At 35.9% G+C, this 144,179-nt stretch overlaps 4 protein-coding genes and 1 long non-coding RNA gene across 11 annotated transcripts; 2 read left to right on the top strand and 3 right to left on the bottom strand.

The window, feature by feature from the left end:
• Window positions 1-35,885: 35,885 nt before the first annotated feature.
• Window positions 35,886-54,275, bottom strand: LOC100375296 (stAR-related lipid transfer protein 6-like). Its single transcript, XM_002740676.4, has 6 exons — window positions 53,908-54,275; window positions 38,418-38,454; window positions 38,187-38,286; window positions 37,867-38,010; window positions 36,569-36,737; window positions 35,886-36,138 (listed from the first exon to the last, which is right to left on the bottom strand). Exons 1-6 carry the CDS (start codon window positions 54,214-54,216, stop codon window positions 36,025-36,027), a joined length of 873 nt encoding a protein of 290 aa, XP_002740722.2. The 5' UTR covers window positions 54,217-54,275; the 3' UTR covers window positions 35,886-36,024.
• An 11,189-nt stretch (window positions 54,276-65,464) lies between these two features.
• Window positions 65,465-108,895, bottom strand: LOC144364048 (uncharacterized). 7 transcript variants are annotated; one of them, XM_078014348.2, is made up of 2 exons: window positions 108,627-108,895; window positions 65,465-71,515 (listed from the first exon to the last, which is right to left on the bottom strand). In XM_078014348.2, the coding sequence occupies exon 2, from the start codon at window positions 71,483-71,485 to the stop codon at window positions 70,052-70,054; it is 1,434 nt and encodes a 477-aa protein (XP_077870474.1). In that variant the 5' UTR covers window positions 71,486-71,515; window positions 108,627-108,895; the 3' UTR covers window positions 65,465-70,051. The 7 variants fall into 7 exon arrangements, with proteins under 7 accessions (XP_077870474.1, XP_077870472.1, XP_077870473.1 ...); XM_078014346.2 differs by lacking the exon at window positions 108,627-108,895 and adding an exon at window positions 98,693-98,779; XM_078014347.2 differs by lacking the exon at window positions 108,627-108,895 and adding an exon at window positions 91,950-92,074.
• A 77-nt stretch (window positions 108,896-108,972) lies between these two features.
• On the top strand, window positions 108,973-142,088 carry LOC100375002 (E3 ubiquitin-protein ligase SIAH1). Its single transcript, XM_002740674.4, has 6 exons — window positions 108,973-109,063; window positions 111,784-111,916; window positions 120,945-121,180; window positions 121,672-121,911; window positions 131,717-131,909; window positions 135,980-142,088. Exons 3-6 carry the CDS (start codon window positions 120,955-120,957, stop codon window positions 136,155-136,157), a joined length of 837 nt encoding a protein of 278 aa, XP_002740720.2. The 5' UTR covers window positions 108,973-109,063; window positions 111,784-111,916; window positions 120,945-120,954; the 3' UTR covers window positions 136,158-142,088.
• On the bottom strand, window positions 113,064-114,305 carry LOC144364049 (zinc finger protein 862-like). The gene has a single exon (XM_078014353.2). The coding sequence runs from the start codon at window positions 114,303-114,305 to the stop codon at window positions 113,064-113,066; it is 1,242 nt and encodes a 413-aa protein (XP_077870479.2).
• Window positions 128,059-129,439, top strand: LOC144360402 (uncharacterized). Its single transcript, XR_013422246.2, has 2 exons — window positions 128,059-128,374; window positions 129,081-129,439. It is a non-coding gene; the product is annotated as an uncharacterized LOC144360402 (long non-coding RNA).
• Window positions 142,089-144,179: the final 2,091 nt, after the last annotated feature.

Raw genomic sequence — 144,179 nt, 5'->3', positions numbered from 1 at the left:
CCTAGTACCTTTTATGGTTACTAATTACATATGCTAGTTCCTTTTATGGTTGCTAATTACATATCCTAGTTCCTTTTATGGTTACTAATTACATATCCTAGTACCTTTTATGGTTACTAATTACATATTCTAGTACCTTTTATGGTTGCTAATTACATATCCTAGTACCTTTTATGGTTACTAATTACATATTCTAGTTCCTTTTATGGTTGCTAATTACATATCCTAGTACCTTTTATGGTTACTAATTACATATCCTAGTACCTTTTATGGTTACTAATTACCAATATATCATTACCAATATATCATTATCAATATATCATTACCAATATAGCATTACCAATATATCATTATCAATATATCATTACCAATATATCATTATCAATATATCATTACCAATGTATCATTACCAATATATCATTACCAATATACCATTACCAATATATCATTACCAATATACCATTACCAATATATCATTACCAATATATCATTACCAATATATCAATACCAATATATCAATACCAATATATCATTACCAATATATCATGATCAATATACCATTACCAATATATCATAACAAATATACCATTGCCAATATACCAGTACTATTTTCTCATTTCTCTCAGAACGCAGTGAATCTTCGGAGAAATTCAAAATCGCTGATGTGGGTCGTCATCGGATTAATTTTATATTAGAAACGACAAAAATATGTTAAATCTAAGACATAAATGTCAAAGTTCAAGTCTTTGAAAAATGAAATACATGGCCTTATATATCATTAATATTCTAGATATGAATGAATATTATAGAATGAACGGCAATGGTATCTGACAACCATGTGAAATCTTCAACAATCATACTAAAGGAATGTAAAACAGTCATTAAATCACTGTCAATTACTTATCATACACTGCACATTCATTTAGAAAGAATTTACCTGGTCACATGTATATCAAATTTGATATAACATTAATATTATATTATATTATTATAATATTTTGCAAGGAGAACTATTCACTTGGTTTAATTTTTACTGTGGCATCGATATACACCAGGTTTTTAATGTCTGTGAAGGAAACCATACATTTTGTTGTTGACTTTACACATGTCAAATTTAATTTAGCATATTTAGCCACCCCTCCCTCCGAGTAAATAAACACCCCCGAGAATATAGTTGTTGTTCGATGGCCGAGTGAACATATTTTCCACTTGGCTGGGAAAGATGGCCCATTAACAACTAGGATACATTCACCAGTGGTACTTGTATTAACATTATTGTCAATAAACCTCGCCTTTTATATTACATGTCATTTTACTATTTTAATTATAAAATTATGCCATTTCGTCAAATTGTCTCACGATTAGCTTAAAATATAGCAACGCAAAATTATATAACAAAGACGATATTTTATGACCTCACTGGTTCATATTTTTTTTAGCCATCTTTGTTGCATTTTTTCCACACACATCAAGTTTGCCAAAAAAACAAATGATATGCGGTGAGCGTGGCTAAACAGGTGTTCATGTGGAATATATTAGGGTAAAAGCTATAAAGGTCATCAATTTAACATCGCACAAAAATTGACAATTTAAAAAAAAAACAATGCAGCAGACCCTGTGGCGCCTCACATGTCCGATGTTTGACTGAAGGTAAGATATGTTATCACAATGTATTAATTTCACGGTATGAGTTAAGTTGTTTTTTCTTTCTAATTTCTTAACCCAGGACCCACTAACTCGCGGCATTTAGTTTCTGTTAAATACTACTTCCTTAAGCATCCAATGTTTTACCGCCAGGTTTCAGTCTACTACGTTGTAACCGAAGATGACAGAAAAGTGGTCATTTTAAAATGTATTTCATCGCCGCATCGCAAATAAACGACAGCACACACAAAGAAAAGCAAACAAACAAAATGATTGGCGCACTTTTCAAGTTGATGTCAACGGTAATGGCCACGTGACAAATGTAAGAGTGGTGAGAAACTCCTCCGACAACTTACCTGGGTTCAAATGTGATGATCGGTTTAATTGTTTGCTCATTTAACGACTTTCGTTGGACATTCAATTACGCAATTCTTTGTATTATGCAGAAGGAAGACCAGGTATTGTTTTGTTCTGTCATACGTGGTTTCTGTATAGTACTTCATGTTACAACGTACATATGTTTGTTAATATGCGCGTGGGATGACTACAGTTTTGTGCAATATTTGCTGTAACACGTATGATATAAAATTTGAGTGAGTGATGCCACATGTCATGATTTATATTTCCATATGTTTAGATGAGGCCGCTTTTTGCAGTTATAGCGACTTTCACTGATGACCCCTGGATAATCCACACCTGCTCACAGCTTGTCATGATCAGGTTCATTTGCATGTTAGTGAGATGAGTAAGTAGACAACTGGCTGATATAATTGTCGACTATGGAAGTTGTTTAAGGTAGCAGAATAGTTTTTTGGGCACTTTTCACATTTTTTTTTGAAAATCACACGAATAGCTCCCTAAGGCATGCTACATACATGGGTGTATTTATTTTATTGAAAAAAAATATCTTGTACAAGTAAACTGATTTTTTTCTAGTGTGCAAACAAATGGCCAAGTTTTTGTTTATCCAGTGTACACCCAACTAGTGCATCTCATTAATATGCATGGTTTACAAACATAACTGAACTGAGGGTAAATAGTTTTAAGTTGGGCCACTTTATTTATTTGCTATTTACAAACAACTGATAAGATATCTGTTGGTAGTTTACACCATGGAGGTAGAAAAGAGATCTTTCCTACCTCCATGTTTACACACAGCTGATAAGATGTGTGCACTGCTGCCTTTCTAGCCAGGAAGTACAGCAAAGACAAAACAATCGCTTTAGAAACAACAAATTTTGAATAATCAAAAAAGTACATGAATGTACCACTTCAATGTAATTATATGTTATATGTTTCTGTAATATTTTTTTCTTGGCTTTGTCATTGAAAGGTGTCTGACCACGGGGTTACTTTCTTAGTCCAGAAGTAATGCAGTTACATTGGGAGGGGGCTCCCTTTTACAAAATATGGTTGCAAACAATAAAATACGGCCATCTGTGGTGGCTATGCATTGCATGAAAATTCAGGCCACAAACTACATGTAAAGGTTGATCAATGATAAGAATATGCTTGGACCTGGTTTATATAATCCATTTTTCAGAGGAGTTTTCACCAAGTAGGCATACTTGCATGCTTAGGTTTTTCTAAATTCGTAAATTATGTTACATGTAATAAATCTGTCTGATAAATACTTGGTTGTTTTATCAAATGTACTCATGCGAACAAAATGCACGGCAACGAAATAGTAGTGTGCCCCCCCCCCCGGCCGACGTCTTGACATCGGATAGTGGACCAGTGTTTCACGCAAGGCACGGGTTGACTTTTTCGTACGACTTCGGTAAAAAATAAAAAGGATCATCTAAAATCTAGGTAGTTTTTATAGATGATAACAGTGAGTCCGGTTACAATCAAATTTTGAAGAGATTCATCTACAAGTATAAGACCTGAGGTTACACGGGGTTTGATTTTTAATAGCACAGGAAATGCTACATGCCGGCATGCATCACTGGGTCACATTTTACAATTATTATCAGTAATTCTTTAGTTTAGTTGTCATTCACTAATTATGGACGAGATAGTAAGCACGCGAAAATTTCCAAGAAAAAGAAAGCGAGGAAGAAAGAAGAAAAACATGAAAAAGAATGATCACTCCTGTCAAAAAGATTGTGAAAGAGACGATGCTGGGTTCGTACAGAACGGATTTCCCCGTCGAAACCAGTGTCAGCCATGAAGTGGGCGAAGAAAGTTTTACCGTGACACTGGGAGTCCGATGAATCAGACTTCGATATAGTGGGTGATACTCCTGTTCAAAACGTTCGAAAGATGTCTGTATCTCGCAGGAAAATATTTTAAACTTCCGACGTAGAAGAAGAAAGTGAGAGTGAATGTCACGGCCGATCGTTTGAAGACGGCGAGATTCGACTCGTTGGCATGTCACTGTTGAATGGCGCCCTAGAAAAAGAGATTTGCCAATTTTGCAAAGTAGGCAATATCTCAATAGTGGAGCGCAGGCGTCACGGTCTAGGCAGTTGTATTCGATCGAAACTGAGCCAGCCTAGCTTCCCGTCATCTCGAAAGAAGGGAGCAGTTTTCTAAATAAATAAAAAGGCTGCCATTGGAGTGCGAGCGATTGGAAAGGGACGGTGCGCTCTGGTGAAACTGTCAAGCTATTAGGGGTTACCTCAACCAGTAACGGGTCCGCCCTTTCGCCAGTATGTACGAGCTGCCTCCAGGAGACTCCGAAACTCGTGGCATGCTTGAACTAATAAGTTTACAAACACAACGGCCCAAAAATAAATACACTGTATTTGCAAACACTTCAACCACAGGGAGCCCAGGAACTATAATCAACTATCAACTGTAGTACGCAGTCTCTATGAGCGGCGGGGGGGGGGGGGTATCGGCTGGTATCCAGTGTAAGAAATAGACTATTTCTTACACTCGATACCAGCCGATACCCCCCCCCCCCCCCCGCGCGCTCATAGAGACTGCGTACTACAGTTGATTATTGTTCCTGGGCTCCCTGTGCTTCAACTGCCAAGTGTAGTCTCTGTATTGTTAGATAGATAGATAGATAGAATTTTTTATTTGGAACGTACCAATGAAAACTTAAGTAAAGTCCAAAAATAACAATAACAAAACAAAACATTCAGAACAACAAAAACTGTCAGTATTGTTTGTTACTCGCAAACAGAACCGCCCACTTTGCATAATCAAAGCTTTAATGAATGACGTCACCGTTCGTTATCAGCACAGACCGTCACAAAACTCCACAGCGTGAAAGAAAACGGCCAAAAAACAAAGTTTTTCACAGATATAAATGTCGGTTCATGATTTTTCTCGAAAACAACTTTCAAAGCATTTTATTTACAATAATTAGCCCATGTAAATTTTGCTGCTGAAACGGGAGTTAACGTTGATTGAAGTTTGAAATCATAAAAGTGCCGATTTCTCGGTGTTCGGTTTTTGGCAATTACCGTTGACCTAATTTTAAATGGCGTTTCAGTGAATAGCGCTACGATGTCGCCGTTTAGCTTTTCTTACTCTTTGATATGTTGGCTTCATATCCGTATTTGCATATTTGCAAAATTCTATTGCGTTTTTTCACAAACCTCGCGCAAACCAACGGTATACTCTAACTTTAACACCAAAAAACGTGCTTGAAATTTGTGATTTTCGGAAAGAAAAAAAAAACTTAAAGCAAAAAATAGAAATTCGATTTAAACTTCATATCCTTTGCTTCAAAACAGTATAAAGTTTTTGATCGCATGAATGACTGTAGAAATGACAATTAAAATTTTATTCACGTTAGTTAAATTATCAGCCCCGCTGATTTTCAGAATCACGTGACGCTAAAACAAACACAATGTTCACAAAATATTAATAATAGGAAAATACAAGTGAAGAGCTTTCCAAACATATATAGATTGTATGGTTTCTTGTAAAATTTATTCCGATTATAGGTGTTTACATTTTTCATGCAAAAAAACTATCCTGCTACCTCAACGTGGCGCTTATAAGTATGAGAGTTATGTCCCGACATAGGGGGCAATTAATCAGACATTAAGGCGTGTTAAATACTTTGCGTGATTGGCTGTGTGCGAGTCGAATGTGTGGAGACTACGCCTTACAGTCTGTATACTCCCTTGTAAGTGGCTAAGAGTTGAGAAGTGAATAAAGCCGATCTCAGTTAGTCTTGACAAGCTCACCACGAGGAGAGAGTCTAGAGAGAGAGAGGCAGTTCCGAGGTGGCGCTGAGAAGAGAGGTTGAAACTATTCGGTTCTCTATGTGTCTTTGTTGAGTGAAAAGGTGGCGAATTCCCCAATCACTGCTACCTGACTTGAGGGTTTAATAACACGATAATTAAGCCATCACACAACAGTAACGTTGCCTGGCGCTATACGAGAAATTGAGTTCCGTGTTCATTCACGTTCAACGATACCATTATATTAACACATACACAATCGTTTTATTACACCATAACATGCAATTGAATACATGAATTACAGCAAGTCTCAGAAGTATTGGGGCAGCCAATTTGCAAACTCACTAGCGAATTGGCTAACTGCTTTGGTTTTGACTAAACGGTTGGCTTTCGAATCTCGCTCGCGTCGTATTGCGGTCACGCTCACTTAAGGCGAATCTATGTATGCTATGTAACAGTAGGGGACGATCCTCATACTTTAGGAGCTATTCAGCGACGGTCTTACAGTTGGATTGCGATTTCGCTTTGAAATATACCAGGGAAAGTGTTCTATTCTCTTCGTGTCCACACAAAAACGACGAATGAGGTCGATTTTTCCAGCGGTTGGCTTAATGTTACCCCCAACGGATCGTTTGAGTGTGAAAGTTTGTTATTTTCTCCCTGATTTGTAGGAAACTGTTTCTCAACTTATCTATTTAGTTTCAAGCACTGTTCAAGATGGTTACCCTCATATAATAAATATCGATGGATTAATCGTATTTATTATATCATCACTTGTACGCCAGCTGACTGTGACCAGTTTTGGGCTCAAATCATTCCAGGGGAATGCAGACATGTACATGTAAAAACATTCTTTGTCCCCTAATGCAATATAGACTCGCCAAGAGTGGACGCGATCACTAGCTGGCGCCAGCGAGATTCGAAATCCAACCGTTTAGTCAAAACCAATGCAGTTAACCAATTCGCTAGCGAGTTTGCAAATTGGCTGCCCCAATACTTCTGAGACTTGCTGTAAATCAATCATGGAGACCATAATGTTACAATTTGTCAATCGATACATTCATTGTTACACAGTTAAAAAAGCAGTCGAAACGATAAAATGTAATTTAAGTTTATTCCGGGTTTTTTCGCTTGGCAGTTGGGGCATAATAAAAACAACGGACAATGACTAGATTTTACAAATCTTATAAATTACGGTATATTAGACAGTAATATTGGTTTCGAATTTGTCGTAGATTTTGATAAAACTAGAAAAGTTGGAATATTCCGAAAACTGAACTCATGCCTTTGTCGCGGACCGATTACCACATTCCTTTGGGAGCAGGAGTGATCTATGAATTTAATGTAGACATACACTGTACTCACCCAGAAACATATGAAAGAGATTTCGAGATACGAACAACGAATTTATTATGGCATTGCATGATGAGCTGTCAAACATTTAGACCCGCGACGTAAGAGATAAATCGTACTTCTCAAATTTGACGAGTTTTTATTACCAAATAAAATTAGACAAATGAAAAAAAATATTCAAAATTATAATATAAAAACAACAACAACAACATTCGATGTATCTCACTCAAAGGTGTTTCATTCAATTATTCATGTCACTATTCAAGTAATGCTGACGAAGAACGACATCTTTTTGCTACGGAATGTTAAGACTTTACTTAAATTTGTTAAGACTGACTTTGAGTCGTTGATTTATAACACTTGTTAAATACATGTGAATCATCAGCGTAAAAAAATTACAGGATCTAATAATAATCCATGAGGAACACCGGAAGTAACAGCTCTCGATGAGAACTGATGATTGCCAATGACCACTTTTTGTAATCTACTCGATAAGTAGAAGCGAAACCATGATTTAAGTTTACCGCATATAACGTAATAATGTCATTTGTAAAATGAAGAATGTGGCTGAATAGAAAGCTTGGCTGGTCTTCGGGAATTCGCAAGTTCGCGATGTAGCCATGACTCTTTAAGGTTTTTTTTTAATCATTAGTCGATTTACTTTCATAAACGCTAAATATATATTCCATCATATTTGTTTAAAACACATTGACCATTCTTTATTGTAATCGCTATACTGTCATCTATTGACGATTTATGGTTCAATTGGTATACTGTCTCCTATTGGCCATTTCTGGTTCAATTGGTATACTGTAACCTATTGATCATTCTGGTTCAATTGGTATACTGTCACCATTTAGTCGTATATATATATATATTCTGATTCAATTGGTATACTGTCATATATTGGTCATTTCTAATTAAATTGGTATTCTGTAACATAGTAACCATTTCTGATTCAATTGGTATACTGTCGCCTATTGGACATTTCTGATTCAATTGGTATACTATCACCTATTGGCCATTTCCGATTCAATTGGTATACTATCACCTATTGGCCATTTCCGATTCAATTGGTATACTATCACCTATTGGCCATTTCTGATTCAATTGGTATACTGTCATATATTGGTCATTTCAAATTAAATTGGTATTCTGTAACATAGTAACCATTTCTGATTCGATTGGTATACTGTCACCTATTGGCCATTTCTGATTCAATTGGTATACTGTCCCCTATTGGCCATTTCTGGTTCTATTGGTATACTATCACCTATTGGCCATTTCTGATTCAATTGGTATACTATCACATATTGGCCATTTCTGATTCAATTGGTATACTGTCATATATTGGTCATTTCTGATTCAATTAGTATACTGTCATATATTGGTCATTTCTAATTAAATTGGTATTCTGTCACCTATTGACCATTTCTGATTCAATTGGTATACTGTCTACTATCGGCCATTTCAGATTCAATTGGTATACTGTAACCTATTGGCCATTTTCGATTCAGTTGGTAAACTGCAACCTAGTATCCATTTGTGATTTAATTGGTATACTATCACCTATTGGCCATTTGTGATTTAATTGGTATACTGTAACCTATTTACCATTTCTGATTCAATTGGTATACTGTCGCCTATTGGACATTTCTGATTCAATTGGTATACTATCACCTATTGGCCATTTCCGATTCAATTGGTATACTATCACCTATTGGTCATTTCTGATTCAATTAGTATACTTTCATATATTGGTCATTTCAAATTAAATTGGTATTCTGTAACATAGTAACCATTTCTGATTCGATCTGTATACTGTCACCTGTTGGCCATTTCTGGTTAGGTAGGTATACTATCACCTATTGGCCATTTCTGATTCAATTGGTATACTGTCACCTATTGGCCATTTCTGATTCAATTGGTATACTGTCCTCTATTGGCCATTTCTGGTTCTATTGGTATACTATCACCTATTGGCCATTTCTGATTCAATTGGTATACTATCACATATTGGACATTTCTGATTCAATTGGTATACTGTCATATATTGGTAATTTCTAATTAAATTGGTATTCTGTAACATAGTAACCATTTCTTATTCGATTGGTATACTGTCACCTATTGGCCATTTCTGGTTAGGTTGGTATACTATCACCTATTGGCCATTTCTGATTCAATTGGTATACTGTCACCTATTGACCATTTCTGGTTCAATTGGTATACTGTCACCTATTGGTCTTTCTGGTTCAATTGGTATACTGTCAGCATTTAGTCATATCTCGGTAAATTGGCAGACGATCACTATATCTCATTTTGGCCATTTCGTACGCTAATCAGTATACTGTCACCTTTTGGCTATTTCTAGTTTATTTCGTAGACTGGCACTGTCACTGTTTGGCCATTTCTAGTTTAGTTGGTTCACAGTCACCTTTAAGCTATATCTGGTTCATTTTTTATTGTTACTTTTTGGCATTTCTGGTTCAGTTGGTATACTGTCACCTATTGGCCATTTCTGATTCAACTGCTTTACTGTCATTGGCCATTGGTCATTTCTGGTTCAATTGGTATATAATCACCCATTGGCCATTTCTGATTCAATTGGTATACTGTCACCCATTGGCCATTTTTGATTCAATTGGTGTACAGTAACCCATTGGTCATTTCGGATTCAATTGGTATACTGTAACCTATTGGTCATTTCTGATTCAATTAGTATACTGTCACCTATTGGCCATTTCTGATTCAATTGGTATACTGTAACCTATTGGTCATTTCTTATTCAATTGCTTTACTGTCATTGGCCATTGGCCATTTCTGATTTAATTGGTATACTGTCACCTATTGGCCATTTCTGATTCAATTGGTATACTGTCACGTATTGGCCATTTCTGATTCAATTGGTATCCTGTCACGTACTGGCCATGTCTGATTCAATTAGTATACTGTCACGTATTGGCCATGTCTGATTCAATTGGTACAATGTCAGCTATTGGCCATTTCTGATTCAATTGGTATCCTGTCACGTACTGGCCATGTCTGATTCAATTAGTATACTGTCACGTATTGGCCATGTCTGATTCAATTGGTACAATGTCAGCTATTGGCCATTTCTGATTCAATTGGTATACTGTCACGTATTGGCCATGTCTGATTCAATTGGTATACTGTCACGTATTGGCCATGTCAGATTCAATTGGTATAATGTCAGCTATTGGCCATTTCTGATTCAATTGGTATACTGTCACGTATTGGCCATGTCTGATTCAATTGGTATACTGTCACGTATTGGCCATGTCTGATTCAATTGGTATACTGTCACGTATTGGCCATGTCTGATTCAATTGGTATACTGTCACGTATTGGCCATGTCTGATTCAATTGGTATACTGTCACGTATTGGCCATGTCTGATTCAATTGGTATACTGTCACGTATTGGCCATGTCTGATTCAATTGGTATACTGTCACGTATTGGCCATGTCTGATTCAATTGGTATACTGTCACGTATTGGCCATGTCTGATTCAATTGGTATACTGTCACGTATTGGCCATGTCTGATTCAATTGGTATACTGTCACGTATTGGCCATGTCTGATTCAATTAGTATACTGTCACGTATTGGCCATGTCTGATTCAATTGACATACTGTCACCTATTAGCCACTTCTGATTCGATCGGTATACTGTCACATATTTGCCATTTGTGATTCAATTGGTACACTGTCACCTATTGGCCAATCAGTGTCGTTCAAAAACCACGAATGCATTTTGGTTGTGTTGTTCTTCATATAGAAAATAAGGACAAAAATAAATTAAAGCCGCAAGCGGCGTCACCGGGGCCCAAGCTGATAAGATTTTGTTTCATAATTAATGAGGTCACATGTTAGACAATCAGCTGCAGGTAGATTGTATTATCAGTAACATGAGGTCGAAATGAAGTTGGTACCATGTATTTACCTGGTTTGGTTATCAAAATATGGTTTTCAGGATATATAATGAGCCATGTTCTTATGCACAATAATGAGATTACATAATCATATATAGCCATTTCTAATGTCAGTTTCATCTTTCATTCAATGTCTTCATAATGACACGAGTTACATGTCCTGCTCTGCGACAGTGTTTTAGATATGACTGCTATGCATATTAATGAGCTCACATGACCATATATGGTCATCTGTTATTTTAATCAAATCTCTTGTTCACTGTTGTCATAATAACACAGGATTCATCTTCCTAACTGCAAGTGTTTAAGATATAATGGTTATGCATATTAATGAGTTCACATGACCATATATGGTCATCTGTTATTTTAATCAAATCTCTTGTTCACTGTTGTCATGATAACACAGGATTTATCTTCGTAACTGCAACAGTGTTTAAGATATAATGGTTATGCATATTAATGAGTTCACATGACCATATATGGTCATCTGTTATTTTAATCAAATCTCTTGTTCACTGTTGTCATAATAACACAGGATTCATCTTCCTAACTGCAACAGTGTTTAAGATATAATGCTTACGCATATTAATGAGCTCACATGACCATATATGGTCATCTGTTATTTTAATCAAATCTCTTGTTCACTGTTGTCATAATAACACAGGATTCATTTTCCTAACTACAACAGTGTTTGAGATATAATGGTTATGCATATTAATGAGTTCACATGACCATATATGGTAATCTGTTATTTTAATCAAATCAATTGTTAAATGTTGTCATAATAACACAAGTTTCATCTTCCTAACTCGAACAGTGCTTGAGATATATCAGCTATGCATATTAATGAGGTTAGAAGCCCCCACCCCTTAGGCGCCTAGCGACAAAACCCACCCACGTGCCATTCGGTTGAAAGAATGCATCTCAAGAGTAGAATGTACATGTACAATTTTAGCCAAATCGGACCAATAGAACACATTTTGATGCACAAGATTTGTTTTCATAAAATCCAAGATGGCGGCCAAACCATGTGACTGATCAAAATAATATTATTTTTCTCATATGGAGCTAAGGCGCGCCATGGTAAATATAAAAACATCTAGTAGATTGGTTGAATCACCTCTGAGAAACAAATGCCAAAACTTTTGGTCAATTTTGCTTAAAATCCAAGATGGCGGCCAAACCATGTGACTGATCTGAAATCTTTTTTATGTTTCTGAAAGAGTTTGATATACTGATGCCATGTAGCAAAATTGAAAATATACCCTCAAGTGTTGCCAGAGTAAAAAACTACTTCCTGTTTAGAAGAAATCCAAAATGGTGGCCAAACCATGTGACCAATCGTAATAATTTTTTCAAACATAAATGGGCTTCATATATAGAAGCCAAATACTACATACAAGAGCATTCTGCTTGGTGGTTCTGAAGAAGAAGATTTTAAAGTGTTTTTTGCCGTTTTTCGGAAAAACAAAATGGCGGGAAAAGTCACATGACCGCTAAAGTTTTTATTGCTGATATCTATTACACATGAGTTGTACTATATACCATAAAAAAATCTAGTCGCCTAGACCCTCAGAAAGTGGTCAAACAGCCACTTCCGGTTTTATTTCAATTCAATATGGCTGCCAAACTAATTGACCAATCGAAATTCTGAAAGCATGTTGCACCAGTTCACATTATGGACTATCAGTATAGAGCATTATCAGATCATTCCGTTCAGGGGTTTTCTCAAACGGCTTGACGAAAAAAGTTACGGAAGAAAGAAAGAAAGAAAGAAAGAAGAAAGAAATTAAAGCCGCAAGCGGCGTCACCGGGGCCCAAGCTGACAAGATTCTGTTTCATAATTAATGTGGTCACATGTTAGACAATCAGGTAGCTTGTATTATCAGTAACATGAGGTCGAAATGAAATTGGTACCATGTATTTACGTGGTTTGGTTATCGAAATAGGGTTTTCAGGATATATAATGAGCCATGTTCTTATGCACAATAATGAGATTACATAATCATATATAGCCATTTCTAATGTCAGTTACATCTTTCATTCAATGTCTTCATAATGACACTAGTTACATGTCCAGCTCTGCGACAGTGTTTCAGATATGACTGCTATTCATATTAATGAGTTCACATGACCATATATGGTCATCTGTTATTTTAATCAAATCTCTTGTTCACTGTTGTCATAATAACACAGGATTCATCTTCCCAACTCCAACAGTGTTTAAGATATAATGGTTATGCATATCAATGAGTTCACATGACCATATATGGTCATCTGTTATTTTAATCAAATCTCTTGTTCACTGTTGTCATAATAACACAGGATTCATCTTCCTAACTGCGACAGTGTTTTAGATATGACTGCTATGCATATTAATGAGTTCACATGACCATATATGGTTATCTGTTATTTTAATCAAATCTCTTGTTCACTGTTATCATAATGACACAGGATTTATCTTCCTAACTGCGACAGTGTTTAAGATATAATGGTTATGCATATTAATGAGTTCACATGACCATATATGGTTATCTGTTATTTTAATCAAATCTCTTGTTCACTGTTGTCATAGTAACACAGGATTCATCTTCCTAACTGCAACAGTGTTTAAGATATAATGGTTATGCATATTAATGAGTTCACATGACCATATATGGTCGTCTGTTATTTTAATCAAATCTCTTGTTCACTGTTGTCATAATAACACAGGATTCATCTTCCTAACTGCGACAGTGTTTTAGATATGACTGCTATGCATATTAATGAGTTCACATGACCATATATGGTTATCTGTTATTTTAATCAAATCTCTTGTTCACTGTTGTCATAATGACACAGGATTTATCTTCCTAACTGCGACTGTGTTTAAGATATAATGGTTATGCATATTAATGAGTTCACATGACCATATATGGTTATCTGTTATTTTAATCAGATCTCTTGTTCACTTGTTGTCATAATGACACAGGATTCATCTTCCTAACTGCAACAGTGTTTGCGATATAACGATTACGCATATTAATGAGCTCACATGACTATATATGGTCATCTGTTATTTTAATTAAATCTTTTGTTCAATGTTGTCATAATAACACAGGATTCCACTTCCAAACTGCAACAGTGTTTGAGATATGACAGTTATGCATATTAATGAGCTCACATGACCATATATGGTCATTTGTTATTTTAATCGAATCTCTTGTTCAACGTTGTCATAATAACACAGGATTCATCATCCTAACTACAACAGTGCTTGAGTTATAACAGTTATGCATATTAATAAGGTTAGAAGCCCCCACCCCATGGGTGCCCAGCCACGTGGCCTAACAGTGTGCTATTGGGGCAAAATGATCCATCTGATGACACAAATGCACATACAAAATTTGAAAGAAATCAGACTAATACAAAACATGTAGTTGCATAATTTCTATTTTCACAAAATCCAAGATGGCGACCAAACCACGTGACTGATCAAAATAATATTATTTTTCTCGTATGCAGCTAAGGCCAGGCATGGTAAATATAAAAACATCTAGTAGATTGGTTGAATCGTCTCTGAGAAACAAATACCCAAACTTTTGGTCAATTTTGCTTAAAATCCAAAATGGCGGCCAAACCATGTGACTGATCTGAATTTTTTTTTAGGTTTCTGAAAGGGCTTATTACATAGATGCCATGAAGCAAAACTGAAAATATTCCCCCAAGTGTTGCCAGAGTAAAAAACTACTTCCTGTTTAGAAGAAATCCAATATGGTGGCCAAACCACGTGACCAATCGTAAACATTTTTTCAAACATAAATGGTATTCATATATAGAAGCTTAATACTACATATGAGAGCATTCTGCTTGGTGGTTCTGAAGAAGAAGATTTTAAAGTGTTTTTTGCCGTTTTTAGGAAAAACAAAATGGCGGGAAAAGTCACATGACCGCTAAAGTTTTTATTGCTGATATTTATTACACATGAGTTGTACTATATACCATAAAAAAATCTAGAAGCCTAGACCCTCAGAAAGTGGTCAAACAGCCACTTCCGGTTTTATTTCAATCCAATATGGCTGCCAAACTAATTGGGCAATCAAAATTCTGAAAGCATGTTGCACTAGGTCACATTAGGCACTATAAGTATAGAGCTTTTTCAGACTATTCAGTTTAGCAGTTTTCTCAAACGGCTTGACGAAAGAAGTTGTGGAAGAAAGAAGAAGAAGAAGATTAAAGCCGCAAGCGGCGTCACCGGGGCCCAAGCTGACAAGATTTTGTTTCATTATTAATGTGGTCACATGTTAGACAATCAGGTAGCTTGAATTATCAGTAACATGAGGTCAAAATGAAGTTGGTACCATGTATTTACCTGGTTTGGTTATCGAAATATGGTTTTCAAGATATATAATGAGCCATGTTCTTAATAATGAGATTACATAATCATATATAGCCATTTCTAATGTCAGTTACATCTTTCATTCAATGTCTTCATAATGACACTTGTTACATGTCCTGCTCTGCGACAGTGTTTTAGATATGACTGCTTTGCATATTAATGAGTTCATATGACCATATATGGTTATCTGTTATTTTAATCAAATCTCTTGTTCACTGTTGTCATAATGACACAGGATTCATCTTCCTAACTGCGACAGTATTTAAGATGTAATGGTTATGCATATTAATGAGTTCACATGACCATATATGGTTATCTGTTATTTTAATCAAATCTCTTGTTCACTGTTGTCATAATGACACAGGATTCATCTTCCTAACTGCAACAGTGTTTGAGATATAACGATTACGCATATTAATGAGCTCACGTGACTATATATGGTCATCTGTTATTTTAATCAAATCTTTTGTTCAATGTTGTCATAATAACACAGGATTCCACTTCCTAACTGCAACAGTGTTTGAGATATGACAGTTATGCATATTAATGAGCTCACATGACCATATATGGTCATTTGTTATTTTAATCGAATCTCTTGTTCAAGTTTGTCATAATAACACAGGATTCATCATCCTAACTACAACAGTGCTTGAGTTATAACAGTTATGCATATTAATGAGGTTAGAAGCCCCCACCCCATGGGTGCCCAGCCACGTGGCCTAACAGTGTGCTATTGGGGCAAAATGATGCATCTGATGACACAAATGCACATACAAAATTTGAAAGAAATCAGACTAATACAAAACATGTAGTTGCATAATTTCTATTTTCACAAAATCCAAGATGGCGGCCAAACCACGTGACTGATCAAAATAATATTATTTTTCTCGTATGCAGCTAAGGCCAGGCATGGTAAATATAAAAACATCTAGTAGATTGGTTGAATTGTCTCTGAGAAACAAATACCCAAACGTTTGGTAAATTTTGCTTAAAATCCAAAATGGCGGCCAAACCATGTGACTGATCTGAAATTTTTTTTAGGTTTCTGAAAGGGCTTGATACACAGATGCCATGAAGCAAAATTGAAAATATTCCCTCAAGTGTTGCCAGAGTAAAAAACTACTTCCTGTTTAGAAGAAATCCAAAATGGTGGCCAAACCACGTGACCAATCGTAAACATTTTTTCAAACATAGATGGGATTCATATATAGAAGCTAAATACTACATATGAGAGCATTCTGCTTGGTGGTTCTGAAGAAGAAGATTTTTTAGTAGTTTTTGCCGTTTTTAGGAAAAACAAAATGGCGGGAAAAGTCACATGAGCGCTAAAGTTTTTATTGCTGATATCTATTACACATGAGTTGTACTATATACCATAAAAAAATCTGGAGGCCTAGACCCTCAGAAAGTGGTCAAACAGCCACTTCCGGTTTTATTTCAATCCAATATGGCTGCCAAACTAATTGACCAATCTAAATTCTGAAAGCATGTTGCACCAGTTCACATTAGGGACTATCAGTATAGAGCATTATCAGACCATTCCGTTCAGCGGTTTTCTCAAACGGCTTGACGAAAAAAGTTACGGAAGAAAGAAAGAAAGAAAGAAGAAAAAACCGGACAATAAGAATAGGGGCCTCGCCCTTCAGGCTTGGGCCCCTAATTAAAGCCGCAAGCGGCGTCACCGGGGCCCAAGCTATCAGACGAATTATGTAATTAAAGTGGTCAATGAATTGCCATTAAAGTACTTTGAATGATTTGTACAATGAGGTTGACGTGCCAATGGTTCCTTCTTTTTACCTGGTTTGGTTATCGAGATATTGTTTTTAGAATATGCAAGGAGCCGTGTGCTTCTGCATATATTAATGAGAGTTCACCTGACCATATATGTTCATCTGTTATTTTATTCAAATCTCTTGTTTAATGTCATCATAATTCAGCGAATTGCCATTATACTTTGAATGATTTGTACAATGAGGTTGACATGCTGATGCTTCCTTCTATTTACCTGGTTCGGTTATTGAGATACGGTTTTTAGAATATACAAGGAGCCATGTGCTCATGCATATTAATGAGGTTACATAATCATAAATGATATTCGCTTATACGATTTAATTTTTTTGGTAGATGTCTTCATTATGGCACTGGTTGCATGTCTTGTTCTGCAACAGTGTTTCAGATATGACAATTATGCATATTAATGAGTTCACATGACCATATATGGTCATCTGTTATTTTAGCCAAATCTCTTGTTTAACATCATCATAATAACACAGGTTTCATCTTTCTACCTGCAACAGTGCTTGAGATATAACAGTTATGCATATTAATGAGTTCACATGACCATATATGGTCATCTGTTATTTTATTCAAATCTCTTGTTTAACGTCATCATAATTCAGCAGGTTTCATCTTCCTAGCTACAACAGTGCTCAAGATATAGCAGTTATGCATATTAATGAGGTTAGAAGCCCCCACCCCATGGGCCTGTAGCCACACGACCTAGCCATGTGACATTCAGGGAAAAGAATGCGACTCTTGAGTAGAATTGACATACACAATTTCAGCCAAACCTGACCAATACAACACATGAAACTGCACAAGTTTCATTTTCGCATAATCCAAGATGGCGGCCAAACCACATGACTTATCGAAAATATATTATTTTTCTCATATGTAGCAATGTTCAGGCATGTTATATTCAAAACCAGCAGTTAATTGGTTGAATCACCTCTGAATAACAAATACCCAAACTTTTGGTAAATTTTGCTTAAAATCCAAAATGGCGGCCAAACCATGTGACTGATCTGAATTTTTGTTTAGGTTTCTGAAAGGGCTTGATACACAGATGCCATGAAGCAAAATTGAAAATATTCCCTCAAGTGTTGCCAGAGTAAAAAACTACTTCCTGTTTAGAAGAAATCCAAAATGGTGGCCAAACCATGTGACCAATCGTAAACATTTTTTCAAACATAAATGGGATTCATATATAGAAGCTAAATACTACATATGAGAGCATTCTGCTTGGTGGTTCTGAAGAAGAAGATTTTTTAGTAGTTTTTGCCGTTTTTAGGAAAAACAAAATGGCGGGAAAAGTCACATGACCGCTAAAGTTTTTATTGCTGATATTTATTACACATGAGTTGTACTATATACCATAAAAAAATCTAGACGCCTAGACCCTCAGAAAGTGGTCAAACAGCCACTTCCGGTTTTATTTCAATCCATTATGGCTGCCAAACTAATTGACCAATCTAAATTCTGAAAGCATGTTGCACCAGTTCACATTAGGGACTATCAGTATAGAGCATTACCAGATCATTCCGTTCAGCGGTTTTCTCAAATGGCTTGACGAAAAAGTTACGGAAGAAAGAAAGAAGAAAGAAAGAAGAAATTAAAGCCGCAAGCGGCGTCACCGGGGCCCAAGCTGACAAGATTCTGTTTCATAATTAATGAGGTCACATGTTAGACAATCAGGTAGCTCTTATTATCAGTAACATGAGGTCGAAATAAAGTAGGTACCATGTATTTACCTGCTTTGGTTATCGAAATATGGTTTTCAGGATATATAATGAGCCATGTTCTTATGCACAATAATGAGATTACATAATCATATATAGCCATTTCTAGTGTCAGTTACATCTTTCATTCAATGTCTTCATAATAACACTAGTTACATGTCCTGTTCTGTGACAGTGTTTCAGATATGACTGCTATGCATATTAATGAGTTCACATGACCATATATGGTCATCTGTTATGTTAATCAAATCTCTTCTTCACTGTTGTCATAATGACACAGGATTCATCTTCCTAACTGCAACAGTGTTTGAGATATAACGAGTACGCATATTAATGAGCTCACGTGACTATATATGGTCATCTGTTATTTTAATCAAATCTTTTGTTCATTGTTGTCATAATAACACAGGATTCCACTTCCTAACTGCAACTGTGTTTGAGATATAATGGTTATGCATATTAATGAGCTCACATGACCATAAATGGTCATTTGTTATTTTAATCAAATCTCTTGCTCAACGTTGTCATAATAACACAGGATTCATCATCCTAACTACTACAGTGCTTGAGATATAATGGTTATGCATATTAATGAGTTCACATGACAATATATGGTCATCTGTTATTTTAATCAAATCTCTTGTTCACTGTTGTCATAATAACACAGGATTCATCTTCCTAACTGCGACAGTGTTTTAGATATGACTGCTATGCATATTAATGAGTTCACATGACCATATATGGTTATCTGTTATTTTAATCAAATCTCTTGTTCACTGTTGTCATAATGACACAGGATTTATCTTCCTAACTGCGACAGTGTTTAAGATATAATTGTTATGCATATTAATGAGTTCACATGACCATATATGGTTATCTGTTATTTTAATCAAATCTCTTGTTCACTGTTGTCATAATAACACAGGATTCCACTTCCTAACTGCAACAGTGTTTGAGATATGACAGTTATGCATATTAATGAGCTCACATGACCATATATGGTCATTTGTTATTTTAATCGAATCTCTTGTTCAAGGTTGTCATAATAACACAGGATTCATCATCCTAACTACAACAGTGCTTGAGTTATAACAGTTATGCATATTAATGAGGTTAGAAGCCCCCACCCCATGGGTGCCCAGCCACGTGGCCTAACAGTGTGCTATTGGGGCAAAATGATGCATCTGATGACACAAATGCACATACAAAATTTGAAAAAAATCAGACTAATACAAAACATGTAGTTGCATAATTTCTATTTTCACAAAATCCAAGATGGCGGCCAAACCACGTGACTGATCAAAATAATATTATTTTTCTCGTATGCAGCTAAGGCCAGGCATGGTAAATATAAAAACATCTAGTAGATTGGTTGAATCGTCTCTGAGAAACAAATACCCAAACTTTTGGTCAATTTTGCTTAAAATCCAAAATGGCGGCTAAACCATGTGACTGATCTGAAATTTTTTTTAGGTTTCTGAAAGGGCTTGATACACAGATGCCATGAAGCAAAATTGAAAATATTCCCTCAAGTGTTGCCAGAGTAAAAAACTACTTCCTGTTTAGAAGAAATCCAAAATGGTGGCCAAACCACGTGACCAATCGTAAACATTTTTTCAAACATAAATGGGATTCATATATAGAAGCTAAATACTACATATGAGAGCATTCTGCTTGGTGGTTCTGAAGAAGAAGATTTTCAAGTGTTTTTTGCCGTTTTTAGGAAAAACAAAATGGCGGGAAAAGTCACATGACCGCTAAAGTTTTTATTGCTGATATTTATTACACATGAGTTGTACTATATACCATAAAAAATCTAGACGCCTAGACCCTCAGAAAGTGGTCAAACAGCCACTTCCGGTTTTATTTCAATCCAATATGGCTGCCAAACTAATTGTCCAATCGAAATTCTGAAAGCATGTTGCACCAGTTCACATTATGGACTATCAGTATAGAGCATTATCAGACCATTCTGTTCAGCGGTTTTCTCAAACGGCTTGACGAAAAAAGTTACGGAAGAAAGAAAGAAAGAAAGAAAGAAAAAACTGAACGATAATAATAGGGGCCTCGCCCTTTGGGCTTGGGCCCCTAATTAAAGCCGCAAGCGGCATCACCGGGGCCCAAGCTGACAAGATTCTGTTTCGTAATTAATGTGGTCACATGTTAGACAATCAGGTAGCTTGAATTATCAGTAACATGGGGTCGAAATGAAGTTGGTACCATGTATTTACCTGGTTTGGTTATCGAAATATGGTTTTCCGGATATATAATGAGCCATGTTCTTATGCACAATAATGAGATTACATAATCATATATAGCCATTTCTAATGTCAGTTACATCTTTCATTCAATGTCTTCATAATGACACTAGTTACATGTCCTGCTCTGCGACAGTGTTTTAGATATGACTGCTTTGCATATTAATGAGTTCACATGACCATATATGGTCATCTGTTATTTTAATCAAATCTCTTGTTCACTGTTGTCATAATAACACAGGATTCATCTTCCTAACTGCAATAGTGTTTAAGATATAATGGTTATGCATATTAATGAGTTCACATGACCATATATGGTCATCTGTTCTTTTAATCAAATCTGTTGTCATAATAACTCAGGATTCATCTTCCTAACTGCAACAGTGTTTAAGATATAATAGTTATGCATATTAATGAGTTCACATGACCATATATGGTCATCTGTTATTTTTAATCAAATCTCTTGTTTACTGTTGTCATGATAACACAGGATTCATCTTCCTAACTACAACAGTGCTTGAGATATATCAGTTATGCATATTAATGAGGTTAGAAGCCCCCACCCCCATGGGTGCTCAGCCACGTGGCCTAGCAGTGTGCTATTGGGGCAAAATGATGCATCTGATGACACAAATGCACATACAAAATTTGAAAGAGATCAGACTAATACAAAACATGCAGTTGCATAATTTCTATTTTGACAAAATCCAAGATGGCGGCCAAACCACGTGACTGATCATAATAATATTATTTTTCTCATATGGAGCTAAGGCCAGGCATGGTAAATATAAAAACATTTAGTAGATTGGTTGAATCGTCTCTGAGAAACAAATACCCAAACTTTTGGTCAATTTTGCTTAAAATCCAAAATGGCGGCCAAACCATGTGACTGATCTGAAATTTTTTTTAGGTTTCTGAAAGGGCTTGATACACAGATGCCATGAAGCAAAATTTAAAATATTCCCTAAAGTGTTGCCAGAGTAAAAAACTCCTTCCTGTTTAGAAGAAATCCAAAATGGTGGCCAAACCACGTGACCAATCGTAAACATTTTTTCAAACATAAATGGGATTCATATATAGAAGCTAAATACTACATATGAGAGCATTCTGTATGGTGGTTCTGAAGAAGAAGATTTTTAAGTGTTTTTTGCCGTTTTTAGGAAAAACAAAATGGCGGGAAAAGTCACATGACCGCTAAACTTTTTATTGCTGATGTTTATTACACATGAGTTGTACTATATACCATAAAAAAATCTAGACGCCTAGACCCTCAGAAAGTGGTCAAACAGCCACTTCCGGTTTTATTTCAATCCAATATGGCTGCCAAACTAATTGACCAATCGAAATTCTGACAGCATGTTGCACCAGTTCACATTAGGGACTATCAGTATAGAGCATTATCAGACCATTCTGTTCAGCAGTTTTCTCAAACGGCTTGACGAAAAAAGTTACGGAAGAAAGAAAGAAGAAAGAAAAAACCGGACAATAAGAATAGGGGCCTCGCCCTTTGGGCTTGGGCCCCTAATTAAAGCCGCAAGCGGCGTCACCGGGGCCCAAGCTGATAAGATTCTGTTTCATAATTAATGAGGTCACATGTTAGACAATCAGGTAGCTCTTATTATCAGTAACATGAGGTCGAAATGAAGTTGGTACCATGTATTTACCTGCTTTGGTTATCGAAATATGGTTTTCAGGATATATAATGAGCCATGTTCTTATGCACAATAATGAGATTACATAATCATATATAGCCATTTCTAATGTCAGTTACATCTTTCATTCAATGTCTTCATAATGACACTAGTTACATGTCCTGCTCTACGACAGTGTTTAAGATATAATGGTTATGCATATTAATGAGTTCACATGACCATATATGGTCATCTGTTATTTTAATCAAATCTCTTGTTCACTGTTGTCATGATAACACAGGAATCATCTTCCTTACTACAACAGTGTTTGAGATATAATGGTTATGCATATTAATGAGTTCACATGACCATATATGGTAATCTGTTATTTTAATGAAATCAATTGTTTAATGTTGTCATAATAACACAGGTTTCATCTTCCTAACTCCAACAGTGCTTGAGATATATCAGTTATGCATATTAATGAGGTTAGAAGCCCCCACCCCTTAGGCGCCCAGTGACAAAACCCAGCCACGTGCCATTCGGTTGAAAAAATGCATCTCAAGAGTAGAATGCACATATACAATTTTAGCCAAATCGGACCAATACAACACATGTAATTGCACAAGATCTGTTTTCATAAAATCCAAGATGGCGGCCAAACCATGTGACTGATCAAAATAATATTATTTTTCTCATATGGAGCTAAGGCCAGGCATGGTAAATATAAAAACATCTGGTAGATTGGTTGAATCACCTCTGAGAAACAAATGCCCAAACTTTTGGGCAATTTTGCTTAAAATCCAAGATGGCGGCCAAACCACGTGACTGATCTGAAATCTTTTTTAGGTTTCTGAAAGAGATAGATATACAGATGCCATGAAGCAAAATTGAAAATAATCCCTCAAGTGTTGCCATAGTAAAAAACTACTTCCTGTTTAGAAGAAATCTAAAATGGTGGCCAAACCACGTGACCAATCGTAATAATTTTATCAAACCTAAACGGGATTCATATATAGAAGCTAAATACAACACATGAGAGGATTCTGCTAGGTGGTTCTGAAGAAGAAGATTTTTTAGTGTTTTTTGCCGTTTTTAGGAAAAACAAAATGGCGGGAAAAGTCACATGACCGCTAAAGTTTTTATTACTGATATCTATTACACATGAGTTGTCCTATATACCATAAAAAAATCTAGACGCCTAGACCCTCAGAAAGTGGTCAAACAGCCACTTCCGGTTTTATTTCAATTCAATATGGCTGCCAAACTAATTGACCAATCGAAATTTTGAAAGCATGTTGCACCAGTTCACATTAGGGACTATCAGTATAGAGCATTATCAAACCATTCCGTTCAGCAGTTTTCCCAAACGGCTTGACGAAAAAAGTTACGGAAGAAAGAAAGAAAGAAAGAAAGAAAGAAGATTAAAGCCGCAAGCGGCGTCACCGGGGCCCAAGCTGATAAGATTCTATTTCATAATTAATGAGGTCACATGTTAGACAATCAGCTGCAGGTAGATTGTATTATCAGTAACATGAGGTCGAAATGAAGTTGGTACCATGTATTTACCTGGTTTGGTTATCGAAATATGGTTTTCAGGATATATAATGAGCCATGTTCTTATGCACAATAATGAGATTACATAATCATATATAGCCATTTCTAATGTCAGTTACATCTTTCATTCAATGTCTTCATAATGACACTACTTACATGTCCTGCTCTGCGATAGTGTTTCAGATATGACTGCTATGTATATTAATGAGTTCACATGACCATATATGGTCATCTGTTATTTTTAAACAAATCTCTTGTTCACTGTTGTCATAATAACACAAGATTCATCTTCCTAACTGCGACAGTGTTTTAGATATGACTGCTATGCATATTAATGAGTTCACATGACCATATATGGTTATCTGTTATTTTAATCAAATCTCTTGTTCACTGTTGTCATAATGACACAGGATTTATCTTCCTAACTGCGACTGTGTTTAAGATATAATGGTTATGCATATTAATGAGTTCACATGACCATATATGGTTATCTGTTATTTTAATCAGATCTCTTGTTCACTTGTTGTCATAATGACACAGGATTCATCTTCCTAACTGCAACAGTGTTTGAGATATAACGATTACGCATATTAATGAGCTCACATGACTATATATGGTCATCTGTTATTTTAATTAAATCTTTTGTTCAATGTTGTCATAATAACACAGGATTCCACTTCCAAACTGCAACAGTGTTTGAGATATGACAGTTATGCATATTAATGAGCTCACATGACCATATATGGTCATTTGTTATTTTAATCGAATCTCTTGTTCAACGTTGTCATAATAACACAGGATTCATCATCCTAACTACAACAGTGCTTGAGTTATAACAGTTATGCATATTAATAAGGTTAGAAGCCCTGACCCCATGGGTGCCCAGCCACGTGGCCTAACAGTGTGCTATTGGGGCAAAATGATCCATCTGATGACACAAATGCACATACAAAATTTGAAAGAAATCAGACTAATACAAAACATGTAGTTGCATAATTTCTATTTTCACAAAATCCAAGATGGCGGCCAAACCACGTGACTGATCAAAATAATATTATTTTTCTCGTATGCAGCTAAGGCCAGGCATGGTAAATATGAAAACATCTAGTAGATTGGTTGAATCGTCTCTGAGAAACAAATACCCAAACTTTTGGTCAATTTTGCTTAAAATCCAAAATGGCGGCCAAACCATGTGACTGATCTGAATTTTTTTTTAGATTTCTGAAAGGGCTTGATGCATAGATGCCATGAAGCAAAACTGAAAATATTCCCTCAAGTGATGCCAGAGTAAAAAACTACTTCCTGTTTAGAAGAAATCCAAAATGGTGGCCAAACCACGTGACCAATCGTAAACATTTTTTCAAACATAAATGGTATTCATATATAGAAGCTAAATACTACATATGAGAGCATTCTGCTTGGTGGTTCTGAAGAAGAAGATTTTAAAGTGTTTTTTGCCGTTTTTAGGAAAAACAAAATGGCGGAAAAAGTCACATGACCGCTAAAGTTTTTATTGCTGATATTTATTACACATGAGTTGTACTATATACCATAAAAAAATCTAGAAGCCTAGACCCTCAGAAAGTGGTCAAACAGCCACTTCCGGTTTTATTTCAATCCAATATGGCTGCCAAACTAATTGGGCAATCAAAATTCTGAAAGCATGTTGCACTAGGTTACATTAGGGACTATAAGTATAGAGCTTTTTCAGACTATTCAGTTTAGCAGTTTTCTCAAACGGCTTGACGAAAGAAGTTGTGGAAGAAAGAAGAAGAAGAAGAAGAAGAAAGAAGAAGAAAAAACCGGACAATAAGAATAGGGGCCTCGCCCTTTGGGCTTGGGCCCCTAAAAAAACCGGACAATAAGAATAGGGGCCTCGCCCTATGGGCTTGGGCCCCTAAAAACCGGACGATAATAATAGGGGCCTCGCCCTTCAGGCTTGGGCCCCTAAAGAAGATTAAAGCCGCAAGCGGCGTCACCGGGGCCCAAGCTGACAAGATTCTGTTTCATAATTAATGTGGTCACATGTTAGACAATCAAGTAGCTTGTATTATCAGTAACATGAGGTCAAAATGAAGTTGGTACCATGTATTTACGTGGTTTGGTTATAGAAATATGGTTTTCAGGATATATAATGAGCCATGTTCTTATGCACAATAATGAGATTACATAATCATATATAGCCATTTCCAATGTCAGTTACATCTTTCATTCAATGTCTTCATAATGACACTAGTTACATGTCCAGCTCTGCTATTCATATTAATGAGTTCACATGACCATATATGGTCATCTGTTATTTTAATCAAATCTCTTGTTCAACATTGTCATAACACAGGATTCATCACCCTAACTGCAACAGTGTTTGAGATATAACAATTACGCATATTAATGAGCTCACATGACTATATATGGTCATCTGTTATTTTAATCAAATCTTTTGTTCAATGTTGTCATAATAACACAGGATTCCACTTCCTAACTGCAACAGTGTTTGAGATATGACAGTTATGCATATTAATGAGCTCACATGACCATATATGGTCATTTGTTATTTTAATCGAATCTCTTGTTCAATGTTGTCATAATATCATAGGATTCATCATCCTAACTACAACAGTGCTTGAGTTATAACAGTTATGCATATTGATGAGGTTAGAAACCCCGACCCCATGGGTGTCCAGCCTCGTGGCCAAGCAGTGTGCTATTGGGGCAAAATGATGCATCTGATGACACAAATGCACATACAAAATTTGAAAGAATTCAGACTAATACAAAACATGTAGTTGCATAATTTCGATTTTCACAAAATCCAAGATGGCGGCCAAACCATGTGACTGATCAAAATAATATTATTTTTCTCATATGGAGCTAAGGCCAGGCATGGGAAATATAAAAACATCTAGTAGATTGGTTTAATCGTCTCTGAGAAACAAATACCCAAACTTTTGGTCAATTTTGCTTAAATTCCAAAATGGCGGCCAAACCATGTGACTGATCTGAAATTATTTTTAGATTTCTGAAAGGGTTTGACACACAGATGCCATGAAGCAAAATTGAAAATAATTCCTCAAGTGTTGCCAGAGTAAAAAACTACTTCCTGTTTAGAAGAAATCCAAAATGGTGGCCAAACCACGTGACCAATGGTAAAAAAAAATTCAAATATAAATGGGATTCATGTATAGAAGCTAAATACTACATATGAGAGCATTCTGCTTGTTGGTTCTGAAGAAGAAGATTTTTAAGTGTTTTTTGCCGTTTTTAGGAAAAACAAAATGGCGGGAAAAGTCACATGACCGCTAAAGTTTTTATTGCTGATATTTATTACACATGAGTTGTACTATATACCATAAAAAAATCTAGACGCCTAGACCCTCAGAAAGTGGTCAAACAGCCACTTCCGGTTTTATTTCAATCCAATATGGCTGCCAAACTAATTGACCAATCAAAATTCTGAAAGCATGTTGCACCAGTTTACATTAGGGACTATCAATATAGAGCATTATCAGATCATTCCGTTCAGCGGTTTTCTCAAACGGCTTGACGAAAAAAGTTACGGAAGAAAGAAAGAAAGAAAGAAGAAATTAAAGCCGCAAGCGGCGTCACCGGGGCCCAAGCTGATAAGATTCTGTTTCATAATTAATGAGGTCACATGTTAGACAATCAGCTGCAGGTAGATTGTATTATCAGTAACATGAGGTCGAAATGAAGTTGGTACCATGTATTTACCTGGTTTGGTTATCGAAATATGGTTTTGAGGATATATAATGAGCCATGTTCTTATGCACAATAATGAGATTACATAATCATATATAGCCATTTCTAATGTCAGTTACATCTTTCATTCAATGTCTTCATAATGACACGAGTTACATGTCCTGCTCTGCGACTGTGTTTTAAATATGACTGCTATGCATATTAATGAGTTCACATGACCATATATGGTCATCTGTTATTTTAATCAAATCTCTTGTTCACTGTTGTAATAATAACACAGGATTCATCTTCCTAACTGCAACAGTGTTTAAGATATAATGGTTATGCATATTAATGAGTTCACATGACCATATATGGTCATCTGTTATTTTAATCAAATCTCTTGTTCACTGTTGTCATGATAACACAGGAATCATCTTCCTAACTACAACAGTGTTTGAGATATAATGGTTATGCATATTAATGAGTTCACATGACCATATATGGTAATCTGTTATTTTAATGAAATCAATTGTTTAATGTTGTCATAATAACACAGGTTTCATCTTCCTAACTCCAACAGTGCTTGAGATATATCAGTTATGCATATTAATGAGGTTAGAAGCCCCCACCCCTTAGGTGCTTGGCGACAAAACCCAGCCACGTGCCATTCGGTTGAAAGAATGCATCTCATGAGTAGAATGCGCATGTACAATTTTAGCCAAATCGAACCAATACAACACATGTAAATGCACAAGGTTTGTTTTCATAAAATCCAAGATGGCGGCCAAACCATGTGACTGATCAAAATAATATTATTTTTCTCATATGGAAATCAGGCCAGGCATGGTAAATATAAAAACATCTTGTAGATTGGGTGAATCACCTCTGAGAAACAAATGCCCAAACTTTTGATCAATTTTGCTTAAAATCCAAGATGGCGGCCAAACCATGTGACTGATCTGAAATCTTTTTTAGGTTACTGAAAGGGATTGATATACAGATGCCATGAAGCAAAATTGAGAATAATCCCTCAAGTTTTGCCAGAGTAAAAAACTACTTCCTGTTTAGAAGAAACCCAAAATGGCGGCCAAACCATGTGACCAATCATAACACTTTTTTCAAACGTAAATGGGATTCATATATAGAAGCCAAATACTACATATGAGAGCATTCTGCATAGTGGTTCTGAAGAAGAAGATTTTCAAGTGTTTTTTGCCGTTTTTAGGAAAAACAAAATGGCGGGAAAAGTCACATGACCGCTAAAGTTTTTATTGTTGATATCTATTACACATGAGTTGTACTATATACCATAAAAAAATCAAGACGCCTAGACCCTCAAAAAGTAGTCAAATAGCCACTTCCGGTTTTATTTCAATCCAATATGGCTGCCAAACTAATTGACCAATCAAAATTCTGAAAGCATGTTGCACTAGTTCACATTAGGGACTATAAGTATAGAGCATTTTCAGACTATTCAGTTCAGCAGTTTTCTCAAACGGCTTGACGAAAGAAGTTGTGGAAGAAAGAAGAAGAAAGAAGAAATTAAAGCCGCAAGCGGCGTCACCGGGGCCCAAGCTGATAAGATTCTGTTTCATAATTAATGAGGTCACATGTTAGACAATCAGGTAGCTCTTATTATCAGTAACATGAGGTCGAAATGAAGTTGGTACCATGTATTTACCTGCTTTGGTTATCGAAATATGGTTTTCAGGATATATAATGAGCCATGTTCTTATGCACAATAATGAGATTACATAATCATATATAGCCATTTCTAATGTCAGTTACATCTTTCATTCAATGTCTTCATAATGACACTAGTTACATGTCCTGCTCTACGACAGTGTTTAAGATATAATGGTTATGCATATTAATGAGTTCACATGACCATATATGGTCATCTGTTATTTTAATCAAATCTCTTGTTCACTGTTGTCATGATAACACAGGAATCATCTTCCTTACTACAACAGTGTTTGAGATATAATGGTTATGCATATTAATGAGTTCACATGACCATATATGGTAATCTGTTATTTTAATGAAATCAATTGTTTAATGTTGTCATAATAACACAGGTTTCATCTTCCTAACTCCAACAGTGCTTGAGATATATCAGTTATGCATATTAATGAGGTTAGAAGCCCCCACCCCTTAGGCGCCCAGTGACAAAACCCAGCCACGTGCCATTCGGTTGAAAAAATGCATCTCAAGAGTAGAATGCACATATACAATTTTAGCCAAATCGGACCAATACAACACATGTAATTGCACAAGATCTGTTTTCATAAAATCCAAGATGGCGGCCAAACCATGTGACTGATCAAAATAATATTATTTTTCTCATATGGAGCTAAGGCCAGGCATGGTAAATATAAAAACATCTGGTAGATTGGTTGAATCACCTCTGAGAAACAAATGCCCAAACTTTTGGGCAATTTTGCTTAAAATCCAAGATGGCGGCCAAACCACGTGACTGATCTGAAATCTTTTTTAGGTTTCTGAAAGAGATAGATATACAGATGCAATGAAGCAAAATTGAAAATAATCCCTCAAGTGTTGCCATAGTAAAAAACTACTTCCTGTTTAGAAGAAATCTAAAATGGTGGCCAAACCACGTGACCAATCGTAATAATTTTATCAAACCTAAACGGGATTCATATATAGAAGCTAAATACAACACACGAGAGGATTCTGCTAGGTGGTTCTGAAGAAGAAGATTTTTTAGTGTTTTTTGCCGTTTTTAGGAAAAACAAAATGGCGGGAAAAGTCACATGACCGCTAAAGTTTTTATTACTGATATCTATTACACATGAGTTGTCCTATATACCATAAAAAAATCTAGACGCCTAGACCCTCAGAAAGTGGTCAAACAGCCACTTCCGGTTTTATTTCAATTCAATATGGCTGCCAAACTAATTGACCAATCGAAATTTTGAAAGCATGTTGCACCAGTTCACATTAGGGACTATCAGTATAGAGCATTATCAAACCATTCCGTTCAGCAGTTTTCCCAAACGGCTTGACGAAAAAAGTTACGGAAGAAAGAAAGAAAGAAAGAAAGAAGATTAAAGCCGCAAGCGGCGTCACCGGGGCCCAAGCTGATAAGATTCTATTTCATAATTAATGAGGTCACATGTTAGACAATCAGCTGCAGGTAGATTGTATTATCAGTAACATGAGGTCGAAATGAAGTTGGTACCATGTATTTACCTGGTTTGGTTATCGAAATATGGTTTTCAGGATATATAATGAGCCATGTTCTTATGCACAATAATGAGATTACATAATCATATATAGCCATTTCTAATGTCAGTTACATCTTTCATTCAATGTCTTCATAATGACACTACTTACATGTCCTGCTCTGCGATAGTGTTTCAGATATGACTGCTATGTATATTAATGAGTTCACATGACCATATATGGTCATCTGTTATTTTTAAACAAATCTCTTGTTCACTGTTGTCATAATAACACAAGATTCATCTTCCTAACTGCGACAGTGTTTTAGATATGACTGCTATGCATATTAATGAGTTCACATGACCATATATGGTTATCTGTTATTTTAATCAAATCTCTTGTTCACTGTTGTCATAATGACACAGGATTTATCTTCCTAACTGCGACTGTGTTTAAGATATAATGGTTATGCATATTAATGAGTTCACATGACCATATATGGTTATCTGTTATTTTAATCAGATCTCTTGTTCACTTGTTGTCATAATGACACAGGATTCATCTTCCTAACTGCAACAGTGTTTGAGATATAACGATTACGCATATTAATGAGCTCACATGACTATATATGGTCATCTGTTATTTTAATTAAATCTTTTGTTCAATGTTGTCATAATAACACAGGATTCCACTTCCAAACTGCAACAGTGTTTGAGATATGACAGTTATGCATATTAATGAGCTCACATGACCATATATGGTCATTTGTTATTTTAATCGAATCTCTTGTTCAACGTTGTCATAATAACACAGGATTCATCATCCTAACTACAACAGTGCTTGAGTTATAACAGTTATGCATATTAATAAGGTTAGAAGCCCTGACCCCATGGGTGCCCAGCCACGTGGCCTAACAGTGTGCTATTGGGGCAAAATGATCCATCTGATGACACAAATGCACATACAAAATTTGAAAGAAATCAGACTAATACAAAACATGTAGTTGCATAATTTCTATTTTCACAAAATCCAAGATGGCGGCCAAACCACGTGACTGATCAAAATAATATTATTTTTCTCGTATGCAGCTAAGGCCAGGCATGGTAAATATGAAAACATCTAGTAGATTGGTTGAATCGTCTCTCAGAAACAAATACCCAAACTTTTGGTCAATTTTGCTTAAAATCCAAAATGGCGGCCAAACCATGTGACTGATCTGAATTTTTTTTTAGATTTCTGAAAGGGCTTGATGCATAGATGCCATGAAGCAAAACTGAAAATATTCCCTCAAGTGATGCCAGAGTAAAAAACTACTTCCTGTTTAGAAGAAATCCAAAATGGTGGCCAAACCACGTGACCAATCGTAAACATTTTTTCAAACATAAATGGTATTCATATATAGAAGCTAAATACTACATATGAGAGCATTCTGCTTGGTGGTTCTGAAGAAGAAGATTTTAAAGTGTTTTTTGCCGTTTTTAGGAAAAACAAAATGGCGGAAAAAGTCACATGACCGCTAAAGTTTTTATTGCTGATATTTATTACACATGAGTTGTACTATATACCATAAAAAAATCTAGAAGCCTAGACCCTCAGAAAGTGGTCAAACAGCCACTTCCGGTTTTATTTCAATCCAATATGGCTGCCAAACTAATTGGGCAATCAAAATTCTGAAAGCATGTTGCACTAGGTTACATTAGGGACTATAAGTATAGAGCTTTTTCAGACTATTCAGTTTAGCAGTTTTCTCAAACGGCTTGACGAAAGAAGTTGTGGAAGAAAGAAGAAGAAGAAGAAGAAGAAAGAAGAAGAAAAAACCGGACAATAAGAATAGGGGCCTCGCCCTTTGGGCTTGGGCCCCTAAAAAAACCGGACAATAAGAATAGGGGCCTCGCCCTATGGGCTTGGGCCCCTAAAAACCGAACAATAAGAATAGGGGCCTCGCCCTTTGGGCTTGGGCCCCTAAAAACCGGACAATAAGAATAGGGGCCTCGCCCTTCGGGCTTGGGCCCCTAAAGAAAGAAGAAGAAAAAACCGGACAATAAGAATAGGGGCCTCGCCCTTTGGGCTTGGGCCCCTAAAAACCGGACAATAAGAATAGGGGCCTCGCCCTTCAGGCTTGGGCCCCTAAATACCGACGTCGAACAACATCTGGGATCTGAAGGGCGCCCCCTAACGTATAAGTACTTATACGTCGGCAGATGGCGCGCCTGATAATAAAGATATGTTCAAAATAGTACAGGACACTTTGTTGTCGGGCGAGAGTTTTAAAAAGTCAGTCGACTGAACGCAAACAATGTAATCGTGCAATTCCCACCGACAACTTTCAGCCGACATTTGCATCTATATGACTGTAATCGGTAACCTCTGAGAACAATTCTAGTAACAACTTTTCAATCCCATGCTTAATTAGACACGTCTCTCATATAGTATTATTGCGTTTTATTTACCAGTAGCGTCAGGAACATTTCGCATCTAAGTGCGTGCCAAAAGGCATTTCTCAGTCACGTACTAAAGTGAGCAGGAGGACATTTTGTCTTCTGAGAACTGCGACTTTTATACCCTTGTCCCGCACATGGAAAACACAGGAATCGTACTTTATATGCCACATAAAACATTGAAAACGACATGAAATATTACAAATCCTCCACCCAAAATGATTAAAGGGCGGTGGTCGTCACACAGACCGTGTTCGAATTTCAAGTAAATAAACAATGTAATATACACGCATTAGTACGTCGCTATGAGACCCATATTGAACAGAACGCGGCGCAACAACCACCACCCTTTAAAGAGAAAACATTAGCAAGCATACTTCTACGCTACCAACTTACTCGTCATATTCTACCTAATTGTTTACACGGGTTGACAATATTTTTCCCTTGCGTCCAGCATTAAAACACTGTTTTTATAATTTGTCATATATTCTAAATGCCTAAAAACTACACAACACAGACATAAACATTGCAAAACCAAAGTACGACATTTTGACGTAATAGTAGAGGGCGGGCCATATTGGAAACTTGTATATGTTGTATATGTTCAAGAATGAGGCAAATATTATCTTCCCATAGCTTTGTTTATTCATATATATATATCATATATCTATATTATACAGTACATACTTAGAATATATAAGACAAAACAAAAGTCCAAAACATGATAATACAATTACAACATATATAATATCAATAATATGACGGAATACATTTAAATCAATAATGTGATCAAATCACCCATCATATATCTGTCAAGCATTGGTAAATATCAAATTGTGTGTTTGGTGGGTGTCATTTGATCCAAAACACTGCCAAACTTAAAATTAACTTAATAACACATTTGTCTTTGTGTTGGCACGGCAGATATACATAGATATATATATATTATGTTTCGAACAACTACAGTTGAAGACAAAAGCAAATGTAAAAGCTAACAAAAATTAATCTGTAAATAGGTTTTGCACCTTCACCATCACGTGACCTAGAGAACTAAATTTCTTATGAATTTGTTATTATTATTACCAAAATGTAACCGCATTTTCTCTGGTAAAAAGCTGTTCTTTTGTATCAATAACGCATAGAAAGCAAAAATATAACCATCAGGATGGTAACCTTAATTAGCATTGACTGGAATACCGAGCATAACGATTTATATATTCAAATCTTAAAATTTAAAGTTTAGTATGTTTTTTTTGAATAATACAATTTGTATAAATTATAGAACAGTACGTACATATTTATACAATTGTCTAAAGTCGTGAGATTTAAGCAGGCATGGCTATATACGCTCATTAATTACATATTACGTTCATTTCTGTCCACTGATAGGATAAATACGGAAGACACGTAATCTACGTAAAAAACACTAAATGCAATAGTCTGGTTAGTTTTGGGACGTTTTTTCTATTTTCAGGCTAGCGTTTTAACCACCACCACACGTTACGTTGCGTGAATTTCACGCCAATTCTATCCCTACGGTATACCACAAAGTAAGTAGAAATTTTGACAAAGTTCTCTTCATGTTTCATCGCTAAAATTTATCATACTATTGTTGTATGTTTAACAACAACAAGTTAACTGCGTGATTTAAATAAAACTTACTTTCAGCTTCCGGTGTACTCTGTATTGAAATATGCCCGATGGAAGACCGAACAGTTTAGGTGGTTGGAAGTTTTTTTTAAAAATTAAAATGACTTTTATAACCACTAGAAAGATACCAACCACGTGAGCATCGTGTTGCTTAGCAACATTCTTAAAATCACAAGGAGATTTTCCAGTTTTAAATGTTATTTTCTAACAAATATTGAAATTAAAAAAACTAACTCGGCCATGTGACGTCATCCAATCGAAAATGTGATTTAAATATTTTATCACTTGACCGTGACGACCGACTGAGTACACGTATTGTGTTGGGAAATATTTCGCCAACAGCTGAGACCTTAAATGTGAAATCTACACGGGTAGGACACTTATGAATTGTGTTTATCAGCGTGATGTGTGCCTTGTAGAATTGAAATAGTATGTATCATACATGCGTACATTACTGCACATGCGCACTACATATTATTTTCATTGATGACGATTTTCGCTTCGATATAAAATGAATCTCTGACACCGAACGTCACAAAAAACACTGACCCAACTTTAAAAAGATAAGCAATCGCGCCATCTCGTGGTACACTTGTACTATTCTTTCTTCTCTTCAGTGTTTTCTTCCTTTGGTTCCTCTTCTTTGTCTTCTGTCTTCTCTGCCTCTCCTTCTTCTTTTTTCATCAGTTGGACCATTTTCCTTTGGTTTATTTATCTCCTTCCAATACTATTATTGACAAAAAAAGATGCTCATCATCATTACGGATATTTTAAAACGGAGCGACGATAACAACACGCTCATGGTCTCATGGGTAGATGGTTGCTTGTAAGCAACGACACGCTATGGCCGACACTAACAGACACTAGAAACTCAAGGGAAGAGAAGTTGATTTTGAAAAGGGATCTACATAGAAAAATAAATAAAAATCTAAAGAGGAAATACATAAATATTCGATAAACAAATTTTTCTTCAGCAACATTACCGCCAAAAAAAGTGAAGAAAAAAACTTGCCCAGTAGTGTAGCCCTTCCCCTATAATAACTACGCACAGATACAGATTCTAATGGTCGTATACAATATAAACACAAGTTTTTCTATCATCCGATCGCTTTTTGTGTTTTGGACAATCAGCTTGATGGTAAATAAATTGAACTTACAGCATTCAGATCGTCCCTGATTCCGATTGGTCTAGCTAATGTCAGACGGTTAAGAAGGAATTTAGGAATCCAGCCTTTCATCTCAAGCTGTTGTAGCACCGTCAGTCTGGACGACTTTTCGTCATTTTCATCTTGTCGGACGATGAATCCATTAACAATGGTTTCACCTCTGAAGAAAAAAAAACGACATGATATTATCGGTGATAAAAACGTAATTTCATAGGAAACGTCCTTTACAATGCCATGGTATATGTTCATTAAATTAGCATAAAAACATATTTGCATTAATTTGCATAATGCGTTACATCACTGTGATTGGCATGCGTATTACGCAGAGTCACAATACACTATCATATTACGTGAGTTCAGTATACATTACCATATTACGAGAAGCCACCATACGTTATCATGTTACATGAAGTCACAAAACAATATTATTATTATTAAGTCAGTAAACATTATCATATTACGAGAAGCCACCATACGTTATCATGTTACATGAAGTCGCAAAATAATAATATTATTAAGTCAGTAAACATTATCATATTACGAGAAGCCACCATACGTTATCATGTTATATGAAGTCGCAAAATAATAATATTATTATTAAGTCAGTAAACATTATCATATTACGAGAAGCCACCATACGTTATCATGTTACATGAAGTCGCAAAATAATAATATTATTAAGTCAGTAAACATTATCATATTACGAGAAGCCACCATACGTTATCATGTTATATGAAGTCGCAAAATAATAATATTATTATTAAGTCAGTAAACATTATCATATTACGAGAAGCCACCATACGTTATCATGTTACATGAAGTCGCAAAATAATAATATTATTATTAAGTCAGTAAACATTATCATATTACGAGAAGCCACCATACGTTATCATGTTACATGAAGTCGCAAAATAATAATATTATTATTAAGTCAGTAAACATTATCATATTACGAGAAGCCACCATACGTTATCATGTTACATGAAGTCGCAAATCAATATTATTATTATTAAGTCAGTAATTATTATCATATCAGAAACCAACATACATTATCTTGTTACAAGAAGTCAATACACATTACGAAAGGTCTCCCTACATTATCATATCACGTGATGTCACTTTACATTATTATGTGACGTGATGTCACCTTGCAACATATTACACGAAATACAGACTTTCACACCATTTCATCACATTACTGCTAACATTTCATCATATTCATTCATTCGTTCATCATTATGTCATGTTAATGCGAAATTAATTACATTTCTGTGAAAGCATTGCATTACCTGATCAATGAATTATTTGGTGGCTTGTCAGGATGAACACAGTCTTTGTATAATATGATATGCCTTTTATTGTCTTCATCGCTTCTCTTTGTTGACGCAATCACGAAATCACGCCCTGTGCAGGCTGCCGGCATTTTAAATACACTGGAATGCATATACAACACATAATTAAAACACATTTGTTTTTTTGAAAATCTGTCTGTTGATTACGATTCATTATTTGGTCTATGGTTGAGATCAGATAGGCATTTCACCGTAAGAGTTTTTTTGTTAGTTTGAAATATCTTCATATTTGTAGATTAACATTATTATACACTCGCCTGTATAATATGCAGAAGTCGCTCTTTTCATCAAGAACATCAATCTTGTGACCTTTGTCCCATTTCTTGCGTTCTTCATAATTTGTGAGTAACTCCATTGCTAAAACAATATCCAATGAAATTATATAGATTGTTAATTTGTACACGAATACTAATAGTGATAAATACGGTATATAAACATGTTATCACATGAGTAACGTGTGACACATACATCAATGTCTTATACGTTACCTTTATCAGCTGGAATCCCCGGTAAGGTTAGGTAAGACTGAAAATGATTAATAATAAATAAAAGTTAGTAATAATTTATACGCCTGTCGAATATCATTGGCATCAGGCCTCATGCCTCATGGAATGGCTTTGATGTGAGGGGTTTTATGGATTGCTTTGGTATCGGATTACATGGTATTAAATGAATGGAATTGATGCCGAGCTGACGGGATGGAATTATAACAGGGCAGAGTGGAATGGAATTGATATAAGGCTGACTGGGTATAATTGAGATGAGGCTGATTGGGTGGAATTAATACTGTGCTGATTGGATGGTGTTGAAACGGGGGCTGACTGAATGGAATTGACATGAGACTGACCAGACGGAATTGACACGAGGGCTCACTGGATAGAATTGAAACCGGGCTGACTGGATAGAATTGATATTGGGCTGACTGGGTGGTATTGATACGAGGAGCTGACTAAATGGAATTGAAATCGGACTGACTGGATAGAATTGATACGAGGGGCTGACTAGGTAGAATTGATACGAGGGCTGACTGGGTAGAATTGATACGAGGGGCTGACTGGATGGTATTGACACAGAGCTTGACTAAATGGAATTGAAATCGGACTGACTGGATAGAATTGAAACCGGGCTGATTGGGTGATATTGATACTGGGCTGACTGGATTGAATTGACACAGAGCTTGACTAAATGGAATTGAAATCGGACTGACTGGATTGAATTGATACTGGGCTGACTGGGTAGAATTGATACGAGGGGCTGACTGGATGGTATTGACACAGAGGTTGACTAAATGGAATTGAAACCGGGCTGACTGGATAGAATTGAAACCGGGCTGATTGGGTGATATTGATACTGGGCTGACTGGATGGTATTGACACAGAGCTTGACTAAATGGAATTGAAATCGGACTGACGGGATTGAATTGATACTGGGCTGACTGGATGGTATTGAAACCGGGCTGACTGGGTAGAATTGATACTGGGCTGACTGGGTAGAATTGATACGAGGGGCTGACTGGATGGTATTGATACTGGGCTGACTGAATGGAATTGATACGAGGGGCTGACTGGATGGTATTGACACAGAGGTTGACTAAATGGAATTTAAACCGGGCTGACTGGATAGAATTGATACTGGGCTGATTGGGTAGAATTGATACGAGGGGCTGACTGGATGGTATTGACACAGAGGTTGACTAAATGGAATTGAAACCGGGCTGACTGGATAGAATTGAAACCGGGCTGATTGGGTGATATTGATACTGGGCTGACTGGATGGTATTGACACAGAGCTTGACTAAATGGAATTGAAATCGGACTGACGGGATTGAATTGATACTGGGCTGACTGGATGGTATTGAAACCGGGCTGACTGGGTAGAATTGATACTGGGCTGACTGGGTAGAATTGATACGAGGGGCTGACTGGATGGTATTGATACTGGGCTGACTGAATGGAATTGATACGAGGGGCTGACTGGATGGTATTGACACAGAGGTTGACTAAATGGAATTTAAACCGGGCTGACTGGATAGAATTGATACTGGGCTGATTGGGTAGAATTGATACGAGGGACTGACTGGATGGTATTGACACAGAGGTTGACTAAATGGAATTGAAACCGGGCTGACTGGATAGAATTGAAACCGGGCTGATTGGGTGATATTGATACGAGGGGCTGACTGGATGGAATTGATACTGGGCTGAATGGATGATATTGAAACTGGGGTTGACTGAATGGAATTGACATGAGACTGACCAGACGGAATTGACACGAGGGCTCACTGGATAGAATTGAAACCGGGCTGACTGGATAGAATTGATACTGGGCTGATTGGGTAGAATTGATACGAGGGGCTGACTGGATGGTATTGACACAGAGGTTGACTAAATGGAATTGAAACCGGGCTGACTGGATAGAATTGAAACCGGGCTGATTGGGTGATATTGATACTGGGCTGACTGGATGGTATTGACACAGAGCTTGACTAAATGGAATTGAAATCGGACTGACGGGATTGAATTGATACTGGGCTGACTGGATGGTATTGAAACCGGGCTGACTGGGTAGAATTGATACTGGGCTGACTGGGTAGAATTGATACGAGGGGCTGACTGGATGGTATTGATACTGGGCTGACTGAATGGAATTGATACGAGGGGCTGACTGGATGGTATTGACACAGAGGTTGACTAAATGGAATTTAAACCGGGCTGACTGGATAGAATTGATACTGGGCTGACTGGGTAGAATTGATACGAGGGGCTGACTGGATGGTATTGATACTGGGCTGATTGGGTAGAATTGATACGAGGGACTGACTGGATGGTATTGACACAGAGGTTGACTAAATGGAATTGAAACCGGGCTGACTGGATAGAATTGAAACCGGGCTGATTGGGTGATATTGATACGAGGGGCTGACTGGATGGAATTGATACTGGGCTGAATGGATGATATTGAAACTGGGGTTGACTGAATGGAATTGACATGAGACTGACCAGACGGAATTGACACGAGGGCTCACTGGATAGAATTGAAACCGGGCTGACTGGATAAAATTGCTACTGGGCTGACTGGGTGATATTGATACGAGGGGCTGACTGGATGGAATTGATACTGGGCTGACTGGGTAGAATTGATACGAGGGGCTGACTGGATGGTATTGACACAGAGGTTGACTAAATGGAATTGAAACCGGGCTGACTGGATAGAATTGAAACCGGGCTGATTGGGTGATATTGATACGAGGGGCTGACTGGATAAAATTGCTACTGGGCTGACTGGGTGATATTGATACGAGGGGCTGACTGGATGGAATTGATACTGGGCTGACTGGGTGGAATTGATACTGGGCTGACTGGGTAGAATTGATACGAGGGGCTGACTGGATGGTATTGACACAGAGGTTGACTAAATGGAATTGAAACCGGGCTGACTGGATAGAATTGAAACCGGGCTGATTGGGTGATATTGATACGAGGGGCTGACTGGATAAAATTGCTACTGGGCTGACTGGGTGATATTAATACGAGGGGCTGACTGGATGGAATTGATACTGGGCTGACTGGGTGGAATTGATACTGGGCTGACTGGGTAGAATTGATACGAGGGGCTGACTGGATGGTATTGACACAGAGGTTGACTAAATGGAATTGAAACCGGGCTGACTGGATAGAATTGAAACCGGGCTGATTGGGTGATATTGATACGAGGGGCTGACTGGATAAAATTGCTACTGGGCTGACTGGGTGATATTGATACGAGGGGCTGACTGGATGGAATTGATACTGGGCTGACTGGGTGGAATTGATACTGGGCTGACTGGGTAGAATTGATACGAGGGGCTGACTGGATGGTATTGACACAGAGGTTGACTAAATGGAATTGAAACCGGGCTGACTGGGTAGAATTGATACGAGGGGCTGATTGGGTGATATTGATACGAGGGCTGACTGAGTAGAATTGATACGAGGGGCTGACTGGATGGTATTGACACAGAGCTTGACTAAATGGAATTGAAACCGGGCTGACTGGATAGAATTGAAACCGGGCTGATTGGGTGATATTGATACGAGGGGCTGACTGGATGGAATTGATACTGGGCTGAATGGATGATATTGAAACTGGGGTTGACTGAATGGAATTGACATGAGACTGACCAGACGGAATTGACACGAGGGCTCACTGGATAGAATTGAAACCGGGCTGACTGGATAGAATTGATACTGGGCTGATTGGGTAGAATTGATACGAGGGGCTGACTGGATGGTATTGACACAGAGGTTGACTAAATGGAATTGAAACCGGGCTGACTGGATAGAATTGAAACCGGGCTGATTGGGTGATATTGATACTGGGCTGACTGGATGGTATTGACACAGAGCTTGACTAAATGGAATTGAAATCGGACTGACGGGATTGAATTGATACTGGGCTGACTGGATGGTATTGAAACCGGGCTGACTGGGTAGAATTGATACTGGGCTGACTGGGTAGAATTGATACGAGGGGCTGACTGGATGGTATTGATACTGGGCTGACTGAATGGAATTGATACGAGGGGCTGACTGGATGGTATTGACACAGAGGTTGACTAAATGGAATTTAAACCGGGCTGACTGGATAGAATTGATACTGGGCTGACTGGGTAGAATTGATACGAGGGGCTGACTGGATGGTATTGATACTGGGCTGATTGGGTAGAATTGATACGAGGGACTGACTGGATGGTATTGACACAGAGGTTGACTAAATGGAATTGAAACCGGGCTGACTGGATAGAATTGAAACCGGGCTGATTGGGTGATATTGATACGAGGGGCTGACTGGATGGAATTGATACTGGGCTGAATGGATGATATTGAAACTGGGGTTGACTGAATGGAATTGACATGAGACTGACCAGACGGAATTGACACGAGGGCTCACTGGATAGAATTGAAACCGGGCTGACTGGATAAAATTGCTACTGGGCTGACTGGGTGATATTGATACGAGGGGCTGACTGGATGGAATTGATACTGGGCTGACTGGGTAGAATTGATACGAGGGGCTGACTGGATGGTATTGACACAGAGGTTGACTAAATGGAATTGAAACCGGGCTGACTGGATAGAATTGAAACCGGGCTGATTGGGTGATATTGATACGAGGGGCTGACTGGATAAAATTGCTACTGGGCTGACTGGGTGATATTGATACGAGGGGCTGACTGGATGGAATTGATACTGGGCTGACTGGGTGGAATTGATACTGGGCTGACTGGGTAGAATTGATACGAGGGGCTGACTGGATGGTATTGACACAGAGGTTGACTAAATGGAATTGAAACCGGGCTGACTGGATAGAATTGAAACCGGGCTGATTGGGTGATATTGATACGAGGGGCTGACTGGATAAAATTGCTACTGGGCTGACTGGGTGATATTGATACGAGGGGCTGACTGGATGGAATTGATACTGGGCTGACTGGGTGGAATTGATACTGGGCTGACTGGGTAGAATTGATACGAGGGGCTGACTGGATGGTATTGACACAGAGGTTGATTAAATGGAATTGAAACCGGGCTGACTGGATAGAATTGAAACCGGGCTGATTGGGTGATATTGATACGAGGGGCTGACTGGATAAAATTGCTACTGGGCTGACTGGGTGATATTGATACGAGGGGCTGACTGGATGGAATTGATACTGGGCTGACTGGGTGGAATTGATACTGGGCTGACTGGGTAGAATTGATACGAGGGGCTGACTGGATGGTATTGACACAGAGGTTGACTAAATGGAATTGAAACCGGGCTGACTGGGTAGAATTGATACGAGGGGCTGATTGGGTGATATTGATACGAGGGCTGACTGGGTAGAATTGATACGAGGGGCTGACTGGATGGTATTGACACAGAGCTTGACTAAATGGAATTGAAACCGGGCTGACTGGATAGAATTGAAACCGGGCTGATTGGGTGATATTGATACGAGGGGCTGACTGGATGGAATTGATACTGGGCTGAATGGATGATATTGAAACTGGGGTTGACTGAATGGAATTGACATGAGACTGACCAGACGGAATTGACACGAGGGCTCACTGGATAGAATTGAAACCGGGCTGACTGGATAGAATTGATACTGGGCTGATTGGGTAGAATTGATACGAGGGGGTGACTGGATGGTATTGACACAGAGGTTGACTAAATGGAATTGAAACCGGGCTGACTGGATAGAATTGAAACCGGGCTGATTGGGTGATATTGATACTGGGCTGACTGGATGGTATTGACACAGAGCTTGACTAAATGGAATTGAAATCGGACTGACGGGATTGAATTGATACTGGGCTGACTGGATGGTATTGAAACCGGGCTGACTGGGTAGAATTGATACTGGGCTGACTGGGTAGAATTGATACGAGGGGCTGACTGGATGGTATTGATACTGGGCTGACTGAATGGAATTGATACGAGGGGCTGACTGGATGGTATTGACACAGAGGTTGACTAAATGGAATTTAAACCGGGCTGACTGGATAGAATTGATACTGGGCTGACTGGGTAGAATTGATACGAGGGGCTGACTGGATGGTATTGATACTGGGCTGATTGGGTAGAATTGATACGAGGGACTGACTGGATGGTATTGACACAGAGGTTGACTAAATGGAATTGAAACCGGGCTGACTGGATAGAATTGAAACCGGGCTGATTGGGTGATATTGATACGAGGGGCTGACTGGATGGAATTGATACTGGGCTGAATGGATGATATTGAAACTGGGGTTGACTGAATGGAATTGACATGAGACTGACCAGACGGAATTGACACGAGGGCTCACTGGATAGAATTGAAACCGGGCTGACTGGATAAAATTGCTACTGGGCTGACTGGGTGATATTGATACGAGGGGCTGACTGGATGGAATTGATACTGGGCTGACTGGGTAGAATTGATACGAGGGGCTGACTGGATGGTATTGACACAGAGGTTGACTAAATGGAATTGAAACCGGGCTGACTGGATAGAATTGAAACCGGGCTGATTGGGTGATATTGATACGAGGGGCTGACTGGATAAAATTGCTACTGGGCTGACTGGGTGATATTGATACGAGGGGCTGACTGGATGGAATTGATACTGGGCTGACTGGGTGGAATTGATACTGGGCTGACTGGGTAGAATTGATACGAGGGGCTGACTGGATGGTATTGACACAGAGGTTGACTAAATGGAATTGAAACCGGGCTGACTGGATAGAATTGAAACCGGGCTGATTGGGTGATATTGATACGAGGGGCTGACTGGATAAAATTGCTACTGGGCTGACTGGGTGATATTGATACGAGGGGCTGACTGGATGGAATTGATACTGGGCTGACTGGGTGGAATTGATACTGGGCTGACTGGGTAGAATTGATACGAGGGGCTGACTGGATGGTATTGACACAGAGGTTGACTAAATGGAATTGAAACCGGGCTGACTGGATAGAATTGAAACCGGGCTGATTGGGTGATATTGATACGAGGGGCTGACTGGATAAAATTGCTACTGGGCTGACTGGGTGATATTGATACGAGGGGCTGACTGGATGGAATTGATACTGGGCTGACTGGGTGGAATTGATACTGGGCTGACTGGGTAGAATTGATACGAGGGGCTGACTGGATGGTATTGACACAGAGGTTGACTAAATGGAATTGAAACCGGGCTGACTGGGTAGAATTGATACGAGGGGCTGATTGGGTGATATTGATACGAGGGCTGACTGGGTAGAATTGATACGAGGGGCTGACTGGATGGTATTGACACAGAGCTTGACTAAATGGAACTGAAATCGGACTGACTGGATAGAATTGATACGAGGGCTGACTGGGTGGTATTGACACAGAGGTTGACTAAATGGAATTGAAATCGGACTGACTGGATTGAATTGATACTGGGCTGACTGGATGGTATTGAAACCGGGCTGACTGGGTAGAATTGATACTGGGCTGACTGGGTAGAATTGATACGAGGGGCTGACTGGATGGTATTGATACTGGGCTGACTGAATGGAATTGATACGAGGGGCTGACTGGATGGTATTGACACAGAGGTTGACTAAATGGAATTGAAATCGGACTGACTGGATAGAATTGATACGAGGGCTGACTGGGTGGTATTGACACAGAGCTTGACTAAATGGAATTGAAATCGGACTGACTGGATTGAATTGATACTGGGCTGACTGGATGGTATTGAAACCGGGCTGACTGGGTAGAATTGATACTGGGCTGACTGGGTAGAATTGATACGAGGGGCTGACTGGATAGAATTGATACGAGGGCTGACTGGGTAGAATTGATACGAGGGGCTGACTGGATGGTATTGACACAGAGGTTGACTAAATGGAATTGAAACCGGGCTGACTGGATAGAATTGAAACCGGGCTGATTGGGTGATATTGATACGAGGGGCTGACTGGATAAAATTGCTACTGGGCTGACTGGGTGATATTGATACGAGGGGCTGACTGGATGGAATTGATACTGGGCTGACTGGGTGGAATTGATACTGGGCTGACTGGGTAGAATTGATACGAGGGGCTGACTGGATGGTATTGACACAGAGGTTGACTAAATGGAATTGAAACCGGGCTGACTGGATAGAATTGAAACCGGGCTGATTGGGTGATATTGATACGAGGGGCTGACTGGATAAAATTGCTACTGGGCTGACTGGGTGATATTGATACGAGGGGCTGACTGGATGGAATTGATACTGGGCTGACTGGGTGGAATTGATACTGGGCTGACTGGGTAGAATTGATACGAGGGGCTGACTGGATGGTATTGACACAGAGGTTGACTAAATGGAATTGAAACCGGGCTGACTGGATAGAATTGAAACCGGGCTGATTGGGTGATATTGATACGAGGGGCTGACTGGATAAAATTGCTACTGGGCTGACTGGGTGATATTGATACGAGGGGCTGACTGGATGGAATTGATACTGGGCTGACTGGGTGGAATTGATACTGGGCTGACTGGGTAGAATTGATACGAGGGGCTGACTGGATGGTATTGACACAGAGGTTGACTAAATGGAATTGAAACCGGGCTGACTGGGTAGAATTGATACGAGGGGCTGATTGGGTGATATTGATACGAGGGCTGACTGGGTAGAATTGATACGAGGGGCTGACTGGATGGTATTGACACAGAGCTTGACTAAATGGAATTGAAACCGGGCTGACTGGATAGAATTGAAACCGGGCTGATTGGGTGATATTGATACGAGGGGCTGACTGGATGGAATTGATACTGGGCTGAATGGATGATATTGAAACTGGGGTTGACTGAATGGAATTGACATGAGACTGACCAGACGGAATTGACACGAGGGCTCACTGGATAGAATTGAAACCGGGCTGACTGGATAGAATTGATACTGGGCTGATTGGGTAGAATTGATACGAGGGGCTGACTGGATGGTATTGACACAGAGGTTGACTAAATGGAATTGAAACCGGGCTGACTGGATAGAATTGAAACCGGGCTGATTGGGTGATATTGATACTGGGCTGACTGGATGGTATTGACACAGAGCTTGACTAAATGGAATTGAAATCGGACTGACGGGATTGAATTGATACTGGGCTGACTGGATGGTATTGAAACCGGGCTGACTGGGTAGAATTGATACTGGGCTGACTGGGTAGAATTGATACGAGGGGCTGACTGGATGGTATTGATACTGGGCTGACTGAATGGAATTGATACGAGGGGCTGACTGGATGGTATTGACACAGAGGTTGACTAAATGGAATTTAAACCGGGCTGACTGGATAGAATTGATACTGGGCTGACTGGGTAGAATTGATACGAGGGGCTGACTGGATGGTATTGATACTGGGCTGATTGGGTAGAATTGATACGAGGGACTGACTGGATGGTATTGACACAGAGGTTGACTAAATGGAATTGAAACTGGGCTGACTGGATAGAATTGAAACCGGGCTGATTGGGTGATATTGATACGAGGGGCTGACTGGATGGAATTGATACTGGGCTGAATGGATGATATTGAAACTGGGGTTGACTGAATGGAATTGACATGAGACTGACCAGACGGAATTGACACGAGGGCTCACTGGATAGAATTGAAACCGGGCTGACTGGATAAAATTGCTACTGGGCTGACTGGGTGATATTGATACGAGGGGCTGACTGGATGGAATTGATACTGGGCTGACTGGGTAGAATTGATACGAGGGGCTGACTGGATGGTATTGACACAGAGGTTGACTAAATGGAATTGAAACCGGGCTGACTGGATAGAATTGAAACCGGGCTGATTGGGTGATATTGATACGAGGGGCTGACTGGATAAAATTGCTACTGGGCTGACTGGGTGATATTGATACGAGGGGCTGACTGGATGGAATTGATACTGGGCTGACTGGGTGGAATTGATACTGGGCTGACTGGGTAGAATTGATACGAGGGGCTGACTGGATGGTATTGACACAGAGGTTGACTAAATGGAATTGAAACCGGGCTGACTGGATAGAATTGAAACCGGGCTGATTGGGTGATATTGATACGAGGGGCTGACTGGATAAAATTGCTACTGGGCTGACTGGGTGATATTGATACGAGGGGCTGACTGGATGGAATTGATACTGGGCTGACTGGGTGGAATTGATACTGGGCTGACTGGGTAGAATTGATACGAGGGGCTGACTGGATGGTATTGACACAGAGGTTGACTAAATGGAATTGAAACCGGGCTGACTGGATAGAATTGAAACCGGGCTGATTGGGTGATATTGATACGAGGGGCTGACTGGATAAAATTGCTACTGGGCTGACTGGGTGATATTGATACGAGGGGCTGACTGGATGAAATTGATACTGGGCTGACTGGGTGGAATTGATACTGGGCTGACTGGGTAGAATTGATACGAGGGGCTGACTGGATGGTATTGACACAGAGGTTGACTAAATGGAATTGAAACCGGGCTGACTGGGTAGAATTGATACGAGGGGCTGATTGGGTGATATTGATACGAGGGCTGACTGGGTAGAATTGATACGAGGGGCTGACTGGATGGTATTGACACAGAGCTTGACTAAATGGAACTGAAATCGGACTGACTGGATAGAATTGATACGAGGGCTGACTGGGTGGTATTGACACAGAGGTTGACTAAATGGAATTGAAATCGGACTGACTGGATTGAATTGATACTGGGCTGACTGGATGGTATTGAAACCGGGCTGACTGGGTAGAATTGATACTGGGCTGACTGGGTAGAATTGATACGAGGGGCTGACTGGATGGTATTGATACTGGGCTGACTGAATGGAATTGATACGAGGGGCTGACTGGATGGTATTGACACAGAGGTTGACTAAATGGAATTGAAATCGGACTGACTGGATAGAATTGATACGAGGGCTGACTGGGTGGTATTGACACAGAGCTTGACTAAATGGAATTGAAATCGGACTGACTGGATTGAATTGATACTGGGCTGACTGGATGGTATTGAAACCGGGCTGACTGGGTAGAATTGATACTGGGCTGACTGGGTAGAATTGATACGAGGGGCTGACTGGATAGAATTGATACGAGGGCTGACTGGGTAGAATTGATACGAGGGGCTGACTGGATGGTATTGACACAGAGCTTGACTAAATGGAATTGAAATCGGACTGACTGGATAGAATTGATACGAGGGCTGACTGGGTGGTATTGACACAGAGCTTGACTAAATGGAATTAAAATCGGACTGACTGGATTGAATTGATACTGGGCTGACTGGATGGTATTGAAACCGGGCTGACTGGGTAGAATTGATACTGGGCTGACTGGGTAGAATTGATACGAGGGGCTGACTGGATGGTATTGATACTGGGCTGACTGAATGGAATTGATACGAGGGGCTGACTGGATGGTATTGACACAGAGGTTGACTAAATGGAATTGAAACCGGGCTGACTGGATAAAATTGATACTGTGCAGACTGGGTGATATTGATACTGTGCTGACTGGGTAGAATTGATACGAGGGGCTGACTGGATGGTATTGACACAGAGGTTGACTAAATGGAATTGGAACCAGGAATTGAAACCGGGCTGACTGGATAGAATTGAAACCGGGCTGACTGGATAGAATTGAGACCGGGCTGACTGGATAGAATTGAAACCAGACTGACTGGGTGGAATTGATACGGGGCTGACTGGTTGAAATTGAAACGATGGGCTGACTGGAATTGTCCCCCTTGCATCAGATTTTAGCTGGGACGACACTTGACCACAAGGTGATGAAATCGTTGCTACTGTACGTTAATGATAGTGAATTTATCATATTTACTTTGAGTCAGATTTGAAGGTATTGGAAGTGGATAAAAAACGTACGACCTTGTACAAAAAGCACACGTCACATTTCATCGTTATATACTGATCGTACGATCAGTAAATAATTAACATACAATCAGCATAACATTGGCATCTAATTAACTAAGCAATGTAATTTAAAACAACGAGGCAGTCGGGGTGTCGGATTCGTAATCTCGCATGCTAAGCTTCGCCTCAGAAGAAATAATTTCATCCATCAATCAATAGAACAGAACATATTCCGAAACGTGGAAATGGATCAGACGTCGAATCAATGTACCATCGACTCTGTCCACTGAGTCAGAATAAATGGTTATCAACGTAAATGTATTGTGATGCGAGCAAACCCGTCTAGTCACGAGCATGAGCAGTGTAATAAAAAGGAGATGAATTCCGCTTCATTACTTATTTGCTCTAGAGACATCCATCAGAAAGATTGAAAATACAGAGGTGCGTCTGATCAATGTTAGTACTCTCTACAATATGATGTAAAGCCTGTAGCCACGTCATTTTATCCTGGGTCAAACGTTATATCCCAAAAGTGTCCGTGTAAAGGGCTTTATATGACTCAATACCCACCGCCCAAACCATCCATAGATATATATTTTGTACTTTTAAAGGCCTTCGTTTCTTATAAATTTGCATACTTAATTAAGGCAGGTGGGCTGTATACGCAAGATGTGCATAATGACCAACTATGAATATTCATGATCTAACATAAAAATCCATAGAATGAAATAAACAGCTTGTCTGTCATATTGACCTTTCTGTGAGCTCCGAGTTCGGACCCTTAGTCTTGGCGGTGTTACGTAATCTGTATAAAAGTTCTAGACAAATTTATGAAAACATAGTCTTGAGTAAACGATTCATGTCATTTCGTGTATGTGGTCCTGCATTGCTTTCTAGTAAATGAAACCCATGATTATATTTATCACAGATACAATATGCACCCGATCACAAGTTCGTTGGTCGTGATTATAACTGTAGCTGCCATGCACGACCACTAATTGGCGCATGCGCATTTGATGTTGCAAAGTGACATTATATTACAAGGCTTATATGAATAATAAAAACAACATATTTGAATAAAGAGACTTGCATGTTTTAACTGACCATCTATTCGCGTTTAAGATTGCACAGGAAATCCAACAGATTGTAATAAGACATATGTGTTATTTTGAATGGTTTTAATTGGGTCAACGCATTTCATAACTAGGTACAAAGTGCGTACGATGTCGTCGAAATTCATAAGTACATCTGCGCTGGGTTATAGGGTCAGGTCAGTGAACCACACTAGGTTGTGTAGACATGTCAATGAAGTAGTCTGTATAATTCACAATAATAATCATTTAGTAATTATCATTGATTACTAGAATAAACATATTAAAATATTCAGTGTGTAGTTTGTATATCTGCAATGTAGAGGGCGCAGTTCCGACCATGCATGTACTAGCCGTATCTGGTATACTGTCATGATTTGAACTATTCGTTTTTCTTTGAGAGTTAGGCTTTATTTTCTTGACTAGTATATGGGCAGCGGATCTGAAACTTGAAAATAATCTACTGCCATATAAGATTAATATGATTACCATTACTGCCAATACTAGTATTGGTGTAAATATGACGGCATGGCAAATACTGTTCATTATTCTTACTGTAAAATGTTTTTTTTTTTTTTTAGCTAGTATGTTATTTTAGCAAATTTAGCTAATGTGTAATTTAAATTAATTTAACAGAGAGTGTATTCTCACGATGAGATATCTGACACTTTACCTAAATTAAGATTCTGTTAACTCTTGCACTCGATAAAATTTACATACAGCAATTTAAACGTGCTTTATTTATTTCATTAATAAAGCACGTTAAATATTCATTAGGAGTATTAACATGCATTAGCATAATTTATGAATAGTTTCCTGTGGCATGCATTCATTTTCTTAAATCCTGTAATATCATCGGACACATGTAATAAGATGGTGCCCGGTATCTGATTTATATCTCAGGTCAATGAAGACACGACACGTCATATATTTTGATTCAGACATTATCAATTACCAAACCATGCTACATAGAAAACGCATTGTATGAAACGTGACATTATTTTACTAGACAGAATTCATTATGTATTCAAACCGTGCGGTTAAATGTGTTTCAAGGTTGTGTGTTTCACATAATTCAAAAACTTTGCCAATCCACAAATTGATACATTTATCGCATTTACTCTCCCCTCTCGTCAGTGAACTTTCCTTTACATCCACAAGTCATTATTAGCGTGTCAGAGGAAAATTGAGATAACACTGCGCATTCGTGAGAGGCCATAATGCCATCTTATAATAAGGATATATTGCTATGTGTTTGGGATGTTAATGATAGTAAAATGCTTCAAAGCAAAATGAAAAACATGATGGAGATGGTAAAATTACTGTAAATTATATTCTGTTTCTAGTTTATCCTTGAGACACAAATAATAATAAATTTTCCAATAAATTCATTGATTTATACACATGATTACCCGTGATAGCATGCAATATAAATGTCGGGTTATAAGCGTTCGTTGTCCGATACGTGGCCTATTTAACAACGAGGTCAATCTATGCTACGTGTATTATAATGTGTCTACACAGCTCACACAATATCCGTGAATATCGTTTGCAAAAACATGTCCGATATGTTTGAATATTTATGGGTAGCGGGAAATATGGCATCATGGGGATCCGTTTATTTAAATTTACGGTTCAAGTTACCTTAAATTCCTTCTTATCGAGACCTTGTCATGTCCATTACACGTTGGTGGACGTACGGTCTGGGCAACTTGAATAATGCGGGAAAATTTCGCCTTGTGTGTACACCTACGCGCGCCCTAAATTATTTTGATTTCATTCATTCAATATTGCCTTGATGGTATCAATTATTCGGCACCAACGACCATCGCATTATTTGCAAGACTATTGTTTCACCCATTGTTGCTTGGCTACGTGTATAAAAAATGAACTATACTATCAAGGTTACATTGCGATATCAATAGTATTTTTATTTTACTGTAGCATCTGTGTCCTAAAAATACAATAACGAAAGAGCTCAATTGCGTTCCCAGGGACCCACCTCAATGCTATAACTATCATTATTTGCGACACAGTACATCGTAGTACGTCGTAGCAGACGGTCATTGCGACCAATTAACGAAGTATTATGTAATAGACGCAACATTCCAATACTCAGTTAAATATTAATATTTTCAAGTTTAAAAAATGTCATAGGAGTGCCAGCATATTTTTGCATGGCACTTTTACGTAAAATGCAACAACATATTGTGGGCGGGGCACATGTTGTTTTCCGCTACATGTTGTGGCTACAACGCGGCTTAGAATAAGGATGAATTCACTAGCTCATGTATTGATGAGCACGTACATCGCTGAGTACGGAACGCACGGTGCACCTATCTCCGTAAGCACATAACATAGGTTAAGTCATGACCGGTGATTACCTCTCTAGTGGGTGTGTTTGTCTAGCACAGAAAAAAAATGAGAAAAAAAGAAGCAACTCGATAACGTCTTTTTTAAATAAGCACGTTATAACACTATCTGCAAATGACACTAACCTTAATCAAATTAATTTCTGAGTTCTTATCCTTCTTGCGGAAAATCTTAACCGCGTCAGATTTCTTGGCGCTTTCCCATCCATTTTCCGCCCCCTCTGATGCTTCAATTTGCAGTATGTGCTCGAAATCATCCTCACCAAAAGGACTCTCCGTAGGTGCTACCAAAACTGGGGCTGCTGCGACGGCGTCTTTCTTCGTCGCGTCGCTCACCTTCGCTTCATCTGCGGGCTTGTCTTCTTTTGGGGGAGCCTCCGTGTTCTCTTCTGGTTTGGGTTCCGTGACGACAGCGGTTTGCGTTTCGTCTGACATGATTACTGTGTCTAGCGCAGCTACAGTATGGACGCTTTGTGCCACAATAAGTGTAGTGTTCAGTCGGCGAACCCAGAATATATTACATATGCAAATACGCCTTGCAAAGAGTGATGTCACGCAGCAAGACTGCATGGAAACACGCACCCCCAGAATATTCATAAATCACTATTTTATTTGCAATCTCCAATATTTCCAAGCTTTTGATAAATTGAGTAATTTATCCCTATATCGTTTTATTAAAATTACATAATATATATATATATATATATATATATATATATATATATATATATATATATATATATATATATATATATATATGTGTGTGTGTATGAAACAACGTAAACTATTAGTCAAAAAAATGTTATTCGTTATATTTGCTTAATTATTTATTCAGTAATGAACGCATTTATTGTTGAACAATTAACAAGTAATGTAATAACATGTAACCTTTGACCTCTGTGTTCATTACCGTACGACCTTCTAACAATATGGGACAAGTTGCGTGACGAGAGAAAGAATTTGCATACAACATATCCATTGTTTAGTTATTCATAAATCAGAGCTCGTTTGGCAAATACCACTTTTTATAGTCAATTTGACTAAGGCGCACATACTGGAAGGGCTGACCGCCATATTGACATAACCAAGTAGACTAGTACGAGGACAAGCAAAGGTGGTTGCTATAGTAATATGTACCTACCGGGACGATTGTGACGTTGCTATGTCAACCGCACATAATATAACCGAGCGCACATCGATATCATCCTAATACTATAATCACTATCAGAAAACTAGAATTGAATTTATTGTTATGTAATATTGACAATAATACAATACTCAGTATGTGATTTTATTGATGTAGAACAACGTTATTGCTCTTCGCCATGTATTTGAAAGCGGCCCGGTAATATGCATACATATAAAGCAGGGTGTGATATCGTATTTGAATACTGTGTTCCCGTGCAATTCCAGCTGAACATTCTGAGAGCACATCGTGTTTTTTTAAATATTAAGATGAAAGTTTCATGAAACGTAATGCCTCTCAAAATTTAATTTTACAGCATTGTATTGCACAGGAATCAGATTTATACAGTTACTGCGTATCAAGCTTAAAGGACAGTGGCCATCACGCCACGCATGCGCAATATATGTGTACCATATGAATAAAGATGGCTACTTTTAGCAGTTCAGTGCGTAGATCTACAAGTATAAAAATAAGAGGTTTACTAAGATATAACGAAGTAATTCCTTGAATGAATCGAACACATCGAAGGAATCTAAGTAAAGGGAAAAGTAGGTATTTAGTAAATATCGAGCTTAGTTCAAATGCACTGTGTGCTATTTCATTGATTGATCCGTAGTCAGGTGTAGTTAAACATTTCACAGATATTTATATAACCTGTCTAATGACAATGGCTTTGATTTGCATATTAAGCTGTTTCACGTAACAACATGTATAAAATAAATTAGTTGTGTGATACGCCATCTTGTTCAAGTTATCATTTACCGTTGTTTACAGGTTCACGGTAATTACCGTAACTTATTCTCCGTAGAATATCAGTTGCGTTCTGCGCACTGATAAAAGTGAAATTGAAGACGAGTGTCATTTCAATACATCATGCACTGCCAACACCTAACAAAGATGTTTTCTATTTGATAAATCATCCAAACATATTACCGATTTCGTAAGTTTCAGACAAGAACAAATTTAAAGCAACAAGACATAAATGCCATAGTCCTGTGTACTTTATATTTACACATAAAACAAGTCAGGGGAGGTAACAGTTACATTCAATGTCCGAATCTATTACCCGAGACAAACACATACGAGAAAAAATATTAAATAATGATGCATTATTATATGTTTTGTGATAAAATCATGGTTTAATGGTGATGTATTTATTCTATTCCATGTTAATTCTAAACAAGGCTTCAAATAATTCGTTTGACACATTGAATTGTGTGTGAACGCAACTTGAAATGTGACCACTGTAAAATATGTAATTCGAACACTGTCGTACTGATTCACGTTTTAAATTAAATGTACTATTTTAATTGATGAGAGCGTGACTATGGAGATAATGAAATAAACAAATAATGTCATGGAAATATGTGTCTAAACATTTAAAGTTATATTGTTTATTTTACTATGCAATGTGCTTATGAGTGAAAATATCCAGGACCACTTTTTAAAATAATAATTATCGATATAATTGTATGGGAGTTAACGTGCTGACACTTGGGAGAGAGAAATGAGGACAATTGTACGATGTGGATGGTCTGATAAAGCTCGAGTTGATCGATCATCACTGAACTTTTGAGAAATTTGGGAGTTGGATTGTGGAAACACAAATCTAAAGGAAAATGTTACAAAAAAAACCCCACAAATGGTTGAAGGAAAAAAAATCACAGAGAAACATCATCGTGAAAAAGGCATCTCAAAACTAGGTGAAGGAAAGAAACTAATAAATTATCACAGTAGTTTTATGCTCCGAGTTTCTAATAAGTTCACTTGCAAAGAAAACTGAGTCTGTTCCACGTGATAGATTGTGTATTTTCTTACACATCGTGAAAAAAGATGGTAATGTTTTGTTTGACCATTGAGGGCGCTATCACTGGCTGACCTCTGGGTCAAGAGGATTTACGTGCACTACATTGCCCATATTTGTGGGTGTTCATGTGTTGTGCAGACATCTACAAAACTTATTAGGAAAGTCTTGAATTTAATGGTTGTAAATGAAGTTCCTGCACATGACAGCGACACAAATTAACTCACTTTACTTCAACGTACATGTATATTTTATAAGTTTTTGTAATGGGAATACTAGTATATTATTATTTATATTGTATTTATTTTTCTTGTTTATTAGTTATTGTTCACAACTATGACCTCGTTTTTTCAATTCTGTTTCACTTGTCGTTGTGTGGTCACTTCCTGGCTGTTTAAACTGAGAGAATAAAGTGAATATTGGTCACCAAATCCAGGAGGAGAATAAGGCACTGGAGAGGATCACCTGTAAATAAGGTTTTCATTACTCAACTGCTAGGCCTGGAATTGAGCCCAAGTCCTCACGAAATGTTCCATACACTGTATCAATATCATCATGCAAACAACTAAACTTATGTCACAACCTCAAATCATCACATTCCTTTCCCCTTATAGAGGACTTGTTTTCAGAAACTTTTAAATACACTCGTAAATACTCCAAACTCAATAATAATTAATTTGAATAAATAATTAATAACCATCAAATCTAAATCGCAATATGGTTGTGTTGCAGTACGCGGATAAACTAAATATCTAACACTTACTAATTAGGTAAAACATCGCGTCGTACATGGCACTCGTCATTTTGTTTTCATTCCACCCTAACTAATAACTACTACAACTCATTCCACATGTCATTATGCAAATGACTGAATTTATGGCACAAACTCAAATCATTACACGGGGGGGGGGGGGTACGCAAGCAGAAGTAAAAAACTCGTAAAAGGGGTGTTATTTAGCTATTAAACGCGTATACCCGTATGTTTAGGGTCGAATATTAAAAAATATATAATTAATCTATGCAAACAACTAAACTTATGTCACAACCTCAAATCATCACATTCCTTTCCCCTTATAGAGGACTTGTTTTCAGAAACTTTTAAATACACTCGTAAATACTCCAAACTCAATAATAATTAATTTGAATAAATAATTAATAACCATCAAATCTAAATCGCAATATGGTTGTGTTGCAGTACGCGGATAAACTAAATATCTAACACTTACTAATTAGGTAAAACATCGCGTCGTACATGGCACTCGTCATTTTGTTTTCATTCCACCCTAACTAATAACTACTACAACTCATTCCACATGTCATTATGCAAATGACTGAATTTATGGCACAAACTCAAATCATTACACGGGGGGGGGGGGTACGCAAGCAGAAGTAAAAAACTCGTAAAAGGGGTGTTATTTAGCTATTAAACGCGTATACCCGTATGTTTAGGGTCGAATATTAAAAAATATATAATTAATCTATAAATAAAGTGTGAAAAAAGGACTCTCATGAATTCATAGTGCCTCAACATGGATTTTAGTATGTATATAGGGTATTTATTTATTTCTGCACTTGAAAAGGGGTATAATTTCACAAAAATAAGTACGTGCTTAGAGGCTTTTTTGAAAAGCTATATTTCAGCTGGTTTGACTTGGAGTACCGCCCCCGGGCATTACACCATTGGCGGACCCGGGGGGGGGGGCAGAGGCCATGCCCCCCAAACGTATGACGATTCATATCATCTGGATTACGCATAGCTTCTCTGCGATTTACGCTCTTAATATCTTAAGCGAAGGCCCCCCCCCAATACATTTTGCTAGTTCCGCCACTGCATTACACTAACATTATAGTTTGCTATTGTATGGTATTGAGACCATTGAGACGTATTTAGCTTCAATGTCAAACTGGAATACCGTATATTCGATTGTTTCAAAGATGACGATCCAAGCAATATACTCTTTCAAATCTATCATTTCAAATAATAACAAGTGTAAAACTGTCATACTTAAATTTATCACATCCATCTGACTTGAATTTGGTATGTGAGGTATATAATGACCTTGCATTGCCTCAGCGGGGACAGAAACTCTGTGAGCGGCATACCAGCACTTTAGATATTGTAGTAGCGATGACACCAGTCAGTAATTATAGTTGAAAAACAGAGTCAGTAGACATTATTTGGTAATCGTTGTCCTAAGTAACTAGACATGTCGAGCAATGGCTCTTTATCAATAACATAGAACATTTATTTACTTATCACGTATTTATTTTCTTAACACCTATTTTGAGGGGGGGGCAAGGGTTATTTTCGTACAACGTAATTGCAATATTTTTTGGTTCGTACAACGTAAATTGAAAAAATAAATTCCGTAATTCTGTAATCACAGGCTAGACGTACAACGTAATCAATCAAATATGTTTTTCGTACACTGTAAAAATGTGTCATTTTTCTCGGTACGTACAAGAATTTACATCCAAATAAAAAAATCGTAAAGAATAATCCAGGGAAATTACATTTTAGAAACTGTAAAACGACTAGATGACACAATTCACTACAAAATTGAATGTCAAGACGTAAAAGGCCCTTTAACCGAATGAAGAGCATTACGAGGGTAATATGCGCATGCGTCTCTACACACGGCGCAGCAATGGCGGAGAATTTGAGTCGGAGAGCTCTTCGGACCATTCAATGTTCCATTTTTTATCACTGTAAACTGTAAAAACGTCTTTTTTTTTTCTTTGTAAATTGTAAAAAGCCCTTTTTATTTCCCGTAAAACTGTACCAGCTACCTCCCTTGCCCACCCTCTATTTTGTCTTTCACAGTAGAAAATGGTTTTCACGAGGATACCCATGTATAAACATTGATGAAAAACACACAGACAACTGAATACAAAACATCATTACCTGGAGAATTTCCCAGCAGGAGATTTATGAATTGCATTGAAGACCAATTTAAGATGTCAGCGAATTTAAGACTTTTGCTATTCCATAACCCTTCAGATAGACCTTGGCACAGTCTTCGTGTTGATTAGGATTGTTTTTGCAACAGATTACAGCAAAGTACTAATTGTATAAGTATAATAAGTTAATCGGCAACCGTGGTGCTTGTTATATGGTTACTAGCTTAGTAACCACCTTACTGACCATGGGTTTTATCATCATTTAGTAGTATAATTCATACCCACGGGAATTATTATAACATTATTATGTTCTATTGGATCGCTCCAGGTCTTTAACTAAATATATAGTTGTTATTATTACTATAAATCTGAAACGGTTAGCTAGTGTAGATTTCCTATGGTTGGCTAATTAGGCAATGAAAAGTCAGCACACAGGAAAAGTAAATCTAGCTTGTAAATCATCCAGAAAGTCAGTCTGAGAGAGTGTGATCACCACGCTTGTACCTGCAGAATCGCTGCAACAGCTTTTTTTTTTTTGCATCAGTTTTGTACAAATGAAGCTCTCATTGCAATGTGACATTATGGCAGAGGTAAATCAACAAACATTGCGCAGTGCATTTGATTAAAAGTGAATCGGAATAACCATTTAATTCTAGGCACTAGGATCCTGACAGCGGTATCGATCTTCATCGGCCATAACAAGTCTCCTAACACATTGGTAACAGGGCATACACTAATTTAGTATGCGAGTACAGCATGTAAATCAGATCATAGTAGAAGTACATATAAATATACATATATATTTTGCAAAATCAGACTGACCAGTAATGTTAGATATTTGTTTATCCCATTCCAAGGTAGCATTATAGAAAGTTCTCCTTGTACAACTCCCTGACTGGTGCTAATATATCATAATCTAATTCACATTCAAGATTGGTTCATGCTAGACGTGATGAGCTTTGGTGTGTAGTCACAGGCACGCTCTTGGTTTTACTTGTGTTTATAACCAATTTGTTGCGTACATATTAGTTTTAACAGATTCAATATCAACATTTCAATTATTTTCAAAAATAGAAATGCTACTTTGTGAAACACCTGTAGATATTAACTGGTGTTCTGAAATTGTCCTTTGGACCTGGTTTAGGTTTTAATGATAGGAATTAATCTGTTAAGTGAATTATCATTACATTTGTAAATGTTAAGCTTTTTAAGAAGTATCCCATGGTTGACTAAGTGTGACCATTGTTCCTTCCGCCTGAAGATAATATTTGTGCCAGCACACTGCTCAACAACATCATCACAGCGGGATCTTCCTGAGTTTAAAACAGCACACTGCTCAACAACATCATCACAGCGGGACCTTCCTGAGTTTAAAAGCTGTTTTTCCAATTTCTCTTTCACTTTTCTTACTATAACAAATCTTTCAATGCAAAACTTCAGTCTGTGCTGAAGGGAGCATGCATCCTTCAGCTCATTATTCTACTCGAACCATGTGGGAATTAAATGTTCGTTTTTGTAATCATTATCATAAAATGAACTAGTGTTGAGTTTCCAAACAATTATCGCCCACTACATATACATTGTTACCACAGACTGATCAAATACTTATGGTTCCTAGTAAAAGAATATTTAAGCCTACTATGAATGACTGTTGGGTTAAGTCTCTTCCAAGTAAAGCCTTTTCCATCTGTGAATATCATCTTCCCAATATAGTTTAATAAATTCCTGCATAATAAGTTTTGCTCAAGGCAGAAAGACACCCAGCAAAGAATCCACAGATTCAAGTTCTCCTACCTCATATCTTGATATCTCAAGGCAGAAAGACACCCAGCAAAGAATCCACAGATTCAAGTTCTCCTACCTCACATCTTGATATCTCAAGGCAGAAAGACACCCAGCAAAGAATCCACAGATTCAAGTTCTCCTACCTCACATCTTGATATCTCAAGGCAGAAAGACACCCAGCAAAGAATCCACAGATTCAAGTTCTTCTACCTCATATCTTGATATCTCAAGGCAGAAAGACACCCAGCAAAGAATCCACAGATTCAAGTTCTCCTACCTCATATCTTGATATCTCAAGGCAGAAAGACACCCAGCAAAGAATCCACAGATTCAAGTTCTCCTACCTCATATCTTGATATCTCAAGGCAGAAAGACACCCAGCAAAGAATCCACAGATTCAAGTTCTCCTACCTCATATCTTGATATCTCAAGGCAGAAAGACACCCAGCAAAGAATCCACAGATTCAAGTTCTCCTACCTCATATCTTGATATCTCAAGGCAGAAAGACGCCCAGCAAAGAATCCACAGATTCAAGTTCTTCTACCTCATATCTTGATATCTCAAGGCAGAAAGACACCCAGCAAAGAATCCACAGATTCAAGTTCTCCTACCTCATATCTTGATATCTCAAGGCAGAAAGACACCCAGCAAAGAATCCACAGATTCAAGTTCTCCTACCTCATATCTTGATATCTCAAGGCAGAAAGACACCCAGCAAAGAATCCACAGATTCAAGTTCTCCTACCTCATATCTTGATATCTCAAGGCAGAAAGACACCCAGCAAAGAATCCACAGATTCAAGTTCTCCTACCTCATATCTTGATATCCTTCTTAAATTTAACTCTAATTTAACCCTTTTCTATTTGACTGTATGACAAAAGATCACTTTGATTTTACCATCCCCATCTTTGTAGTAATATCCCTCTTCTCCTTGTATGGTGTATACATCTCCCAGCATGTTTGAAATGCTCAGGCTTGCATTGCCTATGGTGATTTTGCAACACATCATTTTTTCTATGTGCAAGGTTACTTAATGAATTGACTACTCAGATTGATATATGGCGGGTACAGAAGGGCAGGAAATGGCCACTCTTTTGAAAATACCTGAAATCACTTCTTAAACTTGAGGAGGTTCATATATAATAATTTGTAATTAATTGATGTGAAAACTCTGGGACTGATCATTTTCTCTCATGTACCACTCATGTACTACTGTACACATTTGTCTATGTTTGTGTTTAACTGTGTCTTGTCCCATGTATATTTTCATTGTTATGTCTGTTATATTTTGTTGAAATCCTGATTTTAGATTAATGGATGGATAACATCAGTGCTTCTCATCTTACACCATGGAGAGCTGAGAAGCCTTGTTGATTGTAACATTGTTACATCTCAGTATCCTTTCCCAGTGAAAAGTTAACTGCTTTCAGTTCCTTCTGATTAATTTGTCTCAGGTGTGGGTTTCATGTACAAGATTTAGTGCTACTATAACATCATTTGGTTTGATATGCAGACATTGAATTGCACCTGAACGTAATAATGAAAGAAGATCTGAGGAGACAAATCTATCAACTCCCCTGATACCTTTAGGATCAGGGAAGAATAGAAAATAGGATCAAACCCTGTGTACATAATGACTGCATGTGTCTTTGTCTATCAAGACTGCAACTTCATTAGTAATGATCCATTCATGACTTTTGTTGTCAAAGGAGAACAGAACGCTGACAATCTTTCTTACTGGATTTACTCGTCTGGTATACATTGAACTTTTGTCATGAATTCGCTGGAATTTGTAGAGAAGCTATTTGTGGGCAATCCTTGCTGGATTGACTTACCTTGTGTACATTTGACTTGCATCCTGAATTCACTGTTGGGATGGAAGCCATACATATTGGTTGTTCAATGGAAACTAAATCGGATACAACCCACACATTGCTGCTTATGTTTTGCTTCGGATTCTTTTGACCAATAAAACCAGTGCCAACAAGCAGTAGTTATGCGAAGGACAGACAGAAGTTATAAAAGAAAGAATAATTCAGTCTGTCTGCTTGTGAAAGGATGCTTCTGCTTTTGGAAAGAATAATTCCTAAATGTAAAGCATGACATTCAAGCAAAGTTAATATAAAATTCCTTACAAAAGTCTTCTGGTTCACTATTGTAGCTTAAGGACCACAAAGGTTCTGCCATGTGCCACAACCTCAGTTCGTGCACCAATACTCAGGAATTTGCCGAGTAAATTAGCACAGTGGTTGCAAACTGATATGTAAAGTACCCATATATCCACAAACTAGTTGCAAACATGACTTGAGTTACACCATATGAATATGTCAGCAGTATCTACCATATTTATGTATGGCCTTACTCTGAAATTTATGCATTTAAATGGATATAAATTTATATAGAAACATGCAGTTTTGATAATTATATACACACTAGTCTAGCTGTTAATTTCTTCACAGAGTTCACTTTCAAGATTCAGTCAAGTCAATTTGCACACAATATATAGAAAAGTTAAAGCAGCTGTATAAATGTGCATTTAATGACAAGAGATGTAACTACCTTAACATCCCCTGCTTTAAAGTGCAGTTGGTGTCTTAATATTCATGATGCACAAAAGATCTTTTACATATTTAGCATTGATACAAATTGATCAACTTACTTACCATTATGATTTGTATGTATTCACAAAGCCATGGTAACACTTGTGTAGTGCGTCTAAATAACAAGCAATTCAGACCACCGAGACAGACATTTTATAATGGCCGAATCACAATGTAAGGCATAACCAAATTACAGTCCCTATGCACATTCAAATATGAACCAGAAGATTTTTTTGGTTCATGATACGTTTGACTATAGCGTCAAACAAAATCTAAAAGTCCGAAAGCATGTAGGCCACATGTGCCAATTAGAAGTGCACAAGTGGTGGTGTTTTTTCCACAAGGATTTTGCACCTACACGGTATAGTAGTACATACACTACTACAATGAAACAATTGGAAAAAGAAAACACTTGAAAATACTGATACCCACATGCAGAGTATGTCAAGCCCACATCCTGCAACCAAGTGTGGTCAAATTCCACAAACTAAAACATTATTTTATGGTAAATACAGCACAAAAATAGTCCCCATGCAAAAAAAGCCTTGTCGTTTTAAAGTCACTCTTGCCTGTCAGCAAAGGGCATAAAGAAAGATAAAACTAAGTACATAATTTATACATTGATTTACAAACATAATTATTCAATGGTATAGTGGTGGTCCCCATCCCCTTCCTCCCAAGGTAAAAGTAACAGAATAGAAGTGGCCACCAATTGAAATAGTTACACAACAAAGAACAAAAAACAGTTACAGTGTTTCAGCCATCCCAAAATTACAGGGCGACTATCAAAACACTGATCTCTGGCATTGATTGAGAGTGTGACTGTCTGCAATGTTCATAAATACAGCACAGAATAAAACAATTTCAGTCCATCTTTCATGTTCTCTGCCCCCCGCCACTTTCGCCCGAAAACAAAAAAAATCATAAAACAATTGACAAACCCAGCCCATGGGAGGTCTACATCAGCCACGTCAATAGGAGCCCCCCCCCCCCCCACCAGATCCGCCAGTAAGAATAGTACTTGTAAGCAAACTGGTTAGGAATAGACAAGGACATGAATAGAAACAAAATGGCCACCAGGCGACCATTTTAGTTCAAATCTTGAAAAAATATAACATGTGCTGTAACCCAATTTGCATAATGATACAAAGTTTAAATGAAATCATCCTGTTAGTCCCAGAGGAACAGTCCTGATCACACTTAACTATCAGAATTTAGTCATTTTGAGGACCAAAATGGCTGCCATTCAGTCTTTCTTTCACCAAAAGTAATGACAACTAAAGTTCATATAAAAGTGATAGGTCAAAACATGACAGAAAAATAGCTCTGGATGCACACACACCAAATTAATAGTCCCCAATTTTGGACTCCAAAGTGGGAACTAAAAATCTAAACACGCAATGAATTTGTGTAGGTAAAGTTTATTCTCAATAATGAAATATTATTTGGTCAGTACAAAAATAATGGGATAAATACAATAAACTCTAGATTTCTTCTTCCAAAATAATACATAATTTATAGAGGAAATAAATTAGTTTACACTTAATTATGTACAGTGTTAATACTGAAGTTATTATTCCCTAATGGAAAATGGAATCATAGGCTGAAAAAAATATTTTTTTTTTGCCTCAAATCATAAATTACATACATGTTGAAACCTATTTGTGTTTCATTATTAAATGATAGTTATATATAATAGCTTGTATAACAATATTCATACATTTAAATTACATGTACAGTAAGGGGTCAACCATTATCAACTATGGGAGTGGGAAAAACTGAAAATCATTTGTTTTTTTCAATGAAATGTTTTTTTTACAAAATGTTGCAGATTTACCCCTTCAAAACACCACTCCACCTCCAGTTTCTATTGGTCAAACACCCAAAACTATAAGTTTTGCAGACCTATTCGCTTGATGGCTGCAACTGCATGTAAATCACTGCATGGCTATATATTGTAGACCACTTAACTTTCAGAATGTAATGATTATATGGCTTCAGAGGTATATGACATATATATATGATGACGTATATGAAGACAAAAATTTAAAAAACTGCGCTCAGAAATCTATTTTTTAGTGAAAATTTGTCTCACAAAATTAAAGCAGTATACAGTAATCCAAGAAAATATCGTATTCAAATACAAATTTTTTTAATTTTTTTGTTTTGACAAGTTCCAAGCAAATATTTTTTTATTTTGTAACAATATTTTGCAATGATTCAGTCAAAAACAAACTGTAAAATAAATATTTTTGTCTTCCTTTTACACATAATATATGTAATAATACACCAAATAGCTGTTGCCAGACAGATAATGATTGATATGTTTTACAATATAGATAGCCAAAGTCTGGAAATCAAACTGCAACAAATCTTGTTCATAATAAGAATATATTTAGTACACAATTGACAGGTACATAAATCTCACAAATAATGTTCCTGGGTAGTACACAAAATCATGGCCGTTTGTTTCAGTGCATATATTATTAGTATTCTAATTTCCATTTTATACAGGCATTTTAATTTACAACACAATTCTGGGTACATTGTGTTAGCAACAAGCATTTGTCTGCATAATATAAACATGTATTGACACAATATTCCTATTCTTGGCAACTAGAACTTGCAATTATTACATTTTTCTTTTTTAATTTTGAAAAATGAAATAATTTAAAACAAATCATTTTCATCTTGGCATAACATAACACAAAATAAAATAGCATTGTCTCTGGTTAACTTTTAAAATACAAAATTTGACAAAAAATATTTTAATCAGAACTCTAAGAAACACATTCTTACATCAACATGTTTAGTTTTTCCATGAAATATTCAAAGCAGAAATTAAGTTATGAATAGGTATCTTATTGTGTATGCATATTACATACTTCCTTCTGTATTGTCTATATTTTTAACTCTAGAACGAATACATTTCATGTTTTAAGTGATCTGTTCAGACTGGATTTTCAAATAAACACCCTTGTGATATTAATAGATTATCCAGCACTTATGCATATAGTTATGAATATATCTGTAATCGCTTTATGAATATTCATATTTTGAATCACCTTATGAATATTCATATTTGTAATCACCTTCTGTTACACAATATAGAAGTGCAAGAAATTTAAATTGCATGCAATCTAGATGTAATTCTGAATAACAAGTTAATGACAATGGTTTTAAGCTAAAATGACAGTGTGCCAATGGCAAGTAATATTTAAATGATCCAGCATAAAATGCAATTTGAGTTTATATGCAAGTCTCAGACAAATATACCGGTAGTATCATTGAATGCAATCTTATTTTCTGTTGCTAGCCTTAGTACATAGCTGTTATGTTAGATAAAATTGTTGTAATGTTTTAATTGTGGACTATATTCTTGTAAAATGACCTACAAAGTAAACTAACATACTGCTCCATAGTAACCCAACTGTACTTCAAAAATGCACACTTTGCACAATGCAAGTGTAAATGTCAATATATTTGAGGGGGGGGGGGCATTGGACTCGTATGTTTGACTTTGCTATTCCAAAAGGTCACAGTCGTAATAAACAACCCCTCCCAAATCCCAGAACTCAAATAGGGAACAAATGTGTTCTAGATAATATTTGATGAATTGACAGTTTCATGGCTCAACCAAATCGCATTGAATATTTTAGATGGTTAAAATGTCACATCACCATTTGTTGCCTGAGGTAGACAATGATGTATTGTAATTCATGTTATTAATGGCAGTCTAAATATAACATTAAAAAAGATGGTATTAGGGAAATAGTGATGTAACTCAAATAAAAACAATAGCGTAATTCTAACTGACCATAGCAGCTGGGAATTAAGTATTGATAAATTCATTGAAAATGAAATTTTACACAATACAAGAAAGGCACAAGTAAACAGCTGGCAAGTGATGTACAATTACTTTGTTATCATTAATATTCATATACACATCTTAGTTACACTGGTTGCCTGGTGTTCCGCATACTTTATTTAGCCTCCCCTCTCCAACACAAAAACAGGCATTTTAAGCATATTGAATTTGTATACGATATACATTTAAAATAAAATGCATACAAATATACAGGTCCAAAACTTGTAAACTTAGCATTCTTAAAAGTGACAATATTTTGGTTGAAAATCTGTCGATAATTATTTTAGTATTAGTCAACAGTATGATTTTTTTTTTAAAACAGAAAATAGTAAGCATAGAGCACTTTTTTTTCACCCTACGACACCGAAAAAGATATTTTAATCTCAGCCTTAGCATTAAAATGTCCTAAAACAGACAATTCATGCTCTTTTTACTCCATACATCAATTTGAACTGTGCCCATATTTCTCATTTCATTTTCTTCATCCTTGTATACATGAAATGTCACACATTAACATAAAAGAAAATTTACTTCTCATTAACATTCTACCTTTAGGCAACTGAAAAGCCCAAACTACAAAATGTTTTATTCAATTGGAATTGTGATCAAAATAGACAATTTTGTATGAACCATTTCAGGCAAGGCATCTGAACCAACGACTTTTGTAAATTTACAGCCTTTCATTCCATAATGGCATGCTATTAAATCAGCCTATAGAGGGCGCTAGAGAATATAAGCCAGGGACCTTGCCCCCCCCCCCCCCCGAATGTTTCTAGTCAAATTGTTTTGAAAATAAAGTAAGCTTAGAAAAAACTCTTGTGTGCTAAGACAAGACAATACATGAAATAAATATAATTCTGCTGTGTGAGAATCACAATTTTCAAAGCAATTTAGTCCACCAATAACCAATAAGTACATGAACTGATAGGTAAAAAATTGGCTAATTTATTTTAATTGGATGGCAATGGATGCTAACGATATTTTTCGCATGATTTTTGTTATTATGTTATTACTGTAACATAGCATATAGGATATATAATGATGTATAAAATGCTAAGTGGAGAATTATGTTAACTACACAATTACTAGTAATTTGCAGATGTCAACCGAAAAGTAATCAGGCCTGTGACTTCAAATATGGTGAAAAATTTATGGGATAATATTAAAATTAGCTAATTATTATGCAAATTAGATATTTAATATTCACAGATTCAACCGAAAAGTAATCAAATTTGAATATTATGACAATGCATCTGTGGATCATGTTCCCTTGACATATTAGGGGAACAACTAATTAATGGCTAATTATCATGCAAATTAGGTATTAATATGCACAGATTTCCACCATATTCTAACAGGTCTATTTACTAAGTTTCATTGAAAAATGTGTGGGAATTGGCACATTATTGTGCAAATGAGATCATTAATCTGCATGGTGTCAACCAAAAATTAATCAGGTCTTCGCATTGTCCCAGAATATCTATATACCAACTTTCAACAAAATTCAAACATAGGTTCTTGAGATACTGATGGAACAGACATACAGACAGGGAAATCACAAAGACTACTGTACAGAGGCATTTGTTTTCTTCTTTGGGGCAGATATATTCAATGACACAGATTTAGATAATTGTCTACAGAGGGCGCTGTGCAGTGGGAAAATAAATGAAAAAAAAAATCGCACTTATTTGGTTGCCAACGCTGATTAGAAATAATGATTTTTTTTTTAGACCAAGTAGTCACTTTCAATAAACTAGGCAATTTCTCATTGATACAAGTATTGGAGTGGGGGTAGGGGCTCATTTTCTCAGTTTGCACATTGGCAATAAATTTAATGCAACAACAGCAGGTAATCATCACCTGATAAGATTGTGCACTAAAATAAAATGTTAGTGTAATCAGTCGATCAGCTGGTGAGATATCAAAGCAGATATGTCAAGGCAAATTTACATATTTACACTCGATCTGTGGAGCTCTTTCTCTACGAGTCAACAGTATCAGAGCACAGTAAACTAGAATTTAAATCTGATGAGCTTCATCAGTTCTAATAAACTAAATATTGTCAATGCTTCAGCCTTGTACCATCATATCATGCTATGATTTGGTTTGGATGCAAGATATAGATCACATAACAAACCCACTATCAATGCTTTCACCCATACCATTATCATCATCATCTTCTCGATGCTGAAGAAGTTCTAACTCTGCTTTAATTTGTCCCAGAATTCGTCCATGGCTGACTGCCCTTCTTGGATGTTCAACAATAACAGAATCTTCAGAGACTGTATCATCAGATGTACTACCATGGCGAGGTCTGTCATTTGTGACGTAGTTCACTTCAGATTGGTACATTTGTTGAAATTTGGTTTTGCCATTTGAACTATCCATCAGAAGTCTGGCAATGTCATTTATACTTTCGCGTTTCTCATGCCCTGAAAACCTTTTCCTGAAATCTTTACCATCAGCCTCCCCAAAACTCTCTTTTACCTGAAGATCATACATTTGTGCCATGGCTCGCACATTCCTCCTGCTACTTGCAGCGTCTTGGTCAATGTTACCACTTGAGCTAGGTTTCACATCAATATTTGCAATCTCTTGCTTATGTGACACCTGATGACCAGCAAGATTGCATTCTAATGGTACTGTTCTAGTAGGAGATGTCGTTGCACTTTGCGGTGCATAATTGAGGCCGCTTAGTGTGCTGATTGTAGAAGTTACTGAACTTTTACGTACTTCCATTCTGGTTATCTGTTCTTGTGTTTTGGAGTTAGCACCAGTTTCATGATCAGCATCAACAATCAAAACATCATTGTCGGGTAAATAAACTGGTTTGTGTAAGAAGGATTCTTCAACATGTTCATTTCCTTCATTGGAATCTGTGACAATACCGTGGATATATCCAGGCAATGGGTTATCATATGGTTCAGATGCAATGCTCAAACGATCACTCCTCTCTCCATCATGTCTGGAGGAAGATCTTGAACATCTATTTCCAGAAAATGCCCAGTTACTCTCTGAGGTACTTGAAGTTGTAGATAATCCATCAATATCGTCACTATTTTCTAAAATGACAGATTCCAAAAACTCAATTGTTAATTTTTCATCATGCGATAAATCTTTCAGTAAATGGTCTTCAGTCTTTTTATTCTTTGATTTCACTTTCTTTTTTGACTTTTTCTCTGCCATGACTCCTATTACCTGCTGTCTCAAGTCAGTAATTGCCTCTTTGAGTTCTATTTGTCTGAGTTCCTGAGCTGTACTAACCGAGGGAAGCAAACTTGGTGGTGGTTGGTCACTATTTAAATTTTTCTGGTAGAAATCATGTCCGTGATGATACCAGAAGGGATGCACATCAAAGGAATTTTCTAGATGTGATGGTGGGCCATTATAAGACATCTCAGGTTCCTTCTTGGTTTTGTTACTGACAATAAAGTCTTGTGATGTTTGAAGAGTTTTGTTAAAATATTCAGGAACATCGTTAATAGATTGTATGAATTCATCAGATGATAGAAGATACATTCGAGGAATGTCCTCGGAATGGGACTGAGTACAACCCATGCTTCAGCTCATACAAATATACTGCACACTCTGAAAAACAAAAAAACAAAATTAAAAATAGGATTATGGAATCTTGAAGGACTTATCAATGGAACAAATATTCATCGGCATGTGATATTTGTTAATTTTTTCATATTTTTGTTCATCCATTAGGTACAACAAAGAACCTTTTGGTTAAATATTACATGGAACAAACCTTAAAAAAGAAACATTAACAATATACATTGTATATACAATCAATGTACAACATAATAATCAATATCACAGAAAAATAAACAATTTATGCAAATAAATCTAGTGTTTCTCTGCAATAGATGCATTCTTGAATATAACAAATGTATTTGTGACAATAATAATCAATAGTCTATGTAATTCATTTGAAGATGACTGAAGCTCTATTGCATGTGTGATAATTAAATGTTCATTGAAGTTTGTATTTTGTTAGCTTGAAAAAAGAAACATTTTTTACATATAAAATGGTAGCCAATCAAACAATTTCAACCAAGCTTTGAACAACAACAGTCTGTATAGCTTAGAAGTGCTCTAACTGATAAAAGTGTTAGGTCATTTTGGGGTCAAATGTTGCCACAATTTAGAATCTGATGGAAAAATGTCTTGATGAAGGAGTTACAAACAGTTGGCAAATTTTCATAATCAAAAGCCGTAAAATTACAAACAGTGGTTCCTGTAAAAGTGGAATCAAAATACAACAATTAAAAGTAGTACATACTACTATACTTTGCTGCTTAAATCAACAATATTTATCATGAGACACAGGTGTGAAAAAAAATGCAAATATTGCTGTTTAATCTGGTATAATATAAAATTGAGGTAATCAGTTTTGTTGGCATTGTGGGCAGAGGCTAACTGTTAGACACCAGTATTTATCACAATATTTTGTCAGCAAGGAGACAATAAAGAAATACATTTGATGATCACTCTGGTACATGATGTATGGTATGTGTAGCATTCTATGCAGGTACAGACCTTCTCCATGAAGTACAAGTTTGCTAATTTAATTTAATTTAATTTTAGTTTAGCATACTAGGAGCTTTAATTAAAAATTAAGCACTTAAAAAAAATTTAAACAATTATTACAAGGAGGCATTCTAAAATTTCAAAAGGGCAATGTATTCATGTTAGCCTGTTCAGGGAAAGCAGTGGACACCATATCTTTTTAAACATTTAATTCAAACTGCAGTCTTTTATGTAAATACAAGTGAATGTGTAATAAATCATATCATATAATTGTCAAAACCATATGGCTGTATTATTTCTAGTAAGTGTTGCGTTATTGAATAAATACATTATAATTTATATATACATTGGGTATGGAATGCCCCGGCCACCACCACAAACAAACTTGTAAACAAGACAAAACACGAACTAAAACAAGTCAGTTTCCAATTTAGCCATAACAATAAGATATAACAATAATGATATGGGTCAATGAAAAGCTTAAACGTTTAAAAAAAATCATTATCAGCCTTATTTTGTGACCAAAAATTACTACTTTTAAGCCAAAATAACCTTGAAAAGTGCTTGAACCACAAAATTATATTTCTTGAAGCTGCATCTCAAATACTACTGAGTATATATTCCATGTTTTTTTCTCCTAAGATACCCTAAACGTTCAAAAATCATTAAAAAAAAAATGCTGAGCGGCTGTACATTACATTAGAAAAAATATTTTGTTCAAATCAGATCATGCACTTCAGAGTTGATGTGACACACACACACAGATGGATGGATGGAACCAAATCCATGAGTCCCCGTCTCAGACAGTGTCCTGTGATGGGGGCTAAATTACAATGCTTTAAAACCAGCCATGTATTGGTTCATCACATTTGTTATAATGCTGTGATTGTTTAAAATCCAGTCATATGAAATTAAACAAAAATGAATATTATATATTGCCTGACAAGCAGATATTACATGTACATGAATGAATGGATGGATGGATAGATGATGTCACTAATTTTAATAAGCTACTGTGCAACAATACTGATTATAACAAATTGTATCTCACTGCATTCTTGTCCTGGCTGCTATTCCTTCAAAGTAACTGTTTTAGTCATCTGAATTAGACTGAATGTACCAGAATACATGTAGCTATTAAAGTATGCCATTTATATATTCAGGATATACTTTATATAAAGCAAATATGATTCTGAATGTGACTGTACAATGTTAATGGTAAATTACATGTACACAGTTTTAACAAGCTATATGGGTACAGAATACCCAAGCTACATCAAACACATAAATTAAAAGTCACATGGGTGTAGTACATGAAATATGCCCCACCTGACAAATTTCCAAGAGATAACCTCATTAGACAGGAAAGATACAGCATCAACAAAAAATTAATTAAAATTAAAAAAAGAGAATATAAAGATAAGCTGTGTGACAAAATGATGGCACTTAAACAAACAAATCCTAAATTATTCTGGAAACTGTTAGAGGAACTTAGAAATGTTGACAAAATAAATAGTAACAGTGACAACATTAATGTAAACGATTGGTTAGATCACTTTAAAAGTCTAAACAGTGAATCTAATGTTGATGAGAGTAGTTTTACCCATACAGTTAGGAATAGTGTTAGTAAACTGGAGAGGGAGAATGTAAATAAAATTAATCTTGATTATGAAATCTCAAGTGATGAAGTAAAAAAGCATATTAAATTACTTAAATTAGGTAAAACCTCAGGTAATGACATGATTTCAAATGAAATGTTAAAACATGGTGCACCATATCTCATTAATTCAATTGCCAAATTATTTTGTTTAGTTTTAAAGTCAGGCAAATTTCCTGCATTATGGAACTGCAGTTTAATTATCCCTATTTTTAAATCAGGAGGACCCAGCGGATTGCAATAATTATAGAGGCATTGCCATCTCCAGCTGTTTATCCAAACTTTATACCATGATATTAAACAGCAGGTTAACTAGCTATCTGCATGAAAACAATCAAAACAGAGATAACCAGTTTGGCTTTAAGAAAAATCATAGGACAACGGATAACATTTATATTTTGAGATCCTTGATTACAAAATATGTAAACAACAAACGTAAAAAAACAGAAAACTATTTATTTTCATGCTTTATTGACTTCTCCAAAGCCTTTGACTCGGTTTGGCGTGAGGGCTTTAATAATACTATATAAACTTCTGCATTTAGGCATTGGGGGGAACTTCTATAATTCAATTAAGTCAATCTATAAAAATACACACTATGGCATAAAAATGAATAGGGGAATTACACCATACTTTGATTCTAATAGAGGTGTGAAGCAAGGCTGCAACTTAAGTCCCCAGTTGTTTAATATTTATGTCAATGGTATTTGTGATGTTGTTAACAATTTTGACCCAGTGGACCTGAATGGTGTGAAATTTAACTGTATTTTATATGCAGATGATCTTCTGTTAATATCTACTAGTCATGATGGTCTACAGAAGGGCATTGATGCCATTCAAAATTACTACCAGAAATGGAAATTAAAGGTTAACATAAACAAATCTAAAACAAGCCGGTAGGCTGGTTGGCGATCCGCTCCGCTCAAAAACAAGCAACATGTTTTTTGGCTGTTTCCATGGTGACATAAACGTGAAGCTGACGTCGGTTTATAACTAATACGAAGTTCGCAAACACCATTCAGTCTTTAGAAGTCACTTAGTTTAGTACTAGGACCACAGTTACTCTCTCCTAGTAGAGTGACTGTGCTAGGACGTATTCTGCTGTTACATTTATTATTTCCAACCGTTTTGCAATCGTATTTTTTAGAATGAAGCGTTTCCCGGAAATGCTGGAAAGCGAAATAATGAAATAACGAAATGGTAAATATTTACCTAAATTGCAGTGTGTTGACCTTCATAACAATATACTTCATAATGCAAAACACTAGTCACAGTGAGTAATTTAAATATACGACTCCTAATCGAAAAATATGACCACAGTCCAGAATTTCAGACGGATATTAAGCAACCTAAGAGCATATCAGAAGCATTTACTCTAAAATATAAAAAAAGAACTGCAGTCAAAAGTCAAGAATGCCAGCAAATAAAGGACAATCCTTTGTGCGCGTTATTACGGACACGCGCAAAAAACTGTACCACGCTTGTCAAATCTGGGTCAAATATACAGTACGCTACTATCTTGCCACAGATTGTTTAGTAGTGGAGTGTTCGGTGACCATTGAATTAGCCTGTGATTCATATTTTATGTGTATTAATTTATTCATCAATTTTCGTGACTGACAGTACTGCCCAAATTTTAGTCAAAAAACGCAACTGGTGAAACAGAAGAGCATCGCCAGGCGATGGACGCAGGGCTCTTTGGCAACGACCGCATAGAGGTCAAAATACGCGTTCTATTTTTACGCGTTAAATTTGGCTCTTCCCTTTCGCCCCTCCGGAATGTTCTACTTTTGCAGCCTAATAGCAGGTTTTTCGAAAAACGTCTAAAAAACACAAGAATTAGTAGAAATGTTCCTGTTTTGGGCGGATTATTGATAGAGAATAATGTCTTTATTACAAAAATGATGAAAAACCGTGAGTTGTTGCCTTAGTTATTTTTTTATTGGCGAAAAACTGCGAACTCGGCAAATTTGGTTGCACAACTTCCCTTTATCATATACACCCAGCGACACCGATGCCAGCTGACTGTGTACAAAACTGGTAGGAGGTAATACATTTGGGGCGAAAGTATTCAAAAATCAGTTTTTGGATGTTGCAATGGCAGTGGTGGGCCAGGATTTTTTTCCAATTAGTGACGGCACGACCTACCTGTGAAGTATGAACAAAACCAGCCGAGCCGTTGCTGGTGAAAAGTTACCCCAACTTTGGGGTCAAATTTCTCGGTAATGAAAACAGATATCAAAAATTCAAATGGTAACTTTGTGCCCACACTCAAGCTGAGTAGAATGAGCTATGTTTGAAGTATTTTATCCCAAATTTGTAGGAGGAGATACATTTGGCGCGAAGCTATCCAAAAATAAGTTTTTTGGCTGTTGCTATGGCAACGGTGGGCCAAAAAAATTTTCCAGATTTTTCCTTATAACTAGGGTTAAGGTGTGACCTACCTGCCAAGTTTGAACGAAATCGGCCAAGCCAAAAAAATCACAGAAGAAATAATACGTGAACACTGGAAACACTGGAAATGTACACACACAGACACACACACACACACACAAAACGACAAAAGTGATTATAAGGGCAATCCTAGCGGAGCGGATCGCCAATTATAGTTTTCAACAGCACTGGTAAAAACCTTGAAGACAAATTTCAATTCTATATTAATGGAACACAACTTGAATGTGTGAATTTTTATAACTACCTTGGCATTACTTTCCAATCAAATGGGAAATTTAGTGCAGCCACAGCAAGGTTATATGAAAAAGCTCACAAAGCATCATTTAAAATGTATAAAATGCTTTGGGATTCAAATGAATGTCATTCAGTGAGTCTAGCCTGTAAACTGTTTGATTCTGTTATTAAACCAGTTATTCTTTATGGGTCAGAGGTTTGGGGTAGTTTTCTGACTAATCTATTTAGTGGAACTGGCAATAGCAAATCAGAGATTGATAATACTGTTTTTGTATCAAAGCTATTCTCTGACAAAATATTACCAGAAAAACTTCATATAAAGTTTTGTAAGAGAGTTTTGGGAGTACATAGGAAGGCATCGAATATTGCTTGTAGAGGTGAACTAGGTCGTTTCCCACTTGTGATTGATGTTTGTACTACTGTTATAAAATTTTATCAAAGGTTGTCATGTAAGAAAACAAACAACATAATTATCGAAGCTGCTTTTAAAGAAAGTAGTGGGTTTAAATACGATCCCTGGTATAAATTTGTCCAAAAACTTCTACAAATTACAAATATGACAAATATGACAAACACGGATACTAATCAGGCAAATTTTTGCAATCTGTTTAAAGAAAGGTTAAACCAAATTTACTCAACAAATGTGGAAAGTTAGTTGAACAAAACTGGTCATAATAAACTAAGTACTTATAAAACATTCAAAAATAATTATAAATTTGAAAAATACTTGGATGATATAAAAAACAAAAAACACAGAGTAGTATTAACCAAATTTCGTATTTCAGCCCACTTCTTGCCAATTGAAATAGGTCGTCACAGGGGAATAAATAAAAGTGACAGGGTATATAACAAATGTGACTCTAAGGATGTGGGTGATGAGAAACATTACTTTTTTCATTGTGACAGTTTTTCTGAACACAGAAAAAAATTCCTCTATACATTGTTCAAATACTCACCTGACTATCAAACATTACCAAATGGAGAATTGTTTATTAATGTTTTCTCTAGTGTAGACAAATATATTTGTAGTATTTTAGCTAATTTTGTTTTTCAGATTTTAAAATTATTTTAGATTAGTTGTGATACTGTATGTTTCTTACGTTGGACTTTACTCAAGCATTGTTTTTGTGTACGTTCCAAATAAAATATCCTATCCTATCCTTTTAAACTGTTTTATCCAGTCACATGGGTGTAGTACATAAAATATGCCCCACCTCACATATTTTAAACTGTTTTATCCAGTCACATGAGTGTAGTACATGAAATATGCCCCACCTCACATATTTTAAACTGTTTTATCCAGTCACATGGGTGCAGTACATGAAATATGCCCCACCTCACATATTTTAAACTGTTTTATCCATGGGTGTAGTACATGAAATATGCCCCACCTCACATATTTTAAACTGTTTTATCCATGGGTGTAGTACATGAAATATGCCCCACCTCACATATTTTAAACTGTTTTATCCAGTCACATGGGCGTAGTACATGAAATATGCCCCACCTCACATATTTTAAACTGTTTTATCCAGTCACATGGGTGTAGTACATGAAATATGCCCCACCTCACATATTTTAAACTGTTTTATCCAGTCACATGGGTGTAGTACATGAAATATGCCCCACCTCACATATTTTAAACTGTTTTATCCAGTCACATGGGTGTAGTACATGAAATATGCCCCACCTCACATATTTTAAACTGTTTTATCCAGTCACATGGGTGTAGTACATGAAATATGCCCCACCTCACATATTTTAAACTGTTTTATCCAGTCACATGGGTGTAGTACATGAAATATGCCCAACCTCACATATTTTAAACTGTTTTATCCAGTCACATGGGTGTAGTACATGAAATATGCCCCACCTCACATATTTTAAACTGTTTTATCCAGTCACATAGGTGTAGTACATGAAATATGCCCCACCTCACCCATTTTAAACTGTTTTATCCAGTCACATGGGTGTAGTACACAAAATATGCCCTACCTCACATATTCTAAACTGTTTTATCCAGTCACATGGGTGTAGTACATGAAATATGCCCCACCTCACCTATTTTAAACTGTTTTATCCAGTCACATGGGTGTAGTACATGAAATATGCCCCACCTCACATATTTTAAACTGTTTTATCCAGTCACATGGGTGTAGTACATGAAATATGCCCCACCTCACATATTTTAAACTGTTTTATCCAGTCACATGGGTGTAGTACATGAAATATGCCCCACCTCACATATTTTAAACTGTTTTATCCAGTCACATGGGTGTAGTACACGAAATATGCCCTACCTCACATATTCTAAACTGTTTTATCCAGTCACATGGGTGTAGTACATGAAATATGCCCCACCTCACCTATTTTAAACTGTTTTATCCAGTCACATGGGTGTAGTACATGAAATATGCCCCACCTCACATATTTTAAACTGTTTTATCCAGTCACATGGGTGTAGTACATGAAATATGCCCCACCTCACATATTTTAAACTGTTTTATCCAGTCACATGGGTGTAGTACATGAAATATGCCCCACCTCACATATTTTAAACTGTTTTATCCAGTCACATGGGTGTAGTACACGAAATATGCCCCACCTCACATATTTTAAACTGTTTTATCCAGTCACATGGGTGTAGTACACGAAATATGCCCTACCTCACATATTTTAAACTGTTTTATCCAGTCACATGGGTGTAGTACATGAAATATGCCCCACCTCACATATTTTAAACTGTTTTATCCAGTCACATGGGTGTAGTACATGAAATATGCCCCACCTCACATATTTTAAACTGTTTTATCCAGTCACATGGGTGTAGTACATGAAATATGCCCCACCTCACCTATTTTAAACTGTTTTATCCAGTCACATGGGTGTAGTACATGAAATATGCCCTACCTCACATATTTTAAACTGTTTTATCCAGTCACATGGGTGTAGTACATAAAATATGCCACACCTCACATATTTTAAACTGTTTTATCCAGTCACAGGGGTGTAGTACATGAAATATGCCCCACCTCACATATTCTAAACTGTTTTATCCAGTCACATGGGTGTAGTACATGAAATATGCCCCACCTCACCTATTTTAAACTGTTTTATCCAGTCACATGGGTGTAGTACATACATGAAATATGCCCTATCTCACAAATATTTTACACTCATGGGTGTTGCATGTGGAATGCTCCACCTCCTCACATGCATTTTAACCTAGCTGTCACATCAGTTTAGTAAATGAAATTTTCCACCTCGCACACACATATAAATTGTACTGTTTAACAAATCATAAAAGGTATAGTACATAGGAATATTGTTCCACATCACACACACATTTTAACCTTTCACATGAGTGGAGTAAAGCCCTACATTTTACACTGTTTCAACTAGTCATATATTTGCAAAATAATTAGTATATTGTAAACAATATAAAGGGAGAGAGATTTTAGACAGTGGGGTAATGTATGCAAGAACAAAATTTACTGGTATGGTTTTCAATTAAGACTACTTGAGTTTCATTCATTTCACTTGTCCATGCATGCAAAATAAATTCCTACATTGACCTGCATAATAAAAATAGATCTAAGTGGATATAGTTACTGTTAAATTGAGATATACAACAGTATCATATTTTAACCTTTAGTGCACCATAATTTTTTTTGTCAAAATTTTTGTGTGCAACATTTTACCTTTTTTATGTATTCAAAGTCTATAGGAAAAAAAATAGTAAAAAAAAATAGGTGTTTTTTTTATTTTGTAAAAGGAACAAAAGTTACCTTTGGTGCTCAAATGGTCAAAGTATATGTACACATGAAAGAGTTCAGCTGAGATTACTGTTCAGTTTAGACAGGGATCAGACTATAAAATATAATCAGTTATAAAACCCATGTGGCTGCTAGATTTTTTACCCTAATTAAACACTATTACCGGTATATTTGATGTGCTTGATGTTACAAAAAAACAATCACATTATGTAGATACATGTATGTACTTACAATTTTGGCACTCCTGAAAGACAATACAATAAGACCAGAGTAACATTGTCTTTAGACTACAACTTCTAAGCAAATGAATGGAATTTTTGAACGGTAAACCTTTTAAGTATAGGAATGGCATGCAAGAATACTTGTAATCACTGAGCTGTAACCGATGAAGAATGCCTATAATGCATGTCCTTCACCCTTTATAAAAAACTGAATGTTACAGCCACAAAACCACATGAAAGACTGGTAAACAGTCATTTGGTAATTTTAATACACTAGTTAGCTACAAGTATGTTTGCATGAATAGTGCGTGTAGAAATAGGGAGGGCATGTCAAATCAAACCTGAAGTTGACATTTAACAACTTATTTCCACTGTATATTAGACACTATAAAGTATCAGATTTTACACATGTATGCTGAGATTCTACTTGACTTACATTTACGTTTAACGTTAACGTTCAGATCAACAGAATTACAATTGTCAGACCTCAATATTAGTTCTGCTCAAAACACCTAGGTATTTATCAAATAATTTTGTACAGAAAATCAATATCATGAAAAACCAGAATAGAACTACTGGAAATATTCATTGCAAATATTGTATTTGTAAAGTACAGTTGAACTTGATGTCAAGTTCATGGATACACCATCTTACATTGTTGAATGGTACAATTCTTTGGCTATCACACCCTTGGGCCATCAGGATACTTTGGACTAACGGATACAGTGAAGACAATCAGAAGAATGTTTATAATGCGGCACACCAAGCATACTTATGCAATACATTTAAAATCCCTAACCCTCTACTTGAATGACAGTGATTCAGATGGCTGGTAGTTTTTGAAAAATGTCCTAATTTTGTTCAATCATTTTGAACAAAAGACTTTAGCGTTTTCTGTTAAATTCTGTTTTACACCCAAAATATGGTAAATAATTAGACATATTCAATGATTCTGGCTGTCATTTTGGACAAAATGTTCCAATTTTAAAACAGCTGAACCCCTATTGGAGATAAATTTATTTTATTTGGGATGTAAATGTCAATTACCCGAAAAAATCCTGATTGGTGATAGATACAATTTTCTAATTGCTGAGACTAGTCTTTATGTTATTGTCATTCATCACCAAACAGACGACTATACGGAGATTTTGATTGCTATAAATACAAACATAGCATGATTGTAAAAACACTATGGTACAAAGACTAGCAGCTTGTTATGTTCTACATGATTTTATAATAAAAACGAGTATAATGAAAGAGCATCTGGAGAGTATTTTTTCTGGGCTTTGTCATATGGAATCAACAGGTGGTTGCAACATCGGGGCATTATTATAATAATGAAAAACCACTTGCACTTTGACATAGAAATCAGTTTTACCCTTTCACCATGGGGAAATAGAAACACATGACATGTCAGAAATCAGTGAGAAAACACAGAAAGGTCTGGAATGGCAAGTCTATACATTAATCATGGTTCTGACTCGGATAATTCGACTTATTTGTGGAATGTTACACCTATGGGAAAGCTGATGACAGCATGTATAGCAAACAACTTTACATAACTTATGATTCGTGTTATAAAATATTTCTGAAAAAAATTAGAAACAAATAATATTATACTAAATAAATTCAAAAGCTACTTGAGAGCTAGTAAGATTTGCGCAGAAGAAGGAATAGACTGAGTCTCAATCAATAGTTTTCACTGCGGCCATTTGTTATTTTATTTGTGAGAAATTAATGTTTTTGACTGAAGGAGCATGCTGGAAACAAATTATAAATACTATGACATCTTTATTTTATGTAGTTTTAAGCAAGATAAACAAAGCCTACTGATCATTCATATTTGTAATTAATATTGCTATCAAACTAATTCCCTTATTTTTAACATCACATTATTATTTTAGGTGAATTACTTAAGAAATTAATATCTAAAGTATTTTTTATAATCGATAAATTGTACTTCAGCAGAAGCAGCAAGGCAGGCTCATAAAGACTAAATTTTTAAGATCAAGTCATAGCTGCATGTAAAAACATAGTTTAACTCTGGTGACCCTGCTCTTTGTTATATAATATTTCCTTTATCATAGTTTGATTCAATATGAATATGTAATGTCATAATTAATTTTCAATACAAATTTTGGGGTTGAACCAACAATCTACCAAAAGTCCTTGATAGATGTTAATATCTTACAAAAATATTGGTGCCTAATTTGTTTAACTATTTTAAGGACATAATTTTCAGGACGAAAAATTGTAGTTGTATGCATTGTTTTATTTATTCATAGCACATATTGGGGAGAGAATATTTCTTTACAAAGGAATTATTATTCTAGTCTGTGAGGGGGTATAATTCACATCCCATATTAGGAGCAGATAATCTGTTCAGACGGGAATGGGGGGAGGGGTAATAATTCATAATTAATTAGGAGCAGTATAACTACACATATTGGGGACATAAAATTAGCATAGTGTAGAAACATTCATTTCAGGGTTTTGAGCTGTCCATGCTTTTCAGAGTGTTTAAATTTTGCAGATTGTCTATAAAATAAAACAAAGGGTAACACCACATGAAGCAGTCAATGTCTTGTTGATTTCAGACATGTGCAGCCTACAACAGAACAGATATTTCCTGCACGTCTACCAGTATTACACAACATGCATCTTTTAGTTTAATTGCTAAGGAAATAATGTGTTTCCAGACAGTCTAGAAAGTTATACAAAAAGTATCATCTTTCAGAAAACATAACTGTTTGCCATACGATCAAAAGAAAAATGTCCATATAACACTGTTTTTGCCGTACCAATCAATCCGTGGTTCATCTAAAAAATTAATTGCGTTAATTGCGTAAAACAAGGGGTAAACGCGAAATAGCTGTGACAGCAAAATAGGTAATTTCGTTCACAGCTGATTTACATTTATTTTTGACGATTTTTCTTTTCAGAATCATAACAGTCAGCAAGTCTATAAAATGTATATTAAAGCAGAAACGGTAGTTCTCTTTTTGAAATATGTCGTGGCCCTAAAAACGGCCGGCAGTTTGGTTTGTGTTTTCTTAGAAACAATTCAAACAACTCGTATAAAGAGAGCCGCGAAGCAAGTCAAAGATGATTGCCAGACTGTAAACAAAAGCATCGTGCACCATCGCACCCCATTTTTTTTTGTCTCTTTATTGTGATTAGACATGAATGAAAAGTGCCAAGCTGACAAACTGCGAAATCCGTGGATTAAATGACCAAATTGTGTGGGACGATAGTGGTGAACTTCAGCTGTAGGGATTTTGTTCGACGGCTACAGTGACAGTGACTTGGACTTTGAGAGTTTAGAGTTTAACGAATGTACAAATAAAGATCTGAGAAGTTTTTTTCAAACAGCTATGAATTTTTATAATTTTTACTGTGTAAATTTGTAAATTATTATTGATCTTGTATAACAGTAATTTATCGAGACTGGAAATCATTTTACGCAGTTTAACCCCTGACATTTTAGTTTGAGTTTTGAGTTCACACGTATTGGGAGTGTTTGTCGGCAGGAAATCCTAATTCAAATGATTCCTCACTGTCGATTTTTATTATTTCTGGTTTATTTGTCACATTATAAGCAATAAATTATTTTTGTTTTACTTCTAATGTTGCATATTGTTCATTTATTTGCCGTTTCATTTCCTGTCGCAGTTCGACAATTTGTCAATTTTCGTGAATTTTCTTACCTGGATAAATACGGTAACACCGACGACGACATCGACGACAACAGACATTTTCCCCCTTAATATACCTTCTTCTTTCATCTTTGATGATAAGGATAGGGTAATGAGTGAAAAGTCACAGATTTTTAAATAATCTATTTTAATAAAGAATTTTCTAATAATCAATATGAGGAAGCTATTCTCAGAGAGTACTGCATGTGATAGGGCAACGTAATTTAAACCTCTTGAACATTACTCAATTGTTCCAAAATTTCCTGTATAATCAATAATATGAGTGTTTCCTTTCAAAATGCCAACATACATGTGTCCCATGAAAACAAAAATCACACAGTGAATACAAACCTTCTGTAAATCAACGAAGAGGTAATTGAAATAAATTCAGATTTAAGTAGAAAAGACGTAAAATTTGATGGCTTTCACCTCTACAAATACTGTTATAGTGTTCACAGCAAAAGATAGAGTTCAACACAGAGTTAATTTTAACCTACTATTGATGAACACTTACCCAGTTTGGACCCATGCTAGTTTAGCTTTGAGTCAATGGGTTGATCTTGATCAAGAGTTCCATGTTTCAACTCAGACATACGACATGTTTTAACAAAGGTGTGGGTTAAAACAATGCCCTTTTGTGGCAACATACAAGTAACAGTAGATGTGAATGCAGAGTTGAACATGAACCACTATGATGTATGAATAGAATGCAGGTTAAATTAGCCCACTGATAAATTCTGTAGGGGTCCTAGGATATCACAGTGAACATTTCACTGGGGTCCTAGGATAATACAGTGAACATTTCACTGGGGTCCTAGGATATCACAGTGAACATTTCACTGGGGTCCTAGGATATCAGAGTGAACATTTCACTGGGGTCCTAGGATATCACAGTGAACATTTCACTGGGGTCCTAGGATAATACAGTGAACATTTCACTGGGGTTCTAGGATATCACAGTGAACATTTCACTGGGGTCCTAGGATATCACAGTGAACATTTCACTGGGGTCCTAGGATATCACAGTGAACATTTCACTGGGGTCCTAGGATAATACAGTGAACATTTCACTGGGGTTCTAGGATATCACAGTGAACATTTCACTGGGGTCCTAGGTAATCACAGTGAACATTTCACTGGGGTCCTAGGATATCACAGTGAACATTTCACTGGGGTCCTAGGATATCACAGTGAACATTTCACTGGGGTTCTAGGATATCACAGTGAACATTTCACTGGGGTGCTAGGATATCACAGTCAACATTCAACTGGGGTCCTAGGTTATCAGAGTGAACATTTCACTGGGGTCCTAGGATAATACAGTGAACATTTCACTGGGGTTCTAGGATATCACAGTGAACATTTCACTGGGGTCCTAGGTAATCACAGTGAACATTTCACTGGGGTCCTAGGATATCACAGTGAACATTTCACTGGGGTCCTAGGATATCACAGTGAACATTTCACTGGGGTTCTAGGATATCACAGTGAACATTTCACTGGGGTGCTAGGATATCACAGTCAACATTCAACTGGGGTCCTAGGTTATCAGAGTGAACATTTCACTGGGGTCCTAGGTAATCACAATGAACATTTCACTGGGGTCCTAGGATATCACAGTGAACATTTCACTGGGGTCCTAGGTAATCACAGTGAACATTTCACTGGGGTCCTAGGTAATCACAATGAACATTTCACTGGGGTCCTAGGATATCACAGTGAACATTTCACTGGGGTCCTAGGATATCACAGCGAACATTTTAGTGGGGTCCTAGGATAATACAGTGAACATTTCACTGGGGTCAGAGGATATCACAGTGAACATTTCACTGGGGTCGGAGGATATCACAGTGAACATTTCACTGGGGTCCTAGGATAATACCGTGAACATTTCACTGGGGTCCTAGGATATCACAGTGAACATTTCACTGGGGTGCTAGGATAAAACAGTGAACATTTCACTGGGGTCGGAGGATATCACAGTGAACATTTCACTGGGGTCGGAGGATATCACAGTGAACATTTCACTGGGGTCGGAGGATATCACAGTGAACATTCAACTGGGGTCCTAGGATAATACAGTGAACATTTCACTGGGGTCCTAGGATATCACAGTGAACATTTCACTGGGGTCCTAGGATATCACAGTGAACATTTCACTGGGGTGCTAGGATAATACAGTGAACATTTCACTGGGGTCCTAGGATATCACAGTGAACATTCAACTGGGGTCCTAGGATAATACAGTGAAGATTTCACTGGGGTCCTAGGTTATCAGAGTGAACATTTCACTGGGGTCGGAGGATATCACAGTGAACATTTCACTGGGGTCGGAGGATATCACAGTGAACATTTCACTAGGGTCCGAGGATATCACAGTGAACATTTCACTGGGGTGCTAGGATATCACAGTCAACATTCAACTGGGGTCCTAGGATAATACAGTGAACATTTCTAAGGTAACACAGTCAATATTTCACTTGGGCAGTGTTGTTTTTTTAGGCATTTTAAAAGCAGAATATTTTTTACTATGTTTGACAACTGAAATGCTATGCTGCCATTAAACAATAGAAGGTACTGATATGTTAACTATTTCTATTGAAACAAAAATAAATATATTTGTGGGTAATTTGCTCCTCATAATGCGTTTCAATCAAGAAATGAAAATGCCATTTGATATGTAACACTTGCTTTATCTTTTTAACAACTAATTTTCTTTTTGTAGTAGTAGTTATCACAACTAATCTTTATTGCTATTAACTGATAGAAACATTGTATTTCTAAGGATGCAATAAAGTTATTATTATTATTATTATTATTATTAACGCCATTAAACTATTAAATGTAAAAATTAAACTATTTGCAGTATTTTATAAGACATCTATGCTGCTAAGATAAAAAACAATTTTCTAAATTAATTTTTGTAATTATTTCCACCTTGCTACATTGCATTATATACTTATATTACCGGGACAACAGAAACATGGGCTATTCAATAGTTTTTGTCACCTCACTGCAAACATGTCGTATGAATGAATAACTAAGATATTGTCATTAAATGAACCGAAGATAAGTATTAAAACATTTTGGTAATTTTGAAGAAGTCAAAAATATTAGTTTTGACAGAAAATTGAAGAAAACATGAAGTGAACAAATTTTAAGCATAATCTTAATGCAGTTTTAAAGAAGATGAAAGTTGGTGACAATATGAATAGCTGTGTCATCTTTAATGACATCACAGAAATAAGTTCAATAAAAAAAATAGAAAAATGCAGCTATGAGTAGTTGTTTTCTTGCTATTTTCATGTAACTTTTAGAACAACATTTGTAAAATCGTTTCTCTAATTTCTTTTTAAATCTCAGATCAAATGAATAACATTGAGATTTTTCATCGTTTTGACAGATTTGTGATGTTCAAAACTTAATACATACAGTGAAAACATACATCCCAAAAAATAAAACAATTTTTTGATATAATTAAATGTAATGTTGACCTTGGCACTCTAAAAGCAGGTTCAAATGGTAGAGCCAATGCCTAGCCCGCTATTCAACACACCTGTAATCCAATACATTAGGAGTGGATTTTAGCAGTGAACATGTTATATCATAAACCACTCATAAGATATGTCAACATACATTTCCTGTTACCAATTGTATAGCTATGAATTCAATAGGTTACTCAAGACAACATCGTTATAACCTTAATTTTTCAGAAGGAACCAAATTGTTTGAAAAATAATAGGAATATGTTGAACACGTATTATACATGCCACATTACACATGATATAATCGGACATTTATAAGAACTAAGTGGAGCTTGAAACCAGTAATCCGTAAATACCTGGCGCGATCAAACACAGCCATTGATCTACATGGTGAATCGCTTTGAGTACAAAAGTGATAGATATGACACTCCCTCAATTGTTTGGGATGGAAGGAATGGATAACATACCAAGTATAAAATAATAACAAACTAACAAAATTATACGTAGGTACACACAACATTTTTAAATTGCATGGTTAAGTCATTGTCCAATATTAAAGTTGTTTTGTTTAATTGAAGCCCATGGAGTATACAGGCTTACAGACAATTCACACTGTTGGACATAATAGTCTAGGACAATGGGTTCACCTTCAAGTTGATAGGGGTTAGACTAGTAAGTTGGAAGTGTAAAGTGAATGAAGCTATACAAAAGTATGAAAGAGTCCTGGGGGCTTTATATTGGCAGAAACCAATCGATCTATTTGTTTTGACAAGCAGCAAAGTAATATTAACAGCAAAATATAATTACAGATAAAAAAATACACGTTTATATGTAAGATGGTTTCTGAAATAATTAACATTCTAAAATACCAGTATTCAACAAAACAGTCCCATTTAAAGAGCCAGGTTAAAAGCCTACGTTATAACTTGTCATTACTTTCTATATTAAACTCAAGCTGAGACAGAGAAAAAGAGTCAATACAAACCTTCAATTTGTTGATCATTTACGGGTAAAGACCTTCAAAAACAACAACGAAGTGAGTGAGCTAGCCTAGACTGGAAGTAGCTTGACCCATGAGATGAGAGTGAAGTATTCACCTGGTATAATGTATATGCCACCTGTCAGTACACATCACATAACTACCAATAGCCATACCAAGCACATGTACTCACCACTGCAGACACACCTGAAGGTACTACCCAAACAAATCCAATGAGTCAGAAAACGCATACCAATTAAGCAATAACCCCTACTCATTTACATGTTGACTGAAAGCTGAGACAATTCTCAAGATGGTGCAACTATTTTATGAAAGGGGAGGAGGGGTAGGAAAGAAGAGGGTGGGCATTAGTAGCTCATATATTATATGAGTTACGAGGAAATATTTTCACAAATAAAAGTTTTGTAGGTAAATCTCATAAGACGAAACAATCATTAGAACCCAACCCTTCAACTAAATATAAATACTACCCTATTGTATAATAAAATGGCCCAATGGGTTAGGGAGATATATCTGGAAAGATACAAAAGTGGTGTTTGACACCAACCGATTTGGTCCTGTATGTGGTGGATTCTATTTTTACAATAGCATTTTTACGTGAAAATTCAGGTTCAAATAATGGAATACAACTCAAATAAAATAATATTATTAATATTTTCCCTACATAAGTACATTTGTTTTGCTACAGTGTTGCAATCAGATCTGCCTTCAGAAAGATATTGTTTCAGATCAAACTGTGTGCCAGGTATAGTTAATTTAGTTAAGGAACTACAGAAAAAGGAGATTCTAAGCAAATAATTATGCATAATCGAAAAATAAGGGATTCACTTTTTAAGTATAATAATATCTTGTGTTCAATAATTAGTCTAATATTAACAGCATCCAAACTAATTTTTTTTAAATCTTTTAATGTTCAGAAAAAGTAATATTATATTATTTATATAAACCAGTAATATCTGTAATATCCAATCATAAAATAAAACCCACATAATTTTGTCCTCATTTTTCATAAAATTGTGATCAAGTTTTAATTTGGGGAGGGGGGTTCTCCAACTCAACGCTGAAAACAAAAGATATATTGCCAAGTATTTTGCAAACATTGGTTTTTCTGCAAAATTGTGCGCCATTTCTTTTCATCTCCCCAAAGTGTGCCTGAATTTTTAGTAAAATTTTTCAGTTGAAGAATCCCCCCCTCTAATTTGATGCATACACTTTTGCAAATGTATTAAATTGATAATATAGAACCGAGTATGATAGGAATAACAAATTATTATTTCAGAATATTTTCCAAAATTACCTCAATCACTTTTTATTCTTCTCTAATATATTTTACATGTTCAAGTAATTTCAAGATTTAATTAAAATAAGATGGATTTATTACGATTTAGTATGGATCAGATTATAGTTCAATCCTATAAATGAAGGTGAACAGAGGGAAAAAAAGTCGTGTATTACATTACAGACAGTGTGAACATTGCACAATCACAACAAACCATGTACACTATGTGTGTGTATGTATGTAACTAGAGCCGGTGCAGGGGACTACAAATGACCTCAATTGCTAAATAACATGCCAAACCAGGGTAGAAACATATAAAGCAATTAAGAATAACACATAGTCTGCTGATGTCTTCTCTTCCACCACTGATTTTGGTATGTTCGTAGTTATTGGACCCTATATAAACTGGGAAGCTCTGGACAACCTTCAGGTAGCGGATACAATGAAAAAAAGTTTGACAATATGCAACCTCAAACCATGTGATATACATTTTTGATCTGTATTATGTCACACTGTGAAAATATGCACATTAAGCACGAGAAAAAAATAACAGCAATAGGCCAAAGATTAATTTTTATCATAAAACATAAATATATGCAGTTCTCCAAACTTTCAGAATATGTATACATAAAAGTGTCATAGTTACATGTACAGTAACTGAAAGAAGATGGTCAACTTAATAAAAAAATTAATTGATTATAAATTATTCTTACATGGTTTCAATGGGTTTTCAGTTTACTTCACTAAATAGATTATAAGATAAGTGGAAAATGGAAATAAAGCAATAAAACAGAGACAATGAAGTCTTTATTTTTGTCGCCAAATAGAAAATGCTGTTTTAATGAATAAATGACTTTTAAATGTTTGTCTACAATTTGCATTCATGCTTTGTAACAATTCAAAATTCTCTCTCTCTCTATATATATATAAATCTCAAACTATTAACAGGATTGTTTTTGTATGAATAATAAGAGGATAAAAATAGAATGTATACCTGACTTTTATAGTCTTACACACATATATTCATTCCTTCTTTAAACTTGATCACTGAGCACTAATCCACCACCAACAAGAATGGGACAAATATATGCAGCACTATTTTGTCAATAGACTAATAGATTCAATAGGAGGTGTATTTACAATAACTATTCTCATGTTTTGTGGTTACGTATGGACACCAAATGGGTCCAATTATACTCCACAGGGACTTGAACCAAAAACCTAGCTCGCACTTCAACTGTGCGAATTCAAGACTTTTTTAACATGAAGGAGCTACAGGGCCTTGGAGAACATTCAAAACTGTATTCTTAACTATTGTTGATAGAATATTGGGACTCGATCAGTGCACAGTTTAAAGAATTCACAGTACTTGTGTTAATGATTAATCTTACACCATACTCATATAATACCAAGGACGAATGTCATTGTTGCTTTTTCCACTGCTACAGACAAACTGACTAAGAGCCAAAATGCTGCCATTGTACAGAGTCAAATTTGTATGGTTGTCAATGTAAATGACTTCACGAGAAAAGAAAATGAAATGATATAATCACAAAAAGGTATACAGATCAACCTTCTACTTACTTGTACATACTTGACACAAAGTTTCTAACTACGTACCGCTATACCATCGGACCTACTTGTATCAGTTATATTCTTAAGGAACGATCTGACATTAAACTTACCAAGTTATTAACTTCAAATATGTGAGATACACCAGAGATACTTGCATTTGTTAACATTGTGTTTGTGAACTTTCCTAAATGAACCAAGACTAACACACAAGGTAAGTACCACTAGCCTGTACTAAATTCACTAATGCTATGTGGAGCATTCCACTTACCAACCATAGGGGTGACAACTGAGTATAAATCAAGGATCAATAGGTTGCCAAGCTCATTTAAAGCATTCTATCAATGGTTGACCCAACTCTTGAAAGCATATCTATTATGGTTGATATCTGTTGTACAGTGGTTGTTAAGAAAGGTTATTTGAAGGTGAAGGTCAGAATCATATTTTTAATATTAATCCAACATGGTGACTTTTTTTTAAATAATGCAAGATTTCATATTCTCATACATCACTGCCAGCCACAAGTAGGTAAGTCAGGTACACAGGGAGGTTATCCATTGCAAAATAAATATACAATATATTGTTACCTTATACAGAACAACACCAAAAAGTCAATGGAAATGACACAGATTTAATCAGAAAATAATCACAGAAAATAATCACCACCAGAAACATTTATTATTTTTTGCATTTGTGTCAACGAAATAGTAAATGCATGTCAGATATGACCTGGTGATGGCTGTTAATCAATGATCAAATAGAGAAACAAAATTCATCAATAAGGCGCTATGCTAAGTAGGAAGTCAATGTTAAGTTTTTATATACACTTTTGCCTTGCACATAAAACTGGAATTTGTTTGAGAATCTGTTAGTCTGTCTGCGGAGCCATCAATACATGTGTCCATCTGTTCGTCCTACACCATTTTCAGAATGAAAAGACTATGGTTGGTATATTGGCTTTATTCTAAAGACATGCCTTGACAGAAGTTGTTACAAAGCCAAGATATAATTTTTTTATTTATGATATGCAAGGCCAAATATTTTCTTGTTCTAAGACAATTATATCATGTTTAATAAATATTTTGGTCATATAACTACTATTTTTAGTTTTAAAAATGTCTTTGGTTATGCTAAGAACACTGATGCACAGTAATGGGTGAAAAAATATATCATAAAAATACACTTTATGACAAAAGGCGATACAGTGTTTTATTACTTGTTGATCACAAAGTATCAAACAATTAACATAAATTTAGTGGGACTTAATGACAATTAATGACAATTCTCTAACTGCTGTTAATTGTCACTACTTGCAAATTATTTTACGACAAACATAGAGTCAATATAGACACTGTTGATTATTAGTAAAATAATTAATAATAAACTAAAAATTTGAATATTACCACTGCTATATACATTAAAATCCATACATGAGGTGATTACACATAATTTACATACAAATCACATATATTAAAACAGATTTAAGAGTGGGCAATAAAAGTGAGCCCAGGATATGCGTGACAGACTAAACCAATGCAAAAAGATCAGTTTCTTATTATAAGATTGATATGATATAAGACAATACTGTACATAGCTGACACCTAGTTTCACGTCTACAGTCTCCATTTGTCAATTGCCTGCAATAAATTACCTTTTGTAAAATTCACTGACACTACACAGAAAGAAAATGAAAAGGGTTCAATTCTGTATCCATAAAAAGGATGTTGGTTTGTGTCAATTTGAAGGCTATGCCAGGTGTTTCTCAATTGTTTCTCAAACCACATGTAATAAATAACTAAATATCTAATACTAGTAATCAAAATAATTGTCTGTCCCACTGATCATGTTTTGAAGTGATGTCATATACACATATTTGATTACTATGTATTTCTATAGATGTACTGATATTGATTTATTATATGCGATAAACCCTAGATCTAGTAAAAAGATTAATTTTTTGTTAAATTGTTTAACATGGCACCCATCATGTATCTTTTTAGCATCATTAGTAATATTTATTTATTGTTTGGCAACAAGATCAAAAATAATAAATTTCAATTTTCAGCAATTGTCATTATAATAAGATATTATCAAAATTTTAACAGTTAATTTGTAACAAAGATTGCTACTGAACACTACATAATAGTTGTTACAGTCAAAAGCTGAGTACTTGAATAGATAAGGTTTATATCGTCTGTTGCCCCTGGTAACTTTCACGATATTCATTGTTAAGTGTTTTATTAGTTTGCCAGTAGGGTAACTCAATGTACAATTCATAGTTCATTCAAATATACATACGAACTACAGCAATTATTAACCAAATGCAGCAACAAATTTATATGTACAACAAAGTTGATACAATTACTTTTAGGGTATTTAAGATAACATGTTTTTCACAGCGTCTCCTTGCTAGGTAATTTTATCAAAGCTTCCATGCTTTTTTGTAAATTATCAGTGCCTTTTTGCTTTTTGTAATTCACAGCATCACCTTGATATGTAAATTATCAGACCCTCCCCACTTTTTGTAATTTATCAGCGTTTCAATGTAAATTATCAGAGCCTTCTCACTTTTTGTAATTCACAGCGTCTCAATGCGATAAGTAAATTATCAGACCCTTTCTTTTTTGTAATTCACAGAGCCTAGCTCATTGCTTTTTATAATTCATCATCAACATCTTGATATGTAAATTATCAGATCCTCCCCACTTTTTGTAATTTATCAACGTCTCATTGCTCTGTGTATGTTATCAGACCTTCCTAGTTTTCTGTATTTCAACAGTGTCTCCCTGTTTCATGTAATTTATCAGAGCCCCTTTGCTTTTTGTAATTTATCAAAAATGGCGCCTTGTTCTATGTAATTATCAAAGCATTAATACCTTCTCTGTGTAAATTATCAGTTTTAATCTTTGCTCCATGTAGATAATCAGAGCCTTAATCCATGCTATGTACTAGTAATTATCAAAGCCTTAATCTTTGCTCTGAGTAAATTATCAGAGTCTTAATACTCGGTTCATGTCAATTATCAGAGTCTTAATTTCTGCTCCATGTAGAAAACCAGACTTAATTTCTGCTTCATGTAGATAATCAGAGTCTTAATTTCTGCTCCATGTAGATAATCAGAGCCCTAATCCCAGTGTTATGTAATTATTAGAGCCTTAATTTTTGCTCTGAGTACTGTAAAATATGTCTTTTTGGGGAGCATGTCTTTTTAGCGAATTTAAGGAGAGAACTTCATTATAAATTCAAAATGGCGGCCAAACAACGTCTTTTTCTCCACACACACACTTTGTAAACACAGAAAACATAATAATCTGGAGCACTTGACAGTTTTTCTTTGTTTTTATGGAGGTGAAAACTGCGCATTTTTTTTGCAGGCGACAGACAAGTATTGTGAAAACAGGAAATCAACAAAGACAAGAGAGATTTGCTAAATCAACATTTCGCTATTACGTCATTTTACCACAATTCGCTAAAATAGTATGTCGCTTTTTCAACATGTTTTATAGTATATTATCCGATCCTTAATATTACTCACTTTATGTAAATTATCAGAACCTTCTAACTATGTCCAATTCTGTAAATTTTCAGAACCTCCTAACTATGTATTAAATCAATTTGGTCAGGCTTAAATATTCTCATCTCATCTACATTAAAAACCGATTACAAAAAAATGGCCGACAATCTACCTTCTTTGACCAAAGCACTGAAAGCGTGAAGTTTGATAAAAATTGGTCCAGTGGTGTCCGAGATACAGCTTAATTCAAGGGCACAGACAGACTTTGGTTTACCGTTTATGACAAAGATTCCTTATCTGATTTGGAGAGCAAAATTTTAATATTTTGCTCATCAAACTTTTTTTTCCTCCAACTGTGTTTTATGTTTACTTGTTTACAAAATAGCAATAAACATTCAACAAGTTGCAACAGACTTGAAAGCAATCATAACAGAGATACTGCAACAGCGATGAAGGCATTAAGGGGTGGAAGTCTCCTCCACAGCAACCATAAATGCCCTGATTAGTCATGAAAATATATGAACATATTTTCATAAAGTACTTGGAATCTGGTACACATCAATGCTCATAATTCATATCATAAAAACTATAAAAGTTTATTCATTTATTTCTCTACACATGCTACACAACAACCTTCACATGGTATTAACTCTGACTAAGAGTTTTGTTAAGCTTTGTCATGTGATCATTGAGTCCATCCTTCAAACCTTGAATTTTTTATTCGGGATTACTACAGCTACATTGCCATGGTACCTATGCAATCCCTACTCAAGATACAATACCCCATTCACACTATACATTCATTGCACATACCTATGTCATCAGAAAGTGTGATTCACTCAAATAATCACTCCAGTATGACAATATAGTTTAATGATTTTTGATCATAACTGCTATTTTGTTATTTATTCTTAAAATATTATTCAGATGTTAATTTTATTATTTGGTACGTAGGTGTTGAAATGGCATCATTTAGATTTTGCGGCAATATCATCACTTTAATATATTGATGATGTTTTATTCATAATGGCTATTTCTGATTTATTCAGGGTGGTAGTTGTCGTGCAGCGTGTGTTTGAATATCATGTAAACAAACAATTTATTTTACATAAGTTATGTATGCCACTAGGAGTCCAATATCAAACAGGATGTGTCATAGTGACCACCACCCTTTAAAAACATTATTCTACTGCTAAATATTATTTGGTGTATATAGATGTCTTGGGAGGGGGAACTCATACATTTTCTATTTAAATTCATGGCATATCTGCCTTTTCCAATTTCTGAATAATTTTTTGACGATTTTGACTCATAACCTCTTTTTGTTTATTTTTTATGCTAAATTATTTAGATTGCTAAATATTATTCAGTATGAATCTTGGAATTACTTCATCAAATTTTTTTCAAATTTTGTGGTAATTTCTCCCCTATTTATTTCCAAAAGGTATACTTTCATAGTTTACAAGTACCATTAAATTCTGTATTCGAAGCTGCATCCCTGATAAAAGTCTTTTTGAACAATTGAGAACCGAAAAATCACAATTTCTCATATGTGTGGATGCTCTAATAGAAACCACATCTCTTATGTTTCATTGTAGCATTTTAATAGAAACCACGGCTTCTAATACAGATTTTACAGTACTTAGGGTAGTTTTTGATCATATTTGTTTGTTCATTGTAGCATTTTAATATAAACCACGGCTTCTAATACAGATTTTACAGTACATAGGGTAGTTTTTGATCATATTTGTTTGTTCATTGTAGCATTTTAATAGAAACCACGACTTCTAATACAGATTTTACAGTACATAGGGTAGTTTTTGATCATATTTGTTTGTTCATTGTAGCATTTTAATAGAAACCACGACTTCTAATACAGATTTTACAGTACATAGGGTAGTTTTTGATCATATTTGTTTGTTCATTGTAATTTTTGTTAGTTTCTAATAAAAGTACTATTTTCTATTTTCTACTCTCAATTGAAAGACTATTTTCTCAGGTCAAAATGCCCATGTGGCTTAGTTACTTGTTCATAATTGTGGAATATGTATGCCTTTTGTTATAAATACCTAGTTTTCTGATTTCTTCCAGATATACTGTGATCAGCTTGTATTGTGTATGTGCATGTGTCTCAAAAGCTGCATACCTATAAGTCAGCTGACAGGCTGTTTGCTTTCATTTCAAACCTACATCATTTTATAAACATGTAAATGCATCAACTACAACTTGTAACATTCCACAATCAAACCCTATATTCATTTTATAAACATGAAAATGCATCAACATGTAACATTCCACAATCAAACCATATATTCATTTTATTATAAAACATGTAAATGCATCAACATGTAACATTCCACAATCAAACCCTATATTCAATATCAATGGCAGATTATATATTAATAGTCATATAATATTATAGTAAAGTAAAGTTTTCTACTTATTTAATAATAGTACATTATAATTCCACAATTAATCAGTTCTGATAAATTTTGTGTACAATTTAGGTCAGCTGAAAAAAAGCCATACATACGCCCAAGATTAGCACATTCAATACACCCATTGGTCTGACTGAATATAAACATGCCAGAGTATGTCATACATAGTCAAACCGCAACACTAAGCTATACATCTACGACAAATATCAGTTAATTTCCTAAAGATTCATGGCATATTTGACAGATATGAGTGAACTAAAATAATTGTTTTGTGGGATCAGCTATATAGATATAAACATGTACATGTAGCTCTAATGAATTACTTATAGATCTATGCTCCAGGCACCAATAACTCACAGCACATGTCTACCAAGAGATGCATAACAGCTTATTTATATATAGTCATTATAACTGGCATGGCATATTTCTGCAATTCAAGCAGAAACCACCAGATACACTACATCATGTGGGTATGTATTTTAGGATTTCATATATTTGTTTGGGATACAATACAAAATTATTTACAATAGAAACAAAGCTTTGACATGAAAATTAGGAAATAGTTATAACAATTTAAGTACACAATCATAACAATAATATCATTCAATACTCAAATAATCAACTATTCTAACCTATACCTTCCCATTACAGCATTGAATCGTGTACTGATTTAAAAATCTGGCTGTCATGACGATATGTAATAACTAGACTGTGCCATAAGGTACATGTATGGTTTCAGACAGACAAAAAGGCCATGATTTCCACAAAAAACATAAGGAAATAGCAATAGTAGTCAGCTGAATAAAATTTAACAATAACTGACATCTAAAAATAGATTACATTAATCTCCTAAATCTATAGAATATTCACAACTATATCAAGGTCATAATGGTTATATACATACCTGTGACAGACGATGTTAGATTGAAACAATATTCAATATTGGTGCACTCAGACACCACTAGATACCAGTTTTACTTGACTACACATTTCATAATACACATTATAATATTGGCATCTTTTAAACATTCATATGCAAATAAAACTAAAAGGCAATGTACGCACTTTAAATCATTTGCATGGCTTCATGGATTGGTTAATAACAACAACAGGAAACATGAATATGGAACAGGAAGAAGGTTACCATAGAAACCACTAATATTCCACAATGTTTCATAGTCATTGTTTCCTTTCTAAATAATAGATTCAAGCAAACGGCATCTTAATTACAATATAACTCATCAATTAAAATCAAAAACAGAGAGGAAATATGTTCATGGATAAACCTATTATATATCACTAGAGGGCGCTCATACAAACAACATGTACATATAGCAGTATTAAAGATAGAAAGACAACTTTTTAGCGTTAGTTGATTGAAATTATAGTTAATCATTAGATAAATTTGTTAGTGTTTTTTAAAAAAACTGGTCACAAAACAGCTTAGAGTTAACAATTGAAAGGGCTATTTATTTGTGACTACATGTTGATGCAAGTGAATTGTCTATTTTCAAACAAAAGAACATTACTGGCAGTGTGGCCTCTAACATACAGTGGCAATTCATACATGTAGCAACAATACGTTTTTGATTTGTCAAGTGTTGGCGGAAGATAGTTCCCTATTTTCAATAGCAACTTTTTAAAGTGGCACTGGTGCCATATATTTTTTATTAATCAATAAATTTATGAAATATTTTTACAATTAGTCAATTACAATATATTTTGATGTTTACACCGAAACTTGTTCAAGTTGTTGCATGGAAAGTACATTTTGTTTCCATGAATTGCATTTTTTGATTGTGTAAATGACAAGTCAAAAATCCCTGATTCTTGTCGCATAATTTTGAATTTCCTCATAAGACATATACTTTTCAATAGTGGTACCTAAACTATTTTTACATCACCATGAATTAACAGAGCTGCATTTTGGGATTGGATTTTGTATGATTTATGAGTAATCTAATATCAAACAGAATCCTGAAATCAAAATCCGAAGTTTCTTCTGAAAACAAAGTAAAGTGGCATTGATTTAGTGGCAATGACAAGTAATTGTATTACATAATCCCTGCAAGTTCTTAAGTTTAAAACACTATAGTCATCACATAGTACATGTCAATAATGATTGTATTTTACACATGTTGCACATGTCGTTATCCATATCGAATATGACACGGTGCATAACTGTATACGCAGTTTAAGAAAGTTTTATATTGGATCTGACAAACAAAATTAAGTGCATTAGAGACCCATAAAGCTCAATACACCCCAGCACATCTGAACTATGCACAACCCGGATACAGATCCAGAATTGCAGAAATGATTGATTTTGATGAATTTTTAACATTATAACAACTACAATTTGGCAAACTTGAATCAGATGAACCAAATTAACTAGCCATGCATGGCACAGTCCTCATTAGTTATCAAATTTAAGATATATAGTTTTGTTTATAGTAACATAGCTGGAATATAACCATGTCAGAAATATGATTTTTTAACATTAAAATGATTGACATTTGTATCTGATCATCAAACAAGTACTTCTGGAAGAGCATTCAAAATCAGCCATTTTGAATACATGTATATATATAACATGATGTATAACGAATATATCAAATTTGAATATAATCAGTCAAAACAAAATGACGTGCATCAGGAACCTGTAATGTCTAATGTATGTTATAAGTTTGAACAAATCCATCCATAAATATTTCCGTATATCTATGACATGATGTATAATGAATATTAAAAATTTGAACATAATCAGTCAGACATATGGGTCTAGAAGCTCATTCATTAAAACAAAATGGCCGCTAGACAGCCATTTTGAATCCGATCTGAAAAATAAATGATGTGCATCAGAAACCTGTTATGTCTAATATATGTACCAAGTTTGAACGAAATCCATCCATAAATGCTTGATATTCAATGATTTTTTAGCACAAAAATGGCCACCATTTGGCCATTTTGAATAGGGTCGTCAAACCAATATATCTGTCTATCTATGACATGATGTATAATGAATATTTAAAATTTGAACATAATCAGTGAAAGCAAGTCAGACATATGGCACAAGAACCATTCATTAAAACAAAATTGGCCGCCAGTCGGCCATTTTGAATCTAATCTGAAAAACAATATTATTTGCATTAAGGTCCCATAATGTCTAATGTATATACCAAGTTTGAACAAGATCCATCTGTAAACAGCCGAGATATGCTTGATTTTCATGATTTTTTAGCACAAAAATGGCCGCCATTCGGCCATCTTGAATCAGATCGTATAACAAAATGATGTGCATCAAGGTCCTATAATGTCCAACATATATAAAAGGTTTGAACAAAATCCATCTATAAACAGCCAGGAAATGCTGGATTTTGATGATTTTTTAGAACAAAAATGGCCACCATTCGGCCATTTTTAATAGAATCGTTGAACCAATATATATCTGTATATCTATGACATGATCCATAATGAATATTTAGAATTTGAACATAATCAGTCACAGCTAGTCAGAGATATGACACTAAAACCACATTCATTAAAACAAAATTGTCGCCAGTCGGCCATTTTGAATCTTATCTGAAAAACAAAATGATGTGCATCAAGGTCCTATAATGTCTAACGTATATACCAATTTTGAGCAAAACTCATCTGTAAACAGCCAAAAAATGCTTGATTTTGATGATTTTTAGCACAAAAATGGCCGCCATTTGGCCATCTTGAATCAGATTGTGAAACAAATTGACGTGCATATGTATAATATCATGTATGATGTATGTGTGAAGTTTGATTTGGATTGGTCCAGGCATTTCTAAGATACAGGTCTGGACGCACGCACGCACGCACGCACGCACGCACGGACACACAGAGGTCAAAAGATAAGTCCCCAAACGGGGACTAATAAATATGTGCAACATGACGTATAAGGTATATATAAAGTTTCAACATAATCATTCAGAGCATGTCAGAGATATACTGCCATTTTGAATTGGAGCTGTAAAACAAAATGACATGCATCCCTGATATATATATCCAATGTTTGTACAGAGTTCAAATGAAATTAGTCCATACACGAACAAGATCTGGTTGCAGAATAGCAGAAAATGCTTGATTCTGATGAATTTTCAACATTAAAATGGCCACCATTCAGCCATTTTGAATTGGATTGTCAAAAGAATACATGTTCATATGTGTGACAAGAGCTATAATATATATCTAAAGTTTGAACATGACAGGTCAAATATTGGCAGAAACATATGCAGTGTGTTTTATTTGATGATGTGCACATCATGTTACAGTGCTCCAATAGTGTTTGTGCACAGCTCCTTAGCACAAACTAAGATGTCAAAAATGTTCGCCCGCACTTAGTAAACATGCACAAATGCTTAGTACAAAAACTGTAATTATGAGCTAAATCGGACCCAGATTTTAGGACTCTACACCCTAAGCATGGGCTAACAATTTGTGTATGAATGGTTGGCTCAAGCTAAGCACCTACTAGAATGAATCATGGCAACAAACTATCATCATTTTATTCATTTGAAAGATTTACTATTATCATAATCATTCATACCAGTATGTCATTACTGATACGACAAGCAACGTCAGCATATCAAGAAATAATTAACTGACTATGTGACTTATATGACTATAAGGGGGAGAAAGTAGACAGCCAAATTGGGTTTGTAGCCGGCCGGTGGTCGGCTCTTAACGAAACCCCTGACATGAATAAGACATGGTTTCATGACGAGTTAGATATTTTCGAAAGACAATATAAATATCATGCATATGGGCTTCTAGAGCCATATCTCTTAAATGCTTTGACTAATTATATTCAAATTTGATATATTCGTTATACATCATGTTATATATATATATATATATATATATATATATATATATATATATATATATATATATATATATATATATATATATATAACTGCAAAAAATGACCTTCAGCAATCTGACTGAAAGATGTTTGTGAACAATAGACACTGTCTAACTGAGGGATAAGACTCTCTAGTACTCTTGAGATGAAATGTATGGAAAGGTAAGGGCATGATATTTTTTTTTACAATCTTTTTTATCTTAAATTTTTACATATTTTGTGTTTTTAACTAGTTCTGGGGTTGGATCAAATGCAACATTAAAATAGAAGCATCAGCTTGTTAAAACATTAGTGTATTTCATGTACTAGTACATATACATCACATACATCAGATATTGGACATTAGTGTATTTCATATACTAGTACATATACATCACATACATCAGATATTGGACATTAGTGTATTTCATATACTAGTACATATACATCACATACATCAGATATTGGACATTAGTGTATTTCATATACTAGTACATATACATCACATACATCAGATATTGGACATTAGTGTATTTCATATACTAGTACATATACATCACATACATCAGATATTGGACATTAGTGTATATCATATACTAGTACATATACATCACATACATCAGATATTGGACATTAGTGTATTTCATATACTAGTACATATACATCACATACATCAGATATTGGACATTAGTGTATTTCATATACTAGTACATATACATCACATACATCAGATATTGGACATTAGTGTATTTCATATACTAGTACATATACATCACATACATCAGATATTGGACATTAGTGTATTTCATAAACTAGTACATATACATCACATACATCAGATATTGGACATTAGTGTATTTCATATACTAGTACATATACATCACATACATCAGATATTGGACAAGGCATAACCTGTTTACTTGTCAGTGTGTATTAGTGTATTTCATATACTAGTACATATACATCACATACATCAGATATTGGACAAGGCATAACCTGTTTACTTGTCAGTGTCTGACCAAAGGTGGTAGGCAAAAGTGCCTGGGTTAATACAATACTAGAAATAATACATGAATATTTTCTTCTTGGATAAAATAAGTTATTAGTAACATTCTAGAAATGATAAAATAGTACTACGAGCATTACCGTCAGTGGTGACATGTTTTGACTCGAACTCGTACATGTAAATGGTTTTGCGTCTTGCCCAGTTATAGAAAACGTACGTTCAAGACATGGCCGTACACTTTTTGAAAACGTTCGAATGTAGGACGCTTTCACCTCGCTTTTCATAATAATAGACGGGGTATCACACCGCAGTCAATCATTAAAAAACATAATTCACTAATCTGGGCTCAACATCGAACGTTTGCTGTGAAATGCAGAAACTTTAATAATCGCTGTTGTGCAGTCACTTTAGATGCATCGCGCTCACTAGAAGCATAGCTGCCGTTCTATGCATATTTAAATCTAGTTCGATCACGGGCGAAATAATCTTACCGGCACTAAAACCACGATATACCCTCGCAATACTGCAGCTACTGGTGCGTTGTGAACAACCAACTTCCCGGGTGAGTATGATTTTGTACAATATTTGTACTGTCGGCGTCCGGGTGCGATAACTCAAAAAATAGGCTCGATCAAACAAAGTTTTTAATATGTACATGAACAATTTGGTTTACTTCTGTATTCATAAAAAAAATCAAAACCATCAATTAAAAATTATGTACAATATTACGCTAAAATAATGATGATGTGGTTATTTGGCACTCGACCGTCAACTACGAACACCATAAATAATGTTCTTGAACGAGAAGTCTGGTACGCGGTGTGTCCGAAAAAGGAACACACTGTGTCATACCCCGTCTATATTATAGTTTTACTAAATATGGCCGAAACCAAGGAAACAGGAAATCCCACGAGAAATGTGCACACGAGCCAAAACGAAAAAATGGTCAGTGGTGGCGCTGTTCAATACTTCTTATGCCGCTAATTCATAACTTACGGCTCAAAGGATACAATGCGTTTCAAATCAAATGTGGAATTAAATAATATAAGCGAATGGTACAGTCAGAATTGTGTACATATATAAGGTACATTTAGACATAGTTATTCAAAGTAAATGTATTTTATTGTCATTATTCAAATAAATCGTCAACATTTAAAAATTGTCATCCATCCTGGCTTATCTTACACTTATGCCTACCGCCTTTGGTCTGACTGGTATATACAAAATGCAACCAAAAATGTCAAATTAGTAAGAAGAAAGCTGAAAGTCAGTACGATTTTACACACTGATATTGAAAACCCAAAGTGCAGACAGTTACTTCTGAGTTCAAAATGCACATTAAATACTACTATCTCCGACAGGTATTGAATCGTTGATCATTGGTGGAACTCACACTTACACTTATTGAAGTGTGAAAATTGCTACAATCAAAACATGCTTGACAGAAAGTCCTTCCTCTGGAGACTGTATCATTGCCAATTTTGGAGAGTTGATCTATACACAGGAATTGTTTCAATAAGGAATTATTCAAATTTGTTGATTAGCAGATAAAAATGCATTTTTTGAGCAGAATATTTTTATATTAACCTAACAAAAAACAAGTTTCCCATGTTTCTCAACATACAAATTAACTGTGTGATCCAAATTAAACAAAAAAATATGAAGGCCAAATATATATTTTTTTTTTAAGAACATGAATTCAATCAAATGGTATTATACCCTATATATAAAATATGTTTTTGAATTTAAGTCCCTCACCCCCTTGGCTATTATCACTGATATTTTGTCGCCGGAATGATTTACATCGCCAATCTTGGTTTCCCGGGTGACTCACTAACCGATTATCAAAAAATCATAGAAGATTTGGTGAAAACCGGTCATTTTTGGCATTAACGTATTTTCGCTCAGAAATGCAAGGGCGATAAGACTCGATTTTCAAGGATGCAGGTTGTTTGAATTGGACTGTTTCTTTTGTTTCAAGTTCATTGTGAATCTAGAAACATAACAACGTTATTTTTTTAGCGAATATAGAAAATGTTCTGCTTCAGTACAGGATTTTGATATGCCAATCAAGCAATTTTAACAATTTCGTACTGGAGCGTCCCCTATATAAATAGTCCTCTTCTCTCCAAAAATTGACAATGGTACTACCGGTAACCCAAAATGGACTTTCTGTTCAGTGCGTCTTTGATTGTAGCAATGTTTACGACACTGTACGAAAATACGCACACTCATAAATTTGGCAACATTCACTTGGGCTTTTTAGGATAGGGGGAATAGAGGCAAATGGATGGAAATATCAGTTACATCACTCATGAAGATTGATGATTCGATCACAATTGCTGGCATGGATAGCTTTATTTTAATCGTGTTCATTTCTATGCAATATGTCTACACTTGCGATTCTCAATTTCTATGTGTAAAATCATATCGCTGCTGTGGACGGCGACGGCTGACAGATTGTTTTGGTTCTGCGGCTCTCTTGGCATGGGCAACTGACTTTTACCTTTCTTGTTTTTACTATTCTGATGTGTTCTTGGTCGCTTTTTGTATATATCAGTCAGACACTGACTGTTAGTAAACTGGCCGGAACATAATCAACATGGGATTCTGAAGGCCCCAGAGATAGCGTCATCACACAGCATTAATGAATGAAATTTACATTACAATCTTATACTTCTGAACAGTCCAATATTTATGCTGGAGAACAAAGTACACAAAGTACTGTCTATACCTATTTAACCGTTGTTGATTTTTGTACAAAATTCCAAGAACACAAAACAAACAACTGGCAATAATCGACAAAACAAAAATCAACTGCTGAGTACACTACACAATAGTCAAATCAGTAAGAATAAGTTACTGTGGACCTCATGGTCAATGTAAATACAAAATGTCAGTGAATACAAGATTTATAAAAAACAAGCATTGATTTGCATAGTTCCTGTTTAGTATTAGCTGTATACGTTGTAAATTTTTCAGTACAAGTAACATGTAGAAATGAAAGATCAATGTTTTTTTAACACTAACACAGATTATAGATTGTGTTACTGTCAGTATAGCACTTACGTGGAAACTTTGAACTAAATTGGACTATATCTTACAGAGGAAATAGCATGAAAGAAAAACGTAGTCAGTCGGGTATTGTTGTATTGTAAGTAACTCCAAAAGAAATATTGCTTGCACCCTAACCTAATATGCAAGGTCATCATACAAAGTTTGATTGAAAATGCCCTATTCAACTTTGAACTGAATCAGGCCATATCGCCCTATTCAGCTCCAAAAACAGGGTCGGACATGTGATTTTATGTTTTTTTTTGACAAATAATGGCCACCATTTCAACAAATTTGATCAAATCTCAAGATTACCTTTGACATTAATAAAATACAAACAGCACAGTTTATGTACCAGTACTGCAAAAATCTTCTCCAAACTTCTTTCACAAATTTCTTTCATACTAATAGAACAATTCACAATCACAACACTCGCCAAAAAAATCAAATTCATTTCTTCTATCATAAATCTCAAAAATCTGACTTTAATATCAAAAGACATGGAATGAAACTTTTGAATAACATGCCTACTGAGTTAAGAAACTTAAACAACTTACAACTGATAAAATATAAATATAAGAAATCCCTCACTGCTAGCTATTGATATAAAATATAATGTTTAAAATAATTAATATTTACTTATTTCATATTGTTAATTTTATTTTGTATGTTCTTTATTTATATTTTTAAGTGCTATATTTTGTATATGGAACAAAACATATGTTACTATTGTTTAATTGATTTCAGTATACTTTTATTATTGCCACAAATTGAGGTGTTAACAATAAAAGCTTTTAGCTTCTAGTTAATTTCCTTCACATGCCACAAAATTTTCTGTAGTATTGTATTTTTTTCTCTATTTTATTGTGAGAAATAAATGATTGATTGATTGATTGATTGAAAGCATGTTGTTGTGTTACCTTACCCATGAACAAACTTTGAACTGAATCAGGCCATATCTTTCAGAGGAATCAGCACAAAAAAACAAAAACAAAATGGCTGTGAGTCGACCATCTTGTACCGAATCTCAAAAAAAAAGTGAGATGCACTTATAACCCAATATGCATGATCACCATATAAAGTTTGATTGAAATCACCCTGTTTAGCTCCATTATTATGGCAAGGAAAAAAAATGTTTGTTTTTTTTGTCTACGCTATATACTTAATTCGTTTTTTTTATGGGTATTTTTGTTTTTAATACATGTATGTATTAAAATATGTATACCCATTAAAATTATCAAAACTTCAATGATTTTGGATTTATTGAAAAAATAGCTGAAATGTTGTGACATTGTCTAATTGGTGGTGGAGGCAGGCCAAGCCAGTTTATAAAATAGTGAACACAAATTTTCGTAAATATTACTGACAGCGAACGATGTCCATCGCGAAGTGCATTTCAAAAACATATTAAGTATATATAATACAACAAATTCATGTCTTTGTGAAATGCATAGTATTGAATAATATTAACAATGATACAAAAAGAGACAAAAAATTAAAACTGCATCATAATTTTTCAATTCTCCCTGGTGTGAGAAAAAAATCACTTTTTTTTAGCTACTTGTGTGAAACATCCCAACTTCAATGCGATTTGCATATCAATACTGTCTACACAGACAGTTCCAGGGGCATGAATTCACTAAAAACTTTACCCGGAAGTAAATTCAAATAATTCAAAAAAGTATACGTGTGTTAAAATAGGGGTTGTTGAGTGTAAAGTTTGTCCGAAACATTTACCTATTTGCTGTCACCCTTTTACAACATAGACACATTAATTTTCAAAATTAGAAGTTTACCAGACTATTTAGTCCGCTTCTTGACAACGGCGCGCGCAAAGAGCGCGGTCAAAAAAAACATGTCAAAGCATGAAAGACAAAAGAATAACATAGTCCACTGAATACTTACCCATTATAAGAATCTCTCATCTAACATATTGAGCCTCTGAGAAATATTGGACATGAACTTTATAGTTGACGTATTGCAACTTCCGTTTCGTCGTCTGTCGTAGACTCTATGTAGTTACAGATCACTTGCAATAAACAGTTATTCCGTTTACAGTTGCAGATGTTATATTCGTTTGACTGCAGATTTCAAGTCTTAAAACGGAAAACAGCTTACTATTTTCTCCCAAACATATACCTTTGCTGTAAAACATGGGATCGGTGACTTTTGTGGCTAATGCACCTTTTCTGGTAAAAATGGTTTCTCCCTGCGTAGTACGTCACCACTTCCTGTGCATTTCGCTCCATGTTGTTGCGCTGTTCGCTGGGAGGATTGTATGGAAAGCTTCTTGTCATGTTTTGGTTGTGAAATTTACCGATTTCTGATGGTATTTCAACAAGGTGAGTTTTATAGACACTTGCTATTGTTCGGCACGTCGACGATTACATGTAGGAATCATTTACTAGTGGCCTACAAGCTGGAAAACGCAAGATTAGTACTTCTTTCCAGCGTGAGAAAGTGTAGATGTATCAACGGATGCCTATATTGATATATTCACAGTGACAGCAGGCATGGAAACTGACCCAAATTTGCTCTCTTGCTGCAAATGAATTAAAAAATATAGTATTTACTTTGCCTTGAAATGATCTTGTAGAATGTTTTTCGATGAATGGTGATAGCAATGCTTGATTTAATTTCTATATTTTTTGTTTAAATAAACTGAAATATTGCTATTTTTATGCGTCGTGGTCGTGGAACAAAAGTGTTGTGTTCGATTGTTTTTGTGAGGCCAAGGCCGACACACTATACCGGTTATTATACCATTTAAATATATACTGTACCTAACAAGGTTCTACATATTTAGTACCATTCATATAAAAATACTTCACTCGCTGATAAATTAATATTTTTGTTGTTCTTTCATTGATTCGTTTCTTGATGTTTTTTCACTTTCAGAAATTTAAAATGGTAAAAATAATAATAATTAATAAATAATAAAGCTAAAAATTGTGTGTGATTTTCACTCTAGGGTTTATATTGCTATAATTTAACATATGTCTCTTTCATATCATGAACATTGCTTTTTGGTCTATTAATTACTGTTCTGCATAACTGCCCCTCCCCTACCCACATCATCTCTATTCTACCTCTCACAAGCAACACAAAACAGCACACTGCCCAACATTCAAGCATTCATCACATTCACATCGCCCAGCTATCGCAGTCGCATCTTCAATTTTTTCCATTTGTATCACCCATTTGGACACCCTCACATTTCTTATTTTCGTTGCGCTTTTTACTACTCTAGAGTCGGTATTGAATAGATTGATTGGTAATTTTTCTTTTAAAGAAATGATCAGGTATATACATTGACAATCATAAAAGTTAGGCAGCGATGTCTGTGTTTTTCCCTGGTAGTTTTAGGGTCAACACTGCGGTACCTACAATTTGAAATGCAAATTGTGTGATGGAATGATAATGCGCCACCTCGATGCAAACAATAGTTACCGTGAAAGCGATAAATGTGAGGCTTTAATGTGTGAACCTAATGTATGATGCAAATGTGAAAATACTGACATGGTCTGGGTTAGCCATACTTTAGCTGGCTGCATGACCACTCAAACACCACCATAAAGCACTTTCACATTATAATTTGTATACAAGGCTAACACAGTGGGAAGCTACCTAATTTATTAAACTTATAAGTTTCATAAATCTGATGTCGTATACATTTGTATGTATGGTTCACAAATTCTTTGTGTATTCCATTAGCATTTAGGAACAATGTTCTTTAAAAACAATATATTTATATTTTCAATATATTTATGACTACATAAACACATTGGCAACATTTTAACTAAATTTTAGAGTATGTAGGTCATTCTGTCCATCAGCAAGCCCTAATCCTAACTCTAACCTGACCCCCTACCCTCCTTACCATCTTACAAATTGTATAGGCCTCTAGTCATCTAGAAGGGCATATACAACTGAATAAGGGGGCTGGGGGTAATGTTGTACCCTCGAAATGTTTTTCAGGCATTCCAAATTGTCAATTAACTTCAATACACAGCAATATTTATAAAATGACTTAGCTTGCCATGCTTGCTTTCATTATTTGTAGCTTATTAAAGAGAAAATTTTGATTTTGCAGTTTTTAATCCACAGCATGTGTCACTCTGTGCGTCTCCACTTGTGTCTCTGACATACCTTCACAAATCACATATATTGGCTGATATCTGCACTCGTTTTCATGATTTATCTTCAAGATGGCCAAGTAGTGGTCATTTTAATGATGAAAATTCTTCAAGCATTTTTGCCAATCTGAAGCCATATCTCGGTTGTGTATGGACAAAGTACAAATAACAGAAATTATGGGACCTTAATGAATGTCATTTTGTTTCTAAGATTGGGCTCAAAATGATCAACTTGCAGTCATTTTTATTTAGCAATGGCCATATCTTTCAGATGCTTTGACAGATCATTTTTAAACTTGATATATACATCATGCATCATGTCACACATATGCTCATGTATTCATTGACATTATGACAATTTAAATGGCCGAATGGTACCCATTTTAATGAAAAAATTCAAGCATTTACAGCCTTTGTGGAACAATATTTTTGTCATGTGTTTCATTCCAACTTAGTACAAACATTTTCAAAATGACTGACAAAATCTCAGTTGTGTTTGGGCAGATTTGGTTTAAACTTGGTACGTACATTGAGCACAATGGCACCTTGATTTTATTTTTTGGATCCAGTTTAATATGTCAACTAACTGCCATTTCAAAGAATCAAGTTACAGATCACATTTCAGACATGTCTGGTCAGGTCAAGTTCACTTCAGGTCATATATTCTGGAAATGAATTTCAGTTATTATTTATTGATTGAATCAAACTTTGTCTGTATAATGAACATCATAGAGCTTGAAGCATGTAATTTTGTTTCTTGATTGGATTCTTAATCCCTGATTGGACACCATATTGTTTTATGTTGTTCAATCACCGTAACACTGACATGTCTTTCCTATGCAAATTATTCATGTAATTTCTCACACTATCTCAGAATGCAAACAGGTACTATGACATTGACAATTACTTGTTTCTCTTGATTTTAGTCAAGCTTGCCGAGTTCCACCTGTACACCCGGACTGTGTCCTACAAGACTGTCAAGCTGCGCTTGTGTAATTCGTCTTTATTAAGTGTTGGTGAATTGTAGATTTTGCTGCTGTATGGCACTGTTGTGTTCAGGTTTGTTCCTTATTTTATGTGTTTTAAAATTTGATAGTAAATCTACCGAGTAAATATAATGTACCGGTACAGTGTTTCGTCTAGGATGAAACCATGAGGGGGGATTGTCCCCCTTTGGTGTAAAAATTTAGGGGGACTTCACTTTGTCAAGGGGGATTGGAAATTGATGACAAAACAGATTTTGCTATTAACACCTATTACGGGTATTGTATTTTTTATTAAAGTTGGGAGTATAATGGTCAAAGTATTATTAACATAATTGTACATGTCTATCTAAAACTGAGAGTGAATTCAAGACAATACTATATTGTACCAAATGACGTTATAATATGCAAATACAGTAAACCTATCTGAAATGCACTGAAGATTATTATTAGTTATTAGTTACTAATAACTACAGTTCCTGTGCTGCATCATGGCTAAACAGTAATTGAATTTGTGCATGGTCAATAAAATATTTTCACCCTCATCAGTCAGAGTGACTTAATGTAAATATATTTGCTACACAATATACAATAAACATAAAAGGATATGTTGGAATTATGAATATCATGGGTAAGTATATTAATGTTTCTATTCAAATAATAATTATAATGATGTCATCATATTAAGAACAATTTTCATGGACCAACTTAAGTTATAAAATTATTTAACTGAGAAAAAATTGGATAATAATAAACCATTAGTCAAACATTTTATATTCATTGTATCAAATATAAATAATTTCATTAAATTAGTATGGCAAACACAATATAAATTGTGATTACACAATATTATGAGATTTTTGAACCACTGATTTTTTATTTGCCTGCAATATCTAGGTAGAAATATGCTAATTTATCTTGTATCAAAAATGATTATCATTCTATTTGCAAATTTTCTCATCATGATGAAAATACTGAAACTCAATCAATTGTGTACCACTGTTGTGCTGATATATTTGATCAATGCTCTGAAGCGGAGAAAAACAGTCAGCCAAACTGAACGAAACAAGCTGAACGATTCAAACAAAAACAGAGCTGTAACATAGTTGGAATGATTGACAGGTGAACGTAAACACGCAAAAGTTTGCAACATTTTATCTTTTGATCGTGCCGACTAGAAATTTAGGCACGTTGAATTGGCAACGCAACCGGTCAAAACAAATTTATTCTTTCAGGAATATGCGCCGCGATTTTTGGATTCTCCACTGGCGAAGCGATTCCTCATAATCAAAATCCTTGAGTGGGGGACCTTCAATCAGAATGGTCATCAGGCGATTCAATGCGCGCTCCTCAATTCTATTGCGTAAGCACGTTTTGATTTTATTCTGGGCTGAGAAGCCCCTCTCGCAAATAGCCGTGTTAACTGGCAGCGTAACGGCAATCTTCGCTAAGGTGATCAAATTTGGCACTGTTTGACGGTGATTGTTGTTTATGAGTTTCCACAACAATGATAGATTATCACGTGGATAAGCTTGTTGTAGGACGAGCTTTTTCACAACGGACCATTCGTGTCGGGTCTCATCAGGGGCAATGATCGGGTCGCAGGGCTTTCCTTGACTGTCGTACTTCGTCTCGCCATAATGACAAATCAGTACTTCGATTCTATCATTGCCGTGGTGGGAGAGTTCGTCACGCATTGCGAAAACATCAAATGCCGATACTACACTGGTACTATCATTTGGAAAACGACTTTCGATGTTCTTGATAAGATTATCGAGGAATTCCTGTTTGGTCTTCTCAACATAATCAACGTGTTGACGATTTTGTAGTTTGTGTCCCATAAGCTCGCCGTCTTCATTGATCTGCTCTTTTAATTGGGCTTCATAATATCCATGCAGAGATCCACTACGTACATCTTTCAGTTGCTGGACTGTCGTGTCTACGGTAGGTTTAATTGCCGCGACGTCTAAACTGTCCTTTTGAAATATTAAGTTCAGTTTAGTTACAATTGGAATGACATCCATCAAAAGCCATGTTATGGCGACGAACTTGTATTGTGTCAGTTGATTATGTAAACCAACCCCTTTTGGATCTTTATGTAGAACACTTTGATCGAAGTACGTAACAAGTGCGTTCCATGATCGGTAGACTGTTTGCAAAGAATCGTAAAATGCAAACCAGTGCACTGCATGAATCTCCTTTATCTTCAGCTCGGGGCTATCAAGAATTTTCTCCATCCCCTTAAATCGTGATGAACGGAGTGAAGACTGCTTAAAATAATAAAACAAACTGGTGAGAATTCCTCTGTACTGCTTTAAATATTCAACACCGCCGGCTGCTTGGCTGGTACATAGCGCAAGTCGGTGAGTGACGCAATGAATATTTATTAAAAATGGATTTGTTCCTTTTAGCTTGGCACTAACTAACTCCATTACCGATGCTCCGTCACTTCCCAGGCCCATCATTTTTCTAGCATCGAGTTCTCTTTGCTGCACTGCGACGACAGTTTGACGGTAATTGATACCGCATTTTTTTCAAGGAGGTGATAATTACTGAGGAAATGAGATTCCACATCGAATCCTTCATTTACCATACGTCTGTATGGATGCTGAACATAACACAGCTCTGAATACGTTTCGAGACTTTAGTTATTATAACGTTGCTAATTGTTTGCTGTAAGTATTCGGCTGTCGCTGATGACTGATAGGTAGCATTACCGCCAACCTGCAAGTTGCCAACATGTTCTCAACCAGACTCGTGCAATAACTCTAATAACGAAGAATATTTATCGGTAGAAATAGCCTCTTTAGCTAACCAATATACGGTTTTCATTGCTTGCTTTTTGGTAAAGACGGTAGAGACGGCTGCTTCTGTGTCCGCTCGCATTATCGTAGCTTTTACAGCTTCCAAATGCAAAGCGCTGCTGGCGTGTCGTGCAACAGTCGATGTGCGGTAGTTTTTACAACCGTCGGCGTCAGTGAATGGGTTTCGCTTTCCAGATTTGAGACATATTCTGCACTTCATGCCTGTGCCATCTTTCGGTTGTTCCAGCCATTCAGACCATCCCGGTTTATTGAGCCATGACCACTGGAAATTACTTTGCTTTCCCCTTTTAGCAGGTGGCGACGACGGGTCTACACATGACTCCAGATCGAGCGGTCCTACAGCGTTGTCAGAAAAATAATCCACATGACCGTAATGCCATAGCTGTGATGAAGGATGGAAAGAAAGTAGCAAGTTTATGACATGATGTCTCAAAAGTGCTAGCTCCCGTTCACAGTCAGCTGGCATCAGTGTTGCTGGGTGTATATGATAGAGAGTACGGTAGTTGTGCAACCAAATTTGCCGAGTTCGCAATTTTTCGCCGATAAAAAAATAACTAAGCAAAAACTCAGTTTTTCAGCATTTTTGTAATAAAGACATTATTCTCTATCAATAATCTGCCCAAAATAGGAACATTTCTACTAATTCTTGTGTTTTTTCGACGTTTTTCGAAAAACCTACGATTAGGCTGTGAAAGTAGAACATTCAGGAGGGGGTGAAACAGAAGAGCATCACCAGGCGATGGACGCTTTTTGGCAACGACCGCAAACGTATCCGTGTCCAGCCATTGGTTGGCCACGTAGAGGTCAAAATACGCGTTCTATTTTTACGCGTTAAGTATGGATTATTGCAATATTGGATTCATTGTGAATGAAGAGAAAGCAGAATGTGTGCGCTACATGCTGCATGGTTCATTGCGTCATTAAGTTCCAATGAGTTTTTACGTAAAAACACAAACAAAACTGCCCTTTTCAGGGCCACCACACAATCCAAAAGAGAACTGCCGTAACAAACACACTATTTAAATAAATCAAACTCGTTCGTTTTTGACAAATAAAACTTTATTGTTGACCTCATTCTTGACTAAAAATCACCCTGGGCGTTTAACCAAGGATGTCCCTAACATGTAACTTTTGTGAAAACAAGGGGGTGGGCGCTTGCCCAGGGAGGGGCACGTGCCCGGGGTAATACAGTACCTCTGTTGGAGGGAACATTTGTATATTATATACACAAGTACTCACAAGTGTCAGCAACAGTTGCATATTTAGGACTTCATATCATTTATTTTTTTCCTGATTTTAGAAATATACATGTAATTACAGCTAGAATAGTATCCATCTTAGCCTAATTGAGGCTCTGATTGATACAGAACTCTATGGAATAAGAATAAATTGATTGCGTTTTCTAACAAAACAAAACCAAAAGGCCATTTTCAGGGCTATCGCATCCTCCCAAAAGAGAGATACGTACCAATCATCACATGATTATATTATATTCACACAGAAGTAATAAACTGTCACATATTCTCAACACAACTGTCAAATTTCTTTGACTTTTTGCAGTGTATGAAATTTGTCAAAATAGTTTACCAGACTACAAATTTATGTTTTCACTATTTTATTCATTTTCAATCTTTTCACTACATTCCATTCAATCATTGTCACTGCAGTGACTTTCATTCAAGTTAGAAAAGTCTGATCTATAATCTGAGTGAGCATCTACATCAGCCAATCTAGTAACATTGGAGGCCTCCACTACTTCCTGTTCCTCTTGAGCAGTGTTTACTCTAGGACGCGCGATTGGCCAACGACCACCCTATTGTGAACTTATTCACACTTAAACCTTTGTGTAATGACCTCCACAGTTTCAGCATAAAACAATAGCTACTTGCAAATCGCTTAACAGGAAAGTGGCTACAAGTTACTTTCAGACTACCGAGTACACAATCTTTCGGGCTAATCGGGAATAGGGGTGTCCAGTGTAATTATCCAGATGAAAATGAATGACTTTTATTAAAAAAGACCTATTTATTGTACAATTTGTAGGTTTGCTCTTATGTTTTGACCTGCATGTGTCCGTGTGTGCGTACAATCTGATTCAAGATGGCCGAATGGCGGTCATTTTTGTGCTAAAAATCATCAAAATCAAGCATTTTTCGGCTGTTTACAGATGGATTTTGTTCAAAATTTGTATACACGTTAGACATTATAGGACCTTGATGCACATCATTTATTTTTCAGATCAGATTCAAAATGGCTGTCTGGCGGTCAATTTGTTTTAATGAATGGGTTTCTAGAGCCATATCTCCGACTTGTTTTGACTGATTATGTTCAAATTTCAAATATTCATTATACATCATGTCATAGATAGACAGATATATTGGTTTGACGATCCTATTCAAAATGGCCGAATGGTGGTCATTTTTGTGCTAAAAAATCATCAAATCTTAAGCATGTATGGCATTTTTGGATGGATTTCGTTCAAACTTGGGACTATATTAGACATTACAGGTTTCTGATGCACATCATTTATTTTTCAGATCAGATTAAAAATGGCTGTCTGGCGGCCATTTTGTTTTAATGAATGGGCTTCTAGAGCCATATCTCCGACTTGTTTTGACTGATTATGTTCAAATTTTAAATATTCATTATACATCATGTCATAGATAGACAGATATATTGGTTTGATGATCCTATTTAAAATGGCCGAATTGTGGTCATTTTTGTGCTAAAAAAATCATCAAATATCAAGCATTTCTGGCATTTATGGATGGATTTCGTTCAAACTTGGTACATACATTAGACATTACGGGTTCGGTTCCTGATGCACATCATTTTATTTGTCAGATCAGATTCAAAATGGCTGTCTGGCAGCCATTTTGTTTTAATAAATGGGTTTCCAGACCCATATGTCTGACTTGTTTTGACTGATTATGTTCAAATTTTTAATATTCATTATACATCATGTCATAGATATACGAATATATTGGTTTGACGATCCTTTTCAAAGTGGCTAAATGGTGGCTATTTTTGTGCTAAAAAAATCCTCAAATATCAAGCATTTCTCGCATTTATGGATGGATTTTGTTCAAACGTATAACATACATTAGACATTACGGGTTCCTGATGCACGTCATTTTATTTTCCAGATTGGATTCAAAATGGCTGGCTCGTGGCCATTTTGTTTTAATGAATGGGCTTCTAGAGCCATATCTCTTAAATGCTTTGACTTATTATACTTAAATTTTATATATTCGTTATACATCATGTTATATATATACATGTATTCAAAATGGCTGATTTTGAATGCTGTTCCAATCTCTCAATATGGACAAGTACTTGTTTGATGATCAGATACAAATGTCAATCATTTTATGCAGGTTCGTGGGCACTTGGGAGTGGAATTTTTTTTTTTGCTTTTTATTATCCAAACAGTCTTGGCTATAGACTGTTGAAATTTTGTAGAATTGTGAATAGTGGAACATACTCGATTTTAAAATACAGATAACAGGTACAAACATTCTCTCTTTTGAATGCTTAGCAAGATTTAGCAAGGCTGTACATAAATAATAAAAAAGAAACATGGTGAAAAAAAGAAATGACGAGATCTCCATATTATTATGCACTATATTTAACTTTTAACAAAACGATAATACATTTAAATTTGGAACTGTTACAGCCATTTTAATTATGAGCATTAGCAAACTTCTTACTGAGTGAATTGTTATGCAAATTAGCAATTATCTCAGCTTCTTTTTAGTGCACATCCCAGAACTTAAAAAAAAAAAAGCTCCTAGACGCTTTGACCTTTTGTTTTGAAATGTTTTTGGTTGAACAGTGTTACAACAATCATACAGACAACTAGCCTGGGTGTTAATTTATGCATAAACTTGAAGTAGTGAAATTTGAGCTGCTGCCCTGCAAAATTGACAACTGGTAGACAGTTTTCAAGACGGCACTTTCTTCATAGTAAACAGATGTACCCATAACCCAATTTTGACAGGAAACAGAAGCATGGTTTAGAAGCTAAATTTTTTTAAATCACTTTTGACCAAAAAATCACATTTTTGTGCATATTTCAAATTACAGTGTCCATAAAAAGAAATACTAACAAAATTTTAGAATTCATACAATAAGCTTTCCGAAAATATATAGTTTTGTGGACAAGGGAGGTCATCTTGGTTTCCTAATTAACTAATTAAAATACCTGTCAGGTAAACTGCATCTCTACCTTAATGTTAAAAAATCATATTCCTGACATGGTTATATTCCAGCTATATTACTATAAACAAAACTATATATCATAAATTTTATAACTAACAGGGACTGTGCCATGCATGGCTTGTTTATTTAGCTTATGATCTCCCCTAAGATCCCGCCTTTATTAATATTCATGTTTAAATGAATAAATTAGGCCACCTTCATATAAAGACCACCTGTCTATAAAAGACAGTTTGGCTCAGTCCACTGACTGTCCTTTATAGACAGGTTTGACTATGTCACACTATGATTGTAACAATGTTGGCGCCTGTGTTCTTTTACTGTTGCGCAGCCCAGCCAAAATAAAAAATCAAACAAAAAAACATGATCACTGACAATGATAACAACACTGTGAATTAGGGATGCTAAACTAACCATTTCTCGCACGATAACAACAAAATAGTATGACTCCCGTGATCGATTCAAACTGCTGTTGCCTTTGAGGTCATGGAAGATAATAGGAGGTCAAATCCGTAAATGGATGTGTTTTGTTTCAATTCAATTCAGTGGTCGGTCTGAGGATTCAGTACGTTCAATTACCCACCATAGACTCCGGTCAATCAAAATGACTATTTTGAACTGTAGGCATTAATCTGCGACTCGGCCAATGACAGAGAAATAAATCTAGGTCAGGGGAAGCCCCATGACCTCAAAATTTTCCGTCATGTCACAAACCATGTGACCGAGGCCATGATGTGCGGAAGAAACTTTGTGGCCCAGCCTGGAAACCTGCTTTTTTCTGTTTGAGTTTTAGCTTGGGTTGCTGCTGCTAACACGGCAACCGATACCGTGGCTGGTAGGATAAGTTTTAGTAAAAATAAAGTAAAAATCGTGTACTGAGACATCGAGTAAGAGGCCCGCCAATGGAGGTATCGATATTTCGCATTCTAAACATGTCTCTTCCCGGGAACCTCCCGTTCCCAGCCACGTCTCTCCCGTTAATTGGGATGAAGGCAAGGCTCAGGCTAGTGGCACCGAGTCTCCACAGAGATCTCGGGCACAGAATACCAACAGGGATGCTGGCAGCCAAGCCTTCGATTTTGGGGCAAAGCAATTGGGACAGGATGCACATGTTGCGTCTCCCTCTGCGATCAGCCAGCCAGGGTTCGCTGTGCGGAACAGGAATCAGGAATTTACCCTTGTGTCTGGGCTCCACCGTGGGTATCAGCTCCCTTCCTGCCGACCCACAGTTGTTCCCAGAAAGGACCGACCCTGTCATGAAACGCACAGTCGAACATGCTCTCGCTCATATTTAGGCAGGGGGTTCTCAGAACCCGCCAATTCACATAGTTCATACCCACCAGAGACTCCAGGACAGGCCAGTGCAAACCCTACAAAATGAATGTAGACAAAACACACCGATTTGTCAGATTTCTACCTTCATTATTCTCAGAAAAGCAGCCAGTTTCTAATCAGTACTTGTCAATAAACATGAGTCTATCAGCTGACATAATTATACATTAAAGTACGTCCTCAAAAAATCACATTTCAGATAAAATGTGGTGAAAAAAAAACATGGGCTAAAAACAACCATATGATTTGAATGCTACTAACTAATTAACAGATTTCAATCAAACTTTAAAACTACATTATACATCATGTATTCTTGTTTTTTGTTTTGTTTACTATTTAACTAACGAGGACTCTGTCATGTCATGACTTGTTTGCATATATACGTATAGTATGCAACATACTTTTGTTCAGCTGACAATGATACTGTTACTTGAAACAGTTAGTGTGGCCTAGTGAGGTGCATGTCTTACTCATCTGTAATTTACCGGCATAATATTTTTTTTATTTAATAAGCTTACTTCAAAGGTAAAAAAAACAACAATTTTTATTGAAAGTAAAGGCACATTACAAATGTAAATTCTACATGTGCATGTGCAAAAGAATTGAATATAACCATGTTCTATGGATTTTTGCAGTAACAAATGCAAATGTGATCTTTGTGTTTGACAGCACTCATGACTTGTTCTGAACCTTCCTGTTGATAAATCCAATATATTGTTTTATTTATAGGTATTCACTAATGCAGAGTATGAGTCGACAACCAACCAACGGGAAATCCGCTAGGGGTCCCACCCCAACTGGTGCACCAACTCCGGCATCAAACCAGGATCTGGCTAGTTTGTTTGAGTGTCCAGTATGTTTTGATTATGTGCTTCCACCAATTTTACAATGCCAAGCAGGACACTTGGTCTGTTCAAATTGCCGACCAAAGTTGTCATGTTGTCCAACATGCAGAGGTCCTCTAGGTAGGTCTTTATTGCTTAACAGTTAGACAGTTTTGTAGATTCATTTGTGATTGAGCTTTCAGTATCTTGGGGTGTCATGAAGCCACTGACTCGCATGCAATAGTAATCAATACTATCCAAATCACAGGGTGTCATGAAGCCACTGACTCCCATGCAATAGTAATCAATACTATCCAAATCACAAAATCAAAATTCAGTGTGAAGCATTGTTATTAGGATTGGTCTGAGATGTGCTCCAGAAACAGGAATCAAATGGCAATGCATGATAGTTTTATTGCAGTGAAGACAAAAATAACTTTGTTATTAAGAAACAAAAATCCAAGTTTATACTCAATATCGGCTTCATTTTAGCAATATTTTTTTTCATAAAATTTAGAAAAACATATTGTTACGCTCTGTTTTATTAAGTAACTATTTTTTTTGTTGATGCTTGTTTTATGTAATGCTCTACACATTAATAATAAGAATGTCTTTGCTTGTAACATCTGCAGGAAGTATAAGAAATCTTGCAATGGAGAAAGTGGCACAGACGGTGATGTTCCCATGTAAATATCAGTCCTCCGGATGTCCAGTAACGTTACCTCACACAGAGAAGGCAGACCATGAGGAAGCGTGTGAATTTCGTCCGTATTCTTGCCCCTGTCCGGGTACCTCATGTAAATGGCAGGGGTCATTAGATGCAGTCATGCCACACTTAATGCATGCACATAAAAGTATTACTACATTGCAAGGTAAGTTTGTGTGTATGTATTGTTTCTCTGTCAAACATTTCATGGAAGAAACTTAATATAAGGGATTGAGAATAATTGAAACATGAAAATTGAAAACTTATTAATCTCTTCATTTAGGGGTTGATTTCTATTTCTGTTTGCATAAAATTCTTCCTTCATTGTATTGTTTTTTATGTGAAAATTTTAAGGAAAATACCTCTGGTTAATTATAGAAAATTTCTATGTTTTCAGAAAGTTGTTGTCAATATTTTTGTAAAAATCATTAAAACTGAATGCAGAACAGTTTACTTCAAAAATACAAAGTATTTTGAAAAATTGGTGACGAATTATTTTATATTTTTACAAACTGCTGTTCTCAACAAACCTCTTTATTATGCAGACTGACATATTTTTGTTTATATGTTTACCTCATTATGTCCAACTGCAATACATATGTGATTTTGTTTTCAAAAATGAGGTCCGTTATTTGTGTTAAACTCCCAGTATGCATAAAAATTCTCAATGTTATTGTTAAATTGTATTGATAACCATGAATAAGTGGTGGTATCTGGTAACAAATGCATGATATTGCTTGTACTGATCACCGTCAGTATTACATACACATGGAAGTAAACATAAATTTAGTGTTGTACATGTATTTAATAAGTTGTTTCAGTTTTTAACCTCTATAAACTGTGTAATCACTATTACAGCCGCATTATAATTAGACTTCCCATAGACAACAATGTAGAAACTTGAAATGCAAAGCTATTTTACACATGCAACCAATAAGTCGACTACCCACAGTTTTCAAAAATTAAAAAGAGTTGTTTATTTAGTTAAATCATTTAGTGAACACCATCATGATCACAGGTGTTAAAAGTTCCCTAAACCAAACTGATACATGTATTGAATATTATTAAAGAACTTAACCCAGTTTGTTTTTCACTAAATTTCTGTTCCCAAACCTAGGGCTTGCTTATTCTGGTATTACCCCCCCCCCCCCCCCCCCCCCCCCCGGTATATTAAATATAACAGTTGAAAATGCAAGCCATTGCAAAAAGTAGTTGTAAAATTAGGTATGATTATATACAAATTATAATTGTGTTGTGAAACCTATATGATCATCTTCCCTATAGCATTATTAGTCAGTGTACTTGGTAAACCAATTTATTTTTGTGATTTTCCTGAGTCTGGAAAATCAACACATTCTGTAGCAATGAACGTTTCATTAGTGAACGGTAACTATTGCAAAAATTTGCCCCAATGATTATTGTAAATTACTGAACATTAAAATATGATTTACAGTTTAAAAATTAGTATGTGTAGTTATTATTCCTTGATTGCCTAGGACCATATGGGAGTGTTTATTGTGGCTTTGTTTTTATATCCAGCTTATTTAGCAGCTGCTATGTATTATTAGTGTAACCCAGCAATAGATTTATGGAAAATGACATAACATATTACATGCCCATGTGACACATCTCTAGAAGGATGCATGAATATATACATGTACCATCCAAGATTATTAATATTAGTTTGTGTGACCATATCTGAACATATTTCAGTGGTCATTTCATGTCAAATAGAGTTGTATTTAAAAAACAACTGAGCTCCAGGATTTTTGAAGAAAAAAAAATGTACGTGCAACCCAATCTGCCAATATGTACTGCCATCTTACCAAGTCTGATTACAAATATTTATGTACAGCGCAATATGTTTTGTTATCATACATGTACCTACTTTGAATAAATTTAGTCAAGTCATCTCTGAGAACCCGCTTGTGTAACATTCAACTACAAGGCTTGTATTTTATGTCCAGAATGATTGAATCAAAAAATTAAATTGATATATATTGTAGGACATTATGTACCAAGTTCAGCCAATACATGTCAGAGAAATTATCCCTTATGCGCAGACAACATCCAAATTAATACTTCTCATCTGAACAAGGACTCACTAAAAGTATTTTTAATTTTTTTTTCTGAAAAGCCCATTAACTGATAATTGACTCCTGTGTGCGAAGCTGTTCCATGATTGTTCCACTGATAACTAAAGAACCACTCGTTGGATTTTGATGAAACTTGGCACATATATGCTCTGAACTAATGCGCAGATTTGATTAGTTTTGGATAAAAATCTGTGCAATATTAATTACCTAATTTGCATAATGATTAATAAATTTTTGGCTTTTCCTCTACTGATCATCACATTTCAATAAAACTTGGTACATAGATATCATAGGACACTGCACAGACCTGATAGTTTTTAAGGTAATATCAGTACATATTAATTACCTAATTTGCATAGGACTATGCAGAGACCTTATTAGTTTTAGGGTAAATAATTGTGGATATTAATTACCTAATTCGCATAATTTAATTTTTTTCATGATTGTTCCACTGAAATATAAAAAATCATTAATTGGATAAACTTTTACAGAGTATTCATCATCACATTTCAGTGAACCTAGGACTATGCAGAGACCCAATTAGTTTTTGGTAAATATTTATGCTTATTAATCACCTAATTAAAATAATTAATTAACACTGATATCTCAATTACTGATCATCACATTTGAATAAAATTTGATACATAAATGCTCTAGAGCAATAAACAGGCCTGATTAATTTTGGGTTGAAATTTGTTCATATTAATTCTCTAATAATAATTCATAGTTTTTTTGTTCTAATCACATTTCAATGAAACTTGGTACATAGATATTACATTACACAGGCCTTATTAGTTTTACACTCGAATCTGTTCATATCAGTTACCTGATTTACATAATTAGTTTTCAGCTATTCCATCAATATCTCAAGTACAATTAATTTTGAATTAATTTTTAATGTGTCTTCAATACTCTCAGCACACGAGAGTTCTTTCTAAGCTTTCTTTGATTTTGATAATTGTCGCTAACTTGAGTGGAACTCTTTGATTTGATATTTTGTTTCGTGACAATTACAGCCATTTTCTGTTTTCCGTGATTATATTTCTATCTGTAGAAAGATATTGGTACAATATTTAATGATATTATATTTTGGTAAATGTTGAATTTTATTTGTGCCTGTATTGCAAGTTTGAATTCTTTTTTAAATTACATTAGTTGTATGTGTTGTATTGCAAGTTTGAATTCTTTTTTTAAATTACATTAGTTGTATGTGCTCTATTGCAAGTTTGAATTCTTTTTTAAATTACATTAGTTGTATATGCTGTTATTCGTGTAATTATGTAATTGGCTTTTATTTTCTGAAAACTTGGATCATTTTGTATATCTACTCCTTTAATTTTTTTATAAATTATAGATTTCATTTTTTTTTTCTATTTTGCTTTGAACTGTTTCAAGCAGTCTAAATATGCTGCCGTGTACTGCTTATACTGTATGCTATATCATCACATTAAATTGTGTAAATTAAATTACACAGTTGTGTCTGCTGTCTGTGATAAGTCATATTTTAATGATCCAGTATAAAATAAATGCAATTGTTGGTGTTTGGCACATCTTTTAGAGATGGAGTTCTAATAGAGTAAATACAGTATAGCACAAACAATACTGTTCCTTTCGATATGTACATTTTCATGTTCAGCGATGGTTTTCGACCATGGGTCATATGTTCACTTTAATAACTTTTTCTTTACTATTTGTGCTACTACTAGTGCTGATATTTGTCCATTTCATATAACTTTAATTCTCTATTTTTAGCCCTACTTTTATCATAGTAAGAGAATTCTGATTGTCTGTTTCAACATTATATTTCCACCTCTTCAAAAGGTTCATATTGCTTTCATAAGATAACATTATTCAAATATCATTTGGTGTGTGACCTCCATCCACCAGATTTATTATTAGTTTTCTTTTTTTAGGCCCCGTTCGGACGCAGTCCAAAAACGGGGACTTATGTTTTGACCTCTGTGTGTCCGTACGTGTGTGCGTGCGTCTGTGCATGCGTCCGGACCCGTATCTTAGGAATGCCTGGACCAATCACAATCAAACTTCACACATACATCATACATGATATTATACATATGTACGTCAATTTGTTTCATAATCTGATTCAAGATGGCCGAATGGTGGTCATTTTTTTGCTAAAAATCATCTAAATCAAGCATTTCTCGGCTGTTTACAGATGGATTTTGTTCAAACTTGGTATATACATTAGACATTATAGGATCTTGATGCACATTATTTTGTTTTACGATCTGATTCAAGATGGCCGAATGACAGCCATTTTTGTTCTAAAAAATCCTAAACTCAACCATTTCTCAGCTGTTTACAGATGGATTTTGTTCAAACTTGGTATATACATTAGACATTATGGGACCTTGATGCAAATAATTTTGTTTTTCAGATAAGATTCAAAATGGCCGACTGGCGGCCATTTTGTATTAATGAATTGTTCTCGTGCCATATCTCTGACTTGCTTTCACTGATTATGTTCAAATTTTAAATATTCATTATACATCATTTCATAGATAGACAGATATATTGGTTTGACGATCCTATTCAAAATGGCCAAATGGTGGCCTTTTTTGTGCTAAACAATCATCAAATATCAAGCATTTCTGGCATTTATGGATGGATTTTGTTCAAACTTGGTACATATATTAGACATTACAGGTTCCTGATGCACATTATTTATTTTTCAGATCGGATTCAAAATGGCTGTCTGGCTGCCATTTTGTTTTAATGAATGGGCTTCTAGACCCATATCTCCGACTTGTTTTGACTGATAATATTTTCAAATTTTAAATATTCATAATACATCATGTCATAGATAAACAGATATATTGGTTCGACTATCCTATTCAAGATGGCCGAATGGTGGTTATTTTTGTGCTAAAAAATCATCAAATATCAAGCATTTATGGGTGGATTTCATTCAAACTTTTTATTTTTCAGATTGGATTCAAAATGGCTGACTGACAGCCATTTTGTTTTAATGATTGGGCTTCTAGAGCCATATCTTTTAAATGCTTTGACTTATTATATTTAAATTTTATATATTCGTTATACATCATGTTATATATATATACATGTATTCAAAATGGCTGATTTTGAATGCTGTTCCAGAGCAATATCTCTCAATATGGACAAGTACTTGTTTGACGATCAGATACAAATGTCAATCATTTTAATGTTAACAAATCATATTCCTGACATGTTTATATTCCAGCTATATTACTATAAACAAACTATATATCTTAAATTTGATAACTAATGGGGACTGTGCCATGCATGGCTTGTGGATAAATATTTTTGTGTGTTATCGTCTTGAAAACTTTTATTTTATAGATCGCATTAATATTTGCTGTGCGTGCTATGTGCCTAGGGGTGACCTCATTCTGATTCATGAGTTCTGTAACAATATATTCCATTTTTCAACCTAGTTAGTTGCTATAGCAACAATAATCAAATTAATTATCAAATATACTTTATTTCCATAAGTAAAGATATTTTCTTAATTAACGGCAGCTGCCATAGAGGGCACCTGTCTATTGTGTAAAATGCGGATATCTCCTGATTCTAAAATTACGACCAGGCACAATGTGATAAGCTACAGAATGTGATTTTTGCATTCTATGGTATCTGATTTTAGCATACTATGATCATATGTGATAGCATACTATGATCATATGTCACAAAAAGTCAAATGATGGTACATAAATTTTGCAGTTTACTCAATTTACTGTAAAATGACTAATATTCACTGTGTTTAAATTTCGCTGATTTACCATTTCAGGCATATTCAATGGGTTTTAAATTCATGGTTTTATCATTTAGGTAATGTGTTCTATGCTCAATTTTACATATTCACTGGGTTTTAATTTTCCAGTCAGCGAAATAAGTAAAAATATAACCCAATGAATAATTAACCCCTTTAACAGTAGTTGATAGAGGGTGCTGTACAGTAGCAAAATACACAAAAAATAAAAAGAGTAGCCCATGATTGTTTTGGTATGTGCACTTAACCAGTAACTTTAATATTATTTTTAAAGTGCCTGTGAAATGGCTGCTATTTTCACGCCTAAAATTATCAATTAATACATAAATATTATTAATTTTTATGTTTCTAAGCATAAATTATTTTTTTTTAAGTGAAAAATTGCGTTTTGAACTCAGTCTACAGCAAATTTATTTTTTGTATTTTAAAACGAGGCTCCTCATTAGCTATTCATTTCCATGCAGAAATTCCCCTTGTGACGTCAGAAAGGGAAGTCGCATGGCAGCTTGCATTGCCGATACGTGTAAAAAAGGCAAATTTTTTGTGCAGTTTTCTCGTCTTTGACTAAATTGTCACTTATGTACTTGTTCGTCGAGGAAGAACGGGCCATAATGAACACTTGGTTATCAAATTTGTTGCATGTGGTTGAGTTAGATGCGAGATATGTCCGTTCTGGTGTAGCTGGTCACAGTGATGTCACCGTCCCCGGCGCACGTTTGTAAACTATCGCTGAACCTCGGCACTGGACAACTTTCGAGTCGGTAAGAAGTTCTAGTTTTTTTTTGTTCTAGTTAAGCTTACTGCTCTTTATAAAATATCTTATCGATAACTTCAAAGAAGTATGTGTGAACTCTTTATGCTCGATAAACTTAGATCGCGAATTTCCTCAGAAATATTGCCTGCTCCGTTCAAACGTGCATTGGCATCCATATTGGATTTTCGTTCATGGTCGAAGGCGCGAGTGTCTCGTGTGGCCCGAATATCATCGGTGTTTTACTTTATCACATTTGATTTTTTTTTTTGCACAAATGAAACTCTTATTTTCCCACCATCAACTATTTCTGTGGGCTGCTCTACACACGTAAAATGCCCAATGTTCTTACCTGGCTTCCCTTCACACGAAGCGCGGGTGTGCATTACATCCGCAAGTTTCAACATTTTAAACGTAAATTTGAAAAATGTTTGGTGAAATAAAATTGACTTATTATTATGAAAAGAAAATGAGGAAAAACAAATTTAATTATTTTTCGAATAATCGTTTGAGAGGATTGGGTGGCAATTGCTTATACTTATGTACTAATTAGTAATTGTACATGTGTTTAATATTTTTTTCATCCATAATTCAAACACATATATAACATAATAACTAATAATAGTAAAAAAAGATGCATCATAAAACGAATGAATTACGTATAAACAAATGCCAAATAAAGATTGTGACCTTATTTATTTTCTAAACCTCCACAGGTTAACGAGAGGATACTTGAAGTTCCTTGAAAAAGACTACAGATGTACTACCAGAGCGAGCAGTAACAGATTTATCAATATTTATGTCAGCGAATTATTTAGGACATAAATTACCAAATCTTGGTTTTTCATAGATTCCAAAATCTAAAGATGTGTTTTCTTTTTTTTCATTGTCACACAGTGTCACTCAATTAAAACCATATACTATAGTAATATTAATCCATGTACAAATTATATTTTATTCACATTATTTTCTTCACATACATACCTCCATGCATACATGTACAGACAATCCAATGTTTACATTGTCATATTTCTTTGTTCATCACAAGTCTAAATAAAATTTGTGAACTGTGTAACGTAGCCGTGTTTTTTATTAGCATAATTGTTGCAGCATCTGGAAATCAACAGGGTTGGTCTGGGCTGCACAGTCAGTCGAAGTGTCGACTTTTACTTCCACGGAACTATCTACCCCTTTATTGTTTGTCAAAATCGGATTTGACGCCTGAATTGTCTTATTATTCAGCAGGTTACTAGGCACGTCACTACATTGTTTTATTTCATCGATCGTCTGAGTCAAAAAACAAAACGAAAAAAACATTCAAAATTAAAATAAAAAGAAAACATATTTTGACATTCTAGACGTTAAACTATAGTGATCAATAAAATAGGGAAATAACTAAAAAAAAACGACAAATCACAGTTACTAAATAAATGACAGCCGCGTGGAAATAGATTCAGTTGAAATGGGTGAACGCGTCGGGTCACGACGAGGACAAGTGCGTGACTGGCGGCGTTTAATTGGATAACAAAAATAATTGAGAGCAACACGCATACAGACAAATTCAGAGTGGACTCGAGTTTGCGTGATTGTCATACTTATTTACTTGGTGATAACGCATTGACAGCCAAAGCCCGGATTCTTATTCCATAAATGATTTCTAGACATCTCGACCCAAGACACTTCGACCCAAATTGAACATCTCGACCCACCGCATCGACGCGACCCTGTCTCAATGTGGCGACGCGAACCTCTATCTAGTTCAACGTTGATCGACATCTTTTGATTCGAAACTTCGTGTTCTATCTACTAGTATTTCCAATGCGTGTGGTCAGCGCCTTTGATTGCGTTAATTTTGTTTTTTATTCGCGAAATCTATCACTGGCAGCGTTTGTTTTGTCATGTCTCATAACTGAAAGTCCAAGCTGACTTTGTTTTGGCTGTAGGTATGAAAAACGGGTCAGGATTTGTTGGGGTCGAGATGTCCAGTACCCCCATAAATTATTTCGCAGATCAAGCTGGAAGTAAAGTAACAGAGGTGTGAACTCAACATTCAACACCAACCACCGAACAATTCAGAAACTTTTAGCCTGCGAAAATGAAAACAATTAGCAGTGTGTAAGGACTGCGTAATTTCCTGTTTGTCCGACGCGTCGTTTTCGTGTTACTATCAAAATTATTGATACCTTTACATAACGCAAACTTAATTGTCTCTATAAAGCGATAATCAGGATGGCAAAACAAGTCGGTGATCATGGGCTGGTTCGGAATCTATTTCTTTCAAAATTGTTGCGCCAGGTTTAAGTTGTCGGCGCTTCTCTTTAAAACCTAGTTGTTTTTTCACGGCCGAAGACAGTTTTTCGAAAAAAGAATCTGAGGTGAAGTGGACACTACATATGACGCTGTAAGGAGAAGGTCCAACCCAACCTTTTCTTGTTGTTTTCACGGCTTTCGTCCACTGACGTCGCACCTTCGGATCGATTGGAAACGTATGAATACTTGCACTATGACTATACGTATTACTGCAACCGCCCACAACACAACGTTTAACCATCATAAACGTTTGTTCTGAAAACAACTTCTAAAAACTCTCTATCTCAAAAAAAAAAAAAAATTGACAAAAAAAAAGAAATGCCGACCGAAAAATGTATATCGTTTAAAAGTATGTTGAATGACGCAGTGTTATAAAAGTACAGCTCAGGAGTATGGCTTCCTCTCATATTTTGGCATTTGGTGGCGCACTTTCGGCGAGAGTCGGAAATCCGGAAACAGTCGACCGTTTCAGGATAGGTGGGCGTGGCTACAGCACGAGATATATCTTAAATTTACTTGGATAGGAGTAACCATTTTGAGAAAAAAAAATCAATATCTGCTCACTTCAGTAGAACACGGATCTAAAATAGTTAACGAGTGGGTGGGCATTGCACAGGCACTTTAAGGCTTTATGGAACCTTGTGCACATTATTTTGTTTTTCAGATCAGATTCAAAATGGCAGACTGGTGGTCATTTTGTTTAAATGAATGCTGTTCTGGACCCTATACCTGACATGTCTTGACTGATACGTTTAAACATTTGTCATACATTATGTAATGCATATACATGTGTATTTGTATTACGGAATCATCCAAAATTAACGAATGGTGGATATTTTAGTGGAATTTGATTTCAGGCATCAGGCTTGTTTGGATTTTCTTCCAATTTACTATATATCTAAAAGCTATGCTAGAGTGTCTCAAACATTTTGAGTGATTACATATCACCTCATGGAACATGTATTCTTTGTGCAAAATTACTCGTGCATCAGTCATTTCTATGATCTGAAGGTGTCAAGTTTGTTTCTCTGTTTCATTTCAGGCGAAGACATAGTTTTTCTAGCAACTGATATCAATTTACCTGGTGCAGTTGATTGGGTAATGATGCAGTCATGTTTTGGTCACAATTTCATGCTGGTGTTGGAAAAACAAGAGAAATATGATGGTCATCAACAGTTCTTTGCAATAGTACAGCTCATAGGCTCTAGAAAACAGGCTGAAAATTTTGCATATAGGTAAGAGTAACCTTTGTTAAAATGTGTATTACCATGCAAATGTGTATTACCATGCGAATGTGTATTACCATGCGAATGTGTATTACCATGCGAATGTGTATTACCATGCAAATGTGTATTACCATGCAAATGTGTATTACCATGCGAATGTGTATTACCATGCGAATGTGTATTACCATGCGAATGTGTATTACCATGCGAATGTATTACCATGCGAATAAGTATTACCATGCGAATGTGTACTGCCATGCTAATGTGTATTACCATGCGAATGTGTACTGCCATGCTAATGTGTATTACCATGCGAATAAGTATTACCATGCGAATGTGTACTGCCATGCTAATGTGTATTACCATGCGAATGTGTATTACCATGCGAATGTGTACTGCCATGCTAATGTGTATTACCATGCGAATAAGTATTACCATGCGAATGTGTACTGCCATGCTAATGTGTATTACCATGCGAATAAGTATTACCATGCGAATGTGTATTACCATGGGAATGTGTATTACCATGCGAATGTGTACTGCCATGCTAATGTGTATTACCATGCGAATAAGTATTACCATGCGAATGTGTACTGCCATGCTAATGTGTATTACCATGCGAATAAATATTACCATGCGAATGTGCACTGCCATGCTAATGTGTATTACCATGCGAATGTGCACTGCCATGCGAATGTGTATTACCGTATTACCTCGTGCATGCGCCCAGGGGCCTGAACGTACAAAATCGGGAAAAATTTGGGGGTGGGTGCTTACCCGAGGACCACCCCAAAAAATATTTTAAAAAGTTGTTTTTGTGATCGTATGATAAGGTCAAATAAAGGAATGCTTTTGTACACTTTGTACACGTACTTATTTCTTGATTTATGCGAGGTTTCAATAAACGTGAGCACTCGGTCAAGATCTGTGGTAACACTAAGACACAGGGTCGAATTTCAAGAATAAAACTTGTTTTATGTCAGCGAATGAAGTTGTATTACTCACTGAAATTGACTACAAACTATGGTAAATATTGTAATCAATGCACGGTTACATTTTTAGTAACAATGGCTGGACACGGATACGTTTTTGTTCCTTGCCAAAGAGCCCTGCGTCCATTGCCTGGCGATGCTCTTCCAATGAGTTTTTACGTAAAAACACAAACAAAACGGCCCTTTTCAGGGCCACCACACACTCCAAAAAAGAGAACTACCGTAACAAACACACTATTTAAATAAATCAAACGCGTTCGTTTTTGACAAATACAACTTTATTGTTGACCTAATTCTTGGCTAAAAATCACCCTGGGTGTTTAACCGAGGATGTCCCCAACATGTAACTTTTGTGAAAACAGGGGGGTGGGCGCTTGCCCAGGGAGGGGCATGTGCCTGGGGTAATACAGTACCATGCGAATGTGCACTGCCATGTGAATGTGTATTACCATGCGAATGTGTATTACCATGTGAATGTGTATTACCATGCGAATGTGCACTGCCATGCTAATGTGTATGACCATGCGAATGTGCACTGCCATGCGAATGTGTATTACCATGCGAATGTGCACTGCCATGTGAATGTGTATTACCATGCGAATGTGTATTACCATGCAAATGTGCACTGCCATGCGAATATGTATTACCATGCGAATGTGTATTACAATGCAAATGTGCACTGCCATGTGAATGTGCACTGCCATGCGAATGTGTATTACAATGCAAATGTGCACTGCCATGCGAATGTGTATTACCATGCGAATGTGTATTACAATGCAAATGTGCACTGCCATGCGAATGTGTATTACCATGCGAATGTGTATTACAATGCAAATGTGCACTGCCATGCGAATGTGTATTACAATGCAAATGTGCACTGCCATGCGAATGTGTATTACCATGCGAATGTGTATTACAGTGCAAATGTGCACTGCCATGCGAGTGTGCACTGCCATGCGAATGTGTATTACAATGCAAATGTGCACTGCCATGCAAATGTGTATTACCATGCGAATGTGTATTACAATGCAAATGTGCACTGCCATGCAAATGTGTATTACCATGCGAATGTGTATTACAATGCAAATGTGCACTGCCATGCAAATGTGTATTACCATGCGAATGTGTATTACAATGCAAATGTGCACTGCCATGTGAATGTGTATTACCATGGGATTGCTGTACCTCTAGCATTTGCTAAAGAATAAGATTGTGGTCTAGATGCAAAGACTGTGAATTTATGTTCCAGACGTTCTGTTCCTCCTCAAAAAAAACTTTTTTTATACCACTGGCAGTTTTTCGGTTCAAAACCACACCTGACAAAAATGCCGGTGCACTTTGACGTCATTCGCTTTCATTTTTGCAAACCAGCATTTGCAATAGTTTAACAAAAAACGTCATGCATGGATTCGCACTAAAGCACGATTTGCAGAGACATAGCCCGAAAGTTGTTATATTAACTAGGACGCATGCTTGTAAATTGAATAATAACATCTGTGAACAAATTTCATTGTTTTATCTTCAGATGCGAACAACTGGTGTTTGGCAACCAGTCACTTTTGACCTGCATGAAGTGTCTTAAGGTAGCAAGAAGGGAAATTTTCACTTTTTTCTTGATTTTTCAAAAATTGATAAAACGGTTACTTTAGACCTTGATACATCACCCCAGGTTTACAAAAGATCGAAATTGCGAAATAACGTTGCTCAAGTTAGTGTTTTAAAACACTAGCAGAAAAGACTACAACTGCCGTTTCGTGGATATTTGCATAGTGTTTATCTTTGGAAGGAATTAAATGATAACATCTTATCTGTATACTCTGTTGTTGACGATTCTGATATAACGGGTGATAAGCTTCCAGTTGCAAACAATGCGCGTTTATCTAACGTCCATTGTCAGCATTATTGTCAGTCGAGACTTCGTCCGAGAAACATGGTCATACAGTACTCATTTCGCCCAACCTTCCGCTTTTACATCGGCCGCTTATCGCTTAATTTCCGACCACGCAGTCTTGTCCGACCGGAAACCGACCGCATTTTAATCACGTTTTTTTTTCGCTCGCTCGCTCATTGAAAACATTGACCGTCGCACTCTGACACAGCAATTTTTTTCAAACATCGGCCATTTTGTTTCACCATGAAAACCGTTTTATTAGATGTCTTATCAGAGACACTTGAAGGATTAGCTTGTTTGTAAACTGTCAGCGTGTACTGTGGGACAGTAATGTTTGTCAGAGGATTATCCCTAGTTGTTCGTTTGCATAACAATGGAAAACCCGAACGTTCCTGGAGTACGGACTCAAATGCCAGCAGTTTTCTTCATTTTTCACGCTCAAGCTTGAAATTATTCATTATCTGACACTCTTTATGAGTTCTATGATATCAGTGGTTAATATGTTTGGCCATTTTTAGTGTATATTTATAATAATGCAGCAAATCTACAGTGTTTTATTAACCAAAACTGTTTTTCGCGTTTTTCTCGAGTTGAAGTTTTGATCGAGAACGACTCATTGGGACCGCCGCCAAATCAAGTGCGTTCGGACTAGGACATTCAAACTCGCAGTTATCGTTCAAAAGATAATGATGATGCAAAATATGTCTGGGTTTTTAAAGAAAATGCTTTGTCACAGAATAATAGTCTGTTAAAGGTGTCAAGTATGAAATAATTTGGGGACAAAAAAACAAACCTGCATAGAAATCGGAATAATAGGTCTTTTGATTATCGGAGACGCATTTCAATGCACTTGATTACGGACAATGCATGACGTAAATTTCACCAGGAAATTCCGCAGTGTGCTCTCGCAATCGCGGATTTTTACAATCGCGGTCATTTTTACAAGGTTCGCCATTTTTGATGTCACGTGATAATTATGTAAACAATGTCTGTCCAGTTTATGCGAACTTGCACCTCTATACTTAGTCTTTTGATATATATAACCTAAATTACTGTTCTGAACGAGACAACAGACAGAGAATGTTTTATTTAAAAACGTCACAAAACCTTCTCGCTACCTTAACTTAATGAGTTAACATAGAAATGAAGTCAGTGTAATCACAGACTAACATGAGATATGTGTGTTGTTTTAACAGGTTAGAATTAAATGGTCATCGAAGAAGACTGTCGTGGGAGGCCACTCCGCGGTCAATACATGAAGGAGTTCAAGCAGCTATCATGAATAGTGATTGTCTTGTCTTTGATACTAGCATTGCACAGTTATTTGCAGAGAATGGTAATTTGGGCATTAATGTTACCATTTCTATGGTGTAATATTTAACATTTTGGGGAAAGGGTTATGACTTTTAAATCTTTTCTATATAAACACATGTGTGGAGATAGGGGTCATTATTTCATTTGATCTCTACATCAATAATACACATTATTTCATGCGTTTATTACCTTGCCCGTACCATCAAAGATGGAAGGGAAAGGTATATTAAGGGGAAAATTTTGTCCGGCGTTGTCGTTGTTGTCGTCGTTAATAATTGTTATTGTGTGCATAATAACTTTACTAATTCTATTCCAAACTTCAACAAACTTGGTCACCTTATTCATCCGTATAAAGTCTTCCCTGAGTTTGAACAACAGATGTCCTGTATGAAAATACCATGCAAAAATTGAGAAAATCTGATAAAATATTTTGACTGTTTCTACTTGACTGATCACTGGTGATACACATCAAAGGTCACTGATCTCAGTGGAAATATGCATTGTTGTACGTGTTCACAGGAATTTGTTTCAGCTATTAGAACAGAATGTTTTTATAATACTGGTTTAAAAACGCACTTCAAAGTTGCAAGAGGCAACAGTACTGTTGACTTCTCCCTTCACTGGACACCAACTAACTATTTAAGTTGATTTGCATACAAAGCAGAGCTTGCAACATGATAGCTATTCATAAAGGGTGTTTTTTTTTACTTTTCATATAATACAGTAGTCACACAATGAGGCAGTTCATATTTGTCTCAGTGAATCATTAATTTTTTACAGACACCTGTACAAAATACTTGGACAAAAGCCAGCTAAGATTTTCTGTTATCTTGCATGTTTTATGAATCTATTCACGTCTAAATGCGATGACGCATTTGTTTTTATACTAAAATATCTGAATTACTTTGAATAAAGCTGGAAATTATGTCCCTTAAAATAATTAAACAAATACGGCACCAATGTTTTTGTAAGATATTTACATCTTTAAAGGACATTCGGTAGACTGATTCCCCACTGTTGGTTCAACCCCAAAACTTGTTTGTATTCAAAATTAATTATGAAATGCATATTTATATTGAAACAAACTATGATAAAGGGAATTATATTATATAACAAAGGGCAAGGTCACCAGAGTTCAACTATGTTTAGATGAATGTACTATAATTGTTTTCTTGGCATTTCTAAAATGATACTATGTTAATTTTGTTTATTTCATGAGCATATTGTTGAAAAATTGAGCTTGAATGGTCTCAGTTGATGTGTTCAAGGTAGCAATACTCATTATTAATTTTTTAATTAGGACTTTCTCTCTAACTTATTTAATACATACATTTTGTAAGTACAGCAAAGTGTACATTTTCAAAAAGCTCCCATATAGGAGAATATGTCTGTGCATTTAGAATTATTGTAATGTTAGTCTCTGTTTGGGTTTTTTCACCTCAGTGCATATGTGCGTCTGCACCTGTATCTCAAGATGGCTGAATGTCACTCATTTTAGTGCTAAAAGTCAAGCATTTCTGCCTTTCTGGAACTGGATCTTGGATGTGCATGGACATATTTAATTCAAACTCGGTATGATGCACCTAATTTTTTTCCCCAGATTTGATTCAAAATTCCGTACTGATTGCCATTTTGTTTTTCAACAAATGCTTTGACCGATCACGTTCAAACTTCACACATACATATAGTATATTATATCACATTGATAATTACGTATTTGTTTCGTGATGCAAATTTCGAGTATTACAAATTACCAATAATCAAGCATTTTCTGTAAAATACTTTTTGCTTGGAATCTATTTCTGCTTGAAGGGATGATTTAGTGAAAATAAAATCCAGCAAATAAACCTTTTTTTCCTATATTTGACATTACATTCAAACTCCAAACAATACACCCAAAAACTCTTTTCAGTGAAAATTAATTCCAGCTTAAAGTATTTTGCAGTAAGCCATTTTGATACAGGAATCTGGGAGTGCATGGACAGATAGGGGCGTGGGACCTTGATGTTTATCATTTCGTTTTATTGATCCTAGTTGTTGCTATAGTTTCATGTTTAATAACTTACTGAGAAGGTCTTAATTGCAGACTAATTATTGGTATATTATCAATACCTTGATATGCAGCATTAGTAATTGTCCCATCCACTGTACATGAAGTCATTCAGTTTGGATTTGAGGTATTTTTTGAAATGGAGGTGACGATATTTCATGTATTAAATCCAAGGTGCATGCACAGGAATTAAGTCCCGAGCAGTGATAACAATGCTCGCTAAAAACGCAAAGGCTCATGGTTAGACATTTTTGTAAACAACGCCACACTATGGCCCTCTGCCGCATGCACAGGAAATGAGCCTCTCGCATTAAGTGAGTTTCTATGTTTATGAAGTCATCTTTTAACACTTAAAAAGTCTACCTGTACTGAAAAGTGTGACTTGTAAATATTATTTGTAACTTATGTTTACAGAACTAAGTTTATGAAGCCTGTTGTTTTTTAGAATATTTATCTACCGTATAGCGATTTCATCATTTAACCTTCTAATGTAAATTATTTCAAATTTCATTATGATTAATACATTTAAAGGGTTACATTCTGCAATCTTCATTTGGTCAGTATTGCCAGTACGTATGTGACGTTACTGAGTTGTCAGAGTGTTTTTTATAAGTCACTCACAAGTTTATTATTTTTTTCTGCGAAGAGTTTTTGTATGGTTGCTTCATATCATGCGTACACAGAATTGTGTGTGAATGTAGAATGCTACCTTGGTTTCTATGCTTGACTGCTACTGCTATGGTCATGTGTAATTAGGTTCTGCTATAGTAGGTAGATGGTGTACAATGGATGGAAAATTTCAAATCATTTCTTCTGCTACTTGTAACTATCAGTCTATTCTTTGTATGATGATATACTGCCATCCATCGTCTTTTTATTCAGCCATCGCCTCCCAACTATACCTTGGTAGATTCTATTCAGCGATTGTTTATTGAAGTGCACCCTTTTTTAGCAACTTGACATCTAGCCATTTTGTTTCATATCTATTAGCACATACATACATTAGAAGCAGTTGAATGGATTTATGGGTGGGTGGGTGTTTACTATAGTTTTCTAAACTGCGTGATTCAGACAATGCTGCTATACTAACTATACTATGGTTAAATTACTGCTCAATTTCTGATTACAGACCTGAACAGGTAATAGTGACTTATCCACTACTGGATGTTTATAAAGTGAAACTAAACGTGTGTTAAGCCAGGGTAATGGATGCTTTGTTAATGACTCACAGTTCTGGTGCATAGATCACATTATTAATATATAGTAACTAACTATTACATAGCCATGTTTTATCTAATATTATGTGTAGGGCATGCAGTAAAGTTAACATTACTCCGATTCTGCGGTGACCTTGGCTATCACATGTTATGTTTATTGAAGTTAACATTACTCCGATTCTGCGGTGACCTTGGCTATCACATGTTATGTTTATTGAAGTTAACATTACTCCGATTCTGCGGTGACCTTGGCTATCACATGTTATGTTTATTGAAGTTAACATTACTCCGATTCTGCGGTGACCTTGGCTATCACATGTTATGTTTATTGAAGTTAACATTATACCAATTCTGCGGTGACCTTGGCTATTGCATGTTATGTTTATTGAAGTTAACATTATACCAATTCTGCGGTGACCTTGGCTATCGCATGTTATGTTTATTGAAGTTAACATTATACCAATTCTGCAATGGCCTTAGCTATCGCATGTTATGTTTATTGAAGTTAACATTATACTAATTCTGCGGTGACCTTGGCTATCACATGTTATGTTTATTGAAGTTAACATTATACCAATTCTGCGGTGACCTTGGCTATTGCATGTTATGTTTATTGAAGTTAACATTATACCAATTCTTCGGTGACCTTGGCTATCGCATGTTATGTTTATTGAAGTTAACATTATACCAATTCTGCAATGGCCTTAGCTATCGCATGTTATGTTTATTGAAGTTAACATTATACTAATTCTGCAATGGCCTTGGCTATCGCATGTTATGTTTATTGAAGTTAACATTATACCAATTCTGCGGTGACCTTGGCTATCGCATGTTATGTTTATTGAAGTTAACATTATACCTATTCTGCAATGGCCTTGGCTATCGCATGTTATGTTTATTGAAGTTAACATTATACCAATTCTGCTGTGACCTTGGCTATCACATGTTATGTTTATTGAAGTTAACATTATACCAATTCTGCAATGGCCTTGGCTATCACATGTTATGTTTATTGAAGTTAACATTATACCAATTCTGCAATGGCCTTAGAGAGGTGATCACAATCAAACAAGTGGTTTCCAGTTCGGTATCCAGGGAAGCTACCATATCCTCCGTGGAGCTCCACTTTCACTAAATAGCTTTTAATGAGGTCACCCGGAAAGGATTTTTTTTTTCTGTGCAAATATGAACAGATTCAACTAGTCAAGTAGAAAAACTGCTACTGCCAGGTGTTTGAAAAATTAATAGAAATTGGTTCAAAGTTCAGGGACCCAAGATTTCTGTCCTGTTAGAGATTTCCAAATTTGTATTTAGTACCAGTGCGTCCAAGTCAACAAAGACATCCTAATTATATTAACCCTGTTTGATTTTAATGATTTGGCGTAATGTTATGTTTATTCAAATCAGAGCAAGATGTAGTGCAAGTCATCCAACAACAATGCATCGTGACACAGCAAATATTTACGGCTCGTAGTTTTGTGAAATTTACACATGGAGGTAGTATTATTACCTGACTTGGAGAAAGTATTTGAACTTCAGACCCAAAATTTGCATGGACACATAGTTCCATTTTGTCATCAAAGCACAAGTTAAATATGAAAACGAGGCGCTGCACTGAATTTCAGCTCATGAATATTCTTGCATAAATTTGCATATCATGCAAAACTCCTGGGAGCTCCCCGGAGGACAAAGCAGCTCTTCGAAGCTCCGTGAATACTGGGTCGAAAACCACTGATTTGATTTTGATCACCATAGGTATCCTGTGTTATGATGAGTAAAGTTAACATTATCCCGATCTTGAGATGACCTTAGATATCGCATGTTATGTTAACATTATTCAGATTTTGCGATGACATTAGCTATCCTGTGTTTAATAAGATGAGTAAAGTTAACATTATCCCAATCTTGAGTTGGCCCTAGATATCGTATCGTAAGTTATGTTAACAATATTCAGATTCTGCGATAACATTAGCTTTCTTGTGTTAAGATGAGTAAAGTTAACATTATTCTATTTCTGCAATAGTCTTAGCTATCCTGTATTTCATTGACTTCTGCGTTGGCCTAAGTTTTGTGTTATGTTCGTTAAAGTTCACTTTATTTTGCGATGACCTTAGCTATCCTGTGTTATATTGATTCCAATTACAAGTATTCTTCAATGGCCTTAGACCTGTGTTACATTGAGCAGAGTTAACTTTACTTTTTGATTGCCCCAGCTATTTTTCACATGAACATCAGTTTCAATGCATTCTACTATAATAAATGACTATTCATGATACCAGTATTGTTTAGGGATTGGATTCCTAAAGTCATTTTTTTTCTGTAAATAGACTATTGTGCAAATACAATGATGCTTTACGTTATGTATTTTGCAATTATTGCAAAATATAGGTTATTTTTATGTACATTTCTTCTTTGTTATTAAAGTAAAAAATATTTATGTAGTTATATCAATATTAAAAAAAATGTGTTTCCCTGAAACCTAGATTGAGGAGGTTGTTTCAGGTGAACAGATACATTATGAAGACTTGCATATATATTCATGGGTTTTACATTCAGTACACCAGGTAAATATTGTATCAATATCCTGGTTGACATTTAGATATGGGGGACATATCTGCTTAAATTTAAATCACCAACTTTGGAAATTGTCACTAACACTGTTTGAAATGTACTTTTTTTTGTTGCTGCCTTTTTGTCACTTATAAAATAATGTTTTATATACCACCCGGTGTTACACTACTGGTGTTTCATTATGAATGTTTCTGAGTTGAAGGAATGTACTGGTATGTTCACTATATGATTTTCTTCATTTACCTCGTATCTTCTAACCATTTCACTATCAATACTTTGTGAAAAGGTTATATAATGTTACTTTGAGCACTACTATTGGTACTGTGCATGCTCGGCTCATTAACATCTACCAGTAGTTAGTTTTGAAAATCACCTAAAATACAAATTTCAACTGGTTTTGATTGATGCAGACATGTGTATATGAAAGGTGAATGCAGATGTCTTATATCCCATCTACTCATAGAACTGATAGCAGTGTGTGTATGAAAGGTAAATGTACATGCCTACTATCCCATCTACTCATTGAGCTGATAGCAGTACGTGTGTATGGAGGGTAGATGCCTCCTATCCCATCTACTCTCAGTGAGTTGATAGCAGTATGTATGTATAGAGGGTAGATGCCTCCTATCCAATCTAATCTCATTGAGCTGATAGCAATATGTGTGTATGGAGGGTAGATGCCTCCTATCCAATCTACTCTCATTGAGCTGATACAGTATGTGTGTATGGTGGGTAGATGCCTCCTATCCCATCTACACTCAGTAAGCTGATAGTGGTATGTGTGTATGGAGGGTAGATGCCTTCTATCCAATCTAATCTCATTGAGCTGATAGCAGTATGTGTGTATGAAGGGTAGATGCCTCCTATCCCATCTACTCTCTTTGAGGTGATTGTGGTATGTGTGTATGGAGGGTAGATGCCTCCTATCCCATCTACTCTATTTGAGCTGATAGTAGTATGTGTGTATGGAGGGTAGATGCCTCCTATCCTATCTGCTCTCATTGAGCTGATAGTAGTATGTGTGTATGAAGGGGAGATGCCTCCTATACCATCTACTCTCATTGAGTGATAGTAGTATGTGTGTATGGAGGGTAGATGCATTCTATCCAATCTACTCTCATTGAGCTGATAGCAGTATGTGTGTATGAAGGGTAGATGCCTCCTATACCATCTACTCTCATTGAGCTGATAGTAGTATGTGTGTATAGAGGGTGGATGCCTCCTATCCCATCTGCTCTCATTGAGCTGATAGCAGTATGTATGTATGTATGGAGGGTAGATGCCTCTTATCCAATCTACTCTCATTGACCTGATAGTAGTATGTGTGTACGAAGAGTAGATGCCTCTTATCCCATCTACTCTCTTTGAGCTGATAGTGGTATGTGTGTATGAAGGGTAGATGCCTCCTATCCCATATCACATTCAGCTGATAGTATCATGTTTGTATGGTAGGTAGATGCCTCCTATCCCATCTACTCTCATTGAGCTGATAGTAGTATGTGTGTACGAAGAGTAGATGCCTCTTATCCCATCTGCTCTCATTGAGCTGACAGTAGTATGTGTGTATGGAGGGTAGATGCCTTCTATCCCGTCTACTCTCATTGAGCTGATAGCAGTATGTATGTATGGAGGGTAGATGCCTCCTATCCCGTCTATTCTCATTGAGCTGATAGCAGTATGTATGTATGGAGGGTAGATGCCTCCTATCCAATCTACACTCATTGAGCTGATAGTAGTATGTGTGTATGGAGGGTAGATGCCTTCTATCCAATCTACTCTCATTGAGCTGATAGTAGTATGTGTGTATGGAGGGTAGATGCCTTCTATCCCATCTACTCTCAATGAGCTGATAGTAGTATGTGTGTATGGTGGATAGATGCCTCCTATCCAATCTACTCTCAATGAGCTGATTGTAGTATGTGTGTATGGTGGGTAGATGCCTCCTATCCAATCTCCTCTCATTGAGCTGATAGTATACTGTTTGTATGGTGGGTAGATGCCTCCTATCCCATCTACTCTCATTAAGCTGATAGTAGTATGTGTGTGTACGAAGAGTAGATGCCTCCTATCGCATCTACTTTCTTTGAGCTGATAGTAGTATGTGTGTGTATGAAGGGTAGATGCCTCCTATTCCATCTACTCTCTTTGAGCTGAGAGTAGTATGTGTGTGTATGAAGGGTAGACGCCTCCTATCCCATCTACTCTCTTTGAGCTGATAGTAGTATGTGTGTGTATGGAGGATAG

Source organism: Saccoglossus kowalevskii, chromosome 7 (genome assembly GCF_978046115.1).
Source record: "Saccoglossus kowalevskii chromosome 7, keSacKowa6.1, whole genome shotgun sequence".
In the NCBI taxonomy this organism is placed as follows: domain Eukaryota; kingdom Metazoa; phylum Hemichordata; class Enteropneusta; family Harrimaniidae; genus Saccoglossus; species Saccoglossus kowalevskii.
The sequence above is the reverse complement of the archived record's forward strand: the minus strand, read 5'-3'. Positions and strand labels throughout refer to the sequence as shown.

What these genes read in the sequence shown, in the direction of transcription:
- LOC144364048 (XM_078014348.2), bottom strand. Translation starts at nt 71,485, where the DNA reads ATGGGTTGTACTCAGTCCCATTCCGAGGACATTCCTCGAATGTATCTT.
- LOC144364049 (XM_078014353.2), bottom strand. Translation starts at nt 114,305, where the DNA reads ATGATGGGCCTGGGAAGTGACGGAGCATCGGTAATGGAGTTAGTTAGT.
- LOC100375002 (XM_002740674.4), top strand. Translation starts at nt 120,955, where the DNA reads ATGCAGAGTATGAGTCGACAACCAACCAACGGGAAATCCGCTAGGGGT. An exon ending in AACATGCAGAGGTCCTCTAG is followed by an intron (nt 121,181 to 121,671) that starts GTAGGTCTTTAT and finishes TAACATCTGCAG; the next exon opens with GAAGTATAAGAAATCTTGCA. An exon ending in GCTGAAAATTTTGCATATAG is followed by an intron (nt 131,910 to 135,979) that starts GTAAGAGTAACC and finishes TTGTTTTAACAG; the next exon opens with GTTAGAATTAAATGGTCATC.
- LOC100375296 (XM_002740676.4), bottom strand. Translation starts at nt 54,216, where the DNA reads ATGTCAGACGAAACGCAAACCGCTGTCGTCACGGAACCCAAACCAGAA. An exon ending in CAGAAATTAATTTGATTAAG is followed by an intron (nt 38,455 to 53,907) that starts GTTAGTGTCATT and finishes AATCATTTTCAG; the next exon opens with TCTTACCTAACCTTACCGGG. An exon ending in GACTTCTGCATATTATACAG is followed by an intron (nt 38,011 to 38,186) that starts GCGAGTGTATAA and finishes TATGCATTCCAG; the next exon opens with TGTATTTAAAATGCCGGCAG.